General features: G+C 41.0%; 1 protein-coding gene and 2 long non-coding RNA genes across 5 annotated transcripts; 1 reads left to right on the top strand and 2 right to left on the bottom strand.

The window, feature by feature from the left end:
* Positions 1–529: 529 nt before the first annotated feature.
* EPM2A (EPM2A glucan phosphatase, laforin) lies at positions 530–59,557 on the top strand. 3 transcript variants are annotated; one of them, XM_020811522.3, is made up of 4 exons: positions 530–998; positions 23,621–23,795; positions 50,595–50,836; positions 58,145–59,557. In XM_020811522.3, the coding sequence occupies exons 1-4, from the start codon at positions 734–736 to the stop codon at positions 58,417–58,419; spliced, it is 957 nt and encodes a 318-aa protein (XP_020667181.2). In that variant the 5' UTR covers positions 530–733; the 3' UTR covers positions 58,420–59,557. The 3 variants fall into 3 exon arrangements, with proteins under 3 accessions (XP_020667181.2, XP_072851829.1, XP_072851833.1); XM_072995728.2 differs by lacking the exon at positions 530–998 and adding an exon at positions 1,158–1,382; XM_072995732.2 differs by lacking the exon at positions 530–998 and adding an exon at positions 1,159–1,323.
* LOC144585941 (uncharacterized) lies at positions 42,993–94,407 on the bottom strand. The gene is made up of 2 exons (XR_013540578.1): positions 85,066–94,407; positions 42,993–45,648 (listed from the first exon to the last, which is right to left on the bottom strand). It is a non-coding gene; the product is annotated as an uncharacterized LOC144585941 (long non-coding RNA).
* LOC144585942 (uncharacterized) lies at positions 74,815–78,906 on the bottom strand. Its single transcript, XR_013540579.1, has 2 exons — positions 78,465–78,906; positions 74,815–78,378 (listed from the first exon to the last, which is right to left on the bottom strand). It is a non-coding gene; the product is annotated as an uncharacterized LOC144585942 (long non-coding RNA).
* Positions 94,408–121,617: the final 27,210 nt, after the last annotated feature.

Here is a 121,617-nt window from a genome sequence, read left to right on the forward strand (position 1 = left end):
ACCCATATTGGCAGCGGCTCTCAACTTACAGCAGTAGATTAAACCACATCCATCAACAATCAGTCTATCAAAGGAGTTCTGCCATGTGTATGTTTAAATGCGTCCTGTTATATTTATCATTTATAGTACAGTATATTTATGGCAGAAGGCACAGGATGAGGAGAAAGACCTGGGTGGGTCAGAAGTTAGTATACTTGCAGTAGGACATGGGACTAAGAGTTAGCAACCCTTATCATAAATCTGCAGCCGATCAAGGAAACAGGCACCGCTGTTCCATAGCTACTGTACTAGAGAGCCAGGCAGCTTCTCAACCCTTTACGCTGGAAGGCCCCACACAACCCGCGAGCCTGGCCCTGACTGAACTTGACCCCCAGCCACACGCTTATTTTTTAAGCCGGGGGGGGGGGGGAGAGGGTGCATGAAGCTTCACCACGCAGGACTCCTCCCCCCAGCAGCCTGGCTCCTCCTCCTCGTGTCGCCCATCGCTTCCCCGCCAACCCGGCCCAAGTCACGTGACCGGCGGGTTCGCTCTCGCCTCCCCCTGGTCCGCCTTTTTCTTCCCTATTCAGGGCAGCGAGTCACGCCGGCAGGAGTGACGTCGCAGCCCGTCCGCGGCGAAGACTTACTCCCCCCCTAGCGATAATGAGTGGAAATCCAGCCACCAACCCACACCCCTCGGCCTTCTCCTCCTTTTAAGTAGGGCTAGTTTTCTGCCGGGCTGAATCCCGCTGCCATGCTGTTCCGTTTTGGGGTCATCCTGCCCGCCCGGCTGGCTGAAGGGGGGACGTCCCTCGCCGTATCAGGCTCCAGGCCCGAGCTGGGTCAGTGGGAGCCGAAGCAAGCGGTCCCTATGAAACCGGTGCGGCCCTTGGCTCCCTTGCCCGCTCAGGAGCCCGTCCTGTGGCTGGCGGAGGTGGCGCTGCCCGAGGAGGAGGCCGCGTGCACCTTCTGGTACAAGTTCCTCAGGCGGCGCGAGACAGGAGATACCCTGTGGGAAGGTAACGGCCAGCCCGGGCCTCTCGCGCGCTCGCCGCCGCCCCGCTTTCCGCAGAGGCAGGAGGAGTGGGCGTGGCCACGTTACCGGTCCGGAGCCTGCGATTTTTCCAATTACGGGATTGGCGACCTCTATTGGCGCCTGTTGCGCGAGCGGTGGGGCGGGGCAGGGGGCGGGGCCATCCGCCCGCCGCTCCTCGGGAGGGAAAACAAGCTCGCTGTTATGCAAGAAAGATGCTTGTTTAACCCGGGAAGGTTGCAGCCAGATGGGCGGTGTGGAAATCAAAGAAATAAATAACTGCACAAGATAACATTTCGCTAGCGGGGAGGGTAAGAGTCTGTTTCAGAATAAACAACAGAGTCATGTGATACCTGAAGGAGTAAGCAAGGTTAGTTTGGCATTGGCTTGGAAAAGGGAAGAAAGTAATACAGCATATGAAATCATGGATGGATCCTGATTATTTTGTATGATTATTTTTGTGGGATTATTGTGAAAACACCATCAGATCAAAGATCCATGTAGGGACAGATGGGATCTATGGTTTGGTGGTGGCTTCGCAAGAATACCACACCCCACCCCCCCAAAAAAAAATCATACGAAAAAATCATACGAAATCATCAGGATCCCTTTTTAATTTTATAGGTCCGCCTTTACCCCTTGGAATAGGGCTGCAGCCCTGCTCCTCTGGAGCCTCAGAAGAGGGTTGCAGGCCATGAAAGTTTCTGCCAAATAAAGTCAGCCTTTTTATTCCCTTTTGTCCCGTCTGTTTGTTTTCTTATCCTTCAGATACTAAATCCGTTTCTGAAAGCTGGATGGATCCGTTTTGGGAGTAGGTTGCCCTGTGTTGGGGTGGTGTCCTGCGCAAAGAGTGTTCATGTATGCAGACCACACTAGATAGCATCATTCAGGGTTAATGTGATTTAAATCAAATCGATTTACATCCCTGCAGGCTGGGTAAAAATAATGCTTTTTTAAAAATTTAAATCAGATTTTTAAAATATAAATCAGATTTTAAAATAAAAATTATTGATTTTTATCCACCCTGCAGTGATTTAAATAAATTTAATTTAAATCAAATGAACTTTGGTTTCATTTCCTCTTTTTGCCCTATAAACTCATTTTGTCTCTGGCAATCCTGTACCCACATATCCTCATAGTTGTGTTTATGTATATATTTCACCATCTCCAAATATAATTGAAGGTTTTGTTATAGATTCCCCCCTCCTGCAAATTAAACTGAAACAGAGTGTGGACAATTGCATATATGGAATGTATTCCATGCTCAGTAAATTAGCTAAGTGGACTCTGCTCTGTTCATTATGCTAAGTCAGCCATGCTACTTTCCAGCATCCTCCATTTCCTTCCCTTTCTCATCCCATTTTATTTTATTTTTTTTACCCCATCAGTCCGTTTTGATGAGGGTAGCACTGCACAGGCATTTATGAATTGCAGCTGAGTGTGTGCTGGAGATGGGCAGAGTGTTGCATCATCTCTTTCATTTACTGGAAGACAAGTAGACAGGTCAAGGAGAGAGACCCAACCCACAAATGTAGAGGCCTGCTGGGAAATGGATAGAACTTGGTGCTTCTTTTCACAGGGTTGTGGCTTATCTGTAAGGATCAGTGAACTTGTAAATATTTGTTTCTCCATTCCATTCTAATATGCTATTATTCCCTATATTGTCTAGCAAAATTTTCTCATGCGCAATATTTCTTCTCTCAAATCAGAGATAGTCACATGTGACCACTGCTACTTCCTGGTTCCACTAATTCTAAGATCCTTTTCTGTGTTTCACTGTTTGTGCTCCCAGATTCTCCGATATACTATAATAAATTTCTGCCCAAATACCAAAATATAATCATTCTGGCTTCCAGGTTTATCTGTCATTGCTACTCTTTTCACATCCATTCAGTTTGTTAACAGGCTAATTTTTGAATGTACACCAGAATGGTTATTTATTTATTTATTTATTTATTCATTCATTCATTCATTCATTCATTCATTCATTCATTCATTTATTTATACCCCGCCTATCTGGACTATTAGCCCACTCTAGGCGGGTATCTTGTAGATCTTCAAATGATGAGACTGCAACTCTCATAATCTTCCACTGTGGCTATGCTCACTAGGGCTTATAGAAACTGAAGTTGAAGAACAACAGAAGAATCACATAAGCTGTCCATCTTGGTCTACGCTCTATTCTGTTTCATTTCAGTGCACTACAGTCCTTTGTTCAATATTGCTTGGACCTCTTTGATACCTGCACACATATTTTAAAGAGAATGCTTAGCAACATTAATGCACCACAAAAGCTACAGTTTGTTCTACTAAGGGCAACAACTTTTCAGTCCTCAAGGTGTCATTATGTAATTTTTATGAAATTGGTAAATATTTTGCTGGTTATACTGGAATTCCTTAAATGGCAAGTGAGGCCCTTGTACCTTATATTTAAAAACTGCAGTAAAGGTAACTAATGATAATAGGAAATGATCATTTAAAACATAGAATTAATTTGTAATGATTATTATATTGATAGTTGTGGAAGGTTGATGATTTGTTGTTTTTTAGATAAAGATGGCAAACACTGTGTACTGTTTGTTAGCATGTGTAGCCCCCCCAATTCACCAGCAACAGAGTAAACAGTGATTCATTCTCTTGCTTTAAACAGTTATCATTGATTGATTCGGGCCCAACAGAGGCAACGGGTATGACTTCAGCAGTCACAGATCCTTCCTTACCAACAGGGTAAGGAAGAGATTCCAAGAACGCTGATCCAGGATCCGAAGCCTCTTGCCCTCAGAATACTAAAGGTCTTATGTCTCTTCTTTCAAACCTGGTGTGGACCCTGGTGGCAACAACACAGACATAGATTATATGGCGGCTGATTTTCCACTAATCTTCCCCATTGGTAGTCCCCTAGGATTCACCCTGGACCTCCAGTTCTGTGGAGAATAGATCTCCTGCAGTTGAAGGGGGTTCCCACCACTTCTCTGTTCCCTCTTCTTAGCATCCTCTTGGGTCTGGGCTTGTTCCAGGTTCCTCCTCCTCTCTCTCTCTGTCCCCACACCCACTAAGAGGGTTTTCAGGACATCCCTTCTCTTTTCTTCCTCTCTGCCTCTTCTCCTGACACAATCAGCTTCTTCATCTCTCCTGTCCAAGCATTCTCTAACTCCATGCGTTCTCACCCTTCTGGTAGGACTTCCCTGAATTTTTCTCCACTCTCTGTCCAGTCTCCCCGTCTAGTGACCATACCCTTATATATCTCCTTCTCTGTTGTCCCTTCCTCTTCAACTATCTACTCCTCCTTTCCCACCTTTTCTTCTACTTTTGGTGGGCCCTTTTCTCCCAGTTACACTGGTCTTTTCCCACTTTCCACCCCAGGCTTCAATTACTTTAGTTGCCCCCCGCTTTTTTTTTTTTTAGAGTAGAGGAGATAGTATGCAGGCAAGAGGTGGCTTCCTTATACCCCGCCTTCTTAAGTGTTTTGTTTGAGTTCAGGTTTCTTAAAAAATGAGTTGACATTTTAAAATTGACTGTGTAGTGCATGAAAAATGTCAATTAAGGGTCAGTGGAGTCAAAAATAGAAACAAAATTAAAGAACAAAAGTGACCAAGGAAGGAGGAGGTTGTCAGATGCCAAGATAGTGTTCTTGACTCCCCCAGGAGTCCTCAGAGATACATAAACACCCCTGGGGAAACATTGGAAGCCTGTTATTCATCACAGCTGCATTTATCCCAATAGAGTTTATCCCAGAATGAAATCAAATAACCACAGACATATTAAAGTTCATCTGAGTATCAAGATACAAGTATTTTCATTGTTTCAATAATCCCAGGCAACTCAACTTGTCCATCTATCAAGCTTTATTTATCTACATAGCTTCTAGATTCAAAAATTCAAAAGTTATTGAAAACATGTAACTTTTTGAGAAGTTATAGGTATGTTGCTTTAAAAAGTCAGAAACACAGGAGGAAAATACAATCAAAAATATTAGAATGTTTTAAGTCACACCCTAAAAATACAGGAGCTTTTAGCCTATAAAGGCTGAGAGTACATCTCTAAGTAGTAAAATTATTAAAAGGTAAAACACATTATTGTAAGCCTCATTTAAAAAGCATGGGAAAATATCAGAATTGTCAACAATAAAAATATAAAAAGAAAAGCATTACATAGCCTCTAAGTGTATTAATAACACAAACATAAACATATTTTAATAAAGTCCCCACCCAGACCGGCTTTTAAAGTTTATGTAAAAAAATCCATTGTTGATTTTTTGTGTTGCTGCTGCTTTGCCCCGTGATATCAGCCTTACTAATATTCAGCTTGTGTAGTGTAATGCAAAGCCATCTTCTTGTGAATGAATGCCCTGATGCATATTTTGTGTGTCCTACCTCCACATATTTATAACTCTTACCAATTGTTTTCACTTCCCCTTACTTTGTTTTACTAAGGATTTTCAATGGTAGGAAATTTTACATGTTCTCATCTAATACTCATCTCCATTCATTTTCTTCCCATTCAATCTCCTGAAACCAATCAGTGCTTATTTAGATTTTTTTTGTGACTGTCTCTTGACTTTTTAAAAGTCCTACTGCAGAGAATCTTAAAGTTGGAATTCCCATCTCAGTTTTTTTTATATAGGAATTTCTGACTAATGTTTTACAAAGGCAGGAAAAACTTAAATTTCATATTTTTACATTTTTCAAAAGATGGCGCTATAAGACACTACAGTATTTTATCATTACATCCTTCACCTGCTGTTTACAGTAATCTGTGTTTACAAATTTAACCAGAACATTCCATGATTTTGTTTATATACAGAAATTACCACACTATGAAAGAACTACTTAAAAACATTATCAGAAACTGACCTTGCTTTCAAGCTAGTTGGAAACAGCGTGTTTGTAAACAACTGATTCAAAGCTGCATTATGAGAAGCAGTTTCATTTTCAAAGTACTTTCCCACTATAACCCCATAATCATTCCTGTACCTCATGAATCCAAATTTTCAAATATTGACAGAGATGACATTGAAACAATTTCTTTATGGTATTTATGTGCTGTTTTTCTGCCAGTGCACTCAAATTTAAAATAACGTCTTGCATTTGACCAAATAGGATATACTCTGTTTCCCCCCCAAAATAAGACCTAACCTGAAAATAAGCCCTAGTATGATTTTTCAGGATAGTTGTAATATAAGCCCTACCCCCAAAATAAGCCCCAGTCAAGTGAAATCTCACCCTCCACCATTGTGCAGCAACCAGGAGAAGATGACATGACTGTATTTTAATAAATGTAGATTGTTGTACATGAAAAAAATGAAACATCCCCTGAAAATAAGCCCTAATGCGTTTTTGGAGCAAAAATTAACATAAGACATTGTCTTATTTTTGGGGAAACATGGTAGGAGTGGAAAAGGGCACAGAAGGGATATTGTGTGTTTTTTTCTGGGAAGAGAAAGAATACATGGCAATTGCTTGCGGTCAGGTTGATGTGGAATTTCCACCATTGCGCGTCTCACTCACTTTTTGCTCTGATGCATCCAGATGGGGCACTTATACATATGACACATATGTTTAGCCTTTTACAATTGTAGGCCATTCTCAACAAATAAAAACATTTTCCAAAAGTGTTATTTGCTTGGGGCAAGAGAAGGAAACATTATCACTGTTGTCCACTTGGTGTCTGTGAGAATCAGTCACACCAAAATGCATAGGTACTACAGTTACTGTATTGCTGCAGGCTAATGTTGACTTTCCTTACATGTAGCTTAAAGTGATGGTATAGCTTGTTGACAAAGGAATTGGTTTGAAAATACGTTTTTGCCAATACAGTACTTCAGTCAGTAACAAATAGATCTGTCGCATCACAAGCTGTTATTTATTGTGGTCTAAGTTATGAATCTTATTTATTTAAAATATTTCCATGCTGCCTTTCTCCCCCAAAGGACCCAAGGCAGATTACATTACTAAAACAGTATTCAAAGATAAAACAGTAAGTATACAAATATTAAAAAAGAATTAAGTACTGTACAATGGTAATGAAGATTAATATTAAAACGCATTTAAAACTATAGAGCAGACCAGTCTATTTAAACCCCTCTCAGACCACAAGTCATTAAGGAAATACCTTTTCTTAGGAATTCTATAGCTTTTCCTTGAAATCATTCATTTTAGAAAAATGTAGTGAGGCAGCTGTTGTTTTAGTCAACATTCAGTGTTGATCATAATCAATTTGAGTGACATTTTGAGTTCCAGAATTTATGTTGTCAGAAAGTCAAGTAAGTAACAGTTGGGCATGCCCATTAATTATCACATCAGTCAGAGCCTCTGCAAGTGACGTTTATAATGATGTCTAATATTACAATAATAGCCAGTGCCCGCACCAGCAGTAAGGTATTTACTGAAACCCAAATTTAAACCAAGGGAGAATAAATACTGACTAAACAGGATACTTCTAGGCTTTTAGGTTAAACCCTTGATGCTATAGAGAGCACACTTGATAACAAATGACCTCCAAAATAGGTTTTATTGGGAAGCATTTATTTCATGGGAATAACAATTATGATTGCAGGCAATTTGCCTTTCTTATTCTCTTTCCCCTGATCCCCACCCCACATCCCCCCTTTCCCCTCTCAAGAGGTAAAAACAGTCCTGTGTACAACTCCTCTGGATATCAAAGTATTTTACTTGTAACTCCCACTAGATGCCACTGTTCCCCCTCATAATAAATTTTTATTTCTCCTACAAGAGATTTCTCTGTCATAACTTAATCAACATTTAGTAGAATCTGTCCAGTATTTATGTGTCTCATAGTAAAAGACAATTAAAACTGTGCATTTGTTGCCTGAGAAATAATGAAAGGGAGGGAACTAAGTGTAACTAACTGTTGATTGCCCAATAATGTATTTTAAATAACAAAGCTTTTATGCTTCCAGGAGTTTGGATTGTTTGTTTATATAGGTGACTGGAAATAAATTTGAACTGACATGGAATTATAGTTTTCTTTTTATGTGTTGTCTGATGTATAAGATGATGGCATTGTAAAGTAAAAATACTGAATTCAGTGCATTCTCGTGCAATAGAGGTGAGCATCATGTGCCCTATGGCACATATGTGGCCCAAGCTGATTTTTGTATATACAGTATGTATAGGTTGGCTTTATATATATGGCTATTTTGTCTTGTCTGGTTTAAACTTCAGCTTGTTTGTCTTCATCCAGTCCATCACTGATGCAGACACTATTTTAGAACCAAGGCAGCTCCCTTGCTTTTGAATGGAAAAGAGGACTAGAGTTGCATATCATTAGCATTCTCATGGCATCAAACCTTTGAACTCCAGACAGTCTCTCCCTTTGGTTTCTTGCATATGTTTAATAGCAGTGGGGGTGGGGGACAAAATGGAAATTTGAGGAATTCCACAGGCCAAAGCATTGAAGATGAGTTCTCTGGCACTACCTTCTGAGTTAGGCCCTCCAGGAAAGACTGGAGCCATTGTAAAACAGTGACAAGAAATCACTCCTGAAGGAGGTGGCCCAGAGTCATACCATGGTTGATGGTATTCAAAGCTGTCAAGAGTTGTGGCAGAACCAAGAGGGCACATAATTCCTTTCCAATTTCCAGCTTAGGTAGTGCATGGAGGTGACTAAAGTCATGGTTCATTGGCTTGAAGCCAAAGTAAAATTGATCTAGATCAGTATTTCCCAACCCTGGATAACCCAGGTGTTCTTGAACTGCAACTCCCAGAAACTCTGGTGATGAGGGCTTCTGGCAATTGCAGTTCAAGAACACCTAGGCTACCCAACGTTGGAAACCACTGATCTAGATAATCCATCTCAGGCTAGCCCAGGAAGGGGAGACAACTAAGCAGCAGAGTGAACAATACACCAACAGAATCCCTACTCTGTTCTGTGCATCCACTTTCAAATATACATAAACAAACCGAGAAGAGCACTTAGTGAAGAGGATGGAATCATTATTGACCTCTATAACTCTTTTCCCCTGCCTCTACTTAAATCTGAGACAGGTTGAGCCTCTGAGAGACCTGACTTCATCCAGCCAGGACTTTGTAGTACAGGTAAGGTTGTCACATTCATCCAGATTCAGGTCCCGGATGCTAGTTCAGTTTTCTCATTGAGTGCCATGAGCAATGGCATTTTCAATCCAAGGAGAATGTCTCCAAGCCTGCTGAGGATATCAGACCTGGAGGACAGTTTGGGGGCAGCAGCACCCTGTGCTTCTCCCATTTCCCCACAGTCACACAATGTTCTCCCTACTCTGTATCTCCTTATACAATTACAGTTGTTCTGAATACTCCCTGCCTGTCGGCCTTTCTTCCTTCTTCTGCCCTCTGTTTAAGATAACACGCCCTTTCTATGGCCAGCAGGCAATGGCTTTACTATACAGTGGACCCTCTGCTTACGGAATTAATCCATATTGGAACGGTGGCTGCAAGTCAAAAAGTCTGTAGGTTGAGTCTCCATTGACCTACAATGCATTGAAAACTGATTAATCCCATAACCAGCCGTTTTTGTTCTATTTTTGTTCCATTTTGTTTTTTTCTGGTTGGTAGGTCAATTTCTCCGGCTGCAAGTCAAATCTACATTTTGCGGCCAGAGAAGTCTGTAACTCGAAAAGCCTGTAAGTCGAGCCGTCTGTAAGTCGAGGGTCCACTGTATCTCTGAGGCTGCAGGCAAGTGTGTTCCAGCAACCACTCCCTCCTGTGAAGTATGGAATTAGTCCCAAGCCTTTTTGCTCCTCTTATGTGGCTCCTCCTGAGTGTGACATCCCATGGTGCCCCCTGCAGTGGTGCCCACTCCTCCACAAGGGTTCAGACTTTACCACAGAATCTAAGGAAGTGGTGCAACTCAGAGATGGAAGATGCTGACTTGAAATCCTTGCCATGCAAAGAGGTGTGCTGGTTGAGCAAGAATCTAAATGGTGAAATGGCAACCAGCAATATCAGGAAGCTGGGTGTTAAGCTTATCCTTTCTCTGCCAACCAGATGGTTTTCTGGACTCTGTTTCTTTGGCTAAGGTGTTGTGTAGACTGAGACTATTCCAACTTTTTTTTTACCTTATGCAGGGACAAAACATTGTGTACAGCCTTTTTTGCATTACCTTAATTAATTTAATTGATTAAGGAAGTCTTCACTCAGAATAATTGCTTCCTAGTTAAAATCATTTGAAATATATGTAGCACAGTTGCAGAAAAGCTGTGAAAGAGGCTTGGGGCTGTTTACCTGTTTTTAAATAATGGATCATGCCACTAGTTATAATGGTTTTTGTTTCTTAGGGGAAAAGTATATTGCATGAAGATGGAGTGCATATAGAGTGGTGGATGTAGTTTATGCGTTACCTATGCTTCTGTGTACGAGTTGTGATTTTAATTTGCCAGAATCTATTATGGAGAAAAGAACTGGCAATTCTGACTTCACTACAACCTTCTGAGAAAGAGCTTAAGTTGAAGATGCATAATGGTATAAGAATGCTGGAATGTGTGTGTATTTATGCTTTGTTGTAAGTTTCTGAAAACCTGCTCTAATTCAAATGACATTCTTGAGCTGCATAAAAATGCAGGGGTTCACTCAAAGAGGCTATTATTCTTACTGCATTACTATTTGAAAGATATTCCACAATGAACACAGAAATCTCCACCTGCAGAAAATGTATTATTCCAATCCAAACCAATGCATCAGGTTATCCACTTTTGCTTCTGTGCTTTTATGAGCATTTCAGATTCATTAGGCCTTTCTCACCAGTTTCTTTTCCAGCTTTAGGAGAGGGAGGCCTCAGATTCTTTTATTTATTCAGAAACATGAGTGGGGGTTTTAAATTATAGCCTTGCTCCAGAGATACACACTTGCCTGCCCTCAGTCAGAGGTTTTACGGTATCTGCTTTCAAGTCACTGCTCATTTGGATGTGAAGAAAGGTTTCAGTCCCTAAACACAGATATGATTGACAATGTCAGGGCTGGCAGTTGTGATGAGAATGTGTCTGACATGGCAAATACAGTCTTAGTCCTGCTTCAGGAACCCATATGCAGTCGTAGATGCTGGATCCAGTGTTCCAGCTTCATGAATAATGGTCAGAACACTGATTTGCATGCATGGTTTTAGAATCAGTGAAGAAATGCAGATTCCCTTTGGACAGTGTATGTAATGCCTCTTTGTGGTCTCACACATGTAGATGTTCCTGCTCCTGTGTGAAACCTGGTTGGAGCATTCTAGGCTTGAAGATAGAACCATTAGGGCAGCCTTCCTACTGCACATGTCTTTGCACCTAGTAGATATCCTTCAGTTCCTTTTAGCCTCTGCTGAAGAAACGTGTTGGAATATTTCATTAGAGCTATTTTTGTTTCTTCTATTGAAAACCTTCCTGCTTTAACCTTCTGTCATCATCGTCATCCCATTCATCATCGTCTCCCTTCCCTCGTATGTGAGTTGGCACAACAACAATAGTCAGTGTTCCTAGTTGTTGAGGCCTTCCCACATTTTATGACCTTGGCTGGCCTGTTTAAAAATCCCCTCATTGACAGAGATTCTAAGTATTTATACTACCTCAGTGAGGGGCACCAGACACAATCTTGTCAGCATAGTCACAAGTTTATAAAAGTTGCGACCTTAAAATGACAACCTCACCTTAAATTTCACCCTGGGAAAAGAATCGCTACAGATGGTAAGATTGCTATCCCAGCAAGCATTCTCTTTTCTGTCAGTGTCTATCTGTAAGACAAATCATCATTGAGGTTTTTCAGTCTGAACCCACTATTAAAACCCTGGATCAAGGCCAAAGGAAGCTGAGATGGTTCAATTACTACCACTTGATACCGATGGCATACTATTGACTTCAGGGACTCTGTCAGCTCCAGAGTCTACTTTGAGGGTGGCATCAGCACCAAAATCCGTTTTCTCTGTGGTTTTTTCCTTTTGAAAAAAACAACACCTTGATTATGGTACAGTTACTGTAAAGAAATCAAAGCAAAATCACAAACTAAAGGCAGCTAAAGAACACTCCATGAGTGCAGTAATGAAAGCCTTCAAGGCACTCAAAACATTAATTTCAAAAGTAGTACAGGTGGCCACTGACAAGACCACCACAACGAACTACATAAATAAACAGAACAGAATGCACTCTACGTCTTTTGCTCCTCACAGTCTACTCCTAGGAATGGTCCCTTCTATACCACATCTTCCCAAAGGCCATCAATATGGCAGGGGAAGACAAACAATGAGCTGATAGCCTGCGCAGACAGGTGGATTGTGACCACGAATGGAGATAGCCACAATCTTCAACAAAATCTGCAACTGGTAGGGTCAACCAACAGTATAGATCTTTACACCACTCAGAACAAGAAATGTCAAAGATACTGTTCTTGAGCAGGTTGTGGTCATGGTTTGCTAGAAGATGCCTTCATGATGATGGTTGAAAATTTTTCTCTACCTCTTTCCACTAATAGCCCTGCTACACAGGATAACAGCGAAGCTTTACTAAGAGAGATCCAACACAATTCTGATACCTTGTAGTGGAATGGTTAAACTGCAGTACTGCAGTGAAGACTCTGCTCATGACTTGAGTTCAATCTTGGGCACAGGTAGCTGTCTTGAAGCTGACTCAACATTCCATACTCCGAGGTCAGTAAACTGAGCACCCAGCTTGTGGGGGTGTATGGCAATGCGTACCCTGCCTAATTAAATTGTAAACCGGTCAGAGAGTTCTTTAAGCACTATGGAGCAGTATGTAATCAGCACACTGTGCTTTAATAGTTCTGTGGTGGCCACACCAAGCCTGGCTTGCAACGTTGAAAGTAATAACACAAGACATTTTCCAGTTGCCACTGATTTCTCACTTACTGTCCCAGAACAGCAATTCACCATACAGACCTATCCAGGCTGAGATTGACAGCATGGAGAATTCTCCAGTGCTAAGGAGAACTGTGCATGAATTTAGCAAGCCTTCCACTAGATTGAACTTTGCGTATAAATGGCAACAATTTTCTTTTTTTGCCCATTCAATAAAAAAAATCTGTTCTCCCAACCTCACTACATATGGTGTTGCATTTTCATTTATACATGAAGAAGAATGGTCTGTTCCATTCTTCCATAAAGGTATATTTCTCTGCTTAAGTGGCAAAATGACACACACAAACCATCCCCAGTTCCAAAGTATCCCAGTTTTTCAAGCATCCAACTCTGAAGAAATTTCTCCAAGGTTTACAGAATGTTTTCCTTGATGTGCAGGCTGCACCTCCCCAGTGGTCACTTTCACTGCTTCTCAACCAGCTAATGAAACCACCTTTTAGGCCAGTGGCTGCAGCAGACATAAGACAATTTACATATAAAACTGTATTTCATGGATTTCTGCCTTGTCATGGTGAAGGGGCTTGAGTAATTCAGAGAAGCTATGGGCTATGCCGTGCAGGGACAACCAAGAAGGACAGGTCATAGTGGACAGTTCTTACTAAATGCGATCCACCTGGAGCAGGAACTGGACAGCCACTCCAGTATCTTTGCCAAGAATACCCCATGGACAGAAACAAAAGCTAAAAGATATAACGCTGGAAGATGAGCCCCTCAGGTCAGAAGGTGTCCAACATGCTACTGAGGAAGAGCGGAGGACAAGTACAAGTACAGTGGTGCCTCACAAGACGATTTTAATTCGTTCCGTGAAAATTGTCGTGAAAAAATCGTCTTGTGAGGTTCCCTATGCATCGGTCTCAAAAAAAAAATCTTCTGAAGCATCGGTCTAAAAAAAAAAAGTCTTGCGAAGCATCGGTCTCAAAAGAAAAACATCTTGTGAAGCACGGTCATAGAAAAAAAGTCTTGTGAAGCACGGTCATAGAAAAAAAGTCTTGTGAGGCATCATAGTGATCGCAAAAAACAATCGTCTTGCAGGTTTTTCATCTCTCAAGGCAATAGTCTAGCGAGGCAACACTGTAGCTCCAGAGCTAATGAAGTGGTTGGGCCAAAGCTGAAAGGATGCTCAGCTGCAGATGTGCCTGGAAGTGAAAGGAAAGTCCAATATTGCAAAGACAAACACTGCATAAGAACCTGGAATGTAAGATCTATGAACCTTGGTAAGCTGGATGTGGAAAATAATAGAAAGGGAAAAACCAGAGATCTGTTCAAGAAAATTGGAGATATTAAAGGAACCTTTTGTGCAAAGATGGACATGACAAAGGACAAAAATGGTAGGGACCTTACAGAAGCAGAAGACATCAAGAAGAGGTGGCAAGAATAAACCGAGGAATTATACCAGAAAGATCTGGATGTCCCGGACAACGCAGATACTATGTGGTTGCTGCTACACTCAATATACCAGCAAGTTTGGAAAACTCAGCAGTGGCCAGAGGATTGGAAAAGATCAGTCTACATCCCAATCCCAAAGAAAGGCAGTGCCAAAGAATGCTCCAACTACCGTACAATTTCACATGCTAGCAGGGTTATGCTGAAAATCCTGCAAGGTAGTCTTCAGCAGTATGTGGACCAAGAACTCCCAGAAGTCCAAGCTGGATTTCGAAGGGGCAGAGGAACTAGGGACCAAATTGCTAACATGCGCTGGATTATGGAGAAAGCCAGAGAGTTCCAGAAGAACATCTACTTCTGCTTCATTGACTATGCAAAAGCCTTTGAATGTGTGGACCACAGCAAACTATGGCAAGTTCTTAAAGAAATGGGAGTGCCTGACCACCTTATCTATCTCCTGAGAAATCTATATGTGGGACAGGAAGCAACCGTTAGAACTGGATATGGAACAGCTGCTTATTTAACTTCTATGCAGAATACATCATGCGAAAAGCTGGACTGGATGAATCCCAAGACAGAATTAAGGTTGCTGGAAGAAATATCAAACACCCTCCAATATGCAGATGATACCACTCTGATGGCAGAAAGTGAGGAGGAATTAAAGAACCTTGTAATGAAGGTGAAAGAGGAGAGTGCAAAAATGGTCTGAAGCTCTACATAAAAAAAAAACTAAGATCATGGCCACTGGTCCCGTCACCTCCTGGGAAATTGAAGGAGAATACAGTATATGGAGGCAGTGACAGATTTTACCTTCTTGGGCTCTCTGATCACTGCTGATTGTTGTGGCAGCCATGAAATTAAAAGACATCTGCTTCTTGGCAGGAAAGTGATGACAAACCTAGACAGCATCTTAAAAAGCAGAGACATCACCTTGCCGACAAAGGTCCACATAGTCAAAGCTATGGCTTTTCCAGTCATGATGTATGGAAGTGAGAGCTGGACCATAAAGAAGGCTTACTACTGAAGAATTGATGCTATTGAATTGTGGTGCTGGAGGAGACTCTTGAGAGTCCCCTGGACTGCAAGGAGAACAAACCTATCAATTCTAAAGGAAATCAACCCTGAGTGCTCCCTGGAAGGACAGATCCTGAAACTGAATATCCAATATTTTGGCCATTTCATGAGAAGAGAAGACTCCATGGAAAAGCCCCTGATGTTGGGAAAGTGTGAAGGCAAGAGGAGAAGGGGACAACAGAGGACGAGATGGATGGATAGTGTCATTGAAGCTACTAACATGAATTTGACCAAACTCCAGGGGGCAGTGGAAGACAGGAGAGCCTGGAGAAGTGTCGGACATGACTTAACAACTAAACAACAAAAAAATCACATCAGTGTGAAGAGCAAGTAAATTGTGTGCCTTTTGGCATGACCCATTTCCCCCCTACAATTCTGCAGAGATTCTACCATCTTTCCTGATATGTCTTTCCTGTCCAAAGTACTTTCCAACCTTCACCTCAACCAGCTTCTCATGCTTCCAACTTTCTTTCTATCACCTTCTACTGAGCTGAAAAAAGCATTGCATATGGTAGATGTTTGCCCTAGCTTTTTATACCTCAAAAACTGGGCACTTCCAGAAGACTAACAAGCTATTTGTTAACTGTCAGGGCTCCAAGATGGGGCAAAAAGATACATCTCAACACCTATCAAAGTGGCTTGTGAATATTGTCTTAGCTGGCAGAGACCAGTTCCCTGAAGGGGCACTCTACTAGGACTGTAGCTGCCTCTACACTTTTTCTTAAGGAATGTTCTAGAATATTCTGATGAGTTTTGTGCAGGTGCAGAAATACTGATAAGCATGAATTCACAGATGATCACTTGAAGAAGCACAGTTATAGGCAAGTAGCCTATTCTTTTGTCCTCCCCCCCTCTCCTTTTAGTCAGCTAGTTGAGCTGAGTGTTCTTTACAGACTCATTGCCATCTGTGTTTATTTTTGTTTGCAGTTATGAGGGCTACAAATTGATTGGTTTAAAAATTTAAGTGGATATAAGGTATTAAAAAACACAAAAAGCTCTTAAAATCATCCCTTGGCCCTTTGCCAATTTGTAATACTGTACAGGTCTCAATAGATAGACTTCTATGTAGCTGTGTTGTGCACTTGAGTTTCTCTCTTCTGAGTTCCCCCTTCTCTCTTTCTGATGTTGGTGCTTGTGTTTTCCCTTCCTCCACAGATTTTTGGCTGCTTTGGATTACTTTTCACTTTTGATCATATCTTACTGACTTTTTATATTCTTGTTTGTTCTTCCCTCCCATTTGAGCGACACATTGCTCAGAGATCTTTGTTTTAATCTGCTTTGCAATAAAGCCAATGGCTTTTGATATGCCAGCTTGATCATCTTTCTTACACATCATGCCAGGAGCCATATGGGCAGTCCTGTAGGCTTTGAAAGGAATACTGTTCACAAAGATTGATTTGTAAGGCAGGATTTGCTGATTGCTTTCTTCTTGTACTTGCTGGTGTGCAAGTAAATTATATGGAAGAGTTTTTGAACAATCGTGGAATTTTTTTTTTACAAAAAGAACTTTCAGTGTTGTAAGCTGCCTTGGGTCCTTTCCAAGGAGAGAGGTGGGGTAAAAATAAATAAATAAATAAATAGGAAATGAGCTCTATAATAAATGTACTTGAAACATGAATTTAGTTAACTGTAAAAGCTGGCAGAAACAAGAAATCCTCAGCATAAATGTACCAACTCTTAGCATTTAGACAGGTGGGGAGTTACTGCTCACCAAACAAGAAGTGAGGAAGATAGTGGAGAAATGGCAGGGCTTAGGAGGTTAATCACAGGTAGATTTCCTTTGCCCTTTAGTGGATCAGGCAGAGGGTTTTGAAGATGAAGATACAAAGTCAAAATGGATGTATTGGATTTGTTTTATAGTAAGGGAATAGATGCCCTTGCATATTTAGAAACTTAAAACAAGCAGAAGCTCTGGTCTACATGTTTTGGGTCAAGAAATCACAGTCTTGGATAGTCTGGTTAATTGATTGTGTAACAATATTGTATCCATGTGTCAAATTCAAGGCCTGTGGGCCGAATATGGCCTGCCGGGTCATTTCATGTGGCCCTCTCAGTGTTGTCTGCTACTGTGCAGTATACAATGCGCAGGTGCTTACACTGTCTCTCATAATGCTCACAGGCATGCTGGGAATCTGCCCAGTGGGACTTCTAATCCCAGTATTCCAACCGGCAAAGAATCAAAAAGTGATAATTGAATGAGGAGGATTATATTTAATATGATAAGGAGTAGATACATTTATATAATCTTACAGATACAACCGGCCCTTTGAAGGCAACCATAATGCCAATGTGGCCCAAGATGAAATTGAGTTTTACACCTCTGACATCCATGTCAGCCAGAACAAGAAAGAATCAGGGTTCCGCCTCATGTGGACAGAGCAGTTTTGTTCAGACTATTGTTTTCACATGATTAAAGCGATGACAGGGATCAGGGTTGACAGATACTTTTACAATGACTGAATTTGGATGAAGACAGAGGGAGGTAGTTGATTCAAGTACAGATGAAAGAAACCTGGTCCCAGAAATACAAGATAGGCACCAGTATAATTAAGAGACAGTGATAGGAAGGATCTTGAGAGTAAAAAAAAGTCTTGGATTGATTTTGGAGCTTGGTAATAGGAAGTCTGCCCACACAGGGTCACAAAATCAAAAGAAGAGTGCTGCTTGTCTGAACTTGTCATTAGCAGTAACTTTCAAATGGGATGGGCTTTGTTTGGTGTAGACTGCCTGTAAGGACTTATGTTGGAATAGAACAACTCAGTAGCTTGACCCTGGGAAGTGAACAGGCAATGATAGAAAGTCAGAATTCAATCCAAAATACAGGAGCATAAAATTATAATAAAAATATATTTTAAGAATTAAAAAAAGAACAATGAGAATGTATCAGTTAACATTCTAACAATGCAGGAGCTTATGTGTAACCTAAAAAGGCATAAAATGAAAAGCAGAGACTACATCTCTTAAAACAATGAGCCCCAACCTTTTTGACACCAGGGACTGGTTTCGTTGAAGACCATTTTCCCAAGGACTGGGGGGGGGGGGGAGGGAGTACTTGTTATGCAGTAAGTTGTTGGAGGATAGCTTTGAATCAAGCTCAAAGGAAATTGCAAGCAGGAGGTGAGCTGCAATTGAAACCCCACCTCCTGTTAGATCAGCAGCAGCATTAGAATCTAAGAGGACGGTGCTGACAGGAGGCAGAGCTTTGCTTCCCGTTCTCCTTCTGTTCGCTGCTCATCTGTCCTAGCCATCATAGAGATGTTGGGATGGCCTGGGGGTTGGGAAACCCTGTCTTAAAATATCAAAGTTCTTAAAAGTATACATTAACATAGACATATATACATGATTATGTGTGTGTGTGTGTGTTGTGCATTTATGCTCTCATTTGTTGATTTTTCTCTCTGTCAACAGTTGAGGTACACTGATAGAGCAAACCACTAACCTATTAAACATGTATCTTAACATTTTTATGAACATTCCCATTAGTTTTGCCAACCCAACATCCCTATGATGGCTAGTTTAGGGAGCTAGCTGATTGTTGTGCAGTATATTGCTGTTCAAACTTCATTTTGTTAAGCATATGTACACTTTCAGGGTTGCATTTTTACACTTCTGTTAATTATTTGAACAACCTATACATTCAGTATTTCAAACCTTGAGAGAGAGGGTGATGCTGGGGGACTGACAATGGGCACTCCTTCCTGTGTCCTCTTTCTTTGGCCATGGAAACTGCTACCAAGACCCACAGTGCAGGGATCTTCTATGTACACATAGTCCACATCCCCTGATGTGTAAGAGATAGGGTCCAGCCCCTCAGCCACATCAGCCCACATCTTTTCTCCTTCTCTGTTGACTCGGTCTCCATTCCTGTGTGCCTTTTCTCCTCCTTCCTCCTTTATTCTCACCAGCTGTTCACTAGCTGAGCTGGGCCCTTTCTCCTGCCTCTGCCTTGTCTCTGCCCCGGACCTGCCATCCTGCATCTGCATCCACCTAAGAATTGAGTGTGGCAACTCCCAGTATGCCTTCCAGCGGGGCAGGGGAGCAGATGGCCCATGACGGATGCAAATGGCAAGCACCTCACATGGTGTCATCTGCACATTTGAAGAGCGCTTGCTCTGTTCCTTCCTTCAGCTCATTTATAAATACACTAAGCAACAATGGGCCCAGGAACTATTCCTCTGGTAGCCCATTTGTCATATCTCTCCAGGATGACAGGGAAGCACTGGTGAGTACTCTCTGGCCATGGTCTATCAACCACCTACAAATCCACCTAAGAGTTGTATTGCCAAGCCTACATTTTCACCAGCATGACTACAAGAATATAATATGAGACCTAGTTGAATATCTTGTTCAGTTCCATATTTATTACATCCACAGCATTCCCCTGATCTACCAGGTTTATTATTACAGAGGTGCCTTGAGTTGTAAGTTTAATTCATTCCGGGATGATGGTTGTAACTCAAAGCACCATTTCCAATAGGAATACACTGAAAAACAATTAATCCGTTCTAACCGTTTTTAATGGTTGAAAAAAGGGCAGGAAAGGAGGGAGGGAGGGAACAATGGGGGAAAGAGGAAAGAAAGAAGGTAATCACTGGAGTACACAGACCCCTCAGGTCAAGGTTTCTGCTTTTAAGCACAAAGAGAGAGAGAGAGAGAGAGAGAGAGAGAGAGAGAAGACAATGGGGGGAGTGTTTGGCGTCTGAAACAAAACAAAACCCCATTCCAGCAGGAACCAAAAATGCTACGCTGCAAGACCCATCAAAAGCACAGAAACATACCCCCCCCCCCGAATCAAACAAACCCATTCCAGCAGTACCAGGCAGTCCAAAGCCTCCCTCAGAACTCGCACGCTCTAACCGCTGGGGCGAAGGAGCTACAAAGAAGCAGCCTCTTTGCCGACCAACGGTTACCAGTTTAAATTCCCTGCCTTATTCCCCTGCCTTTTTTCTGATTGTATCTCAAAGCTCCAGTTGCAAGTGAAACCAAAATTTTGCGACCAGAGCTGGTCGTAACTTGATTTGGTTGCAAGTCAGGATGGTCGTAAGTCGAGGCAATGCAAAAGCTGTTAATCCGTTCACTAGAGGGAGACTTTTTTAAACCTAAAATGACCTCTAAGGTTAAAATAGGGCAGGAAAGGAGGGAGAGGAAGGAGGGAGAGAGGGAGGGAACAATGGGGAAAGGAGGCCTTTTTTCCGGTTGTATCTCAAAGCTCTGGTTGCAAGTCAAAGCAAAATGTCGCGAACAGAGCTGGTTGTAACTCAAATTGGTTGCAAGTCAAGATGGTTGTAAGTCAAGGCACCACTGTATATTAAACACAGAGAAAGAAAGAAAAATATTGGTGTGGCATAACTGGTTTCTGGCAAACCCATGCTGACTTTTAGTAATCACTGTGATCTGTGTGAATTTCACCCAAATTTCCCTAAGCTTATTGAAATCAGTCTTCTTAAAGCACAGAATGTGCAAGGTCCTACTCTCAGCTTTCCCTTTCCTCAATATAAGGAATCTCAAGAGGGTTTCCCCCCAACCTTCCCACTATTTCCACATTGTCGACCAGTTCATAAGGACCAGATCCAGAATAGAGGATCACCTTCTTGCTTCTGTTATCTGTCTGGATTTTTTTTGTTTGCTTGTTTGTTGTGTTTATACACTGCATTTCCTCCAGTGATCTAAAGGCACATACATGGCTCTCCTTCATGGCGTTCCCTCCGCCAGTTTATTCTCACAGCAACTCTAGGAGGGAGGGAGGTATGTTGGGCTGAGGGATGTGATTGGCTGAACATCACCCAGTGAGTTTTATGACTGAGTGGGGATTTGAACCCAGGTCTTCTGAGTCATAGCTCAGTCTCTGATCATTATACCACATTAGCTTTTCATTGTGGCCTCTATGGTTAAATTCAATACAATGGTGCCCCGCATAGCGAGGTTAATCCGTTCCGGATTAACCTTCGCTGTGCGAAAACATCGCTGTACGGGGCAGGAAAAGCCTATTGGAACGCATTAAACTTAGTTTAATGCGTTCCAATAGGCACCAAAACTTACCCCTCCAGTGATGTTTTCACGGTCCAGCGGCCATTTTGGAGCCGCCGATCAGCTGTTCGGCGGCTCCAAAATGGCCGCCGGATGACCTGAAATGGCCCCGTCAGTGTTTTCGCGCCCTCCCCTTGCTTACCAAGGTTGCAAAAACGCTGCGGGGGGCATTTCGGGTCGTCCGCAGCCATTTTAATGGCCGCGGATGACCCAAAATGGCCCCCCGCAGCGTTTTCACGACCCCGGCGATTGGGGCGATTGGGGCAGATTGCGGCGATTGGGGCAGCTCCGTATAGCGATCCCCAAAAAGGGATCGCTATACGGATTCTTCGTTATATGGTGCGCTCGTTAAGCGAGGCACCACTGTATAAGGAATCTCACTGTTGTTTTTCTTTCCTTTGATTTTTACTTAAATGCTCTGCAAAAATTGCTATTTTCTGCCTGACATGGAACCTCAGTATAATGAAATCATAATTCTTAAAAAGGAAAAGATGGAAGGGGGGACAGGGAGAGGGAAATGAGTAGTGTATTTTTATTGCCTCTCTTTGCATCATTTGTAGCTCCTGAAGAAGGGGAATTTATACCTGAAATAAGTTGAGCAAATCATTTTATTAATAAACTGCTTTCTTACAACACCAGACCTAAGACTTCCTTTTCCTATATGTGTGGACCCTTCTTAATGGCAGTGCTGAAGAGATGTGGAGGAACAAAGAATGCTCTTTAACAAAGTGACCATTATCATAAAGGGTATTCCTAGCAGTCCATCCAATGAGGAAATTAGACATTAAGGGAAATACATATGCCCAACAATTAACTCATTTTCTCTTCTGCAGGATTTCCTGAGAGATATGTGCCTGGCAGTCAGACTTGCAAATTAAGCCTGTTAACCTTCACATGCATTAATCACAAAGCGAAGTACATTAGAATGCAAAATAGGGAGATAAAAAATAACATGCTATGTCAAATTGATGTTTTTTTTCCACTTCTTGAAGCAATTCTTCCAAAAGAAAAGTGCTAATCATAATGTTTAGTTTGAACTTAGTACTTTTAATAGCCTCCTGGGGTTTTATTCACTCACAGCTTGTTGACATGTTAAGGAATGTAAGGTTGATATGGAACCTCAGTACTGTATAATGAAATCATAATTCACAAAAAGCTTTCTCAAGAGAAAGTCTCATTGTGTTTGAGGGATTTATTCATGAGTGCAAGCTTGTGGCATTTTGATATCTCTTTGATATTATTACCAGTCCCTTTTTGTGGTAGAACTAGTTGTTCCTACCTAAATTACATCTTATTTTGTCTGACCCAACCAAAGTTGACCAGTTCTTTCATCAACTACCTGTTTAAAACCTCTGTAAAGCTTCAATTAGGTTCTAAATGCAGAGTTTAGGTTTACATATTCAAGCCACAGGTTTCAAAAAGAAAGTGCCAAACCATGGCACATTCCATTTTTCTTGCAGCAGATGGCACTGTTAATTCCTGTAACAGGGAAAGCATCCATGAGTAAAATGTCTGCACTACAGTGCTGAAATTGCTGGTGAAGGATTAGTATAGAGCAATTGGATAGGTTTAAGTAGCTTCTCTTTGAGGGCAATTTGGTTCTGTCTGGTTAGGAATTCTTACCCTATCTATTTTCTAAGCCAGTGGATGTCTAAGTAATGGCTTGCAACTAGACATCCGGGACATAAATATAATAAATAAATAATACGAATGATGAAAATGTTATGGGTATCTTTAGGATATGTTTGTATATACAGTACTTGGATAAATAATCCAATATTTTAAACATGGTTGTCAGCCTCTTCAAAAAGGTACTCTAATAGTTAAAAGAGGTACAATACTGTTTTGTATCTTCTCTCTCTCTTTTGGCTCAGATTGTTGGATAGGCAGACAGACATGTAGATACGTAGGGTAGACTAAGGGTCAAAATTAGAAACACTTAATTGTTTCAAGAGGCTTAAGCATACCTAGCTTTTGTGCCAGCTGCTGCTATTATATGCATGCCTGAAAGATACTATTTGAAAAAAACTGCAGATGAATGGAATTCGTTCTTTAGACTCATGCGGAATTCTTTTTAAAGCAGGCTTTTTACAGTGCATAGTCCCCACTTTTTTGCTTAGGATGATTGCCTTTCTAACAAGAAAAAGCACATGATGAAGCTTTCTGAAAATGTATAGCTAGCTATCCAGTGCTACTTGAAAATCCAATACACTCAAAGGTCTTCATGTTTTATATCCTTGAACTGTATTGATCTGCAATGTGTGTTTGTTATTTCTATTTTAGGTAATGGGCCCCACCATGATCGCTGTAGTGTTTATAACCCAAGCAACTTGGTTGACGGAGTTTACTGCCTCCCAGTAGGACACTGGATTGAAGTTTCTGGGCATACCGACGAGATGAAACATACAACTGATTTCTATTTTAACATTGCTGGACATCAGGCTATTCACTACTCCAGGTAATCAACAAAAGAACAATGGAGGGAAATCAGGCATTACAGAGAGCAGAAAAGGAAGATGGTGGTTAAATGAGGATGTACAATATGATCCTAAACATGGTTATGCAGAAGTATTTCAAAATGAGTTGAGTAGGATTTACACTCTGTACGCTGCAACCCTAAGCATACCTATACTCATAACTGTTCTTAGGATTGTAGCCTTAGAGCCTTGCATCTGTAAGTGGTCGTTGCTGTGTAATATGCATGATATAGTAATTGGTGTCTCGAATTAAAAGTTGTACATTCCAGATTCCAATCCCTACTGAACCATTAAACTTACTGACTGACAGTAGGTCAGTCACTATCTCTCATGCTGCTCTGTCTCAGAGGACTGTTGAAATGATAGAGGAGAGGAGCAGAAGTATCAAACATCATCTTGATATTTTGGTGAAAAGACAGGATTTAAATATAAAAAGTAAATAAAATGAAGAAACCTTCATGATTACATGTTATGAAGATTTTAGAAACCTGCAGCATGTGCCCTAGTAATATTTCCAAAAGCATTGTCTGCAGCAGCAACAACTAAGAGTTTAAACATTATCTGTCAAGGAACATAATGCTGTATAGCTGCCACAAACATGTGCAGCAAGCTTGATTGCTTTGAAAGATGCTATGATCAGCTGTAAACATCGACATCCTGGGAGTCAGTGAACTAAAATGGACAGGAATGGGCGAATTCAGCTCAGATGATTATCATATCTACTATTGTGGGCAAGAATCCCGTAGAAGGAATGGAGTAGCCCTCATAGTCAACAAAAGAGTGGGAAAAGCTGTAATGGGATACAATCTCAAAAATGATAGAATGATGTCAATACGAATCCAAGGCAGACCATTCAACATCACAATAATCCAAGTTTATGCACCAACCAGCATTGCTGAGGAGACTGAAATTGAACAATTCTATGAAGATTTACAACACCTTCTAGAACTGACACCAAAGAAAGATGTTCTTCTCATTCTAGGGGACTGGAATGCTAAAGTAGGGAGCCAAGAGATAAAAGGAACAACAGGGAAGTTTGGCCTTGGAGTTCAGAACGAAGCAGGACAAAGGCTAATAGAGTTTTGTCAAGAGAATAAGCTGGTCATCACAAACACTCTTTTCCAACAACACAAGAGGCGACTCTATACATGGAAATCACCAGATGGGCAATATCGAAATCAGATTGATTATATTCTCTGCAGCCAAAGATGGAGAAGCTCTATACAGTCAGCAAAAACAAGACCTGGGGCTGACTGCGGCTCTGATCATCAGCTTCTCATAGCAAAATTCAAGCTTAGACTGAAGAGATTAGGAAAAACCACTGGGCCACTCAGGTATAATCTAAACCAAATCCCTTATGAATACACAGTGGAAGTAAAGAACAGATTTACGGAACTAGATTTGGTGGACAGAGTGCCTGAAGAACTTTGGATAGAGGCTCGTAACATTGTCCAGGAGGCAGCAACGAAAACCATCCCAAAGAAAAGGAAATGCAAGAAAGCAAAGTGGCTGTCCATCGAGGCCTTAGAAATAGCAGAGAGGAGAAGGGAAGCAAAATGCAAGGGAGATAGGGAAAGTTACAGAAACTTGAATGCAGACTTCCAAAGAATAGCAAGGAGAGACAAGAGGGCCTTCTTAAATGAACAATGCAAAGAAATAGAGGAAGATAACAGAAAAGGAAAGACCAGAGATCTGTTCAGGAAAATTGGACATATTAGAGGAACATTTTGCGCAAAGATGAACATGATAAAAGACAAAAATGGGAAGGACCTAACAGAAGCAGAAGACGTCAAGACGAGGTGGCAAGAATACACAGAGGAATTATATCAGAAAGATTTGGATATCCCGGACAACCCAGACAATGTAGTTGCTGACCTTGAGCCAGACATCCTGGAGAGCGAAGTCAAGTGGGCCTTAGAAAGCCTGGCTAACAACAAGGCCAGTGGAGGTGATGGCATTCCAGTTGAACTATTTAAAATCTTGAAAGATGATGCTGTTAAGGTGCTACATTCAATATGCCAGCAAGTTTGGAAAACTCAACAGTGGCCAGAGGATTGGAAAAGATCAGTCTACATCCCAATCCCAAAGAAAGGCAGTGCCAAAGAATGCTCCAACTACCGTACAATTGCACTCATTTCGCACGCTAGCAAGGTTATGCTCAAAATCCTACAAGGTAGGCTTCAGCAGTATGTGGACCGAGAACCCCCAGAAGTACAAGCTGGATTCCGAAGAGGCAGAGGAACTCGAGACCAAATTGCTAACTTGCGCTGGATTATGGAGAAAGCCAGAGAGTTCCAGAAAAATATCTACTTCTGCTTCATTGACTATGCGAAAGCCTTTGACTGTGTGGACCACAGCAAACTATGGCAAGTTCTTAAAGAAATGGGAGTGCCTGACCACTTTATCTGTCTCCTGAGAAACCTATATGTGGGACAGGAAGCAACAGTTAGAACTGGTCATGGAACAACTGAGTGGTTCAAAATTGGGAAAGGAGTACGGCAAGGCTGTATATTGTCCCCCAGCTTATTTAACTTATATGCAGAATACATCATGCGGAAGGCTGGACTGGAAGAAACCCAAGCCGGAATTAAGATTGCCGGAAGAAATATCAACAACCTCCGATATGCAGATGATACCACTCTGATGGCAGAAAGTGAGGAGGAATTAAAGAACCTTGTAATGAGAGTGAAAGAGGAGAGTGCAAAAAACGGTCTGAAACTCAACATCAAAAAAACTAAGATCATGGCCACTGGTCCCATCACCTCCTGGGAAATAGAAGGGGAAGATATGGAGGCAGTGTCAAATTTTATCTTCCTGGGCTCCATGATCACTGCAGATGGAGACAGCAGCCCTGAAATTAAAAGGCGCCTTCTTCTTGGGAGGAAAGCGATGACAAATCTTGACAGCATCTTGAAAAGCAGAGACATCACCTTGCCAACAAAAGTCCGAATAGTCAAAGCTATGGTTTTTCCTGTCGTGATGTATGGAAGTGAGAGCTGGACCATAAAGAAAGCAGACCGCCGAAGAATTGATGCCTTTGAATTGTGGTGCTGGAGGAGGCTCTTGAGAATCCCCTGGACTGCAAGGAGAACAAACCTATCAGTTCTAAAGGAAATCAACCCTGAATGCTCACTTGAAGGACAGATCCTGAAGCTGAGGCTCCAGTACTTTGGCCATCTCATGAGAAGAAAAGAGTCCTTGGAAAAAACCTTGATGTTAGGAAGGTGTGATGGCAAGAGGAGAAGGGGACGACCGAGGATGAGATGGCTGGACAGTGTCTGCGAAGCAACCAACATGAACCTGACACAACTCCGGGAGGCAGTAGAAAACAGGAGGGCCTGGCGTGCTCTGGTCCATGGGGTCACGAAGAGTCGGACACGACTAAACGACTAAACACACACACACACACATGATCAGCTGGAAGACAAATGTCCCAGTGAGCTATCATAATTACCTGTTTTAAACTGGGGAAAAAATCTTTCTTCCTTTTTATGTATTGTATATTGTAAAGGCCTTTGGTCAGAAACAATAAAGTATTTTATAGCATTATCTAATAAAAAATGTGACGAGGCACATAACTTCCCCAGGTCAAATTTCTGATTGCTCTGGATGACCAGAAGACAGCTTGGCATGCTTTATGCACTTAGACAAATTTTCTGTTTTACTGATAAAACTGGGAAGATCAATGATTGGAACCTGCCAATATGAACATGTGCCAGTCCTTGTATAGTTTTAGAATGAAATGTGATACTCATTCTTAACACCAAGTGCAGTCTGCTTTATTTGAAATAGCAAGATATTGTCCTTTCTGCCCTTGAGAACTGAAATAGTTATTGCCTAGTAAACAAGATTCCCAGTAGCCATCCATAGCATCTTCAGATAGGTAGCAGATCTCCTCTTTTGACACAGCAATAGTAGCTCATGTTAGGTGTTGAACTGTGAAGAAAACAAACATGCAAGATAGAGAGACCAGATAAGGAATTCACTCTCTGGTAAAGATAAACCAAGCCAGAAGTTAGTAGCAGAGATAGAAACCAGTGATAGAGTCAGAAAGCTGGGCAGGTGGAAGTATAAGACTGGAAGACAGGTGCAGTGCCAGGAGCCTGACACTTGCAGATAAACTAAGTTTACTGTAGTTATAAAAACAAACAAAGCTGCACTGCTTTCACACTACAGGTACAGCTTACTTCCTCCTGACCCTTACATAGCCAAGACTGTCCAACATCCAGCAAATTGAATGGAGGTATGGGAACATAAAATGCGAAAGCTGCTCCTTAAATCTTATTTTTTATTCCTTCTGAAATTTGTCTGAGTTGCCATTGACCTCTAAAGAAATTATACAGCAGAGAGAGTGCTACACCACTGTTTTTATTTGTAATTGTTTGTAAATATAAGATCTCTGTAAAGCAGATTCTCTAGATCATTGCATGAGACTGTATGATATATGTATGTGCATTGGTAAATTTCACTAGAAGGCAGTGAAGATTTGCCAACTTCTTCAAGGAACCAATCAAGAAGGTGGCAGACAAAAACAGACTGTAAATTCTAATTAAGATGCTGTGTAATAATGACTTTTTGTAATAATCTTGGTTTTCACTTCAGAAAAGAAATGTTAAATGAAAATATACCTCTCCATATTTCTTCTCTTCTTACATCCTTGATATAGACATAGAAAATATATTTTTCTGGATTAGAGTTCTGCAATACACTAGTGGTGCTTGCTGTGATATTCTGGGAGCTTTAGTAAAAGAAACCCAACCATCTCCAGCCTTGATCTGGATCTGGCCATGCAGAACAACTGATCATTCATTCCCATCTGTTTTAAGAGGGACATACAGCTATGGGGTCTGGATGGGCACTGCGGTTAGGATGTGTATTACACATTATGTACATGTGTGCAACTTCTGGCTTTTTGCTCAAAGTTTTCCTTTGCTAAATCAGGGTTTTTGTGTTTTTTTTCAATATACTTCATCAGGTAAAGCATTTAAATATTGAAGTTATAAATTGTTTATTAAATGAGAACTTGTGGGTCAAATTCAATCTTTGGAAAAATATTTACTGATCTATCAAATCCTAGTTCCTACAGCCAAGGACACTGAACTCCCATGAACTGAGGACAGCAACATTGCCAGGTTAATTTGCTTCAGACAACCACACATAATTCAGCAAAAAGAGAAAATCAGCCTTGTTTGCAGCTTGTTAAGCATTTGAATCTTTTCTTCCCCATACTTGTTTCCTTCTTCCGTACCCTTTCTATTCTCTTTCTCTTTCTTTTTCTTTTAAAGGCTTGCTGTCCCAGTGCTAGCATAGTGTGGAAGTAGTGAGGAATCATCAGAGAGACAGAAGGAAGTTTTTGCTTCAACCTTGTTTACAATTTGTTAAGAAAAAAGAGAGCAAAGACTTGGCAGATGGGGGGAGTTTTAAGGTAGTTCAGCTTTGACCATCTATATTTGTATGAGGTATGGTCAGAGTAGAGCCATCTTAAAATTTCTTCCTCTCTCTCTTCCCTAGATCTTCATTGTAACCTAGTTGGCCTATTACTAAACTGAGAAGCCTTTAAAACAGGACGTTAGTTAGTTAGTTAGTTAGTTAGTTAGTTAGTTAGTTAGTTAGTTAGTTAGTTAGTTAGTTAGTTAGTTAGTTAGTTAGTTAGTTAGTTAGTTAGTTAGTTAGTTAGTTAGTTAGTTAGTTAGTTAGTTAGTTTTGAATTTCTGGCAAAATTCTCTTTTTGCTACATAGTTGGAAGTACAGAGGTCCACAGAGGAGAAAAGCTACAACGTTCCATAAAGTCCATCTCTTTCTCATTAACTGGCACTTAAAGTCTCTATAATTTATTCTGAGACATTTGTAGGATAATAGTTGCTTGAAATTATACATTTTGTATATTGTTTTCTTTACTGCACAAATACTAGCAACCAACCAACTGATCAACTGCAACAAACAACTGCCACCAACCGACAAAGGAATTCAAAAGCTGGAAGGAATGATTGGTTAGTGCTGGATAGATAATCACCCCAGCCCAGAAAATCCCCTCCTAGTCACTCAAACTACAGACAGGATGGAAGGTTGTAAGTACAATTCCATCGGGAAGGAATGGAGTGGAATGGGAATATTAAAGCAGACCTAAACACCAAAAATGGGAAGGACAGTATTCAAATTGCAGCCAGTTTTCCCACTGTCCTTCCTCTTTCACTGCTGCTGTAGCTGGCTGAGATGGGTTAAAATGGAACACAAACTCTTCTGAATCAAGTGATCACACAATCTGAATCAATGTGGAAATGTGTGATTCAAAAAAAAGAATGGCATTCGAAAAAAAGTAGAAGATCCAGAGGTGGAGGGAAAAAAGGACAAATTAGAGAGAGGAAATCCCAGACTTATTTGTATCAACTTCTACATCATGTAGTCAATGGAAAAGTAATGCAAATCAGACCATCTCAATCCTGGAGTATTTCCCATATTATTTGTCTGTGTAGCCTCATCCTATGTGTTGCACTGCAGCATCTCAAATACAGCACTTTAAGAAGGATGCTAAAGCTAAATGCCGTCTTGAAATCTGATTTAAGTAGTTGTCAACATTGCTTTATCATTATCCAAAGAGTCTCATTTTCAGAATAGGTTGGGCTTTGTCCCCAGCCTACTGGTTAGGTATGGCTAGCCATATTTTTCGTATGGAGAACAATCAGATCCCTAAGGCAGCAATCAGTTGACCCTCACAGCACCAAATGAGTAGGATGCCCTCGCATAACATGGTGAAGAACACTGACACGAGACCTGGAGGAACTACATATTACATGGGAGGATGTCACAACACCTGCACAGGATGGAATGAGCTGGAGAATCCTTGCTGCCTGATATGCTACACAGCATGGAGGTGGATCATCATTTCCCCCTTTAAATTACTGTTTAAAAGGCAGATATACAGTCCTGCCCCGCTTTACGATTGCCCCGTTTAATGATGAATCCACTTGATAGTGAGTTTTTTGCAATGGGTTTTTTTCGTTTACCGATGGGGTTTTTTCGTTTATCGATGATCGGTTCCCTGCTTCGGGAACTGATTCTCGCTTTACGACGATCAAAAACAGCTGATTGTCGGGTTTCAAAATGGCTGCTAGCTGAAGAAAATTGCCCCCCGCTGTGCTTAGAGATGGATTCCTTGCTGCACAGGCATGGAAAATGGCCGCCCCTATGGAGGATCTTTGCTGGACGGTGTATTTTCAGCCCATTGGAACACATTGAAAGGTTTTCAATGCATTTCAATAGGGGTTTTTTATTTCGCTTTATGACGTTTTCACTCTACAGCGATTTCTCTGGAATGAATTAACGTCGTTAAGTAAGGCACTACTGTATATATTGGAATATATTGGAACCACAAAATGAAGCATCCACACCAGAATCAAAGAACATGAGAGACACTGCAGACTAAAACAACCAGAAAAATCTGCAGTAGCTGAACATGCCCTAAAACAAACTGGACATGAAATTCTATTTCAAAATACCGAAATACTGGACAACACCAGTAATCATTACATCAGACTGCACAGGGAAGCCATTGAAATCCACAAGCACCAGCAGAACTTCAACAAAAAAGAGGAAAGTTTGAAACTCAACAAAACTTGACTCCCAGCTAATGACACCCATCAACCACAGTGACAGATAATCTCTCCTTCTTAGCACAACAGTACACCCACAACAAGACACACTAATCACCCATCTACAGAAAAAGACAAAAGCCCATCTCACAGACATAAATACTCCACTCCCAAGCCAACTACACCAGAGCACAGAGTGCTGTCCTCTGAAGATGCCAGCCACAGAGACTGGCAAAACGTTAGGAAGAACAACCTTCAGAACATGGCCAAAGAGCCTGAAAACCCACAACAACCATTAGATCCCGGCCGTGAAAGCCTTCACAAATACATTAAAAAGGCAGAATTTAGATGAACATTTTCTATGCTAATATATGTTTGTAGTAGTTGCTGTTTTACATTAAAACTTGGCTCTTTTACCTTGCTTTAACTAGATAGGATTTTTTAAAGACTGTCAATGTTCTTGAAAGTCACTACCAAAATTAAACTCAAAATTGAATTATACAGGCAGAATACCCTCATAGTGTCTAAGGTCTTTTTTTTTTTACAGAGAAAGAAAGACTATTTAAGGAAAAATAACTTGTGTACTGAGTGATCACCCTGAAGTTATTTATTCTTTCAAATGCTAAATTGCATCATTTAAAAATTATGGAAAGTGGCATTTTTAAACTGGATTTCAGGGAGCTATGCCATGTGAGTAAAAAGCTGAAATATTGTCGTGTAGTTAAATAATTAATTAAGAATAGAGCTATGACATTTATTGGGATTTTTACCCTTGAAACTAAATTTTGAGACCCAGTTTTTCTTCTCTTACTATAGATGTTTACTATCAGCTGTATCTGTAACAAGGCTCAAAACTAATGAGCTATAGAGCAAAAATAATTGTACTGTCAATTTTAAAGAGTCTAGATACAGACCCTCATTTAAAACAGGAACAAGATTTAAGTCACTTTTAATACATGCTAATGTGTTTATGTTATCCTTGTTGAAGTCACTGGAAATTTTATCATTGATTTCTGCAACTTTTGTGTACTGGAATTCAAATAGCTAAGAAAAATTAAAGCTATTTTGTGCATTACTTATCATCAGATAAATGCCCCCACCTAAGTAATTGAGTAACTGATAACTTATCAAAGATATAACCAGAAATGTTATTCCAAAGGACTCAATTCAACTTATTGTCCTATTTTGGTGTTCATATTATGGAATATTCACTACATATTTAGGTAAATGCTCCTCTTCTTTTCTGGGTATCTTGACCTAAACACATTGGGGAGGTGATGATGAGTCTGAAGAGGTTAGCTTCTTCTACCTACGGGAGGTCTTCTCATGAATCAGAACCTCCAATTCTAGAGTTCCAGTTCATATGGGGGACCCAGTGTGGTATAGTGGATATTACAATTCAGGAGACCTAGGTCTGAATTCCTATGTGGCCATGGAAACACGTGTGTGGGGGGGGAGCAACAATAGTAAAATTATTTCTTAAATACTTTGCATACCTTGAAAACCCTTTTAAGGGTCACCATAATTCAGATGCAGCTTGATGGTGCATAAGAAACAAACAAACATTCACATGGAGAGCTTCCATGGATTGCAAAGATTCTCTTGGTCAGACTTAACCTCTGTATGTTGAGGATGATGGAAGAGGGCAGGACTTCCCTGGATATTCATGAGTGTTCCTTTAATTCCTGAATTCTTGAATAGGACTTATGACCATCAGCAAAGCGCAGAGCCTATTCTGGAAACCTTTGTCCTACTCTTTGGATATGCAATTTTTGCTCTTATTATCTTTCTTACTGCTCTTAAAAGTTAAAATATCCATGATTGGCTAATTTTCTAATATTAACATCATTTCACTAGCATGGATAAAGTAAGCATACTATTCCTCCCTTTAGTGAGTCTTTTTTTTTTTTTTTTTGCAGTGCCAGGCCTCAAAATGTACTGTCCCCAGCAAATGTATAGCCTTTGTCAGTTCACCTAAAATGCTTTCTAGCACAAGGAGGCAGTTTCACACTTCTGTCACCATGATTGACACTCCCCATTTTCCTGAGTAGTGAAGAGTCTCAATAGTGAAGAGTCTCAAAGCCGAAACAATTAGGATGTAGTTGCACTTGGATGGGACAGCTCTGGAGACCTATAGCATCTTCATAATGTTTGCTTTATTTATAAAATTACAGGTAGACCACACTGGAAGTATATATTCACATTCAAAGTACTTCAGCGTGCATTTGGTTTCCCAAGTAAGATTGTAACATGAAATGGGCAAGCTCAGCAGGGTTGGGGGCCATTTATGAGCTAGCAGCCCAGAGGATGCATTCCTCAGAAGTGTGACTAAAGAGAGTACTGCACATATTTATTATACAGTATATGTTATATATTCCTACCTTTAGCACATTAGCATTATTTTAAAAATCTTTTAAATATTTCCCTTCAGTATATATAATAAATCCCCCTTCAAGGGTCCAAGCTATCTTAAAGACCATATCTCCTTTTATGATCCTGCCCAAACATTAAAATAATCAGAGGAGACCTTTCTCTCAATCCCATCACTGGGGTGTTGTGTGGGGACACAGATGAGGACCTTCTGTCACTACTCCCAGACTCTGGAAGTCCCTCCTAGGGGAGGCCAGGCTGACCTCATCTTTGCTGTTCATCCATAAGGAGATGAAGACCTTTCCCTTCAGGCAGGGTTTCCCTTACAGTATTACTGGCTGTCTAAGTGGGGCTTTAAATTTAGTTGTTGTAATCTATTTTAATAACAATTTTATTTAACATTTTAATATAATGTATATTTAATTCTTTTCCCTTCTTGGATTGCTGCCTTGTCGTGGCGAAGGGGCTTGAGTAACTCAGAGAAACTATGGGCTATGCTGTGCACGGCCACCCAAAATGGACAGGTCATAGTGGAGAGTTCCAACTAAACGCAATCCACCTGGAGTAGGAAATGGCAATGCCACTCCAGTATCTTTGCCAAGAACACCCCATGATCAGAAACAAAAGGCTAAAAGATATGACGCTGGAAGATGGGCCCCTCAGGTCGGAAGGCGTCCAACATGCTACTGAGGAAGAGCGGAGGACAAGTACAAGTAGCTCCAGAGCTAATGAAGTGGTTGGGCCAAAGCCGAAAGGACGCTCAGCTGTGGACGCACCTGGAAGTGAAAGGAATGTCCAATTCTGCAAAGAAAAATACTGCATATGAACCTGGAATGTAAGATCTATGAACCTTGGTAAGCTGGATGTGGTCAAACAGGAGATGGCAAGAATAAACATCGACATCCTGGGCATCAGTGAACTAAAATGGACAGGAATGGGTGAATTCAACTCAGATGATTACCATATCTACTATTGTGGGCAAGAATCCTGTAGAAGGAATGGAGTAGCCCTCATAGTCAACAAAAGAGTGGGAAAAGCTGTAATGGGATATAATCTCAAAAATGATAGAATGATGTCAATACGAATCCAAGGCAGACCTTTCAACATCACAATAATCCAAGTTTATGCACCAACCACCATTGCTGAGGAGACTGAAATTGAACAATTTTATGAAGATTTACAACACCTTCTAGAATTGACATCAAATAAAGATGTTCTTCTCATTCTAGGTGACTGGAATGCTAAAATAGGGAGTCAAGAGATAAAAGGAACAACAGGGAAGTTTGGCCTTGGAGTTCAAAACGAAGCAGGGCAAAGGCTAATAGAATTTTGTCAAGAGAACAAGCTGGTCATCACAAACACTCTTTTCGAACAACACAAGAGGCGACTCTATACATGGAAATCACCAGATGGGCAATATCGAAATCAGATTGATTATATTCTCTGCGGCCAAAGGTGGAGAAGCTCTATACAGTCAGCAAAAACAAGACCTGGAGCTGATTGTGGCTCTGATCATCAGCTTCTCATTGCAAAATTCAAGGTTAGACTGAAGAGAGTAGGAAAAAACACTGGGCTAGTCAAGTACAGTATAATCTAAACCAAATCCCTTACGAATACACAGTGGAAGTGAAGAACAGATTTAAGGAACTCGATTTGGTGGACAGAGTGCCTGAAGAACTTTCATAGAGGCTTATAACACTGTACAGGAGGCAGCAACAAAAACCATGCCAAAGAAAAGGAAATGCAAGAAAGCAAAGTGGCTGTCCAACGAGGCCTTACAAATAGCAGAGAGGAGAAGAGAAACAAAATGCAGGGGAGATAGGGAAAGTTACAGAAAATTGAATGCAGACTTCCAAAGAATAATAAGAAGAGACAAGAGGGCCTTCTTAAATGAACAATGCAAAGAAATAGAGGAAAATAAAAGGAAAGGAAAAACCAAAGATCTGTTCAGGAAAATTGGAGATATTAGAGAAACATTTTGTGCAAAGATGAACATGATAAAGGACAAAAATGGAAGGGACCTAACAGACATCAAGAAGAGGTGGCAAGAATACACAGAGGAATTATATCAGAAAGATTTGGATATCCTGGACAACCCAGACAATGTAGTTGCTGACCTTGAGCCAGACATCCTGGAGAGTGAAGTCAAGTGGGTCTTAGAAAGCCTGGCTAACAACAAGGCCAGTGGAGGTGATGGCATTCCAGTTGAATTACAGTGGTGCCTCGCTTAGCGATTGCCTCATTTAACAATGTATTCGCTTAGCGATGAGGTTTTTGGAGCGATCTTGTGCTCCGTTTAGCGATGTTTCCAATGGGGAAATTTCGCATAGTGATGTTCGGGACCTTGCTTTGCTTAGCGATGACAGTTTAGGTCCCCCCCATCACTTAGCGATGTCCATTTCGCTATTTTAAGTGTGTCTTAAAATGTTCAAAAACTGTTTTAAATGCTTGGAATCGTTAGTGCACCTTGTAAAACCTTTGCAAACTTAAATGGCTTTGTTCTGAGTCTTCGTTAATTTTTGGTGAATTTCCCCCCCCCCATTGGAATGCATTGAACTGTAGGTTTGGTCAAACCTCTCCTGAGAAACCTATATGTGGGACAGGAAGCAACAGTTAGAACTGGATATGGAACAACTGATTGGTTCAAAATTGGGAAAGGAGTACGACAATGCTGTACTGTATATTGTCCCTCGGCTTATTTAACTTCTATGCAGAATACATCATGCGAAAAGCTGGACTGGATGAATCCCAAGCCGGAATTAAGATTGCCGAAAGAAATATCAAACACCCTCCGATATGCAGATGATACCACTCTGATGGCAGAAAGTGAGGAGGAACTAAAGAACCTTGTAATGAGGGTGAAAGAGGAGAGTGCAAAAAACGGTCTGAAACTCATCATCAAAAAAACTAAGATCATGGCCACTGGTCCCATCACCTCCTGGGAAATTGAAGGGGAAGATATGGAGGCAGTGACAGATTTTACTTTCTTGGGCTACATGATCGCTGCAGATGGAGACAGCAGCCACGAAATTAAAAGATGCCTGCTTCTTGGCAGGAAAGCGATGACAAACCTTGACAGCATCTTAAAAAGCAGAGACATCACCGCGCCAACAGAAGGCTGAATAGTCAAAGCTATGGTTTTTTCCTGTAGTGATGTATGGAAGTGAGAGCTGGATCATAAAGAAAGCAGACCGCTGAAAAATTGATGCCTTTGAATTGTGGTGCTGGAGGAGGTTCTTGAAAGTCCCCTGGACTGCAAGGAGAACAAACCTATCAATTCTAAAGGAAATCAACCCTGACTGCTCACTGGAAGGACAGATCCTGAAGCTGAGGCTCCAGTACTTTGGCCATCTCATGAGAAGAGAAGACTCCTTGGAAAAGACCTTGATGTTGGGAAAGTGTGAAGGCAAGAGGAGAAGGGGACGACAGAGGATGAGATGGTTGGACAGTTTCATCGAAACAACCAATATGAATTTGACATAACTCCGGGAGGCAATAGAAGATAGGAGGGCCTGGCGTGCTCTGGTCCATGGGGTCACGAAGAGTCAGACATGACTAAACGACGAAACGAAAACAATATTTAATTCTTTTAAAATATTTTGAATTACCTATTGTTTTTATTTGTCTAATGACATAAGCTGCCTTGTGCCCTTTTATGGAAAAAGGCAGGATAAAAATATTTTAAATAAATAAAAAAATAAACACTTTCCTCAATAAAATCAAAATTCTCCTTAGAATCATAATTAACTCCCACAAAAGGGGCATGCTTTTAAAAAATTTTTTGAAGATTTCTACTTCATTAAATTAATTTTTATTGAAATGATTCTAAATAATTAAATAAAAGCCGTTCAGAAGACCCTGGATAGCAAAGATTCTCAGCGCTGTTACTCTCTGCTTCCCAGACAGAATTAATCAGCAAAACCAGGAGCCTGCATCAGAATCTGCTGTTCTGTGCACCTTTGTGAGTTGCACAAAATCCTTGTGACTCACATACTACAGAAGGGTGTTTTTCTTCCTGCTCAACAGAAAGCGGGTGGGTAAGGCAGGTGGGCAAAAGGGTTGCTGTACCTCATGCTGGTTTGAGGGTGTTTGTTTCCATAATTCAGCCTGTGGGATTCTGACCAAATTATGGCAGTAAAGGTTCTTTAATTCCACAAATTCCCATCCCTAGAAATAAGCAGACTGTTTCCAATTAGGGAAGAAGGAAGTCTCAATCAAGGAAGAACAGCAGGGGGTGGAAGACTTCTTTCAACAATTAAGGTAATTAATTTACTTGCTTTTTAGGCAGTAAAAAAAACACAACATCCACACATTTAAATAGTAAAATCCTTTGGTGCAGGTATTCTAATAGTGGAATTTCTGGAGGAATCTCAAGAGGCTTCTGGCCACATATTGGTCATTCCTTGTGTAACAAATGCTCACAAGTTTTGACTTCTGCTACAGAAGAAGAAGAAAAAACTGGATCCCTTGAGAAACCCCATTAAAAACCTCTGTCAGTTGTTTCATTCATTCCTGTACGACAATGAAAAGATCAGGATTTCCCCCTATCACTAGCAGTATTAGTAAAACAAAAAAAGTGATGTATGTAGGAGGCAAAATCCTTTAAAATCTGAATTTTTGTTATGCAAAGACCACAGCTGCCCCCCCAAAGCTTTTTTGGTTACTTGTTTCTTTTTGTTTTTGTAAGAAAAGCCCCAAATGCACACAAAATATGGTAATCTGATTAAGCAGGGAGAAAACTTTCTATTTTTTTCCTTCTTACTGCCAGAATGAAATGAATGAAGTTTTTCATCCTATTCCCAAGCTTGCCACCATAGTTTCAATCTCCTTCCAGCTAGGTATACCTCCTTGCCTCTTTATCCATTTCACTGCATGAAAAAACTAAACTTCTGTTTTTCACTTACAGATCTGTAGAGCATGTATTTCAGATGCCCTCTGTATGTTAAAACTCCATTCAAGACAACATTCATTGCTATGGAGCAAAATTTCCTGACACACATGTGTTGTTTATTCATAGTGATAGAGTCACCCGAACAGAAAACAACATTAAATATTGAAGAATGGTTGGTTTCCTTTTGGAGAAAAACAGAAACAGGCAATTTAGGAGCAGAGATCCTTCCTTTCAAGACTTGACCAGAACATAGCTCTGGAGATCATGCTCCCTGTCCAGTGTCCAAGATGATATCACAAGAGATTTTTGAGGACACGCTTCTGGATTCAGTGCTGCTTCTGGAAAGTAGCATATTGGTCTTGAACTTTGTCCTTATGTAGCAGCAACCTGCTTATGGCATGCTAGGTGGTCTTAGGAGACATTTTTTGAGCTTGGATTGAGATTGTGGAAACACGATGGCAACCCAAAGGCATATGCCAATATCCACCTTCCTCCCAGTATCTCTTCCTTCTTTGGACAACATCACAGCTGCGCATAAACCCTGTGAGAATATAGGGGTGGTTCCCTCCTACCACTTCTCATCCAGTTGTCCACATAATGTGAAGACACAATGTCAATACTTAGGGGCTGCCAAATCTTCATAAGTTTCACTGCATTAGGTCTTCAAGCTGTATATTGTATATGGCTTATTTAAAGCCTTTGTTCTTGACTTGGAGAGTCTCTATACAGTTTATGTGGGGGGAAAAGGGTTGTACACTGCCTTTGGTTTGTTTATAACTTAGTTTTTGGCATAGCATTTCTTATTTCTAGAAGTAAACAAACATTATTGCTTGTCTTTTCCCAAAAGACCCCTTGTTTCTATGGAAAACAAACCTCAAAACAGCTGAATTCTGGCCGTCCTTATAGGAGGCATACTGAAAAGGCTCATTTGAACATTTTCCATTCTGCTTAAATACTGTATGGTGGGGCTTTTCATTTAGTGCTCAGGGAGCACGTAGAGCTCCTATAAAAGCTTAAAAATATTGTTCCAGCCCTCTGTGTATTAAGATAAAAACTCAGCTCTGGCAATTGGCCAGACTGCTTGAAAAAACTGATTTCATTACTTCTTTAGTGACTAAGTAAAACTGAAGACTTAAAAATCAGCAAAAATGTCTTAGTACATCCATACACACACACCCCAAAACTTTTTACCAGTAGTAGCTGAACCAGTGTAATGCTAATCATGTAGTCCTTGTAAGCAAATTGCCCCATGTTAAGAAATCGCCATAGACAGTATTTTGAGTGCTGAATTTTTATCTGAAGCTTTTGAGGTGTGTATGGAGGAGAAAAAAGAACAAATGAATTTGACAAAATGTGTTTTGATATTAAAATTGAATTCAAAGAAAGAGGTCATATTGATATGAATGAAGGTTGTTATAATTCTAATTTAATCTGAAATTAACCTTTCAGGAAAAGACATAGCAGTTTCATATTCTTCAGAAAACTGACTTGGGAAAATAGAAATAGCTGAAAGGGAGGATCTAGTTATTCTATAAAGACTACTAGCATCTCAGTTTTCGTAACAGTGGGCAAAATCCTTTTGATATACATTTACTCTGTTGTAACCTGGATCGGCCACTAGAAATATTTAACTCATATTAATGAAAAACTTCCTGTCTACCACCCTTTCAGGTTTAAAGGTTCCCTAGGGCTCACTTTTGCTCTAAGGAATCCTTTGGGAGCCTTGGGATGACAAGGTAGGAGCCCTTAATGATCAAAAACTGCCGCTGTATTGCTACTGGCGAAAATTACCGTATTTGCCGGTGTATAAGGCGACTGGGCGTATAAGACGACCCCCCAACATTTCCACTCAAAATGTAGTTTGTTAAATACTTGCTGTATAAGACATGTATATAACATGCATGCGTGATTCTGCTTTGGCTGCATCATGGGGAGAGTTCCTTTTGCTGCTTTTGGTTCCTTTCGATGGGAGAGAGCCAAGGTTTGCTAAAAAAAGGACAGCATCAGCGCCGAACAGCTGACTGTCAGGAACCAGCAGAGAGGTGGCAGCTATTTTGGAGAGGCAGCAGCCATTTTGAGAGACAGCAGCCATGTGGTCACATCTCAAAATGGCTGCCGCCTCTCTGCTGATTCCCGACAGTCAGCTGTTCGGCGCTGGAGTGAGGTTGTTCCCAGGCTACCAAGGAGGAGCGGCCTTGGTCGACTTGTAAGTGACTTCGCTGGGAGAGAGGGAAGGTTTGCTGGAAGTGCACCCAGCATATAAGATGACCCTCCCACTTGGAGGCATGTTTTTCAGGGCCAAAAAGTCATCTTGTACACCAGCAAATACGGTAAGTACAATTTTGTCTTATGCATTACAGAATGTCATCAGTGAATTCTCTTATTATAATGAACAGATCAGTTAAGTACTGTTTGATGAACTGGGCTGCAGTCCACAAATGCATAATAAAATTTGTTGGTCTTGAAGGTGCCACAAAAATCTGTGATTTCATAACGCATTGTGACCTCGAAAATAATAATTAAAAACAAATACCTTATGAATACAGAGTGGAAGTGAAGAACAGATTTAAGGACCTAGATTCGGTGGACAGAGTGCCTGAAGAACTATGGAGAAGACTCCCTGGAAAAGACCGTAGTGTTGGGAAAGAGTGAAGGCAAGAGGAGAAGGGGACGACAGAGGATGAGATGGTTGGACAGTGTCATCGAAGCTACCAACATGAATTTGGCCAAATTCCGGGAGGCAGTGGAAGACAGGAGGGCCTGGCATGCTCTGGTCCATGGGGTCACGAAGAGTCAGACACAACTTAACGACTGAACAACAACAAAAATTGCTTTACTGATTACTTTTTATAAGCATCCTGGTTATCCTTTATCTTTCTACTTTGCATCATTTATCTTACAGAGAAAAAGAATCTTAAGAGAACATTCACCTTATAGATCAGTAAAAAAAATTGTGAACAATTTCATAACAGCTATGGAAACTATATTCCATAATTTTAAGCATGTTGCAAATTGCTACATGGACAATGCAGTGTAAAATGATAATAAAAGCAGGTGTCTCCTTTTAGTTGACAAGTCTGTTCCTTTGTGGGAATCTCACATTAGTAGACTGAATCACATCTAAGAAGAAAATGTGCCACTACTTAATTACTTATCATTAGAGTACTACAAATAATGAAAGGTAAGGGAATGAACACAGAGAATGTGTGGTAGCCTATTTAATTCCCCTCATATAAAGCCCTGGAGTAGAATTGACTTTAAAATGCAGCCACAGTAGTGAATAAGAGAAACTCTAAAAGCTAGATTTTGTCCCTCCTTATTTTTGTATTTAGATGATAATGAGCATTTTTTCAGAAGCCCGAATAACAGATTTAGGAGCGATATGGGTGGATCTGAATCACAAAAGTTCTTTGTAAGTGCTCAGAAGAAATGAGTTTTGCTGCTTCAGTAAAAGGACAAGACACTGTTTTCTGCTCCCCAGTTCCACATATAAAAGTAAATGAGATTGGCAACAGAATGGTAAAGGAACAAGGCCCTCATTTCTCTGAGGGCAGCAGGCTGTCTACAGGATGCAGAACAAGCATTATTGAACATGCAGCTCTCCCAACTCTTCTCCTGTGGTCCAATATCTGCTATCTAGAGTAGCCATTTTATTGCCTTAATTAGTAGGGCCAGACCTGTTCTGCATTATTCAAATACAGTGGTGCCTCGCTTAATGAGCGCACCATTTAACGAAGAATCCGTATAGCGATCCCTTTTTGGGGATCGCTATACGGATCAGCCCCAATCGCCGCACTCGCTTTGCGACGATTGGGGCGTCCGGCGGCCATTTTGGAGCCGCCGAACAGCTGATCGGCGGCTCCAAAATGGCCGCCGGATGCGAAAACATCGCTGGAGGGGTAAGTTTCGACGCTTATTGGAACGCATTAAACTACGTTTAATGCGTTCCAATAGGCTTTCCTTACCCGCACAGCGATGTTTTCGTATAGCGAAGGTTAATCCGGAACGGATTAACCTCGCTATACGGGGCACCACTGTACTTTTATCTCTGCGGTCAAGATTCTGTCAGTTGTTTGTTTTTTCCTTCATAATTCAAATTACTTGTCCAACTAAAGAACTACATTGGTCCAGATGAAATAACAGCTCAACTAATTCTGTTCCTTTTATTGAATGAATTAGTACAGTACAGTGAATTGAAGGGCAAGTCCCATGATAGTCATTGTAACAGCCTCCTTATACCTCACAAAGGGGCCGTTACGTCACACTCAATCACTCTTCGTTCCCACTGCCACCAACCATTCCCTCAAATAAAGCTTCAGGCCAAAGTATGATTTCAAAATAAAAACTTAGGTTTATTGTATACAAACAAAAGGAATGGTAAATCACTTGAATATAAATAATACTTTAATCACTATAATAATATAACAATCACACACACACTCTCACACCCTCACTATGTAGTACAGTTCTTATCTCTCAGTATCTCCAAGCCCTAACCGTCCCTAACTCCCTATCTCAACCCTATCTCAAAGCCCTATCTGGCCCTATCGGAATCACTCACACCATTCACTCCCCTTATATACAACAGCTCCACCCCTTATGTCCCACCCTCCGTCACGCCATTGGCAGACGACACACAGCTTCAGCAGTGACGGGCAGGTGATGTCATAGCTGTATGTAACAGTCATGTGTATCACCTAGGTTTTACATTTTGTGTTACCCGGGTTCGACCCCTCTGGTATCCGTTGACTATAACTAAATTTATTGCCAGTGTGTGACCAGTGATCAGTTGTGACAGGAACTGAATTTCAGCAACATCTGGAGAACCATAGCTAAGTTGTGGTGATGCAGAAGCATGAATATAAATGATTGCTATTAAAACCTATAAGCTATAAGAAGCTTATTGTGGCATTCACCCCTTTGTTATGCAAAATAAGTCATGAATTATTCATGTTTTATGCTGATGTGGTTGAGAGGTGGTGCCACTAGAGATGTTAAAAGGCGGAGCCAGAGAGGAGGAGTTTAGTTTACAGTCGGAAAGGGAGTTTGAAGGGCGAGAGAGAGAGATAGTTGGGGGAATCTGAGGAGTGAATTAGTCTGAGGAGTGAATAGTAACCTGCAAGATAATATAGAAAATTGTTATTGATGCTTGATAAAACCTGAAGAAGATACTTATGAATTATTATAGAAACATCTGTAATCAATAAAACTGTTTTATTCAAAAGACAGTGATGAATGGACCTTCGTCTTTCCTAAGAAAAGTACGTTAATAAAGAAATCAACTGGTGGCAGCATGGTTGGTTTGCCTTCATGAGCTCTCTGTTTTGGGGAGACAAACAGGGGCCACGTCACACTTATATTCAAGTAGAGGAAGAAAAGGCCACAAACAGAATTTCTGTTTGGCTGCCATGCTAGTAATAGGCATTTATGACATCAAGCTTAGAACAGTTTGAGCCACTGGTTGGATCTTCTTCTTACCATGCATTTTATGGACCTTCCTTCATCCATGAGTTACCATGTCTTCTCAAAGATCCTTGGCTTCCTGGGATCCAGGAAGTTTTGCCATTTTTGGCAAGGAAGGTCACCATCCTTTCTTGAGCTTGCATAAACAATTGCTGTTATGTATGAAAAACCAGGTACAACTTCAGAAACTTAGTTCATTGCTTGATCCTGCCTTCTATTGCTTTGTTTCCAGAACTGCAAGTTTTCCTTTGGTTCCTTATCCTCTCTGCCTCTTCCTTTGATCTGCTTGGCCTGACTACTTGGAACTGATCTCACTACGTCTCTTTCGTTTTCCCCTTGGTCAAATGTGTTGTTCATTGGAAAAGGCCCAGTCACATCTTTTTTCTTATCCCCTGTGGGGAAGGGATAAGATCCTCCCAGCACATGACTATACCAAGGAACACCACATACTTTGAAGAGGAACTTACTGAAAAACTCACAGACATGTATTGGGAAGTGATAATTAGCTGCAGCTACTTGGTATTTCTCCATTGTTGTGTTGATAGGTTGCTCATCAAACATTATACAGTCCAGTTCTCTGTAGCTTTAGACACTTGAAACCATTTAAATTAATGGGCTTCTGCAAAGCTCATGTTGCATAAGACAAGACTAAGTTCATAATCTGAATTGTAAAAAGACACTCTGGAATACATTCTAGTATACCTGCAATAGAACATGTGAAGCAGTCTTAAGTTAGATTGAATCAGAATGCAAGGCTGGCAAAGCAAAGTTGACTGTAATTCATGGAAGGAAATTTAATACAGTTTAAGTTTATTCTAAACCAAATATTTTTTACTGTTTATTTTCTTTTTTAAAAAGAAGGCACGGAGTCTCATCTAAATAAAATCAGCAGTATAAACAATTTTAATAGTGGGTAAGTGACTTTATCACCAATTTCTTCAGCAAAGTAGCTTAATTTTGAGAAGTTCCTTAACCATAGGTGATGGCCTTAGAGTGCCTCATTATGGATAAACAAGCTAAATGCATCACTTAAAGTCTGCTTATGTGGGGTTGCTTTTACAAGGCTCCTGGACAGGAATTAGTTGCTCAGGGACTAGGAGTTTTATGAGGCTAGTAATTTTTTAATGCCTCCAAGTGAAAATGAACAGTGCAAAATACTGTCAAAACAGCAATGAGCTTTTCCAGCTCCAAGCTCTCAATGTCTCTGTGGGTCAGAATATGATTCACATGTGTATTGATTAAATGAAAGGAATTTGTAACTTCAGCTGTATCCTGAGTGGATTGTCAAATTTAATTAAGAATGTACAAAAAGTTGGGAAGGGAATCATCCAAGCATTCCATGCTTTGGCATCATTACAATAATTAAAAGTGTGGTGACAGAGAAGATATGAAACATAAAAATGAGTTCACAGATCCCATGGTTTGTTTTTTTCTGCTTATGATTAAAAATCAGCAGTCATACCTGAAGTTATTTTCTTGGTTGAAATTCCTCAAAGCTGCAGATTCACTGTTTCAGCAAACCTAGCAAACATAATCAAAATGTCAAATTAAAAAGAATCAAATTCAGAAGATTTACCTGTGGATCCTAGCACTGAACAGATACCTTCTTCATGTGTCAGTACCAACTGAGAAAGCCAGACCTTCGACAGTGAAGAACTGTGCATTTCAATAGAAGAAATGGAAGGGCTTAGACAAGATGGTCAGGGAAAAAAATAATGAAACCAAAGAAAAAGATCAACATCTACCAAGTGTTAAATCAGTAGTAGTTCACACCAGTGAGACCTCACCAGCTGCTAGGATAATGACCTACAATGCATCAGGTTGACCATGGATGAAGAACTAAGTCCTTCTCAAAGCATCCATACCACAATAGTTATGACAGTGGTCACCTAGGCCCTTAACTCAAGAGAGACTTCCTCTAACGCTTTACTGAAAAGAGGTTCTTTCATCTTGATCTAATTTAAGACCACAATCCCTTTAAGTGAAAAATTGGAAATCTAATCCAAGCGTAAGTACAGCCAAGTTTAGAAACTAGTAATTAATGATAAATTGACTGGTGATACAAGGTTTTAAAAGGGATTGTTAAAAGAGGACAATTTTGCTAATATTTGGCAAGTTTTTTTTATTTTGTATTATTGAAAGTGGTAGGCCAGTTACCTAAACAAGAGAATGTATGGGGAATTATAATTATTGGCTTGTAAAGGAAATATATCTCTGTTAGCCCTGGTGATGGGTGCACAACTTAGTTATGTTTGTTGAGTTGATGTAATTTAAATGTTTTTGGGTTGTTGTTTTTTTAAAAAAAATGTTTTAAATCATTTATTATCTTGGTATGTGTCTACGTAATTTACTTACATGCTGACAATGAAGCAATTGCATTTATTAAAGATTTTGTACACCTTGGTTAAATCACTAAATGGAGACTGCAGCCAAGAAATCAGAAGAAGACTGAGACTAGGAAGGGCAGCAGTGAAGAAATTAGAAGAGATTATCAAGTGTGAGGATGTGTCAGCGGAGATCAAGACCAAGATCATCCACACTATCATATTTCCAGTCACATATGGGTGTGAAAGCTGGACAGTAAAGAAAGTTGACAGGGGAAAAGTTGATTCATTCAAAATGTGGTGCTGGGGGAGACCTTTGCAGATTCCCTGTACTGCCAGAAAGATGAACATGTCAATCCTAGCTCAAATCAATCTGGAACGATCTCTAGGAAAAAAAAATGTTAAAACAGTCTGTCATGCTTTGCAGACATCATGAGAAGGCAAGATTCTATGGAAAAGAAAATAATGTTGGGAAAGGTTGAAGGCAGCAGGAAAAGAGGAAGACCAAATATGAGATGGGTTGACTCCTTAAAGGAACCCACAGGCTTGAATTTCCAAGCATTGAGCTGGGCTTTTGAGGATAGGACATTTTGGAGGGCACCCTAAGTGAGAAGCAACTTGATGGCACATAATAACATCAAAAATTCTCCCCACCCCATTTCGTGATCTTTGTCATTGGTGTTGACAGTTAATGAAATCTTCTTTTGAACCTTTGGCAACATCAGACTTAAGGTTACTGTGAAAACAATGTTTTGGTTATGATAGGAAAGTCAATAAACTGCATTGTTAGAAGGTTTGTGGCATTTTATATTTCAAGGACAAAAGACATTATGAAGTCCACAACACTTTTTGTCTGTTATCAATACCCCTATAAAGCACAGTGAATGTCATCCCAATGCTTGGCCAAGTAAGCAACTATGTCAATTAGATTGGCATATGACACAGCCAAACTATCCCCTACCAGGTTCTCGCTAGAATCATTCTGCTAGGGAGATACCTCTTTTGGCGTATCTTCTGTGCTGGAGTGACATCCCACCATCTGGTAAGTGAGCTTGTCAGTCACCCATGATTGTGAATGACAGAGACAACAAAGAATGAGGACAAGTTGCTTACCTGTAACTAGTTCTTTCAGTGGTCATTTGTGAATCCACACAACCTACCATCCTCGCAACTCTTGTCATGCCTATCAATTTCTGGAGACCAGAGAGAATCAGACTGAGAGGGAATTGCTGGACATTTGCATGAAAAGGGTAGGTAAAGAAAAAACATTAGAGGCTGTTCAGCTCTCCAAGTTTCTGTGGTCTGTTTTGTGCAGATCCAAGAATTTGTGTATGAATTTAGAGATGAGCATTCAACGAATTGCTGTTACAGGTAGTGAATCTGTCTTCTCAGCTGGCTTGCCACTCCAAACAGTTTTACATACACATCAGGCTTAGTGTGATGTGTATGTCTTATTTTTGATAGGCCTTTATTTCTGTCTACATTTGACCCTAATTTAGAACTTGCTGATATATTTCAGACAAATGGGAATGGGAAAAACAAATTAGTTTTGCTTTGTTCCTTCTCATGTTTTTTAAAATAAGGAAAGTTGGACTACAGAATAAGCTTCTGTAATTATTTGGAGCTTATAAATCATATCACAGAATAACCTCTGCAAGTTCTACTTGTGCACTGCAGCAAGGGCCATAAGTGTGAGTCGCTGACAGTCCCCCCCTTCTTGCATTTGTATTATGTATAGATCTGGTTATATTATGCAGTGCATATTGTGTATTCATCTTTAGAATATAACATGTGAATGGTTGGTACATAAACAGGAGAGAATTATAAAAAACCAAGATCCCTGGAACTAATATGTTACTGTAAATTAGAGATGATCAAGTGGACTTTGGACAGGATTATGTCCAGAACATAATTTGGTAACTCATTCTAATATTAACTAAAATATTAATTCTTGCATATTGTATCTGGCTCAGCTAACAAGAAATGATGCTGTGGGAAATATCTTCACTTCATCTGTCCTTATCACAACTCTTAAACTTACCGAGTGTGGAGTACATGGAGGGAAATGACCAGGGAACTCCAACATTGTCTACCATGAGAATAGAGGTGCCCAGCAAGGGTCAGAGTGCTTCTTTACCCTTGTGTGTCTCACAGGCTTTGTATACAGTAGGTACATAGGGTAACACCAAAGTAGAGGAGAGAACAAATGAAATTCAGCTTTCATATTGTTGCCCTATGAATGTCAAAACAAATTATGGCAACTGGTATGAGATTGGTATCGTAACATTAAGCAACTTGTTTTGGAACTATTGAGTCTCTGAAACTTAGGAAGTTGGCCATCCTTGATGTAAAGCATAGATCCAGGTCAGTTATCTGATTTTTACCTATACTTTTGTCTGTCTTCTTCTCCTGATCTCTTAAAATAACCACTTTATACAAGTTTGATAAGGTGAGTGCTGAATTTCTAGTTAAATTTCTTGGAACAAAGTACTGTACAGAAGAACAGAAGATACAAAGATAATGGCTAAAATCTTGTTGCTTAACATAAGTTGCACTAGAGTAAGCCCATTGAATCTATAGAGATATGGTGAGTTGGCTCCCACATAAGTTCTATTGATTCAAATGAGCTTATTCTAATTGTGACTTTCTGCAGTAAGTTGCAACTAGAATATGCCCATTTGAATCAATGCATTTTCAAGAGTTGACACATGAAACCCCCAATGATTCAGTAGAGGTACTCTATGATTTAACTACACTAAGCAATAGTATTTCAGCCAATATATCATATGAAAGTTTGCTTCAAATGCCACATTAGTTAAAACATCATCCATTGAGAATTATGCAGTGCTTAATACATGTTGCCACTGGAGGAAGCAAAACTATCACATTGTACAGCATAAATTTTCCATGAAAAACTTAAATTAGTTTCTTAAAGCACAATTAAACCAACTGAGATTTTCTTCAGCAAGTTTTGTATCTACAGCAATATTGTAGAATCCACTATTGCAACTTATAATGGCAATCCTGATGACAGCATGGTTGTTTAACAAATACTCCAGATTGTGATTATCACATCAATTACCATATAACAAACTTCTGTGCCAGAAACACAGAAGGATTTTTTCTGAGAGTTTCTTAAGCTGTCAAGATCATTGTCTTTCTTCTGAATAAATGTTTGCTAGAGGATTGTGAGTGTTAATAGAGTAAAAATGAAAAACAATGGAACACTGTGTTCTGCTTTATAACATGCAGAGCTAATTTTGTTGCTGAGTAATTTAGACATTGCAATAAATCGATAAATTCAGTTATAGTGGTGGAATAAACCAGGGGGGTGAATTTTCAGTCACATTTTGCCATATCCCATTGGTTACAATCAGTTACATAGACTGCCCAAGGAACATGACTCCTGTGGAAGCTAAAAACTGCTATCAGTTGAGGGTTGGATTTTTTTTAATCAAACTAAACAAGGTAGATGAATGAAATGGTAAAGTTCTGGACTACATACGTGCTTCACGTAAAACAATAATATCCAGATGTAGTAGATTTGCATACCATGGAAAAAGTTTTATCAGTAATTTACTAATTAACTAAATGCAGAGACCTCTGAACTTGCATTTTTGATAATGCAGTACCCCACCTGACGTTTGAACTGGTATAATCCAGAATTCTGATTTGCAATGTGGAGAAATGTAAAGATTCTCGGCTCAGTCATAAACTGTGAGCACCTAAGTGTAATATACTATTCTATATCACAGACTCACCAAAATGCTATTATAATTCACTTGCCCTCTGCTGATAGTAGTTCATTGTTGGTTATTTTTCTATTACCTTTTTTACTCTTTAAGTTTGCATTCTGTTTATTTTCCTACAACTGAGTAGCATTTGGGAGTCCTTATGGTTACAGAGATAAATTAAATGGATAAATACAGTGTGTCTACTTAGGAAGTTGAAACTCAGAGGAACACAATCAGCAACCTGTACCTCAGGATAAAAATGTAGGATGAACAGCAAGGGTGTGCTGCTATTGAAGCCATGAGCCTGCTGTCTTCGCTATATATCTATATCATATCATTTCTTTATTAAAAGTCTTTAAAGTTTTTTTTTTAACATGTAGCATTTAATTTTTTTCCCTCTCTCTAATAGAATTTTGCCAAATCTATGGCTAGGAAGTTGCCCTCGACAGGTGGAACATGTGACTGTGAAGCTAAAACATGAGTTGGGTGTTACAGCAATCATGAACTTCCAGACTGAATGGGATGTTGTTCAGAATTCCTGGGGGTGCAACCGCTATCCAGAACCAATGAGCCCAGAGGTTCTCATGAAGCTGTACAAAGAAGAAGGCCTTGCTTATGTCTGGATGCCAACACCAGACATGAGTACTGAAGGTAATGTCTATATTCCACCTCTAGTAGTTGTCCAAGAATAATCCATCCAGGAATACAGCTGCATTGTGTGATTCATTTGGTTTTTGCCTCCACATCGCTTGGCAGGTTATCCTCCATTCAGTCTATCATAGAGCAGACATTTAGTTCATAATATTCTGGGAGTGCTCTATGGTTTTAGCAAACAGCTGTTATATAGAAGAGCTCAGTTAAATCATTATTATGGTTAACTATGCTCTGAACATTCCTGGAATATGCTGAATACACTTAATATTCAAGAGTACTTTGTTGTAGAGATTGACAGTCTTGGTAGAGATATGAAGCCATACATATCTACAGGATTATAATTTGCTTTTATTGTAGTACTCAAAATATACAGTGATTTATTCCAGAGTGTGGGATGTTGCTGCCATCTAGGATAACAACAAAGAGCATCTCAAAGGTAGTATAGTATATTTTCCCCACTCTATTTTTTTCTTCTGCTCCAAGAACTGATTGTGCCAAAAAGCTGTCAAAGAATCACAACTGATTAAGGTCACTCAGAATGACTTTAATGCATTTGCTGAGTTTTTATGTGCCATCAGATCATCTCTGACCCATGGCAACCCTATGGATATCTCCAAAATATCCTGTCCTCAATAGCCCTGCTCAGCTCTTGCAAACCCAAGCCTGTGGGTTCCTTTAGGGAGTCAGTCCATCTCATATTTGGTCATCATCTTTTCCTGCTGCCTTCCACCATTCCCAGCATCATTGTCTTTGTGGCAAAAATTGAAGGCACAGAGATAAAAGTGAAGTAATAAGGTAATAAACTTTATCTAAAACTCTTAGGAAAAAGTAAATAGGACATTCATAGAAAAACAAGAAGCTGCACAGAGCCTCATGGTGCAGTGGTTGAACAGCTGTACTGCAGCCAAATCTGTTTACAACCCAGGGTTCAATCCCAGGTAGCCAGCTCAATGTTGACTCAGCCTTCCATTCTTCTGAGGACGGTAAAATGATTACCCAGCTAGCTGAGGGGGGCAATGTGTAGCCTGCATAATTAACCTGTATACCATCCAGAGAGTGCTTAAAGTGCTATGGGGCAGTATATACAGTAAGCAGCACATTTTGCTTTGCTAAACCTACACATTTCATCTAAGGAACAGACTAACAAAACATATCAAAATAGTAAAAACAAGTAGGACAATGGCGGCTCAATGGCAAGCACACACAGTCTCTGCCTCACTCTGTCTGTTGCTATGCAACAGTGTGTATCTCCATTAGGCAAAAGCAATTAACCCTTTTTTAAGAGCCTTGCTGGGAAAAGAGAGATAACTCTTTGGCTATAAAGTAGGTTGTACTTTCAGGTGAGGTCTTCTCCAGTTAAGACAAACACATTAACCAAATAGAGACTGGAATGTAGATCTTGCCGTATCCCAACAGTCTTTTCAAAAGCATCCTGCCTTCTCTTGATGTTCCCAAAGCTGGAGAGCCTCAGTTTCATCATTTTTGCCTCCAAAGCTAGTTCAGGATTGATTTTGTCTAGGACCCACTTGTTCACCTTTCTGGCAATCCAGGTTATTCACAAGCTCTCCTCCAGCACCACATTTCAAACAAATCAACTTTTTTCCTGTCAGCTTTCTTTACTGTCCAGCTTTCACACCCATACATAGTGGTTGGAAATACAATAGTGTGGATGGTCTTGGCCTTGATCTCCAGTGACACTTCTAATTCCTTCACTGCTGCCCTTCCTAGTCTCCGTCTTCTTCTGATTTCTTGGTTTCAGTCTCCATTTGGGTTGATGATTGAACCCAAGATGTAGAAAATCTTTAACAAATTCAATTGCTTGTCTTATTTTGTTTTGCTATCTAGGGTGGAGCATAACATTTATTTTTAATGTCATCACTATTGGTCATGGTTGTCGTGCAAACGCTGATAAGTGTAGCATACATCTTTCCAAAAACTGGGAGTCTATGAGTGATTAGGCAGTCTTTGACACCTATTAGGAAGCTGTAAGGTTTACTCACAATCTGGTTCTGAATAGCAAAACCACCTCCTGTTTCACAACACACCTCTTCAGGGCAGACACCCCATAAGAAGGTGTAGCCGGCACCAACATCTTTTAGTTGTCTTTCTGGGAGGTGTGTTTCACTAAGGGTAATGATGTCATCATTACTGTAGCAACCAAGTTCTCTGGCCACAGGTACCAGTCTTTTATCAGGTTTGTTACTCCCAGTGTTAACTAAAAGGGAGCAAACTTTCTATGCCCCGAGATCATAATTGAGATAGATTTTCTTCACATCAGGCTCAGAAGGAGTTGGAAATGTTTGTGAAAAAGGGGAGAAGGGCTGCTTCTTATTTTAGGGTAGGGGGGTTGGGTTGGGGGCTTAAAGGAAAATTCCAAAAGACATTAAAATGAAACCTGCCACTTTAGGATCATTTTTTAAAAATTAAATTTTGATCATTTCTTAGTGCTCAGGGGGCAGAGGCAATTCTTGATAAAAAAATTATGTTATGCTACATTATGTTTTTGGACTGAGGATCTATGGAGGCGCTGCTGGTGTGGGGGCTCCAAGAATGGCTAGGAGAGGCATACAGCTCAAAGTGTGAAATTGCCCATTCATTTTGTAGGAGGATGCTGTGCCTTGACGCTGTCTGTGCTTTCTTTAATTCCTTTGTTTTGCTTGAATCTTCCCCAGTATGTTGTAGGAGAAGTCCTACATGTCCTTTGACTGTTTGCCTGTAGCGTCTTCTCTCTGCTGTGCTGCCCACAGCCTAATTTATTACTAGTCTATGTTCAGTTTTCTTAAAGGTACCTCCTAGAAGAGCATCTTATCTTCTAAAAACACAAATGATGAGCATTGCACCATCTCTGTGGGAATATCTGTTTTATTAAAAAAATTAATCACCTTAAACTAAATGCAGTAAATTCTTCTTCCTTAATATAAATTATAAAAATTGCTACTTACATATTTAATCAACAGTTATTTTGTATTACATGCACTGCAACCGACATACACATTAAATGAAATGTTGACAGTCAGATTCCACAATCCAGCAAAGAAGATTAACATATGGAAGTAGGTTTCTGCTTGCATAGCTAATTTGGATCTTGATTTGCATCTAGATTGCCTTCTACTTTGCAATACTCATTCACTCTTCACTGAAACAACTAGATTATTTGATGCAGATTAGAATGTACATCACTACCAAAGCAGTAGATTGTTGAGTATCTGTTGAAGACCACAATTATAGTTGGGCCAAACGTCATAGAATTTTTTTGTACAAGAAGTAAAAAATATCAACAACCATAATAAGCAACCTGAACCAATTTTGAGGAATAGGGAGATTAACCAGGTGGGGTTTGAGATCTCCCCCAGCTGCAAATAAAGACTTCTACTTCCAAACAGTAAACTTGTTGTGTCCTTACTTTGTTGTTAATGTTGTGCTAAAGCAGTGGTTCTTAACCTTTTTGAAAGAAACGCCCCCTTGAGCCATTGAGGTTGTTATCATTGCCCCCCTCCCCAGGGCAATATCTTATCTATCTATCTATCTATCTATCTATCTATCTATCTATCTATCTATCTATCTATCTATCTATCTATCTATCTATCTATCTATCTATCTATCTATCTATCTATCTATCTATCTATCTATCTATCCATCCATCCATCCATCCATCCATCCATCCATCCATCCATCCATCCATCCATCCATCCATCCATCCATCCATCCATCCATCCATCCATCCATCCATCTATCTATCTATCTATCTATCTATCTATCTATCTATCTATCTATCTATCTATCTATCTATCTATCTATCTATCTATCTATCTATCTATCTATCTATCTATCTATCTATCTATTTATTTAGACATTTAAATCCAATGACCCCTGAAAATAAAATTCAATTGCAATAAAATGAAATGCCCGGAAAAAAAGAACAGCCAGCCAACCACAACAGGACAAGAAAAGCTGGAAAAGCTGCCAAATTCCCACCCACCCAGGATGACCCGAGCCAGTCCCATCCCTAGAAATCCTGCCACGCCACCCCAAACTGACCTGTTTCTCTCTGCATTTCCCTTGCAACAGGCGGGAAGGTGGGTAGGAAGGCAGGACGGACAAATGGGGCTCATCTATCCCTCCCCATCCAGGTGCAAGGCAGCGCTTCACCAGGCGAGTACGGGGACCTGAGAGACCCTTTTCTTCCACCCAATCCACACTCGGTGCTCCCCTAAGGGAGGAAGGAGAGACGTGGCAGGCAGAAAGAGCTGGATTGTCTGGCGGTGCCAGCACCAGATCCACTGCCAGCACCGCGGCTGCAGCCGCCTTCACAGGTTTGACTTGTTCCAGCACCCCCCTACCGCCCCCTTCTGTTCCGCCGCCCCCACACCGCCCCTTTTCATTCTACCGCCCCCCTGAAAAATGAAATCGCCCCCTGGGGGGCATCATTGCCCACGTTAAGAACCACTGTGCTAAAGGGTTTTAAAAAAGAAAATAAAAGCAGACTTGAGATACCACAATCAGAAGACCTCTAGTTGGAGGAATGGGGACTTAACCGTTTACTCACCTGCCATTACAGCACATAGCCTTTTATTGTTGACTAATATGAATGCATGATCTCATTATTTCCAGATTCAGAGGAACACATATACTGAATATTTTAGTCTTCTCTGCATCATTATCATCAACCTTTAGGCAGTTGCCAAAGGGCAGTGTCAAGTAACACCAGCCATTTCAAAAATAAATCATTCCAAAGTTTCTACTCTTTCTTCCTTACTCATCCCTTCTGTTTATATGCTTTCACTGGCAGAATATGTGTGAGTGTGTACATGCACACTGACTTTAACTGGATTGCAGACCTCTATAGTCAAACTCCCCCCCCCAATTGCTTTAGCTCTTTCCTTCTCATGAAAAAAAGTATCTTCTTTCCCATACTGCTCTTCCTCCTCCTTTGTACACCAATACTTACTCACCAGAGTATTCCTGTCAGTATTCATTTCTACTAACATAGAAATGAAGCTAATTAAATGTTTGAAGATGTCAGTTTCACAATTATGGTCATTGAATTGTGACAGCTAAAGAGCAGTATTTTTAGTTTGGTTGTAAGATGTTTGAATCATATCAATATCATTTCCCAAGCCAGTTTTTAAAAGTATTGATTACAATACACATTACAATGTAATAAGGGCTGACGGAACCCTGGTGGACAAGAGATGACTACTTTGTCTGCAGTCACAGGTAAAAAAATTCCATACCTGCTGTTTAGATGAAATCCCTAACAGAAGAGACTACAAAGTGCTCAAGGATCAAAAGCTATTAAAAGTTGATTATCACTTGGCCCAGTTGGAACTTTGGGAGAACCAGTTTGGAAACATACTAAACCAAGTGTTTAAGCTGAGAAATCAGTGGTATTTCAAATACAGAAGACCTACCATCAAAACATATCTTTTATGGAATTACAGTGGTGCCTCGCTTAATTAATTAATTAATTGTTCCAAAAAAAACATCGCTATGGAAAAACATCGCTAAGCGAAACACCATTTCCCATAGAAATGCATTGAAAACTGGTTAATCCGTTCCAATGGGAACAGATTACCGTCCTTAAGTGAAAATCGCCATAGGAAACATCGCTAAGCAAAACAATGTTTCCCCCATTGGAATGCATTGAAGCCTATTCAATGCATTCCAGTGGGGGAGAAAAAAATTCACCAAAAATTAACGAAGAGTCAGAACAAAGCCAAATTAAGTTTGCAAAGATTTTACAAGGTGCACTAATGATCCCAAACATTTAAAACAGTTTTTGAACATTTTAAGACACTTTTAAATTAGTGAAAACGGACATCGTTAAGCGAAACAGGGGGACCTAAACTGTCATCGTTAAGTGAAGCAAGGTCCCAAAATTGCTAAGCAAAAATCGCCCATAGAGAACATTGTTAAACGATGCAGAAAATTCCTCAAAAAAACCCATCGCTAAGCAAATACATCATTAAACGAGGCAATCACTAAGCGAGGCACCACTGTATTAGTTCTCTCTGAAATGAGTCTTATGTAATAATGCATTCTTTTATGTTTATGAGTGATACTAGCAGATCATTTTTAATGTCTGTGGACTTCCATGTGTACCATAAGGATAGTTTGTGTATTCCAGACCTGATTTTTGTAGGCTCTCTGTGTTTGAAAGATTCCTATGGATAGATTAGTTATATCTCCAGCTCCTGAGCCCTTGAGCCCTCTGTCCTGCATTGCCTCCTAAATTACTGCCATCCTCTTCATTATGCATGCAAAAAGGAAATGTTGTAACATTCATTTGTTTCTGCTATCACTTACCATGTTACTTGCATTGATTATTGAATGTGCACCAAACCAGTGGATATGTGGACCTTGAAGTATCCCAGCAGTGACTTACAAATTGCCAACTAGAATGTTAAGGTCTACATGTTTTACAAAGTTACAGGATTTCAACCAACAGGAGAACTCTCTCTCTCTCTCTCTCTCTCTCTCTCTCTCTCTCTCTCTCTCTCTGTGTGTGTGTGTGTGTGTGTGTGTGTGTGTTGGTCTGAATAGGCCCAGTTACTACCATTGAGCAACTCACAAAAACATTGCTTCCCTAATACCATGGTAGGAATTACTGGGCAGCATAAAAGAGATTAGAGATATATATATGAATAATTAGAATGGTGAAATGCCATGAAACATGATGCTATAATGTCACAAGAAGAAAAATAAGAACAAATTGTTAAGATTAGTGATACAGTTATTGAATAGTATCCAATATGGTTTTAAATAATTGGCTAGTGTTTGTTTGGCTTCAGCCTAGATGGAAATTGAAATTGTACATTTCAAGGTCTCTGATTGCAGTAAGGGTGAACACATTCAGTATCCTTTGCATGGCCAAATCTTTTAACAGCAGTATGGGTTAGACCCAGCCAACAAACTCAAAATCTCTTGTTTCTCCAAATGTTTGGCCAGTCACTATCTGACCAAGTGTCAGACTACAGTTCCCATTGTCCCTAGCCACATCACTGGCCATGCTGACTGGGGAAGTAAGAACTGTAGTCACACACATCTGAGAAGGAGTAAATTGAGAAAGGATGATGTAAAGCAATGCATATAATTACAGGTCACAAGTGGAAAAGGCAGCCCTTTTTAATAACATTCGATCAGTGAACATTTTTATTCTCTATGTATTTAAAATTCCTGCACAGTAGATGCAGCCTTTCAGACTTTGGTTTTAAAGCAAAACAAATTGTAAAAACATCTCAGTGTTCCTCACTTCTCTGTTTTGAAGGGGCATGCATGTGACAATTGTTCTGTTTTTAATCGCAGGTAGAGTACAGATGTTGCCTCAGGCTGTCTGTCTCTTGCATGCGCTGCTGGAGAACGGGCATACAGTCTACGTTCATTGCAATGCAGGTGTCGGCAGGTCTACAGCTGCAGTCTGCGGCTGGTTGAAATATGTGCTGGGATGGAACTTGAGGAAAGTGCAGTATTTTGTGGCCTCTAGGAGAGCAGCAGTCTACATTGATGAAGAAGCCCTGGTGCGTGCCGAGGAAGATTTTTTTCAGAAATTTGGCCCTCTTCGCTCCTCATGCAAACCTTAGCAAAAGCAGAAGTTGTTGGAAGTGCTGCTTTTGAGCGGGGGTGGGGGTGGGGTGGGGAATTGTGAACCTGCCTCCAAAAAAAGAAGAAAAAAAGAAATTCAGTATCTGATGATGATGATTCTGAATCTTTCTGAATTTGTTTTTTGCATTTTGATTTTGCAAAGCAATCACAACTTTGATTTGATTAAATACGTGTGCAGTGGTCAAGAGGACTGTGATTGTGTAGCCATATTAGGAAAAGTATAATCACATTGATTAACTGTTTGGAACATTGATTAGCTGTTTGGAATGGGAGTTAGGAGGAACTGAGTCGAGACTGTCCATTTCCCCCCCCACACTTCACAACAGTTGATCAATACCTATTGTACATTTTCTAACAGAAGCACACAACTGCAGCTGGACCAGGAAAGGAATGGAAAATGTATTTATTTATTTTTCATTTTATATCCTTCTTTTCTGCCAAAAAAGAAAAGCACTCAAGGTGTCTGACGGCAATAAATACAGACAAAAAATACAGGTGAAACATCAAACCGGATTTAAAATACAGCTGAGAAAACATTAATAGAGAGAAACAGTAGCACCCCATTAATCAAAGTGGCCTTTAAAATACCCAGCAAAGCAACCCAAGACCTTTCTGAATAAAAGTCCTGTGACTTGCTAGTAGAAGAATAAAAGAGAGAAGACCAGGCTTGTCTCCTTTGGTAAAAAGTTCCAGAGTTTGGGAGCAGCCACCAAAAAAGCTCTCACATGTCTCTACCAATCTGTCTCCAAAGATAGTGAGATTAAGAGAAGGTACTCTCTGGAAGATGTTAACACTAGGGAAGACTCAAATGAGAGAATATAGTCTTTTAGATGATTCAGTCCCAAACCACATATGGCTTTATAGCATAACAAAACATTTGAAGTGCATCAGAAAATAGAGTGCAAATGAAAGAAAATACTGTACATGGGAGGGAAACAGAATGTTTCAGAAAGATTGCTTCTATAAACCTGCAAACCTTAACAGATTTTCTTCCTTTTCTAGACAGGCTGGATTATTTTGTCCTTTTAAAGGAAACCTTTATCTGAGTCTTTGCAAATGGAAATTGTAATAAAATAGAATTAATGAGAAAAATAAAGAATCTGTGTATCACTGTCATCAGCACATTCATTTTTCTGAGGCATACAGTGTGTTATCTTACAGCATGTTTAAAAGTGACATCTCTTCTACTTTGTATATTTTAGAATTTCAGAATTAAAAAGAATAATCTCTGTCGTATGGATTTAACATACTGAAAGTAGGAGTTTTAATTAGGTTAATCCGGATCCTAATATTTCTGAGGTGGGAATTTTTTTTTTTTTACCATTTCAGATCCTGCTTCAAAAAGACCTGTGGAGTTTCACTTAGGATGAGTGTAGGATGCCGAGGCTTTGCTCTGGTGCTTTTTGACTTCATGTATGTTATCCCTCCATCCTACCCTTTCTGTCTTGTTGTTGCTCTAGGTAGAGCTAGTGGGCATGACGAAACCACTTTCTGCCTGTCCAATGATGTCCATGGTTCCCTAAATGGTAATGCTTGTAGAAGACTATCACAACTTGTATGGTTACTTTGTAAAATTACTGTACAGTAGTTCCAAAGTAGCTAGAACAGTGCACACTGGATTCAGCCAAATACTAACAATAATGAAGCTGTTTCTGTAGGTCCACGGCAGCAGCACAGCAGAACAAAAAGCCCAGGGCCAATCACAGTAAAAAGCAATACAGTACCCTCAAGGATAGCCCTGACTAAATCCAGGATTTGGAGAATTAGATTTTTTTTTTTTAAAGCACAGCACAATTGAAAGGAGGGAATGAAAAGAGAAACTGATCAACACCTTCAGTGGAAGATGCTGTGATGGCCTGAGAGGATAGCAACAGAGAAGGAGACAGCTTCACACACATACACAGTGCAGCCCAAAGACCTCTCCAGCACCCTCCAATCACCGAGGTGCTGTAGACGGTCTCTGAATGACTGCACCAGGACGCATATTCCTTTACAGATCCTTCCCACAGATTTTTGGCCTAGCTATGCAAAGTGACAAGATAGTACAGTGGTGCCTCGCACACGCTGTGTGAAAACATCGCTGAACGGGGCAGAAAAGCCCATTGGAATGCATTAAACTTTGTTTAATGCGTTCCAAAAGGCTCCTTTACTCACTGTTCAGCGATGTTCCTCTATGGCCGGCAACCATTTTCGCACCCTCCCCTTGCTTAACAAGGGCGCGAAAACGCTGCGCGGCCATTTTGGGGCTTCCGGCAGCCATTTTGTAGCCGCTGAACAGCTGACCGGCGGGTCGCAAAGCAAAGGTCGGTAAGCGAACTGCTTACCGACCTTCGCTCGGCGATTTTCACCCTATGCAGTCACCGTTTGCGATCGCAAAACCGGCCTCGTAGAGTGAATTCATCGCTCTACGAGGCACCCGTTGTGCCAGGCACCACTGTATCATTTTCTATTAGTACTATTGGGGGTGGGACTTCCTGCTGTAAAAGAGCATGTCCCAGGACCCTGGACTCTTTTCCCTAGGAAGCTGGGCTGAGGGCGAAGGCCAGGTCTGTTTGCATGGATGCCATGCTGAGGTTTTTTTTTTCCTGGGCTTTCCTTTTGTCTCCTGACCACATGGCCTGGGGGTGGGGCCTAGGGGTGGGACTTCCTGCTGTAAAAGAGCATGTCCCAGGACCCTGGACTCTTTTCCCTAGGAAGCTGGGCTGAGGGCGAAGGCCAGGTCTGTTTGCATGGATGCCATGCTGAGTTTTTTTTCCTGGGCTTTCCTTTTGTCTCCTGACCACATGGCCTGGGGGTGGGGCCTAGGGGTGGGACTTCCTGCTGTAAAAAAGCATGTCCCAGGACCCTGGACTCTTTTCCCTAGGAAGCTGGGCTGAGGGCGAAGGCCAGGTCTGTTTGCATGGATGCCATGCTGAGTTTTTTTTCCTGGGCTTTCCTTTTGTCTCCTGACCACATGGCCTGGGGGTGGGGCCTAGGGGTGGGACTTCCTGCTGTAAAAGAGCATGTCCCAGGACCCTGGACTCTTTTCCCTAGGAAGCTGGGCTGAGGGCGAAGGCCAGGTCTGTTTGCATGGATGCCATGCTGAGTTTTGTATCTGGCCTTAATATGGTAAATAGAAAAGCCAATTAGATTTGCATAAGCCGGGGAGTTAGGAAAGTTTTAAGGATCAGATCATACTTTTGCAGTATTAAAGAGCAGGCCGGGTAGGTGGGGCTCGTCAGCCATGGAAGGCAGCCCATCTAGGAAAAGGAAAACTCCGATTTCAAACCTCCACTGCCTTGTGGCTATATCCACTGATGGAAAAGGCTTCAGGAGTTAACCTCGAGGCAAAATCCGGAGCTGGAGTCCCGAAGGCAGCTGGTGTCGTTCTGCCAACTCCCGCGACGTTGCTGGAACCAGTCGTATTGGCTCTTGCCTTTCCACTGGACCATTTCAGCAATGTGGAGAGGGGGGATCTGCTGCTTGGGTAACAGCCTATCCTCCATATTACCTTACCCGGGCTTCATGCTCTGGAGAGGACACTCCTCGATTCAGAGCATGTTACCATAGTCTCTCGAGACTGAAGGATGCCTATGATGATATTGTAATGGCTGGGCCTCCACTGTGTTATCTAGTTTTTGATTATTTTATCCCACTTAGTTAAACTACTAGGGCTGAGTGGGTTTAGATTAGAAATTCACTTTGGGATCTGTAACGTTCAGCCCTGCCCTCACCTGTCCGTCACAGCTGGGCAGTGGAACAGCAGCCAATGAGGGGACGGAAGGTGGTGCAGAAGTGGGACGAGCTGGGATATATAAGGTGTGTGTGATGTGTGAAGGGAGTTCTGTGAGTCTGAGAGACAGTGTGCCAGAAAGTCAGTGAGAGTTAGAAGCTGTGTGTTAGTGAGTTCAGTGAGTGAGAGAAATTGATTATCAACTAGTGATTTACTTATTATATTTTACTGATCAAATAAACAAGTTTAAGTGTGTTAAAGAAACACTGGCCTCATTGATTAATTGGAAATACTGGTGGCAGCTACCTGAGTAGAAGAGTGAGCACATACTGGAGGCCTGAGTTATTGTAGGCTCCAGTGTGCCCGTTACATGATCTTAGAATCTGTTTCCATACTCCTGCCCTTTGGTTTCTCTTGTGGTAGTGGTGTTTACAGTAGAAGAGTTAGAAACCAAGGCCCGTGTCATTATCAGAGGCATTTTCTGAGAAGCAGATGGAATGGAGGGGAAAGCAATGCCTGTTACACCAATACCCAAACATTTATTTATATATTTCTAGAAATCAGTGTCACATTTTTCCTTCTTGGTCATGATGGTCTCCCAGTGAACACTGAGCCCAGTATATGATCATTGGCTCAGACATGAGATCAGGCCCTATCAGGACTGGCCCAAGATGATTTGCTCTTATTGGGGACTGATAAATGGTGATACCCCAGATGTACATTATAAAAGCAAAGTACATTGTACTAAAGGTTGATACATTATATTTAATGCCATAACCAGAAAATAAAACATATCTAGTAAACCAAGCACAAATAATGGTCTGAAGCTCAACATCAAAAAAACTAAGATCATGGCCACTTGGTCCCATCACCTCCTGACAAATAGAAGGGAAAGATATGGAGGCAATGACAGATTTTACTTTCTTGGGCTCCATGATCACTGCAGATGGTGACTGATGCCACAAAATTAAAAGACGCCTGCTTCTTGGGACGAAAGTGATGACAAACCTAGAAAGCATCTTAAAAAGCAGACAAAGGTCCGCATAGTCAAAGCTATGGTTTTCCCAGTAGTGATGTATGGAAGTGAAAGCTGGACCATAAAGAGGTCTGACCGCTGAAGAATTGATGCTTTTGAATTGTGGTGCTGGAGGAGACTCTTGAGAGTCCCCTGAACTGCAAGGAGAACAAACCTATCCATTTTGAAGGAAATCAATCCTGAGTGCTCACTGGAAGGACAGATCCTGAAGCTGAGGCTCTAATACTTTTGCCATCTCATGAGAAGACTCCCTGGAAAAGACCCTGATGTTGGGAAAGTGAAGGCAAGAGGAGAAGGGGATGACAGGATGAGATGGTTGGACAGTGTCATCAAAGCTACCAAAATGAATTTGACTCAGCTCCAGGGGGCAGTGGAAGACAGGAGAGCCTGACGTGCTCTGGTCCATGGGGTCACAAAGAGTCGGACACAACTTAGTGAGTAAACAACAACAACAACAACAACAAATCTTAAATCTACTTGAACAACTGGATCATGCGCCACGAACTCATCCCAGGGCTCTTGATCAACGTGTCAAAGTTTGGATACCATCCCCTTCCAGAAGCGCAGGAAAAAATTCCCCTTCATCAGCCCAAACAGTCAATGAGTTTTCCAAACACTCCTGCAACTTTGCCAAGGAAAATATTGCAGCTATCTTGTTGATAAATGTGAGTAAACTACTGGCAGTAGACTGCTGACTGCCCAGATCTCATGCCCAAGAAGCATCTTAAAGGCAGAAATAGTTTATTCTTTGCCTGGACCTCAGTGCAACAAGATCTCAAGGGAAAAATGCAAGTTTTGAAGGTACCTGCCCCCTCATCCCTGAAAAGTAGTTCTGCTTGACGTAGAAAGCTAAATTCCTAATTTTAAGACCTTCCATGTTCCTCCACTTGAGGGCACAAGTGTACCTGTCCCAAATTGTTGCTTTTTTGCATTGGTGTGTGACCAGGCTTCATCCAACATACAATATACCCAGCACCTCATCAGTTAGTTATGAGTCACTGTGTCAATTTATGTGATGCCTCTTATAACTGCAGAGCTGGAAGGAATCATATGGATCATCGAGTCCATCCTCTAGCAAGGAGGCACAGAGGGGAATCAAACTCTGCACCTCTGACTCCACAGCCAGATACCAAAGCCACTGAGCTATCCAGCAGTTCCATAAACACTGTGATGATTTTGGCTTTTATTTTACAATTGAGATACTGAACATTATAAACACAATGCAAGCCAATACTTTAACCATATTATATTTGTTCTCTATGATTTAGTGATGCCATACCTCTATAATAGTTCCAGTAATTAAAAGTTATAATTACATTGCAGTAGAAGAGAGATTATCCCTTGTAAAATTATAGGAGTAATATAGTGTAGCCGTCCTAGCTATTGGAGAAAAAAACTAATTGCAAGGAATGTGTTGTTTCTAACTAGTTACTTCTAAACTCTGGGTTAAACCAGAAACTGAGGGGGCAGGGAGGGGGAAAAAAAGGAAATGCCACTGAATGAAGTAAGAGAGGAAATTCATTGGGAGTCAGAAAAAGGAAAAGATAAGCAAAATTGGATTTCTGCCAGCCATTAAAAAATGGCAGCTGCATCTGTGAATACTGAGTCATACTTAGAGCCCCATAAAGCACCATATAAATGATATATGAGAAGAAAACTCATACACAGCATCTTACATTCGTTAAATGACTCAGTCTTTAAGTTCATATCACTACCAAATCATGTCCTATAAAATGTAATTGATTTAACTTTTGTGTGTTTATTTCCCTTTTAAGAAGTGCTAGGTGAGATGAAACATTATTCTTATGACTCTGGAAGATTCTCTGTAGCTGGGCTTGAAATCCTGCTCAGTGTTAGCCCCATTTCTCTTCCCACCCCCCAAACATTTGGAAACTGGTATTCTCTATTTTTTGTTTGGCAGAGGGCAGACAGGCCCACACAGCTCCATTGCCCTCTCATTTACCCTTTAGCCATCGCTGCAGCCGAGTATGTGACTTGTCTCCATGGAAAAGTTCTGGTCCCCAGATGCAGGCCCTGGATGCACCAGAAATAAGAGCCAAAGATAGATGTACGATTACTTCTTTGGCTTCAGTGAAAGAAAGACTGCATTGAATCTTGGATGAATCCAATTATGGAAATCATGTCACACAGAGAAGTCCGATTCTATTGACTGGTGATCCTCACTGGACTAGGATGATTACATTTCGAACTATGTGAAGGGATACAAATGTTCGGTATATGATTATTTGCACTCCTGTGTTTTCCCCACACCACACCTATTAAATCATGATTAGAGGCTGAAGTTGTTGGCTGCTGAACTTCCCCTCTGGTTTGTGACCAATAAAGTAGCATTTTCTTGCCCCAGGAAAACAGAAAGTCCTTCCATACAACATGGTGCCATCTCTCAGTTTAAACCAGGGAAGTCCACATGTTATTCAGCCTCAGATTTTACAAAGCTAGGGAACTTCTGTTCCTAATAGGTGTATGACCTAAAAGGTTATAGCTCCAGCTATGTTATTAAATCTTATTTTCATCATTTCAAATCAACATTCAATTTCTCTAATACATCTGTCAGCATGATGCTGTTGCAACCGAGGGTGGATCAATTCCCGGTGTTCCAATCTGTAATTCTATCTTGTACTGACATCCCTGTTCCCTAATTTCTGTTCCTTCTGTTTCTGTCACTTCCAGATGAAGCAATTTTAACTCTTTATTTTCCCTGTTCAGCACTGATTTTTCCCTCAGCATCCTGTGGGTTCCTGGACCTCTTTGTACCTTTCAAATCATTTCATTGGTTTGTTATATTGTTTTCTATCAGAGACAAAGTTTAATGCTTTCCATTTGCAATAATGGAAACTTCCAATTCACAAGGAAGCCCCGGGCCTTTACAGGGAATAGCATCCGAGGGGAGAGAAAAAATTATGGAGGGAAAAGGACGCTCAAGAGTGTAAATATACACATTCCCTCAAACGTTTTGAAGATAGAGGGAGGCAGGGGAATGGAGTAGATACGCAGGATTGCAGCTAAAACAAATCCCTCCCTCAAAGCTCTAGTAGAGAAGTAGAAACTTTGCAAGACTGGATTTTTTTTAGAGAATTTTGGACATGAATTTATTTATTTATTTTTATTTATTTATTCAATTTATATGCCGTCCACACTACCCAGAGGTCTCTGGGCGGCTTACAATAATTAAAATTCAACACAGTAAAAGATAAAATAATTAAAATACAATTAAAATAGAATTAAAATTGCCATCAGACCCACAGCTAATATTATTTCAATTAAAAGCCTTCTGGAACAGGAAGGTTTTGACCTGGCGCCGAAATGTCATCAGCGTCGGTGCCAGACGAATCTCAGTCGGGAGGGCATTCCATAGTCTGGGGGCAGCTGCCGAAAAGGCCCTTTGTCTACAAACCGTCCCTCTTACCTCCTTAAGGGACGGCTCTTTCAAAAGGGCCCCCTGGCTAGATCTTAACAGCCGGGTAGGTTCATATGGAAGGAGGCGGTCCTTCAGGTATCCAGGGCCCAAGCCATTTAGGGCTTTATATGTCAAAACAAGCACTTTGAATCCCTTTAGGCACCAAGCAACAGAAACAAGCAAGGTGGCAAAAAAGGTGGTATGGATGCTGCAATTTGGAAAAGCCCCCTTGCACAATAATTTAAGTGAACTGTGCACTGACATAACAATGGACATAACACTAAAGTATTCTGTCTCCTTGCATGTTTTCAAGAGCATGATCTCACTGAATTTTTTTTTCTATGAAAGTATGCAAGCACATTTGGAAATCATGTCTCTCAGAGAGAAAGATAGTTATCAAGGTTTGCAGGGGGGGGGGTTGTTATGGAAAATAACTGAAGGAGTGCCCCATGCATGCCCAGTCTCAAATAAGGAGGTGAAAAGCCCATTTCTGCTATTTTGGGGGAAAGAGCTAATCATTTTGAATGGATGGAGCATTGGGCTCTGTCACTTGCCATCTTCTTTAAGCTAAAGAAATCAAGTATTTTGGTAGGAACAATTTGTTCTGACCTGAACCATTATTGGGTGTGTGTGTGTGGATTGAGGGGAGATCTGTTACTCTCAGGGTCTGCTGTCCTCATTTTTTATCCTGCCTAGTCACAATTTTACCTACTGGGCACCAAGAAGAACAGCCAAAGGAGATCCCAGGTCATCAACTGGCTTGTCAGCATCAGATGGTTGAGAATGACATGTATGTTGTGGGATGCTGGAATGATCCCTTTTTCTAAGCTGTCTAAGGCTGCAGTTAGGGGTGGAAAGGAAATGTGTTGCATTAAGATTTCCTTATGGAAAAAAATTATTCACTCCTTCTGAGATTGGCAATAGACTAGAGTGCCTCTTATCTCAGAAATCCATGCAGTTCTATGCTTTAGAGGGGGGATATGAGCACAAAATCATGGATACATTTGGAAAATGTCCGTGGCTAAAAATTTCATTTATGGAAAACTGTAAAGCAAGAATCAGTATGTAAGCAAGATGGGAGGGGAAAGCATGAAGCTATGTATAAATTGGAGGGAGAAAGAAGAGAGAGATGGAACCAGGAGAGAAAGAACATGCTGGTGGGGGGCTGTGAAGTGCAATGATTTCCAGGTCTTTAGTTAAAATGCTTCCCTCTGGGTATTGCAGAGAGTTTATCATTAGCTCTTTCCCAGTTTGGTGAAGACAGGTGCTGTGCAGGAAATCTGAACATCTGCTAGTTTAAAACCTGCTATAACCTTTAAATATTCTCTTTCAATTCATGTAAGCGGCCTTGGGTCCTTTTTAAGGAGAAAGGGTTTTTTTATGTTTTAGATAGATAGATAGATAGATAGATAGATAGATAGATAGATAGATAGATAGATAGATAGATAGATAGATAGATAGATAGATAGATAGATAGATAGATAGATAGATAGATAGATAGATAGATAGATAGATAGATAGATAGATAGATAGATAGCTTTGAGTGGCTCAAGCTTCAGCTAAATATCTTGGCAACTGGACAGCCAGGCCAATTTCCATGTGCAAGTTATTTAATAAAAAGTGGGGCCAAGAAACCCAAGTTCAGTGGTCACCTTTTCCCCCCTTTCTAAAAATCTTCCCCAAGTGCCTCTCAAAAGCAGTTGCTGGGCACAATATGAGGAGGCATTCATGTTCTGTTGGTGGATTTCTCATCAGGCTCTGTTTAATTTCTGTGGAAGAGAATACCAGATTGGATAGACTTGGGTCAGGTCTAGCTCATGTTCTTTTTCTGTCTAGTTCAGAACTTGGAAATGTTATTTCTGCTCACGCTGGCTGGAGGATACTGAGAGGAGTAGTTCAAAAAATTAACTACTGCAAACTCTTCTCTGGTTCTGATAATTTGCATCCTGTCCTTTCTTAGAATGTGCTGGCTTATTATTACTTCATAGGCTGCCAGGACTAAATCTTGGCAATCTTAAAATAAATTATAGGATTGAGTCCTGGGAACGTTTTGCACGGATTAAAGTCTGGTTAGTATGGCAATTCAAAGGCGGGGGGTGGGGGCTGGATGGTGTGGCAGCAGTGATTGCAAACTAGGTCCCATCAGGATGGTGTGGAGGATGTCACTCCAAAAAAGCAAACAAACAAAAATTCTATTGTTTTAAAATACACCCCACTTGCATCAATGGAGAATCATAATGACACAAGCAAAAAACATTGGGCTTATTGTCAGAAATATTAATTTGACAAATGTGTGAAAATGACACTTGAAGAACTGCAGAAGGACATGCCTTGGTTCTAACATACAACCAGAAGAACATCAGTTAGAACCAGGACACTGGAAGGGAAGTCAGTGGGGGAACAAGATGGTGCTGGAGCATCCCTAGTTTTAATGAACACATTCCTTAATTTTTAGTATGACAACTGCACCAGTGAATCAGTTTTTTTGTTTGTTTGTTGACTAGCCATGTAATCCTTTAAAAAAAAAAAAACTAAATCTATACACAGCCTGTTCATTCAAATTCCTTTTCATAAAGGGGATATTATCTTCATTGCAAAAGTGGAAAAAACTTCATTTCTGATTTTTGGATCTTTACCAACATACAGTTTTACATTTTGAAATGAGACTGCAATGATTACTGATAAATAAAATGTGTGTGGAACACAAACAGGAGGTTTTGCACACTACATCATAGCAAGGACAATTTCTTATATTTTACTTTTAATTGTAATGATTTACAATCTGTCATAATTGATGACTGAAAAATAGGATTTAGAGGGGTGACAAGTACTAGGAAGGGTAATCTACTATAGACATGTTCATTTCAGCATGTTTGAAGTCCTCTAGCATTCATGAACCTAAACTCAGCTCAGAACAAATTCACATTGTCCATATTTCTAGACAGACATTAAGTGTACATCCTGCTGACAGAAAAACATAGCAAATTCCTCTCTACATTTTTATATGACCACCTTGAACACATATGTGGCATATTGTGACTATCTATTTGGGTGTTGTTAGATGAGCATTTGCACCAAATCATAATTTTCAGAAGTCCCAGGACTGAATGTGGTTGTGTGAAGTGCCCCCAAAACTTAGCATCTTTCCTCAGTATGAAGACATTTTACTTTCATTAGGCAAATCCAATAAAAGTACAAGAACATTCATACTGGTAAATGTCACAGTCAATATCTTGGTTTGGATCTGAACAGGAAGCAGTTGGCAATACATAATTATCCTTCTCCTTCCTCCTCAAGGCAGCTTTCTTGATGCTCACTAGAAGATTTTGTCGAGTTCTGGGGAGAATGCTGAATGGGGTGGACTGTGGTATCGGAGATGAGGATTAGAGGTAGAGTGCAAGAAATTATGTGGCTGTTGAGTATTGCAATTAAGTGGACCTATGGATGATACCTCTGTGCTCTCTCGCTCTCTCTCTCTTGACAATTTCTTCCCTCCCCCTTGGTCCCACACATAACAGTTTGCCCCTTTCAGCAAGGTCCATGAAGCCCTAGAAAAGTGTGGGTCCCTCAATGCCAGGCTTTGGGGACCTGATCATTTCAGACATTAAGATTATTTGGTGCAATGGGAACTCTCCTGACAAGGAAGAAAAGATTAATCATTCCTTGAGCTCTGTTGCCTGAGGGAGCTACCTCAACCCACCTAAAAGGAGGGAACTTAGATACCTATATATCACTTTTTTCTTCTTCTAGTTGGGTGGGACTTGTCTCTTTTTTTTAAAAAAAAACCCTACAATAATAGCAAAATAGGAAAGTCTGTATAGCATTTAGTAAAGTACTAAACACTGGCTGAGATAACAGAACATCATGGTGTATTCAACAAGCAAATAAAGAAAAAATTAAAATTATGCATCAATGTATGGGTTTGGAGAAATCTCTCATCCTAAGAGACCTCTGCAGAACTGCTGTTTAGGGCTAAACCAGATGGAGCATTATATTTGTGAATGAAATTAATATGTTTACACAAATGACAACCACTCTGGGTCAGGACAAAGGTGTGAGGGGAAAAGAGTTCCCCTCATGCACTATGTGTTCATGATGAAAATCAGTCTCCATCTCCACATCCCACCCCCCCACCCACCCCAGCTGATATTTGTATGGGAGGGAAGCTTCTATGTATATCCCTAAATTCTAAAGAATCTCAAGAGACTAGTTAACCTCCCTCCTGTTAAAGAAAAAAGGGTAGCACGCTGACATTAAATATATAAGTCAATATCCTGTTCAATATGTATGTGTGTGGAATTCCAACTGCAGAAGATGCTGTGGTGGTCTGATCCATCAATGTGACCAAATATGAGCCTGCATATGACCAGTGCCTTGCTAGATAGCTATGGGAGGGTCCTACAGTTGAGCCTCCAGTCCATAAAAATACTGAAGAGCATACTGGCCACATTTATCACCATTATCTACATCAGTGGTTCTTAACCTTTTTGAAAGAAACACCCCCTTGAGCCATTGAGGAAGTTATCATCGCCCCCCTCCCTGAGGTGATGATATCCTTCCTTCCTTCCTTCCTTCCTTCCTTCCTTCCTTCCTTCCTTCCTTCCTTCCTTCCTTCCTACCTACCTACCTACCTACCTACCTACCTACCTACCTACCTACCTACCTACCTACCTACCTACCTATCTAGTCTCCCTCCCCACCTGGGTGCGAGGCAGCGCTTCACGGGGCAAGGATGAGGACCCAAGAGACCCTTTCCTTCCACCCGATCCACACTCAGTGCTCCCCTAAAGGAGAAAGGCAAGATGTGGCAGGTAGAAAGAGCTGGATCATCTGGCGGCGGCAGCAGCACCGGATCTACTGCCAGCACTGCGGCTGCAGTCGCCTTCACAGGTTTGGGTCGCTCCAGTGCCCCCTACCGCCCCCCTTCTGTTATTTTGCCCCCACACCACCCCTTTTCGTTCTACCGCCCCCTTGAAAAATGAAATCGCCCCCTGGGGGGCATTATTGCCCACGTTAAGAACCACTGATCTACATCATACAGAGGAAAGTAAAAGGAGGACTGCCTTAAACTTTCCACATACCTTGTTTAAGTCCACATGTCTATTAAGGGGGAAAGTGGTCATAGGAACACCTAAAACTTTTGAGCTGAATTCAGTTGCTGGCCTAGACCTACAAAGTCCCAGATTCTTTGCAGGGGGTAGGATATCCGAAAGACTGCCCCCTCCCAAATGAGTCAACTTTCAGCAGAGGCTTTTGCTTCCACACCACCCTGAGAAGCTAGGCTGATGACCTGACAAGGGTGTTCTCTATGGCTGAACCTGGACCGAGGAATTCCCTCCTCTAGGACATGTTGGTGGCTCCATCCTTACTGAGCTTTCGGTAGACAACTAAGCTTGTATTGTTTTGTGTGGATTTTTGTGTTTAAAAGTGATTTCAAAATAGGTTTTTCAAAACAAAAAATTTCAAATATGTTTAAGATAACTTCTTCAACCTGTCATTTAAACAATGTCTTCAATCTGTTGTTCAAACGATGTTTCAACAATTGTACATTGCTTTAAAAGTAATAACAAAATATTTTAAAAAACCAAATGAATAACAGTTGAACATATTTGCAATACATCATTGTATGATTTCCTAGTTATTATGATTTAAATTCATTACCAGCAATGATTTATTTCCCCCCACAAAACACATGCTCATTTCTCACAAATGACAGTTGCTGGTGTTACAGCAGACACCACTGTCTGTTTGTATACTTTAAAAAGTAATTTTGCCCCATTGCGTTGAAATGCAAAGGACAGGAATAACCAATCAAAGAGAGACTGTTTAAAATCCCATTAATTGCACTTGAGGAGTTAAGGATATTCTTGCTTTTCTAACATTGAACTCCATGGAACTTCAGGGTATCTACCCAGAGCTGGGTTTCCAGGCACACTGTGTGGCAATTTGTCACATGTAAATATCATACCATTAATTCATGGAAATAGTACAGGTTGGCAACACTCACCCATCAAATGAACTTGGCTAGCATTAGAAATGCAAATGCGCTCCATCAGGCCACTGAGAACACAAAGCGTTTTTCTCAAAATATTCAACTTTTCCCCCAGTTGTGTAATTGCATCATAAGCCTGAATCTGGTGCTTATCTATTAAAAATCTAATTTGAAACATGTTCTACTGATTGGCTCATTAGCCATTACCACACAAAAACCTGTTTATGCTATGTGACTGAAAAGATTAGTACATTTCGATAATGAAGTCTTTGTTCAGCTCCTGTTGAAAATCCTGCACAAAGGGGCTAATGCATTCAGAGGCTGCACTGAAGAGAAAAGTTCCTAAACTACGAATTAATTCATTTGCATGATTTCAAACTGAGGAGGGAAAACTTTGTAAAGGTGATGAGGAAGGCCATCTGTCACAGTAGAGGCAGCTGTGTTCTGTTCTTTTTTAAAATCCAGCCAGGGTTAAAAATGGGAAGTAAGAACATTTTAAAGTTATGGCATTTTTAAGTTTGAAAAAGTTACTTTTTTGGACTACAGCTCCTATAAGTGGTCGTGCCAGCTAAGAGGTTCTTTCAGCTGCATTTCAAAGAAACAAATTCTCCAAACATATTATTTTTGTGGTAAAAAGATGTGACCTGTTCCCTGGAATTACATTGTTCATAAGCAAGGATGTGCAGGATCTTCAGATAAACGTCCAAAAACGAACCAAATCAGAAGTATTTGTGTCACTCTGGAGTGAGAATGGGGCAGAATAAACAGCTGCTGGTTGTCAGTGATGTGAAGCAACACCCCTTGGTTACATCACACCTTTTGCATTCCATCCAATATTTATGGGGGTTCAATATGAAAGGTTTCAACAAAAGACACTCACAGATTTGAACTGAGGAAATGGAAATAGAAAAGACTGAGCTATTGATGTCAAAGGACAAGATAAGTGACAGCTGGACCCCCAATAAAGCTGAAGCTCTCCCCATTACACTTCAATGAGTGTGCCACTATAGAGGACACTGTGAAATCCTCCTGTTTGCCATATCCCTGAAACTGGGGGACTTCAACATTCATGCTGAGGTTGTTCAGCCATGTTTGCCATGACAACCACTGTTTTGGATGTGTTGGTAGATGACCTATATAAAGGACTGGAGAAGGGAAGCGCAACCTTATTGATTCTTCTGGGCCTTTCAGTGACATTTAATACTATTGACTATGGTATCCTGTTGGATAGTCTGGCTAGGGTGGGTATTGTGAGCTATGTATTACAATAGATCCAATCCTTTCTATCAGGACATACACAAAAGGTGATGGAGAGTGAGCACTGATCATCATCATGGCCTTGGTCCCACGGTGTCCCTAAGCTCTCCTATACTCCTGTAGATCTATATGAAGCTGCTGGGAGAGGTCATGCAGAGGGTTGGAGGGAGGTGCCACCAATATGCTGATAACACCTAGCTCTATTGCTCTTTATCTCCCAACACTGAAGAACCAGTCAGGATCTTTGAACATTGCCTGAACTCATTAATGGGCTGCATGAGGGTGAACAAGCTGAAACTAAATCCTGACAAGATTTTGGTGTTGCTGATCAGTAGAAAGGCAGATTTGGGAAATGGGATTCAGTCTGTTCTAGAAGGGGTTGCACTCCCCCGGACAGGTCAGGTTTATATTCTGGGAGGGCCCTTTCGCTCTGCATTTTTGCTGGGCTCTCCAGTGGCACCATTGAGAAGGAGTGCTTTTGCGCACTTCTGGTTAGTGCACCAACTACAACTTTGCTTGTAGTTAGCAACAGAATGACTTAGCAGCAGTCATTCATGCCTTAGTTACATCACACCTTGATATTGCCCTGGTTTTCAGCTGCTTACTGGGCCCATTTCAAGATGCTGGTTTTGACGTTTAAAGCCCTAAACACCTTACAGTCTGACTACCTAAGGTATCTGTCTTGTTATGACCCTGTCCAAAGTTTAAGATTATCAGAAGAGGCATTCTTCCAAATATGAAGATCTTCAGAGGCCCACCTAACAAGCACACAGGAGAGGAAGGTCTTCTCCTGTGTGGCTCCTAGCCTGTGGAATGCACTCCGTCCTGGGGTTCAATCTTTTTCTGTTTTAACTGATTTTAAGAAAAACACATATTTCTTAATGCTAGCTTATGTCTAATATGTGCCATGGTATTGTTTTAACTGCATCCTTTGTGCCTTTTAATTGTTTTTAATGTATTTGTTTGTTTTAATGGTTTTATCACTAAATGGGCTGGATATATGTTGCTATTTTTAAAAATTATTTTTAGCTAAAAATAGGCTATACCCATTTCATTTTTTAAAAAAGAAATGGGCTTGGTATAAATGTAATACACAACACAGTGATGAGCAGCAGTATTTCAAAGTTTCAAACCAGGGCCTTTCCCAACCCTAGTTGGAGATGCCAGGGATTGTTTACATGCGAAGCCTGTGCTCTGTCACTGTGTCACCCCATCAAGCTTGGGCAGGACATGCACCAGCAGGAACAGAATTTAAAAAACAGAGCCTGGAAAGTAGCAAACCACATTTTTGCTTCATTAAGAGTGAAGCACTGATCTGAGTACAGAAGGATTACATGATAATGCTTCTGATTTGTGAAGGATGGGAACAGCGTTATCGTGGATTACAGCTGCAAGCTGAGAAGGAGAAGGAAATTAAAACCCAGCCACGCTGATTTGGGTGACATGTTGTAAAGCTTTAAATGATGCTGAGAATGTTTTGCTATAGGCTAGAATCAGCTTATTTACTCTGCAAAGTTGCTTTGTTGCAATGCCCTTTTGCTCCCATGCCGTAGTGTTTTTTAACTGCTTCGGAATAATAACGAAACACCAGGCAACATCCAATTAAAGCTTAGAACTGTTAGATTCCATTAAATCAAGCTCAGGCTAACCTTAGGGTCAAAATCAGTTTTGTTTACTTGTCTGTTTTTGTTTTGTTTTGTTTTAAAGGGTTTGGCTGTGGGCATTATTTTCAGTGTTTCCATTGCCCCACAGCAGGGCAAAAAGATAGCTATTGTATTTGACTGTTCCTCTTATTGTCTGGGAGTCTATGCAAGGCTAGCTACTGTTTCTCAGTGGTTAGAGTTTCGGATTAGGACTCAGGGGCTACCGGTTCAAGTCCCCACTGAACCATAAAAAGTGAGCTTGTAACACTCTGCAAAAACAGAGCCACTGGAGCTGCCCCTCAGGTAAGAACAGCATCACTGCCTTGCCAGGGCTGGTGAGGCTTCCTAGCCACCATGGCACTGGCTGGCGGGTGACCTTGCTTTTCATGGGAAGGAACAGCTTCAGTTGCTCCATATTCACAACATGTCAAGTGGATGAGTTGCTGCCCTGACTCTGGCGCCGTTGGTAGTGGTGGAAAGCCTTCCGGCACTGCGAGCCGAGTTGGTCGGCATCCGTGTCCCGTTTTAATGCAAGGAATCACATTAAAAGAGGACATGTGAAACAGGTGGTTCTAGACCTGTTTGTAGATAACTAGCTATGAAAAACATACTGCAGGTTATCTGAAATATGTAGTTCCTGCATAGTTAAACATGTAACTCTTTAAAACCCTACACAGGACAACTTTTACCATGCACTCAGTAACTCTTGTTTTGGTCTGTGGAGTTATCTCCTTGTTCAAGCAGCTGTACGGTCTGTAGCTCTTGGTTCTTCTTGATGGTATGATGGGTGTACCACAGTAAAGAGAGGAATTAGCTGAAATCTTAAATACCTCCATGAAAATGGCTTGTCCTCATGCTTTGGAGGTTGCTGCTGGTGGTGGTTTGGCTCCTCAGTTGCTACTCTTTGAAGGCCCCTTAATGACCATATGCCAAATGGGCACACAGGCAGCCTTGGAGCAGAGCAAACTTGGCAAAAGGTGAGGTAGAATGAGACTATTTGTGGCTGTTAGCTAGCTTAATATTATTTCAGCAAGACAGATGGTATATGTTAAAACATTCCACCCATAGCCAACAAAGAGAAACGAGTCCTTGCCCCATCCTTTCCCCTCATAGTATCTGAATAATTCTCCAGCCCTGTCCATACCTGGCAGAAGATATACAGTGTTGTTGGCATGCAACTCTGTGGTCAATATGTTCTTTCTAGATGTTAAGAGAGTGGCTATTACTGCTGCTACAGTTTGTCTTCTTTGTTTTTGGCATTTGTTTTCTTCTCAACCTATCTACTAGGTTAATGGTTCCCAGCCTTGTGTCTCCAGATGCTCTTGGACTGCAACTCCCAGAAATCCTGGCCAACACAGTGAGTGGTGAAGGCTTCTGGGCATTCTATTCCAAGTACATCTGGGGACCCAAGGTTGGGAACTACTGTCCTAGGTGGTAAGAGGATCAAAACTGACATGAACTAATATTATGCTGGTATTTTTTTGACCACTGGATTAGTTTGTAAGGGACAGAGAAGAAGACAATAAGAAAAAAAAAGACCAGCTGACTTACAGTAGAGAAATATTTCTGTTAACTGAGGCAGAACAGATGAAATAATTACCTTAAAAATGGGCTTTTGCCCATGGGTTTCGCGAGCATAGGGAAGAGGAAGAATAGGCTGGTGGAGGGAACAAGACACAGAAAAAAACCCAGAATGTCAGAGTTCATCAAGAATCCATGCAGAGCTGCAAACTGCAGGAGAGCAATTTTGACATGAGCTGGGAAATGGAAAAATGATGTTTTCGAAGGTTGATTTTGCTTCCTGGAGTGTGGATTCAGAGACCTGAAGAATGCAGGCCACCTCTGTTTTTTATATATATGTGATTAAGAATAAATTCCATAAATAGAACTTTTAGAGGGGAAAACACATGTCAAGAACAAAAATAGCACCAAAACCTGCAAGTCAGTTGATTAAAAAAATATTGAAAAATTTTTGCCTGGGTTTACCATGGGGAAAAAACTGAATGAGAAGTCCCTCAATTATCAAGAAAATTTAATGTGAACTATGATTAGAACAAAGCATACCTTCTAAAAATCCATAGCACAGCTAGTTTTGACATGTCTTATAAATATGATTTCAGTGGTTTATATTTTTGTTACGTATAACTGTGAAAAAAGCTGACACTTGCAATTAACACCCTGATTTTCTGTTTCAACTTTCCTGGTTAGAAAATTTTGGGATTTGAAGTTGTCTCTGCTAGTGGTTTTTGATGACCATTAATTTTCATACATTCATCTCACACATTTTTTTTCACTGTAAACAGGCATCCAAAACAGCTGACAATTAATAATGATAATGATAATGACACTAAAATGAAAATATTTTTAAAGGAAATTAGGAATTATGAAAGCTCTGGACAGACCATGGTGGTGGAAAAATGTCTGCTTCTGGTTTGGTGCCCGTAGCGTTCAGCCCTGCCCTCACCTGTCCGTCACAGCTGAGCAGTGGAAAAGGAGCCAATGAGTGAACGGAAGGTGGTGCTAAAGGGGGAGGTGCTGGGATATAAAGGGGAGTGTATTGAGTATGTGAGGGAGTTTTGAGAGATTTTGGGAGTCTGTGAGAGAGTGAGCTAGAAAGTCAGTGAGAGTAGGGTTCTGTGTGTCAGTGAGTTCAGTGAGTGAGATAAATTGATTAGCAACTTGTGATTTACCTATTATATATTACTGATCAAATAAACAAGTTTAAGTTTCAAAGCAACACATGTCTCAGTAAATCATTGGTACTGAATTGGTATTGGTGGCAGCAACTAAAGAAGAAGAGTGAGCACCTCCTGGAAGCCTGAGATAATAGAGGCTTCAGCGCGCTCACAACAGTGCCATGAAACTCTGAGATGGGGAACCTATAATCCTCCAGATGTTTTTTTTTTTTATTTTAAGTCCCATCATCTCTAGCCATCAACCATGATGGTTTGGGCTGATGGGGAACCTATAATCCTCCAGATGTTTTTTTATTTTAAGTCCCATCATCTCTAGCCATCAACCATGATGGTTTGGGCTGATGGAAACTACATATGAAAGGCCACAAATTCTTCATCCCCGTTCCACAGTAAATTGTGGTTTCCATTACATTTGCAACAGAGAAGAGCAAAAATGTGGGCAAGGTTTAACTGAAGGTCTGTAGCGGAACAGGAAGTTAGATTTTTGTGATCCAGCCCTGGTGGAACCACTTCAACAGTGATCTTGTCCCAGACATTCTGCAAAACCTGACTCTCAAAGCACATTCACGTCAAGGTCTGTGAGGGAAATATCAGAAGTTCTCTTTGTGGAAGGAAAAAAAATTGGGGGCACTGAAATTAGGTTGGTGGTTCAAAGTCATCAGACCAATTTTTTTTTTTAAAAAATGGTATCCTTGCAATATCAGTCTATCAATTATGTAAGGTTATATTCCACAGGATATGTGAAGTTGCTGCAGCAGGAGACCTCAGGACTGTCCAAAATATGCAGGAGTGGAAGTCAGCCCTTTAAATCCTATCAGTCTTCAGATCAAAAGTCAAGGAGAATGAGAAGAAGGGGAAGAATGGGTTCTTTGTAGAGTGCGTGGTAAGTCATTATGAATTGTGACTTTGCTCAAACAACTTTGCAATGGAACTTGTTGATGAGCCGCAGCCCCATCTTCCTGCTTCCCAAAGTGTGCACTGTAGTGCCCCACAACCCTCACAGCAACCCACAGCTCTCTGGTGTGCTGCCAAACCAGCCAGTAGCAATACAGTTGCTTTTCATTGTGTTTTCACTGAGCGGGTGCCTGCTCTACTGCTGCATTGTGACTGCTGCAGGAAAAAAAACTGCCATAATAACATTGGTTTCTACATCAAACAAAGAAAGTATGGAAGCAAAAAAAGACATACACATGTTTTAAAATGCAGTAACACATCTGTATCCATGGGATCAATTTCCATGTTTTCACTATCCACGGTCTGAAAATATAAAAAATATTAAAAGGGGAAAAAAACTAAAAATACATATTTTCATAATGTATTTACCAGACTGGCCCATTAGAGGGAGCCAAAGACCTTGCTATGTATTCTAGTTGTTAAAGAATACGTAGCATGCTCTTTCTCTTCCTCTAGTAGCCAGTTCTGGCAATACATGGTGAACATATTTTTAAAAAAATCTTTTTCTTTTACCGTGTTATTTAGTGTTCACTATCATCCATGGTTTTCAGTTTCCAGGGGTAGGGGCTTGCAACCAATCCCCCACGGATATGGGGGTACTACTGTACACATGTACATTCACCTTATAGTATGTGTTTCTAAGATTGTGTACATGGATGTAGAAAAGATATTTACAATCATTTTACTTTCAAGCTTGCTGCCCAAAAATCTAATGTTGCTATTTGTACAAATCCTGTGGAAAATGTAGTTGCAGATGACATGCATATGAATATATCTTACTTCTACTGCTGGGTTAGGTTTTTTTTTTTTTTGTCCTATATGTCAACTTTGCATGCACTGGTATACAGGTCTAGGACTTCCTCTTTTACAAAGCTTTATACATATTTGAACTAGATCTATTCTGAAATGACTGTTTTTGACTCATGAATCCAAAGGGTAGCTGGCTCTGAACATGTGTGGAAGGCCTTTCCTCTCTAAGGGCAACTATTGATTTATCAGATAGACTCAGAAGACTATTCTTTTGACAAGAGATTTTTCCCCAGCTTGCTAGTTTTTTCTAGTAACTAGAGAATTCATATTCACCAGCATTCTGATGCCAGGCAGGTGGCAGATTAAGTCCTTGTTCAGACAGCCCATTTCTAGTCTTTCAGAACATAGTTCGTAGAACTATGAAGTTCTTTTCCATTCTGCCCCTCCCATTTTTTCACTCTCTCTCACACACACCTTAATGTAAGACATCCTACTTTATCAAGATTGTTGTATCATCTAGACCTCCCCCAAATTGGAGTGTTCCTTAGAAACGACGACTGTAGCTGCAGATGAACACAGCTTTGACATTTTGGTCTGTAGGGATTACTCAGAGTACAAATCCCTGGTCTGCACATTGCAACGAGCTTTGACTTGACAGGGTAGGAAGCCTTGTTCTGAGTTGGCTGCTGGTAAGAGCAGCGAGAATGGCCAGCAGAGAGTGCTTGAGACTCCTTGTAGGTTGGACTAGACATGCAAGGCTGGAAACATCACGAGAGGACTGCCCCTAAGACTTTCAGTGTCTGGATGTGAGACTTCAAAGCCTCCTTTGGAAGGCTCAGTGTATCACTCTAGGAACTCAGCCCAGTGCTTATAAAAGTTACTTTTTTGGACAACAACTCTCAGAACTACACAGCCAGAGTGGCCAAAAGTAGCATTTCCAAGCTTTACTTCATGGACAGAGACATGCTGCCTAGGACCAAATATCCCATTCTTCTGCTTTTGGTTATAGATAAAACAAACAGGACACATACACTAAAAGAAAAGTAATAAAAATTCAGCATTTATTCCACAAAAAGACTTCTGAACGTGCTTTCCTTTGCACATCTGACTCGAAAACAACATAAAGCTGAAGAGCCATAAAAGAAAGGCTTCATTAAATATTCAGACGTTTACTTGCCAAGGAAGGAAAGAACACTAACGTAGCAGATTAAATCATAAAAGAGCCATCATAAATTTACCCCATCCAGTTTCTTATTACCTTTTCACTGCTATTCATGATCAGTAGCATAAGAGCAGTAAACAAAAAACTAATTAGATATGCTTAGGTATAACAGTCAGGAGCAGTAAGCATAAATTATTTCCATACAATGGCCCAGTTACAACTGTAACACACACAAAAAAACCCCCTGCTAATTGGTTTATTTGACACAAACTTTTACAGACGAACACCCCCTGCATCAGGGGATGTGAAGACTGACAAGTATGGATTTCGACAGGGGATGGGTAGTTTCAGATGAGTGAAAACAGCAGGAGTACAGTATGCCTTCTCGTGATCCCAGCAGAGGAGTCATCCAGCGAGGATGAGCCTGAGGAACTGCACATTGCAAAGCCTGACAGGGTGGAGGATCTACATGATCCTTCATTTCCTGGACTCTCAGGGAACCAGAGGCTTGAGCCTGAACCTGCAGATCCTGGAGCCTGAGGACTCAGAGGCCTGTGTCTGTGTATTATAATAGCTCAGGAGCTGAATGTTAGGAGGATGTGGGACAGACCCCTGCTGCCAGGGAGTGAAGACAGAAAGCACAAGCCTAGGTTGAAGCCCTGAGGCAGAGTGCTCTGCTACAGAGAAGACCTCCTCACTGGTGGCATCTTTCTCTCTTGCCAGTTGAACACCAGCACCTTTGTGCTCTAGCAGCATAGCAAGTAAACAGTCTCCAGTTCGCTCTGCAAGCTGCTGGAAACAACTTGTCCGTGTCTTGTTCCCGAGTAATTTGTTCTGGATTGACTGGACTTTATTTGACACTTTTGACTGCTTGTTGGACTCTGATTTTGGATTGCCATGCCTGAGTGTCTGCTACAGTGAGCTTTACTGTTCCTGCTTCCCCTGCTTCGCCCTTTCCTTGGTCTGGTACTTGGCCTGTCTACACACTTCTGGAATCACTCACAACATGGGTTGCCCTCCCCTTTTGCCTGTCGTCTCTGCCTTCTTTCCAGTTACTTCACTCTCTCTTCCATTTGGTCTCATTTTATTCACCCATGGGCCATGAAAGGATGGAGATTGATCAGGAAAAAAATTCCACAAGGACACCATGTGTCATCATGTGACGCCCCCACAAACACAAATTACCGTATTTTTCCATGTATAAGATGCAACTTTTTCCTAAAACCATTAGACTAAAAATTGAGGGTCGTCTTATGCACAGAAGTAAGCCGATGGGAGAACAAAATGGCCCATACCTTGTCTCTGCAAACAGGCTTCCTTCAATCCCGAGACTTAGCTGCCTCCAATCACGAGGCTTAGTTTCCTAAAGTCAGGAGACTTAGCTTCGTCTAATCATGAAGCTTATGTAACTGACATCAGCTGATGTTCAACAAACCAATAGCAAGAGTGCTCAGATGCAATAGGGAGTCCTAACGTCATACCGTTCTGAGCCTGGAGGCTGAATAAAGTTAAAGTGTGATGCATAATATGACAGCACTGGTATGTAAATGCTACCTAATTACTAAATAAAAATGTGTTCTGTTTTGTTTAAAATATTGATTTCTTAATTTGGGATTAGAAAAATGGGGGGTGTCTTATATATGGGGGCATCTTATACATGGAAAAATACGGTACGTGTGGACCAGCATAGAACCAGGCAGTACAAGTGTCCACAGAAGCAAATCTTGCATCGGAGTAAACGAGAATAAAAATGTACCACCATCCAGTGGTAGAATAATTTCTCCCACCTCCCAAGAGGGGTGTGTCTCCCACTTCAACTCTGTTGATACTAATTTCAGCCCTGCATTGCATAGAGAGTGGCGTGCAATATGGGTATCATGACTGCAGGGAAAGTTGAAGAAATGCTCAGTGTGAGTGGGCTCACAAATGTATTGACTAAAGTAGAATGATGAATAAGTCAAGTAAAAAAGAAGAAGACAGATAAGTGGGAGGCCAATCTGAAGTGTAATCTCAGTAAATAATATTTTATCTAGGTTTAGAGTTGTTAAAAGGATAGGATTTTAATATTCCAAAACGTTTTAATACTGATAGACAAATTTGAAGTGCACAATATTGCATATAAAACTACACTGATATTGAGATATAAATGGCATTAACAGAGACTAAAAAATAATAATACACCATTAAAAATATAGAAAAGGGGCAAATTAATAACCCAGAAATTATAATGAAAGCATATAAGGCAATATAAATAAATGAGATCAGGGAACACATATTATAAAGCACTTCCATATGACAAGAAGAAAAGCTATGACGTGCAGAGTGATCTGGACTACAAGACAGAACAACTCAGTAAATGAAAGAAATTTAAATGACAGAAAACCAAATCTGATCATAATACAGTGGTACCTCGACTTACGAACGTGATCCATTTTGGAATGGCAATCGTTCGTTGAAAAGTTCATAAGTCGAAGTACCATTTTCCATTGAAATGCATAGGAACAGAATTAATCCATTCCAGCATTTCAAAAAATTACCTTCGGAGCTCTCAAAGGGCTTCCCCCCCCCCCCAACAGGCCCTGAGAAACCTCCCTGGGGGTCCCCACCACTGCAATCGGCACCTTCGGAGGCCTCAAAGGGCTTTCCCCCCAACATTGGAGGAAGCCCTTTGAGAGCTCCAAAGGCAAAAAGGTAGGGAGAAAGGGCGAGAAATTCCAATTTCCGGCCCTTTCTCCCTGCCTTTTTGTGCCTTCAGAGCTCTCAAAGGGCTTCCTTCAATGTTGGGGGGAAAGCCCTTTGAGGCCTCTGAAGGTGCTGATTGAAGTGGCGGGGACCCCCAGGGAGGTCTCCCAGGGCCTGCCCTCCACCATGGGAGACCTCCCTGAGGGTCCCTGCCACCCCAATGTTGGGGGGAAAGCCCTTTGAGAGCTCCGAAGGCGACAAACAGCTCCGTTTGCAAAAAATGGCATTGAACTTGCAAACGGAGCCTCAACCTTGTTCGTAGGTCGAGGCTCCATTCGCAAGTCGATGCCAATTTTCGTGAACGGAGCCATTTGTAAATCAAAAAGTTTGTATGTAGGGACGTTTGTAAGTCGAGGGTTGACTATAACTCAATTAGGTTCCAACTTTTCTCCAACAAGCTTGCAAAACTGCTTCCAGGACTATCACATTTTATATGTAATTCTGTGAGCTAGACAAAGCTGAGAGTTTATTATCTGGACACATTACCAGTTTCAAGACTAAGGGGGGGATCAAGTTCCCCCAAGCCCTAACTGTGCTCTATCCATTACAGTATAGTGCCTCTCTGCTGTCCGCAACTTGCTGCTTGCCACCAGTTAAAGAGGCCCACACTGTCTCATGGACATCTGTAACCAGTGGAACTAGGCAGTTTAATGCTCCCTGCAGGTGAGTAGCACAGAAAGGGAGTTAGCTCAGAGCAAGGAAGTTTAATTATTACCTGTGGCCCACTATAAAGTGCTGCCAAGCAGAAATAATGACACAATTGACATTAACATAGATGAAGTAGTATTGAGTAGGAAGAGAAAACTGACTGGTTAAATAGTAGCCCTCTTCAGATTCCTGAAACTATGCCACAGACAAGATGGAATAAATTTGTTTTCTGCTGTGCCAGAGAGTAGGACTCAAAATGATGGCCTCACATTGCAGGGAAAGGGGATTCTGACCCAACAAGCGAGATATTTTCCAAACAGCTGTTTAACAACAAAAATAGAGGACTTTAAAGGCAGTGGTATTTCCTTCATGAAATGTTCTCTAACAGAGACTGGATGGGACTAGAACCCTCTTGGACCAAAACCCTGGAGTTTAGTTCAATTTCATGATTCTGCAGCCTTCCTGGTCTTCCTTATCACATCCACAATGGATTGTGTTTGAACAACACTGTTCCTCTGCAATCCACTACCAAGAGACCCTTATCTGGAATGTGTGCTAGCCATCCAGCCCAGTCCCTCTCCAAATAAGGATACAGAGAGAGATGCCTGACCTACCCTGTGCTCTTCTGGAGACACTCTGGACCTGACCTGACATTTTCCCTGTTCCGTGGCAGTATTTATTGGTGCATTTCTGGATCTCCTGGAAAGAAAAGAAAAGAAAAAAACACATTTGCACAAATTAGAGAAAACACAGTAATGACCATGGTGAGGGTGGGAGATGCACCGTGACATCAATTTCAAGGATATGGTAAACAGCAGGATTCTACTGTACCCACTGGCATCTTTCTAGCAAACATGCAAGGCCAGCATGTGGAACAATTTGCACCACTGCAAGGAAGAAAAAGGAGGGGGAGGGAAGGAGAGGAAAGACAGACCCTAGTGCGCTAATTCTGACTTTGACAGTCAACATCCACACAAGAGGAACGCAGTCATCCACTCATAGACTCACACATACACTCAATCCTAGTAGTAAACTGTTTAATTAGCCAATTAAGACAGACAAAAAGAGATTCTAGAATGTGAATCCTGAACTGATGGACAGCTCCGTGGCTTAGGTATCTGGCTGTGCCATCAGAGGTCAGAAGTTCGATTCCCCACAGTATCTCCCTGACAAGGGCTGGACTTGATGATCCATAGGGTCCCTTCCCAGCTCTGCAGTTCTAAGATCATTATTATTATAGTTAGCAGTAATGACCTATATTTTTCATTTCATCTTACACCTTTGAAAAATATTTGACGGGGCAACTGCCATGGGAGATACAAATATCATACAGTGACCTCAGCGTGAGCCCTCCTTAGTGTTTCAGTAGTTGGAGCATCAAAGGGAGAGCTTGGGCTTTACTGGTAAGTTCAGTTGTCACCCGCCTTCTACTTTGGTTCCCATCTTTTCAGTTTCAGCTTCCTCACTTCAAATCACTTGGCATCACTGGTTCAAAACATTTTTAACCCCATGAATGCTAAAACATAAAGGACTGATGCGGAACATAAAGGATCCATGGCAAGCAGTGGCTCTTTGCTCTGCCCCATATATGAATCATAATCATAGAAATACCCCCTGATACTGGTCCGGTTTTGCACATTTATCTGAAGAGGCCATACATACTTCATGAACATGCTCTGAGTAAAGGGACACCTTGCACCTCTCTCTGGCTGTGAAAGTTTAGTTCTGGATGTAATACAAAAGTAGAGAGAAGAAGAGAGCAAACCCCTCGTGCTTTCTCTTCCCCTATTTCTGTTCACTCCTGCCTGCATTTCTAACAACTGCTCTGCTCTGCTGTTCTAGATTTCTTTGCATTTTTAGCCTGAATTTTAGGTAACGCTTTACCAAAATTTAATGGAGAAAATGAAGGTCTCTAGATAGCAATAAAAGGGGGAATAATTCCAATGAGCGATCAAAGCAGGATAAAGAAACTGGATGTAACCCATGAGGGTTGTATCCCTGCCTCTGGCACATTTGTTTGATTCTTCTTTTGCTGTTATAATATGTATTCTGTAACTAAATATATCAGACAGAAGCTTTGCCATAGCATTTTATCATCCCACAGCCTTTCTTTGGGCTGTCTGAAATAAGGTAAATGGTGCCAGCTGTCACCACCAGTCAGTACATCCCTCACTAAAGGACTTCAATAGACTGCTGAAAATGGTTCGGAACAGTTGATGAGGCACATAGGCTGGACTTGACATCAGTTTTGCTGTTCGTTTCATGTCTAATGCAGAGTTTACATTTCAGCAAATCAGATCAATTAGCCCAACATAATTGCTTAACAAGATAAGTAGTCCTCTGCATTAGAGATCTGTCAGGATTTAACAAGCCAGAGATTACTTAGATTTTTTTAGACACCACACATCTAACATCTTGCATCTGTCTTTTGTTTTTATATTAGTGCTGAAGATATCAAATGATCACTTTTAATCCTGTTGCTTTCACCAGGTGTGAACATCTGAACTGTCCTTCCATCATTTGAAGTGTCCTCCCGTGGAGATACAGATGATCCATTACTTTCTAGCAACGATGGAAACCATGAAAAGAGTCATACCTGCAAAAGTAGGATGAGTTAAATGTGTTCCAGAGTCCCACTAGAATAAATAACATGTAGACTATGTGCTGAATTATGATCTAGTTAGCGCACAATGATAGACTTTTAAAATAAGAACATTGTTTTGGAGCAAAGCATGAGGTGGTTACTGGTTGTGCTGGCTGGGGGCTTTGTTATTGTACTGCCCCCTTTCATTCTGCGTTTGACAGCCCTGAAAATGAGGTCCAGGAGAAGAAGAAAGTGCAAGAAACTTTAATGGTATCCAATGTGAGATCAAGGCTACGAGTTACTACTGCATTAAATAAGAGACGCAACACGCTTCCTTTTTAAGGAAGGTTGTTCTAATACTCCCTGGTTCCCTGGTTTTAAAAGGCTGGGGAAAACTGGAGGGGAGGCACAGTTGCATTCATGCAGAACTTCACATTATAAAACGCTGAAGAGTTCAAGCAAAGTTATGAGCAGTCAAAGGTGGTTGGGTTGCTTGCCTCCCCCCCCAACCCCATTTGCATTCTATACCAAATGAGTTATGTGTGGCTGACTTTTTGATATTTGTTTTGCAGCCTTCCATTTGACTCCTGCTTTTCAAGGAGAGCCAAGATGGATTATGATGAGACACGGGCTGTATAAATAACACTGTAGCTGAGTGTATGTTAAGAAAAATGGATGTCCCCCAACTTTAATACCATGAAATTGCCACGAATGAGCAGATCCACAAATTTAGAATGAAGGAAAGAAACAGGGGGAGAAGGAGAATAGGTTTCTTCATATTTTATTATTAAAGCAGCAGCTCAGCCAGAGGAGCCAGCATAGTTTGAAGTAGGATAAGGCTGCTGGATAGTTCAGTGGTTTAGACATCTGGCTGCAGAGCCTGAGGCTGGGAGTTCGAATCCCCACTATCCCTCCTTGGCAGGGGCTGGACTTGATGATCCAAAGGGTCCCTTCCACCTCTGCTGTCCTATAGTTAGCAGTGATGACCTATATATTTCATTTCATCCTACACCTTTGAAGCATGGGCAGTTGTTAGGGGTAATGGGAATGAGGACAAATTCGAAGAGGTACACTTTAGCACCGGGTTGCACAAAGATGCCATATTCACTTGGATGGGTCCCAGATCTTAGGAATAATAGGAAGGTGTCTTATACATAGTGAGGTCCTGGGTTCATATATGCAGGATTCTTTCTTAGCCCTACCTGGTAGTGTCCCTTCTCAACAAATCATACTGAATCTTGCTTAGCTTCCAAAATTATACCAAGTGGGTGTTTTTAAGGGTACTAGTCTTACCCCAGCATGGGTGAGCATGTTGTGGAAAGTCCAGGTTAAGCACAAATTGCTGGTCCATCTATCCCTAGAGGTTTGATATCCATGCATTCCTTTCCAAGTTGTTGTGGGAACACATTATTAATGATGGGAATTATTTTCCAATAACTTCACTTTGGGGGGAAATCAAATTGCCACTGCAGGAGAGCAGTGAACTATAGTGAAGCAGAAGACATTACCAAAAATGCAACTCTTGGAGAAAGATTTGGAAGATGTAAGGGAGCCAGCATCACATAGGTGCTCTGAGGGGGTGGTGGCATTAAGATGATACAGGACAGCAAGGGGGAAAGATGGTTAATTTTTGAGGCATCTGGCCTACTGAAGATAACACAAATACATATACTTGGGCACCACATAATAAAAAGTAGGTGCAGACAATGAAGAATATTGCAACACCTCAGAAAAAAATTCAATCATTTAAATGTTCTGCTCCTTTCATTACCGATATATAAAATGTGGCATCCCAGAAGAGCTATAATAGGAAAACATTCAAATTCTTTCAATACTTTACTCTCAAACCATCTTCCAAATGTACTTGATTTCACATCTTTCTCTTGTCAAGTGTTCCCTTGCTATGCTTTTATTGAATTCTTGGCTCACTAAAGCTTTTTATTAGCCTTTGAATGAATGCTTGAAGTTGACAACACCTAAAGTTTGGTATTTCATCCTTCCCCTTTTAAGAGAGCAAATGATAGTCTGAAACAAATTTTCCACGTTCATCTTCTCATTAATGTGTTACTGTGGCTCCGAAGAGTCTTTCTAAAAACTAGCAAGCATATTTTAAAAAGACGTTCTTTTTTTCTGCTTTACTGCAGGTAAGAAGGAGTTGACGTTGCTTATTCTGGCTGGGTTGAAAGATTTTCTCCACTTGAGTGCCAATATGTTGATTCTAGGCATAACCTGTTCCAGATACGATACCCCTAGACCAGGAGTGGGCAGCCATGGAGGATCCAGGGATCACACTTAACCCTTTCCCCACTCATCCTGGACCCTTGTGGGTCACACTGACACTTTCCATTAAAACAGGAAGTGACTGTAAGGCCATTCCAAATCCCAGAAAAAGGTGATTTGGGAATGATAAAGGAAGCTGTGGGGACACAAAACATCTCATTTAGCCAGGAGTTGTGCCACTGGCATATATTGGGTATATAATTCTCAGATTTTTCTCAATAATAATATAAAAATTGGGAACTCAGATGGGGGACTCTTGGGGCTCAGTACTGGACTTACCATTCCATGCCACACCCTGCCCCCACTTTGATGAGAGCAACTGAGGGAATTCCGTGAGGTCTTTTGTTTTTGTGTTTCTCCTATATTTTTTCAGAAGTCATCTTAAGGATTTACATTGTAAGTCAAATATTAATGCTTTTTCAGTATTGGATAGGTAGTCCTTCCAGAACCAGGGACACTTTACTTCTTGAAACTAATTGCCGGAGAACATAACTGTGAGGATGTTACAGGGAATAACTATGTATTCCCAAAGGTCGGCCAGCACTCTCGTGTGAACGTAAGTGAATCAGATGGGACGTCAAGGACAAATGATCCAGATCCAGATATATATTCCTATTTTTTTCTACTAACAGGCCATGTCATGATGTAGCTTTGGGCTCTATATGTTTTAATCTGGGGATGTACCAGCAGCTTCTAAGAGCTGTGGAATTTGGACCAGAACAATGCCACAAGGGGAAATATGTTAAATGCCCTCTCTCCTCCATATGTCCTCACTGATTTTTAAAGCTATCCAGTAAAATTAAACAAACAAACCAGAAGGGTGTGTTCTCCTGATCACAGACATCCTGCATTGTGTTTATCCCTAAGCAGCTATTTGGAGTCTGGCCACAGTTCACAGCAGCAGCAACAGACACAAGAGAAGTACAGAGGTGGAGGAGAATAATTACCCATCAGTCTTTTTGCCCTGGGCTGTGTATGTCTGCACTTGAGTGACAAATAGCTAAAGAACAAAGGAGACAGAGGTGGCACCTCCAGAATCTAGCACAGTATTCCTTTGAATGTATACAGGTGAAAACTACAGACAGGTCAACAATCCATAGATGCCAGTAATAAACTCCCCACTCCCAGCAAGAATTTGGGGGATGGAATTAAAACAGACTTTAGAGGACAATCCTAAGCATATCTACTCAGAAGTAAAACACACTGAGTTCAGCTAGATTGACTCCGAGATCAGTGTGTATGGGAATGTAGTCTGAAGGAGCTAGGCTTAATTTCTGGGTTGTTCCAGGACTGCGGATAAATTCCAAACATCAAGTGAATCACCCTGCATGTCTGGACTATGGATGTAAAGAATGTCCACTAAAAGTCTTCATCCTGGTCAATCGTGATCAGCCACCTCTCCAAATAATATTCACTCATCTCCAAGATTCCTTGCATCTAGGCTAGAGCAACACAGAGAGTGCTGTGTTTGTTCTGGAAGGTCTTCATAATTTCTCCCCAAACTCTCTGAACAAAACTTGTGTCATTGAGAAGGAAAACACAGTGTGCACCCTCCTGCAGTGCCATCAAGGCAGGGGTTAAAGTATTATTTTATGCACTTTTGCTTAATTTGTACTCAAAATCCTTCTTGTTCTTATTTTGTGGTTCCCCTTCTCCTACAATAGGGTCTGCTTCATAAAGCACAGCCATCCCAGTGTGCCCATAATTAGTCAATACCATCCACAATTGTTTAAGTAGTAGGTGTGGCAAATTTGGGAATACATGTTAGATCTACAGAGAATCTAGTGAGTGTGCACATGTACATGTGCATATGCTTGATCCTTACGGTGTATACCCCCCAGTTAATGGAGTTACATGTGAGGATTTATATGTGAAATATGTGAACACCCATAGCAAAGCACGACAGTGATAGTGAAATCGGAGGGAATGTTAATATAAGCATGTGCATGTGTATTTTAAAATATCCCACTGGGTCCAGTGAGGCTTACTGCTATGACAGTACATACTGGAAACCTCAGCAAAGCACACCTCAGTTAAGGCAGGAAAGAGGAGCATGAAGCAACTCACGCGAAAGCCATCTCTGCAAACATCTGTGACCATTTGTGCTAGAGTCCAACCACAGCCACTCTCTTACTTGAGAAAGAAATTAAACTATTTGCTATTCATACTGGGGAAAAAAATCATCATCATTGTAATAATGAGTCCATTTGGTTTAATTATTATCACTATCAGGCACAATTACATACGGGTTTAATTAATTCCCACCATTTCTTAATAGCCTGTGAATTAATTGGATTTGGAAGACTGTACACTGAGTAAATAACTTCAGAATTATGAAGTTCAATTTGACAGGCAAACATGGTACATCCTGGCCAATTACCCTGATAGGATTTTAAAGGAAGTGTTCATGCTGTGCATCTGTATTATCTGTGGGGTTTTTTAAAAATTCAAAAGGCAGAGCAACAATAGATCCTGTGCCATACACCTCCAATTCCCTTTCAGCATACATACATGCAAATATTGTATTGAACAATGACATTTGGACACATTGCCGAAGCGATCAGAATTTTTGTCCATTTGGGAAACTGTCAAGCGTTTTAGGGAAAAGGTAATGATTTAAATTATTCAAAACACCACTTTAAAGATGAAGTGAGCAATCTAATAAGCACCAACAGTGATATTATTTTGCATATTCTGATTCATATTACTGACACTATTTGCATACAATTTGCATGGATGCAGGAGATGTGAAATTATAATCAGTGTATATGGAGCATAATTTGTAAAACTTATTTTTTCTAAGGTTTGCTAGTCTCAAATATGCTAAGACCAGCATTCCCAGTTATAAAACTGGTTAGAAGTTTAGATTTTTTTTTTAAAAAAAAGACTTTGAGGTTCATTTTGTTTGACTCATACTTGTCAAAGCTTTTTGCCTATATCGGATTCAACCTGAAAAAAGTAGATTTAAGCTCCAGTGTCAGACCTAGTTACCTGGAAGTGAATCAGAGTGGGCTCAATAAGATTTATTTTTGAGGTGTGTACATGCTTGGACTGTAATTCTTGTGGAAAACAATTTTGCTTAAATGTTTTATTACACCGTTAAGTTCCTCTGACTTCAGTAAGATTCAAGCACATATAGGTTAAATCATGACCCAGTGTAGTGTAATGGACAAAATATTGAAGAAAGACTCAGGACCTGGGTTCAGATCCCCATTTGGCCATGGAAACTTGGAGCGGGGGAAGCAATAGTGAATCACCCCTTGAACATTTCATATATCTTTATAATCCAATTAGGGTTACCATAAATCAAAGGCAGAGGCGGGATTTTTAAAATTTATTTGACTCCAAATCCCATAATTCTCTGTTCTGAGAGTTCCACCTGACAGACACCTAAATGTGGCTCACAGGGGAGAAATGCTTCAACCTGAAGACTTTGAAACTGAAGTAGGGCCAGCGCTGCCCAATCTTTTTGTCCCTGCCCCAGTGCTAGTTAGGGGCTTTCTTTCTGAACAGGAAGCTAGGCAGAGCTAGGCCTACCTCAGCCTCAGAGCCATCCAATGAAGGCCTTTCTCCCAGGTGATCTACCTTTAGATGTCTGTAAGTTGCCTCCCTATCTGTCAAGGAGAATTCCCCAAATGGAGAATTATGGGAGCTAAGAAATAAAAAAAAATTCTTACCTCTAAACAACAATTTAACTTCCTGTTTCTTGGTGGATACACATACCAAATTGTGCCTGAAACAGAGAAATCCATCCTGCCAAGCAATATATACACTAGTGAAGGCAACAAAATGTCATAACACAGGGAAAGTTTTTGAGTTGGTTACAACATGCTGCTTTCCATGTTCAACACAAACGATACTGGATTAGGCTCAAACACAGGTCACCAGAAGAAATTATCTTGCTTACCTTATTATACAAACAGTTACACACAAGGTAGCAGGAGATTTTTTTTTATTGTGCTAGACCTTGTACAAGATATTGCACATCTCTTGTGCCAAGTGAAAGATATCACTGGATTTCAGGCCCTTTTTCAAATGCAAGGGTTTCACACTAGCTAGGAAAAAGTATTTCCAGTGGAAGGGTAGCCCTTAATCGAATTACAGCTTGGAAATTTACTTTTTAAGAACTTAGCTGGGGTTTCTGGGAGTTATTGGGGGAGGGGAGAGCAACTTCTTCCAATCTGTTGAAAATTGAATTACCTAAGTGACGTGGTGGCGCTGTGGGCTAAACCGCAGAAGCCTGTGCTGCAGGGTCAGAAGACCAAGCTGTCGTAAGATCAAATCCACATGACGGAGTGAGCACCCGTCACTTGTCCCAGCTCCCGCCAACCTAGCGGCTCGAAACCATGCAAATGCAAGTAGATTAATAGGGACCACCTCGGTGGGAAGGTAACAGCGTTCCGTGTCTAAGTCGCACTGGCCATGTGACCACGGAAGATTGTCTTCGGACAAAACGCTGGCTCTATGGCTTGGAAACGGGGATGAGCACCGCCCCCTAGAGTTGAACATGACTGGACAAAAATTGTCAAGGGGAACCTTTACCTTTACCTTTAAGTGAAATTATTGTGCATCCTTTGAAATTCCAAATGCAGTTCACATTTCAAGATAAACTTTGCTGTTTGTTTTTAACGACCAAAATGCATTAGCAAGCAGAGCCCCTATCTGATATTTTTGTCCTTGTCTATTCAACCCTGGATGGGGGGAGCTGCTCAATAAAAGTTAATTGTTTCAAGCAGAATTTATAGCAGGTTTGATACTGAACCAACAGTGAAAGATTATCAGTAAAACAGGCACATAACAACATTTTGAAGAGATACCTTTAAGTTGACATACTACCTTTTTTAAAAACGGTACAATAGGCCACCATAGTAATAGTGCAATCCTATCTTGAGATGATCCCATTGGATGAGGTTTGGATAGTTAGAAAATCCATTATGCAGATGACACTCAGCTCTACATCTCCTTTTTTCCAACCACAGTGGATGCTGTTCTGTCCCTTCAGCGCTGTTTGGAGTCTGTACTGCAATGGGATGTAGGAAAATGGGCTGAGGCTGAATCCAGACAAGACGGAGGTCCTGAGGGTGGGTGGATCCATCATCAGCAGTTTGGGAAACGCCCTCTGTTTTTTTCTGGGGGGGTGACTCTCACTGTGAAAAGTGAGGTTCGCAGCTTGGGGATACTTCTGGTCCCGGCGCTCACCATGAAGATTCAGGTGGTGTCAGTGGTCTGCTCCACCTATTTCCATCTATGGCAGATTGCCCAGCTGTGTCCCTATCTTGATGTTGGGGCGCTCACCACTCTGGTCCACACGCTCGTAATCTCGAGATTAGAACACTGTAATGCGCTCTACGTGGGGCTACCTTTGAGATTGATGCGGAAGCTCTAAATGGTGCAGAATGTGGCAGCCAGACTGCTCAGTGGGGTGAGGAAACACCAACATATCACTCCCACCCTGGCCACCTTGCATTGGTAGCCCATTTGCTTCCGTGTTGATTTCAAAGTTTTAATGATTACATATGAAGCCCTAAATGGTTTAGGACCTCAATACTTGGCAGAACGTCTCCTCCTACCTAGATCTACTCATATCACTCGATCTACCCAGGAGGGTTGACTGAGGAGCCTAACACCGAGGGAGGTCTGGAAATAAAAAACTAGACACCAGGCCTTCTTGGCAGTGGCTTGCTCTCTTTGGAACAAACTCCCCTCCAAGAGTCGTTTGGAACCCTCGCTAGGCATTTTCAAAAACCAACTTAAGACCTGATTATTTAGACAGGCCTTCCTTCCGGGCACTACTTAATTTATTTTTTCTCTCTCCATCTTGAACTATTGTTAATTGCTGTAAATCATTGTAAAAATGTTATTATATATCAATTGTTTTTACTTTGTGTGTTTTGAGCCACCCAGAGTAGACAATGTCTAGATGAGCGGCATATAAGTTTAATAAATAAATAAATAAATAAATAAATAAATAAATAAATAAATAAATAAATAAATAAATAAATAAATAAATAAATAAATAAATAAATAAATAAATAAATAAATAAATAATACACCAGTAGAGAAGAGTGCAATGCTGTTGCTAGCTGAAGATAATGTAGATTCTATACTAATGTAGCAAATACCCTGATGACAATAGAGCCTTCATGTCAGAACAGTATCACTAGAGCAAGGCACAAAAATGGTGTTGAAGGGGACATGGGATGGGGAATAGAAGAGCTTGGTTGGAATTTATGTAATTTTAAAAATACAATTATTTTTATCCAGTTTCCCAGCATGAGGCAAGAGATTGCAAGGGTGGGTCACCATATAAGTTCAAAGCATGGTACTTGAACTAATAAAGCCAAGAGCTTTTAAAACAAAAATAAAAACAGAGCAGGAAGAAGAAACTTACATCAACCTAAAACCTGGCAAAAAAAGAGAGGAAAGGACATCACAGAATGCTGAGAAGCCAATTAAAACTGGAGGTCAAGAGGTCTCCCAAAGTAGGAGCTGTTGCAGAGTTTTGAAAATGTTGTGGTTAGCTTTCCTCAGCGGTGCAGCAGAAGTGCAGAGACTGACAGAATAAAATAGCTACTTGTTTCCAGATAACCCACCCCTTTTCTCATTAGCTGGCACAGTCTCAATGACTCACTCTGATACATTAGTAGTAGAAAGAATAAAAACGTTTATTTTACTTGTAGTTCTGAATATGTCAACAACAAACTAACAGCATGACTGCTTTGGACAATTCTGCTTCAATATACCTTAACAGACAAGCTAGAAGGTAGCATGTGAGGTTGTAAATTTCGTTGTATGGGTATACTGTGTATATACTTACAATGACAATAAATTATTATTATTATTATTATTAAAACTCCAACAGAAACTTTCATAATGTGGATACTGCAAACTGTTCCAATCCTCTGGTACCTAGACTTTCAGGGCCAATGAAACTTGAAACAAGACCTTGCATAATGATCACAACTATGTGTGAAGGTTCATGTGTCAGTTCCTTGAATGTGATGAACCTTTACAGGAAGTAACCAGCCCTTTGGTGCCTAGAAACCAGTAACTGAAGCCAAGTGAACTGCATCCAAAATGCAAACCCCACATAACAGGTTTGCAACAATTGAAACTGCCTAACACTTAAAAAGGCAATCTCATATAAGCATACTACACAGTGAATTATTCTAGAGTTAAATTCCCACCCATGCACATCCTGAGCCACATCCCATGTAAATTGTATTTTTTACAAAATCTTGCACATTAGATATTAAGAAGCATTTTTTACTTTAATTTGGACAAATGGATGAAAAACAGTCATCAGCAAATTAATAACATGGCTGTTGTGGGTTTTTGGGCTCTTTGGCCTTGTTCTGAAGGTTATTCTTCCTAATGTTTCACCAGTCTCTGTGGCCGGCATCTTCAGAGGACAGCACTCTGTGCTCTGGTGTAGTTGGCTTGGGAGTGGAGTATTTGTGGCTGTAAGATGGGCTTTTGTCTTTTTCTGTAGATGGGTGATTAGTGTGTCTTGTTGTGGGTCTGTGTGGGTGGGTTGGAGAGCCCCCTCAGCCCGGTTATAGCAACAACCATTAGATCCCAGCCATGAAAGCCTTCGCAAATACAAATTAATAACACCCAGCTTCAAAATCTGACTAAACTCTCTCTGTGATTTTATTTAAATATTGATAAGTTTAGATGGAATGAGACAACATCCTATTAAATCCCAAAGGAAAATGGCCAACAGTTTGAGAATGAGGGCTTTGCACCAGCTTTAGAAAAGAAGTATCCAAATGAAGCAAAGCAAATGAACCTGAACAGATTCACTATGGCTAAACAATCTCTCTCCCCACCCCACCCCCCAGCACCACTACTCTAAATCACTGAAGTCTGCTTCATTATTTTACAGGTTTAAAATCCTGAAATGTAAGCAAAAATACTTGGCACTAGCTTGGCACTAGCAAAGGAAGAAAATGTCAAAGCAAAAGGAGTTTGACAACTGAAGTCCCACAATGAACACTAAAAACTCTCCTGAACATTCTAGGCTCAGATTTGCTTCATTGGATTGTAGTTGTTTCCCATCCAGCCTAATCAAGCAGCCATTTTGCATCCAGGCATGGCAAGGGGAAGGCTTCTTATAAGACTAGCTACATTCTAGAATTGTCTCGCTTTTTAGGTAGCTATACTCAGTATTCATTATTACACTTAGAACTGAATGTGTGGGATAGACAACTTAGTCTCCTGTGGGGATTTTGACTCGATAGGTCAAAATAGCAGTAGGGAATATCCTTTTCCATCCCCTTGCTGTTTTCTACCTTTTAAAAAAGCCTGCTGCTGGCTTTTATTTGCAGAACATCCCCCCGCCCCCTACAAATACCTGTGTATGCTTCAAAGTATGGTAGATGGGTGCCAAGAGTGCTGTACTCTGATTTGGGCTAGAAATGACTGGACACACTACTGGCCAAGAGCACTAAAGGCACATTTTCCACATATTTGCTGTGAACACAACTCCCACCTCCACACCAGCTCATATTGGGCTGGTCCTGATTTGTACAGCCAATATTTGAATACAAATTGCATTGGACAGAACTTGCACACATCTGTTAAGATGAATTTTCCCAGCACCATTTTCTGGACCCTACCTCCCAGCAATACTAGAATAGCTATAAAATGGTGCTTCCTCATTTCTAATCCCATCACTGTTAGATAGACACAATGATCATCCGTATCAAAAGCTATTGAGAGGTGCAGTAGAACCAGAGGTTTTCCACCCTGTTGTAGGGAAATAGCATATAAAGGACTGATATCCAAGATCGCTGCCTTTTCTAATATTCTCTCTCTCTCTAGCACACCCGACAACAGAACGGTATGCCTTTTAAGTGCTGCTGAAGAAATGTACTTTGAATATAACTGATTTTTTCAGGAGAGTGCTGTGGTTTGCTGTCTTGTTTGCCAAGATGATAGATGAACTGATGATGATCGCACTCACAGAGTCACTTTACATTTTTACCCTGAAATGCCACCGCATTGCCAACTTGATCAATTGGCTGAGTCATTGCCTTTTGATTCTCTCAATATTACCTCTATTTGATCATTAAGATCAAATCAGAGGTTTCATAATAAATCACTGATTTCTATTACAGCACATAATTAAGGGGAAATGATTTCAATTCCCAGGGTTTGCTGTTAGCTTTGGCTTAGTTCCAAGCCTGAATATCTTGTATTTCTTTGAATAGCAAAAAAAAGACCTAGAATGTCAGTGCTTTTCTACAGGAGCAGATTGCCACTTGAGGACCTGTGAAATAAGATCTAATCAGCATGCGTGGATCTAACCTCTAAGTATCTGCAATCCAGGAGTATATTGCATAGTAAGTCCCTAAACTAGCCTTCTCTGGCGGATATCCTTAAGATTGGTTTGAATTGACAAGGATGTACTGTTTATCAAGTCACTCACTGTTGAAGTTGTTTGAATCTACTGTTTCAAAAGGCAAGGGAAAATCCTTTTTTGGGAAGGTGGCAGGGAAATCAAATCAGAGCAGTATTCGTATGCAGAGAAAATGTTCCTGCCAGGCAGCCACACTAGATATTTGTATATGTGTCATTGAATCACTTTCAGTTTATGGTGGCCATATGAATTAGTTGCCTCCTGAAGGTTCAATCAGGTCCCATCTTGCAGGCAAAGGGCCATGGCTTCCTTTATTAATTCACTTCCTCTTATTTTGAGTCTTTTTTCCCCCTACTACTTCCCACTTTTCCTAGCCCTGTTATTTTTTCCAGTAAGTCTTGTTTTCTCATGGTATGTACAAAGTATGATAGCCTCAGTTGGCACAAGGACATGACCTAGTCACATTAGAAATTATTTTTGGACACTCTCAAACAGCGTTGCTGGACCTTAAAGACTAGTACGTTTATTAGGGCATTTGTGTTTCAATGGCATCTTCTGAAGTGGACTGACATGCCTATGTCATGGCCGGAATCTAATGGTTGCTGTGGGTTTTTCAGGTTCTTAGGCCATGTTCTGAAGATTGTTCTTCTTGACGTTTCGCCAGTCTCTGTGGCTGGCATCTTCAGAGGACAGCACTCTGTGCTCTGGTGCAGTTTGTTTGGGAGTTGAGTATTTATGGCTGTGAGATCAGCTTTTGTCCTTTTCAGGAGATGGGTGATTATGGTGATCAATGTGTTTTTGTTGTGGATGTATTGTTGTGATAAGGAGGAGAGATTATCTGTTACTGTGATTGATGGGTGTCGTTAGCTGGTCTTTTGTGTGTAGTGATCACTGGTCCTTGTGGCTGGGTAGAGTTCGTTGACGTTTTGCACGCTGTATTTTTCAGTGCTGGGAGCCAAGTTTTTTTGACTTTCAAACTTTCCTCTTTTTGTTGAAGTAAACATCAGCAATCATTACGTTAGACTGCACAGGGAAGCCACTGAAATCCACAAACACCAGCAGAACTTCAACAAAAAAGAGGAAACTGTAATATATTCCCCCACTAACCAGATGACATCAGGCTAGTTGCTTTCTCATTGTTGGTTGCAACAATGCAATTGGATCACTTTTAAGGTTTTTGTTCTTGTAGTGATGACCTGTTCCTGGCACAAGGACATGACCTAGTCACATTAGAAATTATTTTTGGACACTCTCAAACAGCGTTGCTGGACCTTAAAGACTAGTACGTTTATTAGGGCATTTGTGTTTCAATGGCATCTTCTAAAGTGGACTGCTGTCCATGAAACATTGTGCCATAATACATCTATTACACCCTAAGGTGCCCCAAGACTCTATCGTATTTTACAACAAGATATAACTTTAACTAGTTTTGCTGACGTAACAGGCACAAACACATCAGAGACACATCTTATTGTTTTCTTGTGTCCTATTGCTTTCAAGGTTATTCATTGACTTGTAAATTAAATCCCCAGGCAATTGTTGTTTCCCTCCTCTCACCCTTCCCTTTTGGGAGGTACAATAAATTCTTTGACAAATTTCTGCACAGGTTACAAACTAGTTTTCTAGAATATTGGGTGAAATCATCATTTCTCACCCAGTCCAGATGGACTACAACTCAATCATCCTGTAATCTCCAGTCTGCATGGTAAAGACCTGGGTTGCTGGAATGATGATAAGTCCTGCATATAAAGAAGGCAACAGACTAGGCAAGACTGATATATAGATTAATGTAAGTCAAAGCAATGGAACTTATCTCTGAATAGACACCCTAGTCTGATGCAGTGGCAATGAAATAATGTATTCAATACTATTCATGCAAGCAGTATCATTCCCTCTAAGTGACTGTTGTTTTCCTATTTTATCTGTAATATGCTTAACATTGATTAAAGTGTCTGCTTGCATCCAAAATATCACAAAAAGTCTTACCTGCATTCTAGGCTCTAAAATATTATTTTCTCTCACCCCTCCTATAATGGTTTTAACATGTGAAGTATGGCTGGTCCACAATATAACCAGTCACAAGACCAGAAAATAAGTTCACGTAACCATTCTTGATCTCCTTGGCAAGTTCAAGGAAAACCTGTCTAGACTAGCATAGGTGCTACAACCTTATTCACACTTGCTTGTGTGAACACCTCCACATCTACTCCACCAAGGTGAACATAATTTCCTTGGTAATGTAATCAACTCCTGCCATGAAATAGCTTCTTTGAAGAAAGTAGCTTTTATTTCTCACTTCAACATAGTCTGAAGGATGCAGGTACCATATATAGCATTTTAGAAATCCCTAACAACATGGGTTTGTCCTTATAATTTTTTCAAGCCCTTGCTGTTTTCAGAGTTTGATTCGATGTCCTGAAAACTGAGTCCTAGTAAAATCTCAGCAGTCCTTACTTTACCACATGCAAAGAGCATTTCGTTAGGTTTCATTTAGCGTCTCTAGCCATTGTACTTGACAGCCATGAGGACAGAGTGTCAGTGAGACACACAGAGAGCTGAAGTAGCTTTCTCTTGCTGCGTCAGTGACAAAAGAACTGATCCTTCAAGGCCCTTTGAACCAGTGGTGCCAAAGGAAGACAGCACCATGTGCTCCTCACCATTCCAGTCAGATGTGGCTAGAGCTTCTTTTGAGAGGGGCCAGAACAGTAACCCCAGTGTTCTTGAACTGCAACTCCGAGAAACCCCAGGCAGCACAACTGGTGGTGAAGACTGGTGGTGAGAATCGCAGTCCAAGAATACCTCGGTTATCCAAGGCTGGGAACCACTGAACTGTGTGGGAAGGTGTCTCAAGCTAAAGGGCTTGTTTTGTTTTTGTTTTTACCACCAAACTAATGCCAAATTTGACACAACAAGGGAGGCTTGTGGTTATGATCCCCTACTATTTGGTAAAAGTTCCAGGGAATTGCTTTGGGTTAGGGAAGTGGTATTTCAGGAAATGGTGTTTGAAATCATTTCTCCTATGCTCTTTCCATAATAGCAGTTCTTCCACCACACCCATAATCTCTCTCCCAAGAGTTAATGGAGCCTATCCTCTCAAACCACCCTCCACACATAGAAATGATGACAGATGGAGTAGAGCTATTACACTTCCCTTCTCACATGTTTAATTTACATAGGTAAAGAACATTACACTGAGCTCTTGGATCTTTTATTTAAGCCTGATATTTTCCCCCTTTCTCTGGGGCAATTATTTATTCAGGCCAAAAGACACAGGAATAACACCACATAGTGCAGCTTGGAAGCAACAAGTTACAGATAACATGTGTGTGTTTAGTCGTTTAGTCGTGTCCGACTCTTCGTGACCCCATGGACCAGAGCACGCCAGGCCCTCCTGTCTTCTACTGCCTCCCGGAGTTGTGTCAGGTTCATGTTGGTTGCTTCGCAGACACTGTCCAGCCATCTCATCCTCGGTCGTCCCCTTCTCCTCTTGCCATCACACCTTCCTAACATCAAGGTTTTTTCCAGAGAGTCCTCTCTTCTCATGAGATGGCCAAAGGATTGGAGCCTCAGCTTCAGAATCTGTCCTTCAAGTGAGCATTCAGGGTTGATTTCCTTTAGAACTGATAGGTTTGTTCTCCTTGCAGTCCAGGGGACTCTCAAGAGCCTCCTCCAGCACCACAATTCAAAGGCATCAATTCTTCGGCGGTCTGCTTTCTTTATGGTCCAGCTCTCACTTCCATACATCACGACAGGAAAAACCATAGCTTTGACTATTCGGACTTTTGTTGGCAAGGTGATGTCTCTGCTTTTCAAGATGCTGTCAAGATTTGTCATCGCTTTCCTCCCAAGAAGAAGGCGCCTTTTAATTTCAGGGCTGCTGTCTCCATCTGCAGTGATCATGGAGCCCAGGAAGATAAAATTTGACACTGCCTCCATATCTTCCCCTTCTATTTCCCAGGAGGTGATGGGACCAGTGGCCATGATCTTAGTTTTTTTGATGTTGAGTTTCAGACCGTTTTTTGCACTCTCCTCTTTCACTCTCATTACAAGGTTCTTTAATTCCTCCTCACTTTCTGCCATCAGAGTGGTATCATCTGCGTATCGGAGGTTGTTGATATTTCTTCCGGCAATCTTAATTCCGGCTTGGGTTTCTTCCAGTCCAGCCTTCCGCATGATGTATTCTGCATATAAGTTGAATAAGCAGGGGGACAATATACAGCCTTGTCGTACTCCTTTCCCAATTTTGAACCACTCAGTTGTTCCATGACCAGTTCTAACTGTTGCTTCCTGTCCCACATATAGGTTTCTCAGGAGACAGATAAAGTGGTCAGGCACTCCCATTTCTTTAAGAACTTGCCATAGTTTGCTGTGGTCCACACAGTCAAAGGCTTTCGCATAGTCAATGAAGCAGAAGTAGATATTTTTCTGGAACTCTCTGGCTTTCTCCATGATCCAGCGCAAGTTAGCAATTTGGTCTCGAGTTCCTCTGCCTCTTCGGAATCCAGCTTGTACTTCTGGGAGTTCTCGGTCCACATACTGCTGAAGCCTACCTTGTAGGATTTTGAGCATAACCTTGCTAGCGTGCGAAATGAGTGCAATTGTACGGTAGTTGGAGCATTCTTTGGCACTGCCTTTCTTTGGGATTGGGATGTAGACTGATCTTTTCCAATCCTCTGGCCACTGTTGAGTTTTCCAAACTTGCTGGCATATTGAATGTAGCACCTTAACAGCATCATCTTTCAAGATTTTAAATAGTTCAACTGGAATGCCATCACCTCCACTGGCCTTGTTGTTAGCCAGGCTTTCTAAGGCCCACTTGACTTCGCTCTCCAGGATGTCTGGCTCAAGGTCAGCAACTACATTGTCTGGGTTGTCCGGGATATCCAAATCTTTCTGATATAATTCCTCTGTGTATTCTTGCCACCTCTTCTTGACGTCTTCTGCTTCTGTTAGGTCCCTTCCATTTTTGTCTTTTATCATGTTCATCTTTGCGCAAAATGTTCCTCTAATATGTCCAATTTTCCTGAACAGATCTCTGGTCTTTCCTTTTCTGTTATCTTCCTCTATTTCTTTGCATTGTTCATTTAAGAAGGCCCTCTTGTCTCTCCTTGCTATTCTTTGGAAGTCTGCATTCAAGTTTCTGTAACTTTCCCTATCTCCCTTGCATTTTGCTTCCCTTCTCCTCTCTGCTATTTCTAAGGCCTCGTTGGACAGCCACTTTGCTTTCTTGCATTTCCTTTTCTTTGGGATGGTTTTCGTTGCTGCCTCCTGGACAATGTTACGAGCCTCTATCCAAAGTTCTTCAGGCACTCTGTCCACCAAATCTAGTTCCTTAAATCTGTTCTTTACTTCCACTGTGTATTCATAAGGGATTTGGTTTAGATTATACCTGAGTGGCCCAGTGGTTTTTCCTAATCTCTTCAGTCTAAGCTTGAATTTTGCTATGAGAAGCTGATGATCAGAACCGCAGTCAGCTCCAGGTCTTGTTTTTGCTGACTGTATAGAGCTTCTCCATCTTTGGCTGCAGAGAATATAATCAATCTGATTTCGATATTGCCCATCTGGTGATTTCCATGTATAGAGTCGCCTCTTGTGTTGTTGGAAAAGAGTGTTTGTGATGACCAGCTTATTCTCTTGACAAAACTCTATTAGCCTTTGTCCTGCTTCGTTCTGAACTCCAAGGCCAAACTTCCCTGTTGTTCCTTTTATCTCTTGGCTCCCTACTTTAGCATTCCAGTCCCCTAGAATGAGAAGAACATCTTTCTTTGGTGTCAGTTCTAGAAGGTGTTGTAAATCTTCATAGAATTGTTCAATTTCAGTCTCCTCAGCAATGCTGGTTGGTGCATAAACTTGGATTATTGTGATGTTGAATGGTCTGCCTTGGATTCGTATTGACATCATTCTATCATTTTTGAGATTGTCATCTGTAAATAGTTACTTTTAAAAGTAACTAGGGTTGTAACAAAGTTATATTTAAGGAGTAACAGAACAAGTAGGAACAAAGGTGATTTATTAGTGTGATGTTTAATGTTTTCAAGTTACTTGTGAATGCTACTGTAAAAATGCCTGAAGTGTTTTTAAGGTTAGAACAAACATTTAAAAAACCCACCCCGAAACATATCAGTACAATAGGCAGTGCCTTATTGGGTAATGACAGTGGTTTACTTTTCAAGCATTATAGCAAGTAATGAGAATGAATTGCTGCTAAAAAGTAATTTTCCAAGCTCTGAGCACAATGGCAGATTCTAGCAGAAATAAAAGTACTGCAGAAACACTGCTTTTGTGTCAGTGCCCAGCATGCGTCATCACTGTTGAATCAGCCAACTCTGCCAAATCCACCAGCAAGATCATTCCCAGGATACAAAGCATCTTTAAGCTCCAGAAACTTTATCAGCATCTCTGGCCAGTGAATCTGCACAGTTCCATGGTGTGTGTGTGTGTGTGTGTGTGAGGGGTGTGTGTGGGTGTGTCAAGCCCTCCCCTGTATATTCCTGGACAGCTAATGCAACTCTATCCCTGGAAAGTTGCCCATCCCTGGTCTATACAGTCTAAGGCAGTCTAAGGTGCAACGTTTGGCACAGAGCTGCAACATGATGCTTATTTATTTCTCAGGCCAAACAACAAGCCTGAGCTAAAAGGCTTGGAAGGCCCAGGCTTTTTCAAACCATTTCCCACCAGCTAATCTCATGCCAGTGTCAATTTGTAGTTATGCCATTTGGCCATGCTATGCCTGGGCAATGGCAGGCAATCCAAATCCCATTTGGCAGATCCCAGGCTAATATGCCACTGGGTGTCTGAATCTGGACAGACTCACAAGTCCCATATGCACTATCAGACTACTTCTCTTCAGGCCAGTTTAATGAAACTGGTAGTTTTTATCTGCTCCTTTGTATATTCATCCCTTTAAAATATTTGTTCCAGTTCCTCCTATAACTCGGACTTCCACCAATCTATGTCCTCTGCTGCGGATACTTGTCTCCTATCCACTGTCCTTCCCACTAGAGATGGGCACGAACCAGTCTGGCGGTTCAGCCCAGCTGGCCGAGTGCAACAACAGGTGTTCGGTGGTTCTATGCCCCGCCCCCTTTGGTGGGCACCCACTCAGAGGCAGCGCCTGGAGGAGGCGGGGCAGGGAAGCTGGGATGTTTCCTCTGAGTGGGCACCCACCAGAGGGGGCAGGGCTCTGAACTTCCAAACACCTATTGTAGCACTCAATGAACTGGGACAAACCAACAAACTGGCAGTTTGTGCCCATCGCTGCTCCCCACTATTCAAAGCCCACTCTTTACAACCATTTTCACACAACATTGTATGAATCACCCTTACCTTACATAGTTCTCCACTGCTACCTCATTTTCCCCTCACTCTTCTCAGTCAGTGCTTCACTCCAATTCAGTGGTGTTAATCTGACAACAGTAAGACTAGCAAGCAAGGACTATGTATCACCGCATGTAGAATGTTTGGCTTCCTATACTGCCTGGACTCACTTGCCTGTGCTAAAATAGGGTTTCCTATAATTTGTGACTCCAGCAGCCCAATGAGGGAAGAGAGAGCACCTTGTGAATTCAGAACAGAGCTAGGCACAAACTGTATCTTGAAAAAAAAATCATATTTGTGGGCAGAGAAGTGCAGGTGAGTTGTTTCAAAACCATTTCCCAAGGAAAATAGAAACTTCCCAGGAGTTTTCTTCAAATGAAGTTCACCATGCAGTGGCGGAAAAATAGTTTCTTTTTTTCTTCTGAAGATTTTGTTTTATATCATTTTATGGTTGTCCTGCCATGCAAGTGGAAGCAGCAGCACTCATGCTGGCGGCCCGGCTGCTTTTTTTCCATTGTCCACAATATACCTAACATTGTTCTAATGCACTGAAGTGATGGGATGGTGCCCCCCCCCCAAAAGGTAAATAATTTTCTTGAGAATTATGCAGTCCCTTTTGCTTTATAAGATGGAAAAGAAAATGAAACAAAGGGAAACCCATAGACATTTCCATCAAAAAAAGAAAACTCCTCTGAGGAACCTCAACTTGGCTGTTGTTCAAAAGTGGCCAAAGTATAGATAAAATTTCCCAGTTCTTGTCTCATCATCTATCTGAACCTGGTGTTAGCAAACAAATATACTCATGGACCTTTGTCCCACAACTTTCTTGTTGCTACAATTCGGCCTTAGACCGTAGTCTACAGTTATGGAACGAAGACACATTTCAATAACCAGACTAAGGACTTGTATAATAATGGCTAGAACTGCATTCCAAATAAAATAAATGTAACAGGGAGAAGATTAAAGGTTGCTGAGCAATAGGATTCTCTATTGCAGGGGTCTCAAACTCAATTTACCTGGGGGCCACTGGAGGCAGAATCTGGTTGAGGCTGGGCCGCATCAGATTTTCCGCCAAGTGGAGTAAGAGCCCAAGGAAGCCACCCAGGAGTTTCCTTAGCCCAGCTGGGGCTCCGAGGAGGAGGAGGGGTGCATGAGCCCTCGTCGCCGGCCATGACCCAGTCTAGCTCCTTCTTCACTATCACCACCACCAGCAGGACGAAGCAGAGATGGGAGGGAGCGCCAGCGTCCACCTAGCAGGGTGGGGAGGAGGGCATGACATAAAATTAAAAAAAAAACCCTCACAGAATTTTCCTTGCCAAAGGAGAAAAGCCCCCATTGGTACCTGCAAAATTAAACAGAATGGGGTGGGGCCCCCACAGGTGCGTGTATGCATGCACGCACACAAACACATACACACAGAGGTCCAGCAACCTTCCTCTGAGGGCCCCCCAAAAAGGTGCACTCAGCAGCAGCACCTACCCCCACCATGACAGAGGAGCAAACTTTGTGAGGCGACCCCAGGTAGCCTCCAGAGCTGAGTTGACTGAAGCAGGATGAAGAGGAGGAGGAGGAGGAGGAGGAGGAAGCACCGCCGGGCGTTGAGACGGCCGCTGGCCAGGCTGGTGTTGGGGGTGCCGAGAAAGAGAGCCAGAGAGCCGCTTCCCTGGAAAAGGTGGCGGCAGCTGCTGTTGAGGGTTTGGAAGCATTCTTTGAGGATGGGCTGGGAGTGAGCTCCACTCTCAGGCATCGCTCGGCAGTGGCTTGGGCACTTGGGGAAAAGGGATGGCAGCACACCTTGCTCGCCGGCTCTCCCCCAGAACAGCACCTCTTGCACCCTCCGTCCGGAACTGCATCCTGCCAGTCTGCAGACAGGCGGGCTGGCAGGCAGGCTGCAGTTCCGGACGGAGGGTGCAAGAGGTGCTGTCTTGGGAGAGAGCAGGCGAGCAAGGTGAGGCTTTTTTGTACTCTTGACAGTAGAGGATGCGTGGGCGCTTCGGGGGGCAGGCAAATCGGGGGCCACAAACTATCATCCGGAGGGCCACAAATGGCCCCTGGGCTGCATGTTTGAGACCCCTGCTCTATTGGCATGTTGGCTTTAGTATTCATTGGCCATAATTCTGATGTTCTGCTATTTTTGGCAATAAATAAATTTGCAAAAGAGCATTTTCAGATGATGCACATATTCTGATAGTAGCAATGGTGATGTGGAGAAATTAATTAGATTTGCTTTAGGGAATGAATTATTCTCCAGTGAATTCAAGTCTAAAAGTAACAACTCAAAGGTTGCTTTTATTCAATTATATTCAATTCTATGGGTAGAATAGGTTAAAGAGAGATCTCTTCCAACAACTGTCACTTAATGAATGGTGTCTTTTCTGTGCCTCCTGACTGTTAATGAACTTTTGGTTTTTTTTAAAAAAAGAAAGAAATCACAGACGATTGACTGGACCAGAGGTGAGGCTAGAAATTCATTGGTCAAGATTGGATCTCTGACTGAAGCAGGTGTATCATTTAAGCACTCAGGATGAAAAAGAGGACATTATAAATGAGGTTTGGCCAACATTGGCAGGGCAAAGGAAGAATCTGTTAAAATCTGTAATTATATTGGTCTTTACAGCCCACTGGACTGGATAGCTCAATGGTTTAGGTCTCTGGTTGCAGAGCCAGAGGTTGGGAGTTTGATTCCCCCACTGTGTGTCCTTGACAGGGTCTGGACTCTGCAGTTCTAAGATGATGGTGATTATGATTTTTTCATGTAAAGACATGGACAATGTGGGTGATCTCATGTCCAGCTTGTGAGATTTCCAGAAGCATCTGGCTGGCATCTATGTGAACTGAATCCTGGATTAGACAGACTGTTTATTATTGCTTTTCATTTAAAGTATTTTACACTGGCTTTTATCAGGCCTCTCATGTTCCTGTATCAGATTCCTATTAATAGCTATCAAAATACTTCATAGCCTCTAGTTCCATAGCCTAATTATATGACCACTTCATTCTAAAAGTACTGGAAGTTTAGTCTGAATACCTGAAATTCAAGTTTTAAGGGGCTTTTCAGATGGAGCATGCAGTGTACAGTATTCTTGCCTTCCCCAGCCTGATGTCTCCAGATGTGATGGAGACATTATTCCTGTCAGCGTGGCTGATAGCAGGCTAACATTGTTCCCTGAATCAGAGGAAGAAGTGCCCCTTACAAGTCAAGAGCACATGAGTCTCCAGAATCCAAGCTATTTTGGAACAGTGCTCAGAAAATCCCCCAAGTAATTGTTCCTGTTTCTAGTAGTAAAAAAAACTACAGTACAGTACCAACAAATTAAATAACAATTTATGCCCTTTCATGATCCTCAAAATCTGCTGTGTAAGGCACCCCTCTCCCTCTGTGTGACTGTCTGGTCAATCATGTGATGCACATAATGGAATCACAATATACCTTTTGTTTAAACACACACACACACACACACACACACACAATTTCTAATGCATCTCTAATAGTGTGTTTGGCTTATTTACTGTTTCAGTACATTGATATTGAAGTACTTGCTTTCAGTATGACAGAAAACTAGGGATAAATGCACAAAGCCTCAGGCAAATGATGTGGGAGGGCATTAATGAAAACAGTTCCTAGCAATCAACATATTAGGAATGCAGCATTAGAAAGCAAGGGGATCTGGGATAATTCCTATATAGAATTATTTAACTGAAATCCATCTAAGCAATGAGCAAGAGGGAATTCTCATTAGCGAAATTATTCATGCAGGGGGGAGGGGAAAGTAGCTCCCCTTTTCTCCAGATCAAGTGCTGAGTTCTGTCAAACAGTGAGAAAAACTGGGCATCTGTTGAATTTCTACAAGAGGAACATTCATGAAACAATAGAGAGTTTAATTAAGATGTACTCACTCATTAACTATTATTTTTTCTAGTGTGAATTTATGTGGAAGATGTAGCAACCTGACCTAATAGCTCTTGAGTACATGTAGGCACGATGAAATATTCATACAAGTTCATGCAAAAAGGTGTTGCACTCCTTTTCTGTCACATTGTTGTACTGTGGTAACAAAACATTTGTCAACACTTAGGTGAGGTGTTTTGTGACGCCATGGAATGATCACAGACACTAATATTGCTCAGGGAGATCTGTTGTTCATCATGAACAAAATGGTCATATACTTGTTTAATACCCCAAAAATTGCCCTGACTGGTGACATCACCCAGTTTATCAAACAGGCATTTACATAAACAAGATTTCAGCCACTGATTCAGGTAGACCAATTTATCTGGGACTTAATCATTTGATTTCATCTTACACAGTGAAGGTGGTGGTCAGAATTCACAAAAAAGGATTTCACCAAAATGGGCAGTTAGTCAGTCATAGTTTCTAACTCCCTTTCTTGGATAAACACCTTATTGTGATAAATGGGTGTGTCATTGAGAACAATGCCATCAGAGCCCACTAGGAGCTTGGAGTTCTAGCAGTGTCACCCAAGGCAGAATGAGCACAGCTGAGGCTCCAGAGAAAGATGTATCCATTCTCTTCAGGTGTAACAGACACATCAGTGGAAGTGAATGCATAGTTACAACTGTGATGGGGGGTGGCTACTGAGTAGCAGCAGTAACTGAAGGTGACACTAGCAGAGGAGGCAACAGCAGTGATACGCAAGCTAATTTTTGTTACTACAGCACAGAAAATGGCAACGACTACTGAAATTTCCTTCCCAAAAAAAACCCTAGGGTGAGACAATTCAAAATGAAACGAAAGATAGTGCTGGAAGATGAGACTTCCAGGGTTGGAAAGCACTCAATCAGCTACTGGGGAGAACAAAAGACAAGTATGAATAGTGCTGTCACTGATGATGAAAGTAGATTAAAGCCAAAGGGAGGTGTAGTGGCTGACATGCACAGAAGTGAAAGGAAAGTTCAATGCTGCACAATACATACAATTGGAACCAGGAACATGAGAAGTATGAATCAATGTAAACTGGAAACTGTAAAGCAAGAAATGGGATGTATAAACATTGCAGTGGTTAACACCAGTGAACTGTAGTGGTCTGGAATGGGATATTTTCAGACAACTACAAAGTGTTTTATTCTCAAAACAACAAACTCAGAAGAAATGGGGTGGCTCTAATACTGAGGCAAGATGTACCACAGGCAGTTAGGTGCTATAATGAAAATTCTGACTGCATAATATCCATCTGACTCCATGGAAAACTTAACAATATAATCATTATTCAAATCATTCAATTACAGATGCTGAAGAAGATGAAATCAAAAGTTTTTATGCAAGCATCCTAGTGGAAATTGATCACATAGACATACTTGTAATTGTAGCTAACTGGATTATAAAAGTAGGAAACAAAGGAAAACCAACTGTGGTTGGAAAATATGGTCTAAGAATCAGAAAGAAAGCAGAGTATTGACTCACAGAGTTTTTCAAAGCCACCAATCTGCTTATTGCAAATATATGCCTCAAGCAATCGAACAGACAACTGTACATGTGGGCATCACCAGACGTACAATATAAAAATCAAATGAACTATGAAATGTCAACGTTAAGATCTTGAATTTTACATGGAAGCATACAGGCAACCAGTGAAAACAAGCAATGAATGAGGAAATATGATTGTATGTTGAAATATCTGAAACCAAACTAGCTGCAGCATTTTGCCCCATTGCAGCTTCTCTACTGCCTTCAAAGGTAGCCCCATGTAGAGAGTATTGCAATGGTCAATCTTTAACATTACCAATGCATGGACAATTGTTAATTAGGGATTTCCTGATAACCAAAGTTGTGGATCTGGTTCTTCAGGGGAAGTGTAACTCTACCCAGACCAGACAAACAAACTCATGACAGATAGATAGATAGATAGATAGATAGATAGATAGATAGATAGATAGATAGATAGATAGATAGATAGATAGATAGATAGATAGATAGATAGATAGATAGATAGATAGATAGATAGATAGAACTTTATTATAGTCAAAGACCAGCCATAACCCCTAACTGATCAAGGCCCAATTCTAGCAACAAGGTCAGAGTTCAACTTCAGCCTGTTAGCCCCCATTCAGATCATAACCAAGGCCAAGCAACACTCCAAGGTCTACGCAGCTATTTGTCCCCAAAGGCAGAAAGGAGACAGAGCTGCATGTTGTCCGCATATTGGTGACAATGCACTCCAGATCTCCAGATGACTTCTCCCAGCAGCCTCCTATAGATGTCAAACAGCATAGGGGAGATGATTGACCATGGTGGGGCTCCACACTGTAGAACCCATGAGGTCAAAACAGCATCCCCAAGCTGTATCCTCTGGAGACAACTCTCATGGAACGCCTTGAGACAGCATAAAGCTGATCCCCATTCTACAACTGTAGAAATCTCATAGATGAATGGAAGAAATGAGGCAAGAAAGACAAATTTTAGCTGTTCTCATGAATCAGAAAAACAAACTGAGTTAAGAAGTAAATGTTCTGCAATGGTAAATTGATGATTGTGTAAGAGGTAAATGTTAGGCACCTGCATTTCTCTTTAGTCCTGCCAAGAGGTGTAAACAGATGTAAATAAATACTGTAATCACAAACTAAGCACAACAGCCATTAGATGTAATGATAGAAAACTTCCAGACATCAGTCTTTGCATATAGTTACACATTGGCAGAAACAAAGTATTAGCTTTGAAACAAGACAAAGAACTTGGGGATATTTTAATGACTTTTTACCGAGCAATTATTCTGCAACTTCTGTTAATGAAAAAACAAATCAACAAAAAAGGATATATTATCATTTGGGCCCTTCAGAAATATTTATTTGGATGGTCTATATATGATATCCAGAAGCGCCGTAAGGCTTGGGTTGAATATAGTTCTGAGTCATAATATTTGGATTAACACAGTCAGCCCTCTCTCCCTCTCTGCAACATTTCCTTTGATCTGGATATAAATCCAAAAAGAAACTCGTTTTCATTTTCAGCGGAGACATTACAGTGTAAATCACTCGGGAGTGGCAAACCCTTACCTATTTATTCTTAAATAGACCTAATAAAAATCTATTGGACAGTTTCAGATTGCATTGATATGAATCATAGCCACTTGTCAATTTTACGAGACTAGTCCCATTTCCAAAATAGTTTACAAGATTTTAATAGGAATAAATCAGAAAAGATTCCCTGCTGTTGATCTGTCTCCTAATGTAGATAGCTCTCAACTATATGGCTCATTCCAATGAACGATCAAAACCCAGCAGAGCAATATTTGAGGGGCGGGGAGGGGCGAACACAACTCATTCATTTTTTCCCCAAGCAGAAATCAAATGTTGGTTCCTTATCTCTGTCAAGAAATGATGGAAGACATTGGCCAGGTGAGGAACGGGGAACCATTTGTATCAATCATCTGTATTCAGCTCTTGTCTACTGTTGTCACTGAATCTGGAGGTATCACATAGCCATCACTAGTGACCATGTTAGAAGAGGGATTCTAAGAAACTTTCCCCATTGTTGAAATGTTTTAAAGTTCCCTTTGGATCCAAGCCAATGTATTTGTACTTTCTGAATCACATCCCTTTAAACTGATCCCACTGAAAACACAGGAGGAATCCTGCAAAATGCAGTTCTGCTGAAGTTATCAAGTGCCATTCCACTGTGTTTTGAAAGCACCATCAAATTGCCTTAAAGCCTCAGACCTTTGAAAATAAAAATCAGGGTACCTCTCTTATTTTTGTATCACAAGCAAAGTCACCATTCATTTCCAAAGTGTGATATTAAGATTGTGGTCATTGTAAGATACTAGCCATAATAGCTGCGGCGGCTCTTCAGTGAGCCAAGCAAACATAATGAGAAGCAAATTTGAAGAAACCGTTATATAGCTCACTTCTGCAGACAAGATGGTGAAGTTCTGGGCCAGTAAGAAGTGGGGCGGGGGAACCACCTAAATCTGAAAGTATAAAACTGACATCTCCAGAGAAGCTAGCAGCTGAAAAAAAAAAATTAAAGGTCATATCATCACTTTCATTATCTAGGGAGACTTGTTATAATCAGCTTATCCTTACTACTGTAATTAAGTGCAATTATTCAGCACTAATATGGTAGCTGAGGCTGAAATCCTCTTGGTTCAGTCCACTGATTGCTTATGGGCTCTGATGCTTTAACCTCAAAGGCAATTTCATACATTGGGGAGGGACAAGGAGCAGACACCGGGGAAAGGTCTGTCTGCTCTTATAGGAGCAGGGAAAAGGGCTCTGTGTGCACAGAGATTTCTACATTAGGTTGGTTACTGAAAACCTGCCACATGATGTCTCCATATACCAAAGTTTATTTTAAAAAAAACCCCTTATTTGAGAAATTGCATTTAAACAAACTGTAACTCAGGGGTAACCAGTTCTAAGGCAAAATTATTATTACTGTATGTTTCAAAGCATGAGATAATAGCACATTAGCACAGATACAAATATGACTTCCCCATCCCCGACCACAGATATGTTTCTTCTGTACATTAGCACAACTTAGGGTAGTTAACAAGTTTCTCCATCCTTGTCTTATTTGCAGAGGCTGAAATCCAGCAGCTTGGTTACAGGACTCAGTTGGATCAGGTGGATCAGGCTAAATAAGGTCACTTCAGATCACATAGAGATGTGACATGTTATTTAGTGCAATCAAATCCCTTTCTAGTCACACCCTTACACCATGTAAGATTGATGGAGCGTACATTATTTCACTGGATTTCAGCCATTATGCCCCTGTGAGTGGACAGGTTGAAGGAGACTGACAGGTCCAGACTTAATTTATGAGCTCTGTGACTGAATGAGAAATGAAGCTAGGTCTCTCCAGTCCTCTGACAGCACTCTGATCACTGCACCACTTTGCCTCTCACACATAATTCCCATGGAGCTGTTTTGAGATAAATCACATACCTTGGCCGCCCATGTTCCAACTGCTGGAATCCCCTCAATATATGTAATATTACTACAGTAGTGGGAGGGTTAACTTGCAAAGAAGGCATAAGGGGAGGGGAAAACTTTGTGATAACAGTATTATATTTGCCAACGGAAAACTGGAACTTAAAAGTCTAATGTCAGAAGCCTTTCAGTCCCTTAAGAATGGTGTCCAAGTGTTCATTCGTGAATTCTAAAAAATAATATAATGCAAGAGAATATATAGCTGGTAGGCAGCAAGAGCATTTTAACGGTGTCAGCTGCTGTAGCTTCTTTTGAGAAGCAGCACTTTATGCCCAGGGAAGCCTACTAAGGGGCCAGTGGATGCTCTGGCACACCTCCTCTGTTTGTGGAAAGGGAGGAGGTCTTCCAGTAGATGGTAGTGGAGCCTTCCTAGGTGACAGTGGTGCTTTTTGCTCTTGTGGGCACTCATCTTGCTCTGTCATCGATGAACCCAAGAGCAGTGTGGATTGGGGCACAAGTTGAGAGCACATCACAGTGGCAGGGGATTTGACAGAATCCCAGTTTCTTTCTAGTCCCACTTTATACCTCTGGATAGAGCCCGAAGCAATGTCAGCCTGAAAGCTGAGATATTACATTCCTGGAAGGACTGCCCTTTCACCTTCTGCTTCCTCTAAATGCTTCTGAATATATATATTCATCTGGCCATAGGTACCCCCTCCAGACAGACACATGTCACTACTGTGCCCTACAAAAAAGGATAATCTGGTCTTGCATAGCTCCCATTCATTTCAATGAGTTTCATCAGAAAAGCTTCATAGAAGGCTATATCAAATATTAATTGAAAAAAGAAAGTTCTCAGTATTATCTTGGTGTAAGAATTATGTAGCAAACTGATTTCTTTTATTCATACTGTTTTCCACTTTTCCTCTTTACTTTTGATTTTTGAAAAATCGTACTTGTCTCCTTCTACCAAATTGTCCAGAGAGAGAAGAAATTTGGATCTGGGAATGACTTTGATAACTCCCTTTCCCTTCCCAGCTGTTCTGTCAGTCATCGTGATCCTTTTAAAAAAAAAAAAAAAGCAGCAGCAAGCAGAAAGAACTCATTAACAGTCTGGGCACCAACAAGCTTCAGCTGCATGAACTCCCCAAGGTGAAACAGTCATTCTATCAGAGGACTCTTATTGTCCCCTCATCATGCCATTAATTTCTGCACAGTTTAGGCATGCATTTGCTGCTGCCTATTAGTTAGACCATCTTTGAAATCCAGGGTGGAACACTCAAAGGAAACCTAACATTCTGAATTCCAGGATTTCGGTGTAGCATTAAAAAAGAGATATTCTTGAAATGCATTGTGATTAGGACAAGATGTTGAAGCAATCAACTATTGCTCGAAATTGGCCAGGCATTCAAAATATACCACCTCATACAGCCATCAAAATAAGGACTGTTTGTTTGAAAGAGCTCACTTTCAAGGTAGTTAGAAGAAACTCAAACCTTGAACTGAAACTCAATAGCCCTATTCAGGAATTACTTACCAGACATTCTAGAACATGTGGATGAGGGTATGGCTAACCCTGTTTCCTCACATGGAATGAAAAGTGGTCTAAAGCAGAGAGATTACTGTTTGCTTGGAGAATAATGTTAACAAGAATAACAACAAGATCACCACCACCATCACTATCAACAACAATTAATTTCTGACTTATGGTGACCATTTTCTGGGTTTTCCAGGTAGAGAATATTTAGAAGCGGTTTAACATCCCCTTCTTCTGAAGCATTTTGTGCACCTTCTGATTCAGTTTGTGGTCTCAAAATCACACTGATTTGTAAATTCACTTAGCTTTGCCCTGTAAGCAAATCTGGTTGTTCTGCCTCAATACAGACCTCAAGCAAATTTGACTGAATCGGGCTGATTTGAATCAGAATTTGAGAGCTGATCAAATCCAGTGTGCAGCCCTACCAGCTATTTAAATAGACTTCACCCACTTATAATTTTTTGTTAAATTAATTAGTTTGTTTTTACTATGATAAGATCTCACCAATTGTCTTTATTGTATAACTTTATTTTCTGATTTGGGAGCCCTTTGCCAAAACCAGAATAAGCATTAACATTAAGGTCATATAGTCTAGTCCTTATAATATTTAAATGGAGCCTTAGTTGAGCTGTAAGCCACAGCAGTGCCAGCTAAAACTGACCTTCAGGCACCACCCACTCACTCAATAACAGGAAATGATAAAGATAATCATTTTTCAACATACAGAGCTCCAGTTTTATTATATTTAAACAAAACAGACATTCTCAGGGGGAAAAATAATATCTTTGGGGCTCTGTTGATTTGTTATACACTAATTTTACAAGACAAGAAGCTGGTGGTTGTCTCAGCCCTTTTAATCATTTAACATTTAGTTAGATGTTATCATAATGTGTACCAATCTGTCCTCGACTATTTCAGATTAGCTGTCCAAATATCTATTCAGTAGTCCTAAGGGTTAGCTTAAATAAATATTTAAATTCAAATAAAGTAGACAGAAATACATGTAATTCCTCGTATTAAACTGCATGTATCCTAGAAAGAACACGACAAATACAGAACTCTGCATGTGTGTGATTGTGTGTGATATCTGATCCATGTCCTCTAATGAGTACCTATGATAGTTGCTTTTTCCTTCTAGGGCAGGGCAGTGTCCACCTTTGTGGGTCCAGAGGCCAAATCTCTGCCCCAAGGATCCTCCATCAGTCACTTAAGCTCACAAAATCCCCCCTCCTTGGGAAATAAAAAATGAATCTGGAAGTGGCTAGAAATCTACTTCTAGTTTTGAAAAATTGACATTTTGGGATGTTAAATAGTTTCATCTGGACTGTGATGTATTTAATAGTGGAATTTTTGGTATAGTTGGACCACTTTATCCACAGGACCAGTACCTATGATTTTACTTGCAAGCTGTCTGAAAATATAAAATAACCACACACACACCGGAAATATGTGTTTCCAAGGTGTATTACCAGAACTGGCCATTAGACGGAACCAGTGACTATGCTATATACAGATAACGGTATTCTATATCTGTGTTTTGCAGCACACATGGGGGGCCTCTTGGACCTGATCCCCCATGGATACCGCGGTCCTACTGTAATTATAAAAGTAGGCTACATTAATAAATTATATCAAGCTAGTTAGATGACCTCATGGTTATGGATTAGCAGTAATCATTCAGGATGCTCATGGTATGGTAAAAGGAAAAAAAAAAGAACCCCTATGTTTATTATTCCTTAGTTGGGCTGTAAGCCACAGCAGTGCCAGCTAAAACTGACCTTCAGGCACCGCCCACTCACTCAATAACAGGAAATGATAAAGATAATCATTTTTCAACATACAGAGCTCCAGTTTTATTATATTTAAACAAAACAGACATTCTCAGGGGGAAAAATAATATCTTTGGGGCTCTGTTGATTTGTTATACACTAATTTTCCAAGACAAGAAGCTGGTGGTTGTCTCAGCCCTTTTAATCATTTAACATTTAGTTAGATGTTATCATAATGTGTACCAATCTGTCCTCAACTATTTCAGATTAGCTGTCCAAATATCTATTCAGTAGTCCTAAGGGTTAACTTAAATAAATATTTAAATTCAAATAAAGTAGACAGAAATACATGTAATTCCAGGTAATTCATTCATAATAAAACAAGATTAAACCTAGACCTGTATAGGGAGAAGTCTGGGCTTCGCATGTGGGCAAATGTGCTGAAGGCTGACACAGAGAAACCCTCACTACCATTCTTCTGTTCCATAACAACAAATAACAAAGAGGAGACTTATCTAAGAAGAAAATGATCAAGGATTAAAGTCAAGGTGAAGAAGATATCCAAACCTACCTTGCCACCTATCAGTCTATCATCCTCCCAACGCTCGCAGCTACTTCGTGCTCCCTCCTCCTGGAGACATCCAATGGCTGCAACTCAGCTTTTCTTCCCAGGGAAAATTGGGGACCAAGGGCAAGCTGCAAGCTCCAAAAACAGCCTTGTGGCTGTATGCCTACAACTTTGAAAGTTATTGGGTTCAGAATATACAGTTAAACGTATGGCCGTACAGCTGCTTTGTTCCAAATCTAGTCTGCCTGGCCTAGCTTGAAGCAGGGAGCCCAGGGTTGGCTCCAGGTTAACCTGGGAACATTGCTGGGAAACGTGGTATTCAGAAAGTAAATAAAAATATAAAAATATTCAGAGAAGTGGAGAAATGAAAAACAAAATTAAGGGGAGAAACAGAAAGGTTTGGTAACATCACATAAGAAAGGTGCTACAACGGCATAGATGCTTTTGGCAGTTCTTTCCGCAAGACGATGAAGGAAAAGCAGGACTTTGCTGACTCAGAACTTCCCATTGCATGTGTGCAAATATGCAGAGAATGGACTTCTCTATCATTCGCCAATCACTGAGGTTGCAACTGCATTGACAAGCCATTCTGATTTGCTGCGGTTTGATTCGCAGCTTATCTTCCACTTCCATGCACTTGGAGTGATCACAGAGGGGTTGCAGATGGATTGTCCAGACTGGCTCCTCACCGTGCGAGCCACATTTTAGGCCCTCACAAGCATTATGGCACCTGTTTCTGGCTCCTTGGCCTGGTTACTTTGGTTGTGGTGGAGGTACCAGGAGCGGCAGCAGAAAAGATGATACGTGCTTTCATATACCTCTTCAGCTCATTGATCCTGAACAGCAGCCATGGCGGAATGCTGTGCCTTTTCTCAGATGATTAGCAGGTAAAAGAGCATGGTGGAGGCAAGGGCTACCTTGAATCCCCAAGGGACCAGCAGTGGGGGGTGGGGCGGGGGGGTGAGCCAGCCCAAGACCTTGAACTTCAGTATACAGCAGGACCCCGTCTTTGTGAGGAATTGTTTCCAAACCCACCTGTAGATGTTGAAAAATACTGCTTAGAGTAAACGCTATTGTGATAGTGAACACTATACATAGCATGGTCTCCGGATCTCTCTAGTGGCCAATTCTGGTCTAAAGAGAAATATATATTTGTGGGATTTTTCTTTAAATATTTTTTAATATTTTTTCAGACCGTGGATAATCAGCGAATACCCCACAGATATGGGGTCGTACTGCATAGGGCCAACTGTGCAAATGGCTTAGCCAAGAGAAAGGGCTGCACTGATTTGAATTCATGTGATCAAATTCATCTGTTTTGTTAAAAGGAGCAAATCCCACAGCATGTGTAGTCACTGTCCAAGTCTGTGAGGAGGAACACTGTGTAGAGGAAGAGAAGGGAAGGAGCATAAAGAGAAGGACTGGCCAGGAGAAAAGAAAGTGTGGAGTGATGTGTGTGTGGGTCTCTCTCTCTGTGTGTAAAGGAAGCAAAAAGGAGAGGGACAGAGATCATGCATAAAGAAGGGCACAAACTGCCATTTTGCCAGTTCATGCCAATTTGTTTATTGGTTGGACAGGTGTTTGCACTTCTCAGCCCTGCCTCCTCTGGCAGGTATCCAGTCAGAGGCAGCATCTGGAGGAGTTGGGAGAGGGAAGGCTTGGCACTTCCTCTGAATGGGTGCCCACTGGAGGAGATGGGGCTGGGAACTCCTGGTTCATGCCCATCTCTAATTGTGTGCGCAGACACACACACACACACACACACACACACACACAACACCAGTGCTCAACTCTCTTCCTGTACTCCCCTAAGCTGCCATTTCTTTTTCTAAATAGCCCCCCTACAGTTTTTTTCATTCAGTTTTTTTTAACAGTTTAAGAATGTTCTCTGTTATTGCCCAGCAAGATAAGCTATGGAAATTACTGGGAGGAAAGCCATGTTAACAGTTCTATTGAATTGTGCCCCAGTGGGCACTTCAAATGGAATGGTGTGTAGCAAGCTTTCAGACTGTAACTTCTTGTGCAATGGCAATGATCTGCTACAGGGATGGGTGACTTCAGAAGACTTGCAGGCAAATTCTTTGATCTTCCCAGATGCTACTGTGGGCTATACCACACTTGGAAATAGCAGAAAATGTTTGGAGTAGACACAGGATTTTCATATTTGTATCCCTGGGGATCTGAATATGAATATTGGCACCACAGATGACTGGGTGCCTGGGAAGTCTGGTCCCGCCCCCTGAACTGGCTGGTCCACTTACCAGTTGCCATGCAGCACCCAGGACTGGCATAATTTTTGTTATGCCAATCACAGAAGTAGCCTGGCCAGTGCTTCTCTGCCTACCTACACAGCCGACCGCTCAACAGCTGAGTGGGAAGACTTGTCATCCCGCCTCTTTGTTGGAGTGGTCACCTGTGCAGGGAGGCATAGAAGTGCCGGCTGGGCTACTTCCATGATTGGTGCAACAAGAATGATGTTGGCTGAGCACACCGTGAAGCAAGTAAGTTATTGGACTGGCCCGGTTTGTGGGGAGGGACTGGACTTCCCTGTGGTGCCTATATCCATATTTGTATCCCAAGGGATATGAATGCAGATATCCTATGTCTAATTCTTTCTTAGCATTCTGGATATGTGTGTTGCTATGGAGTGTATCTTTGGGAACCCTTCAGGTTGCTAAGCTGAAAGCTGCTGCTCCTGAAGCCTCCAAGAAAGGAGATAGGCTTCTTCTTTTTCAAAAGGAGGAATTTTTTTCATGAGGGGTGCTTTGGTGTCACCTCACCCCATTTGGCTTCTCTAGATGTGCTCAAGGGCTCAATCCATGCCAGGCTTCATCTCATCCTGCTTTATTTACATGTCTCCT

This window comes from Pogona vitticeps, chromosome 1 (genome assembly GCF_051106095.1).
Source record: "Pogona vitticeps strain Pit_001003342236 chromosome 1, PviZW2.1, whole genome shotgun sequence".
Taxonomy (NCBI): Eukaryota; Metazoa; Chordata; class Lepidosauria; order Squamata; family Agamidae; genus Pogona; species Pogona vitticeps.

Excerpts from the sequence above, each read along its gene's own strand:
- EPM2A (XM_020811522.3), top strand. The coding sequence starts at position 734 with ATGCTGTTCCGTTTTGGGGTCATCCTGCCCGCCCGGCTGGCTGAAGGG. Across the intron at positions 23,796-50,594 it reads CAGGCTATTCACTACTCCAG|AATTTTGCCAAATCTATGGC; the intron begins GTAATCAACAAA and ends TCTCTCTAATAG. Across the intron at positions 50,837-58,144 it reads ACCAGACATGAGTACTGAAG|GTAGAGTACAGATGTTGCCT; the intron begins GTAATGTCTATA and ends TTTTAATCGCAG.